Source organism: Lotus japonicus, chromosome 2 (genome assembly GCF_012489685.1).
Source record: "Lotus japonicus ecotype B-129 chromosome 2, LjGifu_v1.2".
Taxonomy (NCBI): domain Eukaryota; kingdom Viridiplantae; phylum Streptophyta; class Magnoliopsida; order Fabales; family Fabaceae; genus Lotus; species Lotus japonicus.
In genome coordinates, this window is record NC_080042.1 from 33,431,318 (window position 1) to 33,575,496 (window position 144,179).

The 144,179-nt window shown below is 37.6% G+C and overlaps 6 protein-coding genes, 1 long non-coding RNA gene and 1 pseudogene across 29 annotated transcripts; all 8 read right to left on the reverse strand.

The window, feature by feature from the left end:
• Positions 1-2,457: 2,457 nt before the first annotated feature.
• On the reverse strand, positions 2,458-6,439 carry LOC130737910 (uncharacterized). Its single transcript, XR_009019027.1, has 3 exons — positions 5,809-6,439; positions 5,615-5,708; positions 2,458-4,199 (listed from the first exon to the last, which is right to left on the reverse strand). It is a non-coding gene; the product is annotated as an uncharacterized LOC130737910 (long non-coding RNA).
• Positions 6,440-16,359: 9,920 nt separating this feature from the next.
• Positions 16,360-19,877, reverse strand: LOC130737912 (pentatricopeptide repeat-containing protein At3g42630). Of its 3 annotated transcripts, none has more exons than XR_009019030.1 (4): positions 19,712-19,877; positions 18,236-19,421; positions 17,918-18,148; positions 16,360-16,766 (listed from the first exon to the last, which is right to left on the reverse strand). XR_009019030.1 is itself a non-coding variant. In XM_057589768.1 (3 exons), the coding sequence occupies exons 1-2, from the start codon at positions 19,796-19,798 to the stop codon at positions 18,276-18,278; spliced, it is 1,233 nt and encodes a 410-aa protein (XP_057445751.1). In that variant the 5' UTR covers positions 19,799-19,877; the 3' UTR covers positions 16,360-18,148; positions 18,236-18,275. The 3 variants fall into 3 exon arrangements, 1 of the variants encoding a protein (XP_057445751.1); XR_009019029.1 differs by having other exon boundaries at positions 16,360-16,958; XM_057589768.1 differs by having other exon boundaries at positions 16,360-18,148.
• Positions 19,878-22,899: 3,022 nt separating this feature from the next.
• Positions 22,900-30,455, reverse strand: LOC130737913 (uncharacterized; annotated as a pseudogene). Its single transcript, XR_009019031.1, has 9 exons — positions 29,389-30,455; positions 28,373-28,601; positions 27,737-28,222; positions 27,105-27,174; positions 26,952-27,019; positions 26,207-26,322; positions 26,020-26,126; positions 25,136-25,275; positions 22,900-23,307 (listed from the first exon to the last, which is right to left on the reverse strand). The product of XR_009019031.1 is annotated as an uncharacterized LOC130737913 (transcript).
• Positions 30,456-31,910: 1,455 nt separating this feature from the next.
• LOC130737914 (FBD-associated F-box protein At4g10400-like) lies at positions 31,911-40,773 on the reverse strand. Of its 2 annotated transcripts, XR_009019032.1 has the most exons (6): positions 40,636-40,773; positions 37,720-37,790; positions 35,156-36,103; positions 34,896-35,055; positions 34,046-34,152; positions 31,911-32,703 (listed from the first exon to the last, which is right to left on the reverse strand). XR_009019032.1 is itself a non-coding variant. In XM_057589770.1 (5 exons), the coding sequence occupies exons 3-5, from the start codon at positions 36,101-36,103 to the stop codon at positions 34,115-34,117; spliced, it is 1,146 nt and encodes a 381-aa protein (XP_057445753.1). In that variant the 5' UTR covers positions 37,720-37,790; positions 40,636-40,773; the 3' UTR covers positions 33,857-34,114. The 2 variants fall into 2 exon arrangements, 1 of the variants encoding a protein (XP_057445753.1); XM_057589770.1 differs by lacking the exon at positions 31,911-32,703 and having other exon boundaries at positions 33,857-34,152.
• Positions 40,774-41,559: 786 nt separating this feature from the next.
• LOC130737915 (uncharacterized) lies at positions 41,560-53,543 on the reverse strand. 3 transcript variants are annotated; one of them, XM_057589773.1, is made up of 8 exons: positions 52,307-53,537; positions 52,117-52,198; positions 50,917-51,334; positions 44,550-44,694; positions 44,276-44,391; positions 44,045-44,123; positions 43,306-43,539; positions 41,560-42,296 (listed from the first exon to the last, which is right to left on the reverse strand). In XM_057589773.1, the coding sequence occupies exons 1-8, from the start codon at positions 53,159-53,161 to the stop codon at positions 41,994-41,996; spliced, it is 2,232 nt and encodes a 743-aa protein (XP_057445756.1). In that variant the 5' UTR covers positions 53,162-53,537; the 3' UTR covers positions 41,560-41,993. The 3 variants fall into 3 exon arrangements, with proteins under 3 accessions (XP_057445756.1, XP_057445755.1, XP_057445757.1); XM_057589772.1 differs by having other exon boundaries at positions 52,117-52,210; XM_057589774.1 differs by lacking the exon at positions 41,560-42,296 and adding an exon at positions 43,806-43,903 and having other exon boundaries at positions 43,400-43,539; positions 52,117-52,210; positions 52,307-53,543.
• A 6,324-nt stretch (positions 53,544-59,867) lies between these two features.
• Positions 59,868-68,615, reverse strand: LOC130737917 (mitochondrial import inner membrane translocase subunit TIM14-1). Of its 12 annotated transcripts, none has more exons than XM_057589783.1 (9): positions 68,456-68,615; positions 65,872-66,050; positions 63,059-64,414; positions 62,736-62,967; positions 62,147-62,202; positions 61,734-61,869; positions 61,465-61,558; positions 60,570-60,958; positions 59,868-60,369 (listed from the first exon to the last, which is right to left on the reverse strand). In XM_057589783.1, exons 1-3 carry the CDS (start codon positions 68,456-68,458, stop codon positions 64,258-64,260), a joined length of 339 nt encoding a protein of 112 aa, XP_057445766.1. In that variant the 5' UTR covers positions 68,459-68,615; the 3' UTR covers positions 59,868-60,369; positions 60,570-60,958; positions 61,465-61,558; positions 61,734-61,869; positions 62,147-62,202; positions 62,736-62,967; positions 63,059-64,257. The 12 variants fall into 12 exon arrangements, with proteins under 12 accessions (XP_057445766.1, XP_057445761.1, XP_057445759.1 ...); XM_057589778.1 differs by having other exon boundaries at positions 60,570-61,041; XM_057589776.1 differs by having other exon boundaries at positions 60,570-60,676; positions 60,829-61,558.
• Positions 68,616-70,857: 2,242 nt separating this feature from the next.
• LOC130737918 (protein IQ-DOMAIN 3-like) lies at positions 70,858-75,936 on the reverse strand. Of its 6 annotated transcripts, none has more exons than XM_057589791.1 (6): positions 75,747-75,936; positions 74,927-75,010; positions 74,389-74,697; positions 73,478-73,705; positions 72,832-72,951; positions 70,858-72,020 (listed from the first exon to the last, which is right to left on the reverse strand). In XM_057589791.1, the coding sequence occupies exons 2-6, from the start codon at positions 74,993-74,995 to the stop codon at positions 71,397-71,399; spliced, it is 1,350 nt and encodes a 449-aa protein (XP_057445774.1). In that variant the 5' UTR covers positions 74,996-75,010; positions 75,747-75,936; the 3' UTR covers positions 70,858-71,396. The 6 variants fall into 6 exon arrangements, with proteins under 6 accessions (XP_057445774.1, XP_057445776.1, XP_057445771.1 ...); XM_057589793.1 differs by having other exon boundaries at positions 74,389-74,694; positions 75,747-75,931; XM_057589788.1 differs by having other exon boundaries at positions 72,832-72,954; positions 75,747-75,909.
• Positions 75,937-116,166: 40,230 nt separating this feature from the next.
• LOC130736360 (protein FAR1-RELATED SEQUENCE 5-like) lies at positions 116,167-118,222 on the reverse strand. Its single transcript, XM_057588196.1, has 2 exons — positions 118,168-118,222; positions 116,167-118,076 (listed from the first exon to the last, which is right to left on the reverse strand). The coding sequence occupies exons 1-2, from the start codon at positions 118,220-118,222 to the stop codon at positions 116,167-116,169; spliced, it is 1,965 nt and encodes a 654-aa protein (XP_057444179.1).
• Between the last annotated feature and the right edge of the window lie 25,957 nt (positions 118,223-144,179).

Sequence of the window (144,179 nt, forward strand, 5' to 3'; positions counted from 1 at the left end):
GGCCTCTATAACCTCTCACCTTTCCACCGATAACCCTTCAACTTCTGAAAGTTGGCGCACTAGTGATAAGTGTATTGATGACAAGTGCCTCTCTCGTTCCGTTTGGAACAGTGTTCAAGCATTGAACAACAACCGCCTTAACGCCCGAGGTTTCACCAGAGTGAACCCCGAAACCGGACATAATGACGACCTAGCCTTGAACGTCGCCACTTGTGATGACAACGAAGTCGTAACCCTTAAACCTAATGGAGCCAACGGGGAGCCCGCCTGGTTCTATCTTCATGGGTATATTTTTACCGAACTTTTCATGAAACTTCCTTTTTCGAGTTTCATTTGTGACGTCCTTACCTTCCTAAATGTCGCCCCTTGCCAACATCTACCGAACACCTGGGCTTCATCCGTTGTTTCAAACTGTTGTGTGAGCAACTAAACGTCGTTCCCACTTATCCTTTATTCTTCTTTTTCCATAAGACTAGCATTGCCAAACCTTCTTGTGTGTCTTTTGTTCCTTTATCAGCCCGCCCTAACATGGCCATTTTCAAACCCCTGAAAAGTAACTTCAAACGTTGGCAAAAAAAGTTTTTCAAGATCGTTCATTCGCCCGATATTCCAAACCTCATTCTTGATCAAAAAGACCGCCCCCTGTTTCCTCTTCACTGGACCGTGAATCCTCGGCGTGACATTACTGTCGTGCTTGAGGCGCTGACCAAGGAGGAGAAACAGGTCGCCTTTTACATACTTACCCTCCCTCAAATTTCCTGTTCCGACCTTCTTCAGGCCGCCAAAGATGAGAAACTTCCGCAATTTTTTTGTAAGTCTGGATTTATTATCCATACCTTGTAATGAGCTTTCTTCAATCGCCCGGTACTAACCCTTTTTTTTTTACAGCTGAAATGGGCAAGACCAAGGGCGGCTTTAGTGCTGATAGCATGCAGGCCTTGATCGCCAGTCAGGTCGACGCTGCTAAGGGGCAAAGGAAGAACGAGAAGAAAGATTCGAAGAGTGACCGGAAGAATAAGTCACCCTTGGTTGATGAACGTGACCCCAAACGCCAAAAATCTGGCGGTTCTTCCAAGAGTGACCCTAAGCAAACAACATTGAATGATGCCTTATCCAAGGCTTCAAAAGACAGGAAGTCTTCCAGCAACATTCCCCTGCCCCCGACTCATACTCCCGGCGCCTTTGCCAACCTAATAGCTGCCGCCAGCCCTGCCCCTCAATCGTCTCGGGACACTGTACCTGGGAGCGATACCGACGCTCTTCACAGCGTCTTTGACCCCAAATTCAATGGTTTGAATTTTATAGAAAGGAATTTCAACACTCAAATTCCGCATGACGTGGCCTCTAAGGGCGTCCGAGCTGCTGTGACCCTCACCGTGAACCAAGCGCTCGCCGCTGCCAGCTGTGCCGCCGGTCTACTTCCTCATTTGAAGAACATTGAATCTGACAAGGCCCGCGCCCAGCAAAAATTTGAAGATGCTAAGGTGGCGTATGCTCAATTGAAAACTGAGGCGGACACCGCCGCCAAGCGCGCTGAAACTGCCAAAAAGCAAACTGAAGATGCTTTGGCCGGCGTCCGCCGCCCGCTTCAGGGGGCGACTGAGGATCTTGCCAAGGAGAGAGCTGCCAAAGGGACTCTTGAAACCAAACTTCACGCTGCTGAAGAAGAAATTTAACAAGCTAAAGGCTGAGTTGCAAAAAACTAACGAGACACTTTTAGTGAAGAGTTCTCGCCAATATGTTTTAGGTCATCTCAGCGCGAAAGAGCAACTTCGGATTCTGTATCCGAAACTTGATTTTTCTACGTTTGGTTTCATGAGGAAGATCGTGGATGGCAAAATTGTAGGCGATCCTGATCCTGAAGTAAGCAGCCTTCCTTTCATGCAAGAGTCCGACGACGAAGATGAGGGCGAGGATGCGGAGAAGGTTGCTGCAAGTGAAACAACTCAGGGCGAGGGCGTGGAAAAGACTGTTCCCACTGCCAGCGCAAATAACCAAGCATAGGATTTTAGGAATATTTTCCATGTTTGTAACTTAAACTTTCGTTGCTGCTGTTTGGATTTCGGCTTCGCCCTTTATTTTGTAATGACGCATGACATTTGGGCGTCCGTACCCTTTTTATTTTCAATCGTATTTTGCTCAATCATTTTAATTTCGTTATAGCGTGTTTGCTGAGACTTTACTCGCCTTTTGGCGAGGTGTTTGGCTTGGTATGATAACCAAGGCTTAGGCACATTTTACTGGCCTTAGTCGTTTTACGGACGAGGCTTGGTTTCTAGTGGCCACTAGAATTGTCAAGGCTATGTTTGCTCAGTGATGACACTTTCTGATTGCGAAAGCTTTTTGTCATTTTGGGTCATCGCAATAAGAAATTTGTTTAGCAAAGTGTAACGCCCCGAATTTCAGGGGTTACGGTAACAATCTGATAAAATAAATATGCAATGTTTTCCAAAAGGATGTATAAACACGAGTATATTTTTTTTTTCTCAAATGTATTTCCAAAACATGTCATGCATACTCCCAACTACAAAGGGATTTACATCAAGCCTTGAACAAGGCGAGTACCTGAAACCTCAAATATAAATTTCTAAACCCGTTATGCAAGCTTAAACCAATAATGGTTAGCTCTCTAACTCTACACCCGACTATATTCTTCAAGTCTTCCACAGTTCTTCAAGTTCTCCTCTCCGACTCGTACGAAGGTCAAGCTCCGTCGAAGATTCTCCATCGCCTAATAGCGTTAAGCGCTCAAACAACAAGTAGCAAATAGAAAGGGTTAACTCCTGCCATTACCACGTATGAAAGAGAAAAACATGCTATTCAGATATAAGTGCATAACATGGCACATACGCTAGCAACCTAATTCAAGATAGATGACGACATATATTCAACAATATAGATTTAAATCAACTATCAATAACCTCGTCAATTCAGATATCGACAATCCTCAACAATATCAATCAGACAATAACGTCTCGCAAGACGGGACAGTCCTGTGAAAATATTCACTCCACTGTCACTAAGTAACGCCTCGAAGGACGGGATAGTCATGTGAAAATGTCCACTCCACTACCACTTGATAACGTCTCGAAAGACGGGACGATCACGTGGGACAATCACCACCACACCGCCACTTAACGCCACTACGGACGGGACAATCACGTGGGACAATCACCACCACACTGCCACTTTAGGACATCTCGAAAGATGGGACGATCACGTGGGACAATATCCACCACATCGTCACTTCAAAAACTCCAAAACATTCCGATAAATAAGCTATCAATACATTTCAAGGCAAATATCAACAAAATCAACAACATATAATTGAATCAGATAATAACATAATTAACCACATAGAATTAAGGCAGATATAAACATAATCAATTGTTAGTGTCCTATAATGCGACTATATGTTTCTACCAATATGGATCGATCAGCAACGTCTCTCAAGACGGGACGATCACGTGAGACAATCACCACCACACCGCCACTTAACGCCACTACGGACGGGACAATCACGTGGGACAATCACCACCACACTGCCACTTTAGGACATCTCGAAAGATGGGACGATCACGTGGGACAATCACCACCACACCGCCACTTTATAACGCCTTAAAAGACGGGACAATCACGTGGGACAATCACCACCACATTGCCACTTCAAGTTCAAGCCTTAAATGTCGAGTTAGTCAACAACAATCCTCAACCTCAGTAATCACTCGAACAACAGTCTCAAATCCAACAATCAAATCAAGGTAACCACATGTTATTCATAACCTCAACGAACATAAATCAATTCAATGCATACCAACTCAGTTCAATGACAGAAACCAGTAAACGGGCGAAGCCTCTCAGAAAACGGAGACTCACGTCTCAATAAGTTTACTCGGCCGAAGCCTTCAGAAAACATTTGGCACAAGCCTCAGAAACAGTCAATATAAGCAAGCATACAACATTGCAAGCATAATAATCATATTCATCTGCCAATCAATATAAACATCTTCATCTCAAACGCATGCAGTGCGATAAAAGCAGGCAAGACTCAAAGACGCACTAAAACTGAGTTACCCTTACCTTAGCCAATTTCCCTTCCTAAACGGTGACTTCAATTCAATCACGTCTTTGCTTTCCCGTGTCGGCTCGCTTTCTTTTATTCTTTGGCTTCGTCGCCAAGCGCTTCCGTTATTCATACCCTTCATAAGTACACATAGCATAATTACTATTTGAGTTAACCTACTAACTCAAGGTCTAAATCTAGGACTTCAAGAAATTGACCCGAAGCGAACGTATGTTAAACCTAATCCCCATAATGGTTATAACCCATTAGGATCAATTTCAGAAATCAAGACAAGTCGTAATAATGACAACAAACAATAACACAATTTAAGATGCTTCAAAAGCTTTTGACTTACTGAAACGATTTTAAAACCAAATCATATACCTTTGCTAAAGTAGAAAAGTTCACATAACGAATACTTATTCCTCTCGTTTTCCTTAGAGTTCTCAATCTCTAAGAAAGCAAGTTCTAGTCCTCAATTAATCCCTTAATTACATCTAAGTCCTCGAACTTCCAAAGTTTCAATCTAGACCTTCTAAAATCAAGTATTTACAATAAAGCTCATAAACTTCTTGGAATTCAAGATTCAATCCTAAGTCATCTTCCAACATCAAGATTTCCATCACAACTTAATCCATTCTGATTAATACCTTTCGAAGTCTAATTCCTCACTCGGAAATCCAAACTTAATTGTTCTATCTCTATCCAATCTTGTTATTCCTAAGCATCCCTTAACAGCGAGGTAATATTCGAACACTTATTCTATAACACTCAAAAAAACTCGTTTGATTTTCAAAACTTTTCGCAATCGCTTTTTAACGAATAAATGTGCGTAAAGACTCGAACGTTCTTGGTTTTCATAAACGAATAAACAACATACGTAAGTAAGTTTCGAAAGATGTTTTCCTACTCCAAACATTGTAATATAATTTTAAAATGAAAGGTTTTCTCAAACTTTTCCATAAGCAACGCTTTTCGCTTGAAATAAGTGATTTTTTTTCAAAACGAACATCAACTATACTGCGATTTTAGCTAATTTTTAAATACGTCAAATAAACTCCGAAAAATCTAATAATTTTATCCTGACTTCATCTACAGGTTTTGTAAATCCTCATAAATTTTCAAGTCCAAATTCGAAGTACAAAATTCAGGAAAAATCAAATACTACAGCAATTCGTGAGAAACGAGACAGCTTAACCCGTGCTCACTAAAATGCGTGTAACTTGAGCTAGAGAAATCGAAATGACATGAAACCAGTGGCAAAAGTTTGCTAACAGAAAATGCTACAATTTTTATGAAGAACACAGTTCCAAAATCTGAACCGAAACACACGAATTTGGCAGAACAGCGGCTACTACAATCACAAGACAACAGCGGCATAAACTTCTCCTAATCTAATATCGAACCCATGCTCATCCAGAGGTAATCTATACATAAACAACATAACTAACTAAAGATTAACCATCTCAAATGCCCTTACATTTTCAAAAACATTTTCAGCCCCTACAATAATTAAAGCAATACCCAAAACAAAAATATTTCTTTTTCTACCTTAAGCCTCATGGCTAAGGTTCTGAATTTGCTTCCTCCTCTTCTCTAACAGCAGCTTTTGCCTTCCTCTGAGGACCATGAATGTTGAACAACACTGGCACAGTTCAAGCAAGGACTCAGCAGATGAATAAGAGGATTAGAATTAGGGTTTTGAAAGGGGCAAACCAAAACTGGAAGAAATTAGAGTTCCTTACCAAAAATTGATTATCAATTTGACAAGAGGGGAAGGAGAGCTCCACGGTTCTGAGCTCAGTGAGTCCTCCGGCGAGGGTTGGCCGGAGAAGACGGTGGTTGGCGGCGGCTTCCGGCGAAGGTCGTCGGAATTGGAAATTTCTTTAGGGGTTTTGCAGCGCACGGCGAGGGGAGTTCCATGGTGTGGTTGGTTTTTCCAAAAACTCAGTGGTTCGCCGGAGATCGGGCTTTGAAGGTGCGGCTAGGGTTTCATTTTTCTCCTCTGTTCTCTGTTGTTTCTCATCATGTTGGTGATGATGGTGCTCGCGGGACTGAAGGAGGTGGCGGCGTCACCGTGGCTGCTGGCTAGCTTGGGTGATGCCATGGTGGTTTGCACATGGAAGGAGAAGAAGAGAAAGATCAGGACAGGAACGATGGTGATGGTGGCGTGACCGGTGGCGGTTCGTGTGAGCAGAGGGAGCGGTGATGGTGGCGGCTGCCATGAGAGGAAGAAGAAGATGATGTTGAGGTGCTTAGGTTTTCTGAAGAAGTAAAATGAAGAAGAAGATAAGAGAAGAAGAAGACAGAAAACGAGCGTGAGAGGAAGAGAGTGTACGCGTGAGGGAGAAAGAAAAGAGAGTGAGAGAAAAGTTAATTCTGATTGGGTGGGGTGGGACCCACGCAAGAGAGAGAAAGTGATAGGAAAAATTGAATGTGTGGTGAGGATGAGAGGAAGTGATGTGGAATTTGAATTTGAATGAGTGGTTGAGGGAAAAAAAGGAATAAAAGATATTATTTTATGATAGGCTATCACAAGTAAATAAGAAAGGTGACCTGTTAGCGCAGGTCATCTCTTCATAAAGGAAAAAACTAACTTGGGAATATAATTACCTAAATTTAAAATAGAATAATACACACAAAATAATTAATACGTCGAAAATAAATCAATAATCTAATTATTTATTTTAGGGTCTTACACAAAGTTTATGAGTTAGATCTCGTCAATTGTGACAAATATCAAACTTTAAAACATTTTTCATTTCTGTTAACAAGAACTAGGGTTTATAGACCCGTACACGAGAGTTTCCTCCCTTCTTTTCATTGGTCGCCTCATTAAAAACCTCTTTCAAGGAAAAAAGAGTGCGACCTTCTTTTTCTTAACTATAGTATTGCCTCAAACTAGAGGCGTTCCACGTGCGGCGCACTGCCACGCCATCCAATTGCTCTAACTTGTACGCCCCCGCGCCTACTTCAGCTTTAACCCTAAAAGGGCCTTCCCAATTGGGTGTCAACTTGTTCTTTCCTGAAGTTAGCGTCCTTTCGCGCAACACCAGGTCTCCCGCCTTCATTTTTCGAGGGACGACCTTAGTTGCGTACTTTCGGGCAACCCTAATCTTTCCAACTTCATTACGCAAGTGTGCCTCTCTTTGCAATTCTGGGAGCATGATCAAGTTTGCGATTAAGTTATCATTGTTTTCTTCCTCATTCCTGTTTGTAACCCTCCAGCTTTGATTTTCTACCTCCATGGGTAACATGGTGTCTGAACCATAGGTTAGCCTGTACGGCGTTTCTCCAGTGCTGGTTTGGACCGTGGTATTGTACGCCCACAAAACACCGGGCAACTCCTCCTCCCACCATCCTTTCGCCTCATCAAGCTTCTTCTTCAATCCGTTTAATATGACCTTGTTTGCCGCCTCAGCCTGGCCGTTCGTCTGAGGGTGTTCAACCAAAGTGAACCGCATGTCAATTCCAAGGTCGGCACAGAAGTCCCTTGTAAGTGCGCTGGTAAATTGAGTGCCATTATCCATAACTAATGCCATTGGGACTCCAAAACGGCACACAACACGCCTCCACAAGAAGTTTCGCACCTTGGCAGCCGTGATTGTGGCGAGTGCCTCGGCTTCTATGCACTTGGTGAAATAATCCACTGCGACCACGATGAACTTCATTTGAGCCTTTGCCTTTGGAAAGGGTCCCAAAATATTCGTTCCCCACATGGCGAAGGGCCACGGGCCGGTCATCGTTGTGAGTTGCTCTGGTGGTGCCCTGTGTATGTCAGCAAAGACTTGACACTTTGAACACTTTTTCACGTACTCCATGCAATCTTTCTTGATGGTTGGCCAATAGAAGCCCGCCCTAAGGACTTTTACAGCCAAAGACCGCCCCCCAATGTGGCTTGAGCATACTCCCTCATGAACCTCAGCCATTATTTCTTGAGATTTGGCGGTATCCACGCATTTAAGCATTGGAGACATAATTCCCCGCCTATACAACTGTCCACCAACCAACGTATAAAAGCTAGCCTTTTCGCCTTCTTTCCTTGGTGTTTTTGCTTTCATCTTGCGGTTGTTGACTTAAGAATTCAATGATTGGATCCATCCAAGATGGTTCTCCATTTCCTATAGCCTTCGCCACTTTGAACTCTACCATGTCTGTACTTGGATAAGGCAAAACTTCTTGTATTACAGTTTGGTAGTTTTCGAGTCGCCCAGTGCTGGCTAGTTTAGCCAATGCATCAGCACGCTCGTTTTGACTTCTTGGTATGTGCTCGATCCTTACATGTCCAATCGCCTGCATAAGCCTTTGAACAATTTCAAGGTATTTGGACAATTGTGGATCCTTCACTTGGTATTCACCACGCACTTGCTTTACTACCAATTGGGAGCCACCCTTTATATACAGTTTTTGCACTCCCAATTCAGTGGCGAGTCTTAAACCTGCTATTAATGCTTCATATTCGGACTGATAGTTGCTCGCCCTGAATCCAAACTTAAGTGATTGTTCAATCAGCATTTTGTCCGGACTTTCGATCGACACGCCTGCACCACATCCTGATTCATTGGATGAGCCATCCACCGAAAGTATCCATTCTACATTTTCTTTATCACCCTCTGTGGGTGTTAACTCCGCTACAAAGTCAATCAAACTCTGAATCGTGACTTGTCCTCTTGGTTCATAGCTAATGTCATATTCTGACAGTTCGACCGACCAACTCACCAATCGCCCTGATAAATCAGGCTTTTGCAAAACTTGCCTCAAGGGAATATCTGTCTTGACCTTTATTTTGAAACTCTGAAAGTATGGCCGAAGTCGCCTGGCCGTCTTTAGTATTGCTAGAGCCGCCTTTTCTATTTTCTAGTACCGCGCTTCTGCCCCTTGCAGCGTGTGACTAACGAAGTATATGATTTTATGCTGCTTGTTTTCTTCTTGAAGCAAAACCGTGCTAACCGCCGCCTCAGTGACCGCCAAGTAAAGAATTAAAGGAATCCCGGGCGTTGGCTCAGCTAGCATAGGTGGTGAAGCCAATAACTCTTTAAGTTGCTGGAAGGCCTCCTCGCACGTCCCTGTCCACTGAAAACTTGCATTCTTTTTTAAACATGCAAAGAATGGCGCTGCCCTATCACCCGCTTTTGGCAAAAAGCGAGATAAGGCCGCCAACCGTCCTGTTAACCTCTGAACTTCACGAATATTGGACGGGCTTTTCATGTTTACTATAGCTTTGCATTTGTCGGGATTAACCTCAATCCCCCTTGAAGTGATCATGAATCCTAAAAACTTGCCACCTAAAATTCCAAAGGAGCATTTTTCTGGATTCAACCTCATATTGTATTTCCGGATCTGTGCAAATGCCTCAGCCAAGTCTTCATGATGGGCGCCCCCTTTGGCAGTTTTGACAATCATGTCATCCACATATACTTCCATGTTTCTTCCCACTTGATTTACAAAAACCTTGTCCATCAACCGCTGATAGGTCGCCCCCGCATTCTTCAAACCAAAGGGCATCGTTTTGTAGCAATAGTTCGCCTGACTCGTCATGAACGCCGTTTTCTCCTCATCAGGGCGGTACATCATTATTTGGTTGTATCCGGAGTATGCATCCATTAAACTGAGCAGTTCATTCTCGGACGCCCCGTCTACCAACTTGTCCACATTTGGGAGTGGATAAGAATCCTTTGGGAAGATTTTTTTCAAACTTGTATAGTCTGTACACATTCTCCATTTCCCATTAGCCTTTCGCATCATAACAACATTTGCCAACCATGTTGGATACTGAACTTCTCTAATGAACTTTCCTTCAAGTAACTTTTTAGTTTCTATTTGTACTGCCTTGTCCTTTTCCTCGCCCATTCGCCTACGAGCTTGTACAACAGGTTTTACTCCTGGCTGGATTGATAAATGATGGGATATAACGTTGGGATCAATGCCTGGAACATCCTTAATTGTCCATGCGAATAAATCCAAATTATTTTTGAGTAACTCGACCAACCGGTCCTCTTGTTCCTTTGACAAGGTGCTTCCAATTTTCAAAGCACGCCCAGACAAGTGAACCGATTTGGTTTCTTCCGCCGGCTGAGGTCTCAACTCCTCTGAGTCATCACGAGGATCCAAATTGAAATTCTCATGCGGAAAAATTTCCGTGACGCGATGTGCTTCCTTGGCTGCCCTATTGCCATAAAGTTCCAGACTTTGTGCATAACATGCTCGGGCGGCCTCTTGATCCACCCTTAGAATTCCCACCTTTCCATTGCAAGCTGGATACTTTACTGTTAAATGGGCAGTTGAAATTATTGCACATATTTTGTTCAAAGTATCACGCCCTAGAAGCACATTATACGTCGCCTTACACGGAAGAACCAAATACTTTACTTGAAATTTCTTCACGTATTCACCCTCACCAAAAGCAGTGTCCAACTCCACGTAACCTCGGACCTTGGCCCGATCGCCTGTGATTCCAACTAGACACCCCGTATATGGCTTTAAGTCCGACTCCTTTAAGCCCAATCTTTCAAATGCATCACCATATATGATGTCAGCAGAACTGCCTTGGTCGAGAAAAACTTTCTTGGTAACATAGTTATTTACACGCAGAGTCACCACTATTGGATCGTTATCATGTGGAATCACATGATCAAAATCCTTTGGCGAAAAAGTAATTGGAGTATGGTTCAGCCAACATTCCCCCTCGTAAGCGTGGTGAACCGAGTTCACTGCCTCCACATATATTTTCCTTCCCTTTCTAGATATACGCCCACCGCCAAATCCCCCTGCAATTGACAAGCAAGACCCGGCGGGTACCCCTAACTCCTCAACGACCTCCTTTCCCTTTGCCGAATCACCGCCCTTGTTCTTGACTGCATCAAGCTGTGTATGGTCTCCTGAAACAAAATTGGACAAATGCCCCGCCTTGATCAGTCGTTCAATCTCCTTGCGCAAAGTCCAGCAATTATCTGTATTGTGTCTCATGGCTTTATGGAATTCACACCACTTTGTTGTGTCCACGTTCGCAGGAGGCCGCCTGGGTGGCCTTGGGTACTGAACCACATTAGTTTGCCCTACTGCCCGCAGTATTGTGCTGAGAGGAGCGTTTATTTTGGTTTGATGACCCTGGGTGGGAGCATGTCCCCCTTGGGCCGCCAGATTCGCCGAAGCGGGTTGACTGTTCCGATGCCAAGTGTTACTTTGTGGCCCCTGTCGCCCTGCTGGATAGGGCGCTGAACTTGGCTGGCGTGGTGTTTGAGCGAGTCGTTGATCTTTAGGAGTGCGGCCTTTTTCGGATGAGACATCTGGTTGAGCTCGCCAGTCGTCCCTATCTTTTTTAGTTTGCTCATCCTGTTCAACCAAGATAAACTCTTGTACCCGTGCCCGCAAATCCATCATATCCTTGGCAGGCCGCCTAGTTAAATCTTTGTTCAATGAGCCGCATCTGAGCCCATTTTTGAAGGCCGCCACACACACATCCGGACTGGCGTCCTCTAGCTGCACTGACACTCTACTAAATCGAGACATGTAAGTTTTAATGCGCTCGCCTGCATGCTGTCGAATATTGAACAGATCAGCTGGAGTCGCCTTTTGTGCTTGATTGGCCGAGAATTGTGTTAGAAACTTGGTTGACAAATCAGTGAAGTTGGAGATGGAATATGGAGGTTGTTTAATGAACCAAGTCATGGCCACGCCCTTAAATGTTGAAGGCAACAATCTGCACTTCACAACATCAGTCGCCCCTCCAATGACCATTTTGGTATTAAAATACCGTAAATGATCAATTGGGTCAGTATCCCCCCCATACATGTCCAAAGTCAGAGTTTGCAGATGCTCTGGAATCTCAACTGCGGCGACTGTGGGCGCAAAGGGCTGAAAATCCACCACATCCTCAGCGTCTACACGTTGCCCACGCCTTAAGTCACGCATTTGATTAAGGTACTCCACCTGAGCCTGTAAATGTTCGTTCTGACGTTGAACCGCCTGGATAGTGTCCCACCTGCCTGAGCTCCGCAGATGAGGCTCCTACCACATTGTCTGGTACTCGCGCGGGTGTGTCAGCCTGCTGATCCCCTAAAGCATTCGCCTCCGGGGTAGGAAGCTTAGCTTTAAGATCCAGTCCAGATCCAACAGCCGCATCTGGCCGTGCCCGGACATCTGGAACTGTAGTGGCATGAGAGCGTACCGCCACCGAGGCTTCATCTGAAGAAGCTTCTCCTTCCAAGTCAGGTTGTCCTAAAGGAGCCTGACTTTTGACTCTAGTAATACGACCTCCACCTCGACGACGATGAGCTCGCCCACCACAAGAACGTGTCTCCATAACCAAAAATATGCCTCTCACGTCAGCAGAAGAATAATCGCTGAGTCAGAGCCACAGACGACACCAATGTTCCTGTCTAAGGTATGTCAATGGTAATAAAGTACCCTTGAAAAACCCTAGCAGAGCTAAAAGAGGTAAGTAATACGTAAATAAGGAAATAATCTCATTAATGATTCAAAAGGTCCCTAGTACAAGGTGAGGACATCCTTTTTATAGTAGGAATAATCCTTATCTAGAATGTTCATGGATTTGGGCCTTACATGCAGGGCCCAAATCCCTATGTTGAATAAGACAAATGCATATGTACAATATAACAAGACAAAACAACTCGGGCCCACATCCTCAAGCTGGGGTCTATGTCCTAATCACCTTTCTCCTGGCCTTACCGGGCGGGTCAGTGGACTTATAACGACCCGCCCGGCCCAAGAACCAACCATCCATTGATTGGGTACCCTCAAATCTAAACCAAAATTTTATTATTTTATTTGTTATATGATCTTCTTACATGAAATTAAAGGCGATGACAAATATGATTTGTAGTTCAAAATATTCTTCAGGACTAATGTTTTCTTTGGGTGTGCTTTTTGTTACTGTAGTTGTAAAAGGATTATAGTTGAAGCCAGGAACAAAAAGGGGAGAAGATATAAACTAATTACTCTAGAGAAAGCATTGTTTGGTTCCCATGGGAAAACTGAAAGAGAAGTCCAAGAAAACATCACACATAACATTATCTGGAGAAAGAAATTTCTTTGTAAAAGAAATGTTACATATACTTACCCAAGTTTGGAATCTTATTCATGGGTCATAAACTTCCTTGCCCAGGATCTTCTTCTGTTTGGGTTTTCTCACTGAAAGAAAGTAGGAAAGGGGAAATTCAAAGGGACACCTCTATGGCTGAAAGGAGCGTTTAACATAAAATGGTCACCATTTTGAGCAATTAATGTGCATTAAGAAGCCTGATTCTTATTTCAAAATTTGTACATCTTTTTTTTTTTAGATAAGCAAAAAAAATTAGACAACCTGTAAGTAATATATTAAGCTCTTTCAAAAAAAAATGATTTCCTCTTGTAAAAAAAATGTAATATATGTCCCGGAATGATAGCTCCAGTGGTAAGAATTATGAAACATATGGGTTGGGGTGAGGAAGGACCAGAGATCGATCCTTGAAGGGTCAAATTTATCTTTATGATGTATAAAAAAATTAATATATTAAGCAAATTTATTCATGTGATATTATGACATTCAATCAAGGAAATGCCCGTGCAGAAGAACAACAACAAGTAATTGTAGGTGAACGGCCAGGGTTTGAACCCTGAAAAAGGATAACTTGTACTAATTTACTAACAACTAACATTTGCTTATAAAAAAACAACAACAACAATGTCAAAATGAATTGTAAGCATGCACTAGCAAATTATCCTTGTACCATAACATTATCAAAAAAAATTGTCTTGACCAAGATATCCACGACCAACAGCGGTTACTAGTTCCTCGCAGGAGCTTGCACTAAGTGAGATAAAAGGCTCAACATGAAATGTGCTACATTCTCATGGTCGAGGATCAATCCTCGAACCTCATGGTTAAGGAGCGAATTGAACAACCATCACGCCACACTTTTTGGTTGACTTATTTATCCCATTAGACAAAGAAAATGTTGCTTAAAAATTCCAATGGAAGTAAAAAAGCCCCTTATGTGATCCGCGGAAAGTTGGAGAATACCATGATACATTTTCATGACCACACACACCCTCAAAAGGTGGTGGTGGTGGTTGCAGCTTGTGGTGATTGTGGATGTGGTGCTGGTGGCAGTGACAATGGTGATGGTAGTTTGTGCAAACTTTAATCATATTTTCCGTGTAGTTTCTTATTTTAATTTATTGTAAATGTTAAAATAGTTACTTTTGATTGGATGTTTGCGCAAACTCAGTGTTTTAAACTTTCTTATACTTTCATGTCATGTGTAGTTATTGAACTCTAATTTTATTTCTCATGAAAATATATGTATTTAAAGTTTTCATATTAAATGAAATATTTCCTTTAGTTTAATGGATATACACCGTCAGTGTAAACTAGTTTTACACGGTCATCCAATTAAATTTCGCCACAACATAAAATATAATATTGTTTTAATTAACATTTAAAGCAAAAGATATTATTTCTCCTACGTGGTATACAATGATTGGATGACTGTGTAAAACTAATTTACACTGACAGTGCATGACCATTAAACTCATTTCTTTAATCAATATATAAATTTATTCAATTGAAGTTAAGAATAATAAAATATAAATAATTATTAAATATCATAAGTATTCATGTTTTTTGTTTTGAAAGCAGAAGAGATGGTATACTAATCAAAGTCAAGAAACAAGCCCTCTTGACAACGGGCAATACAACAAAAGCACGAAGACAAGACGAAAGCAAACGAACAAAACGACAACGAAAAACGAAAGCAACTATGACAAGCCAACAACAACCAAAACAACCAAATTATTATAAAAACAAGCCCTCACTGCGAAACCAAAACCCGACCAGCAGAGATAAGTCCCTACCCCCCACCGTATCTCTCGGGATGAGTCGCCAAAGTATTCATGTTTTTATATAAAAGTAACTTTTATAATTTTTATGGCATCCTATATTTTTTAAAACATTTGTTTAATTGTGTAGGATATTGTTGTAGAGCGAGTTTCTTAATGTATTGAGATATGGAAGAACTTGAAGCAGCAATAAACCTTAGATAATAGAAGATTCAGAATCCAGGGAAGTCTTTCTGTTAAGTTGTTATACATCTGGCTTGAGGCAAACCAAGTGAGTGCTGAAGAATTTGTAGTGTGCATAGTTTCCTTGCAAATATTCCTACAACTCTGAAGAATTTCAGAATTTTCTTGGGTCTTGAGGCAAACCAAGTGATTGGTTCACCTTGCTTTAGATGCAATCTTAAACTCATAATTTTTACAGGCATTGTTAGTAATCTTAATAAAACTTCCTCCAAGCAACTTCCTCATGACAAGTGACAACTGCTTATTTGAAATGATAGCAGAACATTACTTTAAAGCAACAATAATAACCTGATAAAAACTTAAGAAACTCTACACAAATTTGAATTTCCTAATAACACAAGGGAGCTGATACATAAGATGTAAACCACAGATTATAACGGCATGAAAAGCAACAGCAGAGAACATCATGTGTCCATACACAATAGTTCATAAGAAATGATGTACAGCACATGAAAGAATACAAAAAAAGGAGGACAAAAACATTACACAATAAGCATCAAAGTGCATTCTAACTTCATCCATAAAAGTGGTGAACTTGGCAGTCTGGCACATTTTATGGAATGTAGACAACAAGAAACCCATCACAAATAAAAGTGTAGAAATAACACCAACATAATACCCAAATTGATAATTGAATTACAGATCTAGAACAAACGAACCCTAAAAGCTGTGTTGCACGGGTACGGGTACGGTATTAGGTACGCGGTACGCGATTTTTGAAAAAACAGGGGTACGGGTACGTTAGATATATGTATATTTTTTTAAATATAATATATAATAAAATATACATAATATTTAAATATAAATAAATTATGCAAAAAAAAGGCAAAACGTCGTCGTTTTGAGCTAGGAAAAAAAATATAAAGGCCAAAACGACGTCGTTTTGAGCCCGGAAAAAAAAAAAAAAAAGGCAAAACGTCGTCGTCGTTTTGAGCCCAGGAACCATTTTTTTTTTTTGGAACGGGTAGGTACCGGGTACGTACCCACAGCGTATGCGTACCGGGTACGTACCCGGTACGGGTACGCGGCCAAAACAGCCGTACCCATGCAACAGAGCCTAAAAGGAAGGTTTACAGAGGTTCAGGTATGTCTTGCATAAGACAGCAAGCAACATATGCAATTATCAACGATGATAAATATTCCTCCCATTATCATTTAGACAAGGAGAAAATGCAAATTCCTAACCCAGTATTTTAAGAAAAGAGTAGTAGCAGTGACAAAACCACACAATTAAACTTTCAATGCTTCAATTGATGAGCCAGTTCAAAGTTTACTATCACAAAATATTTCAAATTACATGAAAAGGTGATGGAACCTGCAGGGTAATAAACTTTCTGTGGCTGCACTCCACCTCTTGTCAGTAACTTTATCTATAAGCTGCATCTACTCAAATTGTTCTAAGTTGGACAGGTAGTGACCAAACTCGCGTTCTAAACTTTATATGGCTGCACTCCACCTCTTGTCAGTAACTTTATCTATAAGCTGCATCTACTCAAATTGTTCTAAGTTGGACGGGTAGTGATCAAACTCGCATTCTAAACTTTCTATGGCTGCAGACTTTACTGCTTGCAGGCAATTCTGGTTACTGAAGTCACATTTTATCCACGCTCCGATTTACTGTCTGGTTTGCATTGCAGAGTGCAGGACTCAAATCAGAACGTCTGATCTTGTATTGTGAATTGAACAATTTCTATAACATTTATTCTTTGTTGTGCAGGTCTAATATCAAAAGATAAATGCACTCTTCAAGCTTCGTTCGTTGCAAATGGAGGATAATCAATGTGTTGCTGACTATATATCACATCTACTACAACTAGTCAAATCAAGTATAAATGTAATTTAGCAATCATAGAAATATGTAATCAGAAAAGACAAACAACAGGTAGGAAATCCAATAGTCATCTATGGACCTCAAAAGCCAACAATTTCAATGCTTGATTGGATCTTAAATACGGTACTTTAAAAGTGAGGGGAATACGGAAAGAAAGACAAAATGCAGACATGCATATGAGCTTTTCACATAACACAGACTTGTTATCTAATGAACCTGAAGAAAAAAAGGCAGATGTAATGTGTCTGTTAGTGACTGTAAGTGAGAGAGATAGTTAGTTAGGTTATTTGGGATGAGATAAGGATAAGAAATAAGGCATTTCGCCTATGAATAAAGAGTAGAGGGAGAGGGAAAGTTATCTAGGCATTTGAGAGGAAATCGGGGCCTCAGGAAAGGGCAGGGTACAGACCAGAGAAGATTTGCTGTGTGAGTTCTTTTCTGTGATCAAGGAAATTCTTCCTTGCATTATCTAATAAAGTACCAGGTTTCTATCAGCAGATTACTGAGAAACACAGCCCTTACGTGTGTGGTAATCTGGATATTGTTAATGCTTTAACTCTAACCAAAGATATCATCAGCTGCAAATATCCCATGACAGTTTTCATACTTCCATTTCCACTTTCCCTATTGACCTTCTACAAAATTCACTAAACACTTGAAAAAAGTTGAAAATTCGATAGATTAAACACAGGTGGGCACACTCTATTTTGAACTTTTCCCCATACAATTTGTTTGAACAATTTAATATTTAGAGTCACAATAACTTATAAATTAGTTGGCGACCCTAATGGAAAAATAAGATGATCAAACAATGATAGGAGAACTACAGAATCCATAAAGAATGAACATATGCATGCCTGAACAAATTTAGGGCCAAGAAATAAGCAAGCTTCTATTGGTAGGAGGCGCTAACTTGAAAATTGTTAAACATTGAACCTTACCAATTATCAGTTCCTGCTGGTTTCTTCAAAATAGGATGTATGTGATGTTCCTTTCACCTTCAACTATACATGATAATGTTCTTTATCAACAAAGCGTTTAAGATGTCTCCAACTTGACACTTCACCCTCAAGTGCATACACCAACAGTAGAATTATGTTCCAAGTCAACTACATACTGGATGTCTATATTCTGTTCAAAAAATAATACTGGATTCTGTATGGAATCAAGGTCTTGTCAAAAGAAAAACAAAGAAAGATAGTTAGCTTTTTGTTCTGCTGAGCCACAAATTCAGTAAAACATTGTTTCAAGTTAACTACCTGGCCAGAAATTGAATGGACCAGAACATCTGGCCACTACTTAGTAGTTCCAAAAGATCTGGTTTCTCCGGTAATGTTTCTTAAAATATTTTTGTATTAAAGTCCTGTAAGTCCATCGCCTTTGTGTCTTGTATTCAAAAAATGCCTCTGAACTCATGTGAAAGTCCCCTTTACCTAAGGCCTCAAACACAAGCGGATCTGTTAACAATCTTGGAGAATCATCCAAGTTCAGTTTGTTTAGGGCAAAGTCCAAGTTTCTTCCTAGCTTTCTATCCAGGTATGCATCAACTACACACCCATAAGTAACTAGATCAGGAATGACCTTTTCATGATTCATGTGTTCAATGCTAAGGTGGAGGTCCCAGAACAGAGACATCCTAGAAAAGGCCAGAGCTCGAATATTGAAGGTAGTAACATCAAGGCGGAACCCAGCTTCAACCATTCTAAGAAATTCTCTCTGCAAGCTTTTCATTTTGAAATTGACAGCATAAGAAAGTAACATAAGGTTCCATAAAAGGTTTCCTACATTTTTCCTACCTAAACCCACATCTCTAACAAACTCACCCAATTCATAGAATTTTATCTCCTTTAGATATGCAGAGGCCATGGCCCGAATCGCTTCCTCCTCTATCAGAAACCTTGATCTCTTAAGGCGGCCATATGCATTCTCCATTTCTTTCAAAGAACCAAAAATACTATAATACAAAAGGAAAGCATTTCCAGTGTCAGAACCCATCGGGAAACCCCTCGAAACCATCTCCTTTGCTGCATCTTCCATCAACTCAAGCTGTCCTCCTCTCCCAAGACAAGAGATAGCCAATGAGTACACATCAGGTAATATACTGAAATTCCTCAAATTCATACAATGTAGAATATTGACCACTTCATCGAATTTCCTGTGTTTCCCATAAGCATCAAACAATCTTGAAACGAATGGAATAGACGGCACAAAAGAACTATTTACGAGTTGCTCCCACGTAGTCTGCGCTTGAGGAAAGAGGCCATTCTCCGCATAATATAACATCAATGCAGGCAAAGTAGATTGCTCAGGCATATAACCATCAAGCTTCATATCATTAAAAACCCCATCAGATTGATAAGACAACCTTTTTTCGACGAATGAAGCGCAATCTGAAGACTTGTTCATACCACTAAGAAATCTCTTTTCATTCCGCCATCGGATTCCCTATTCAAAGCAAGAAATTAAAAAGTGTAGTTGGCATAAATGGTGATCCTTGACAAAAATTCTACATACCCACATCAAATCCTCTCAAATCTCAAGTTGAAGTTTCACCTATATTGTCATGTTAAAATTTTGTCTTTATAATATATATATATATAGTTCAAGTAGGTGGAAACCATAAATATCTATGAACAAGATAATCATAAACCCTGACATGAATTGGAATGAAAAATTACTTAGTGAAAGTGATGAATGGTTTGATTAATCTCAGAATTGGAATGAAAAATTGGAACCTTGTCGCGTTGTGGAGCTACAGTGCCATCGTTCTTTCGCGGAATGGGAATATGGCAAGAGAGGAGTGTAAGAGAGTGTATTTCCATTGACTTGAGAATGAAAGAAATCGAACGACTGGAGGGTCAGAGGAAGAAAAATAGTGTCAAGTGTGAGTGAGAGCATCAATGACCATGGGGTGAACCTAATATGCACCAATTTTAGGTGGTGTACGACCTACTTTGACTGGGTATAGCAGGTCAACACATTATTTTTTTAAAGAAAAAATATCATTAAAAATTTGTTATGTATTAAATTTCTTTAAAAAAAAATGTGTTGACCTATTATAGCAGGTTAAAAAAAGTGGTCTAAAATTAGACCACTTTAAAAGTGGTCAACATTAGGGGTCACCTCTGCCTTGATCCTCTTCAAAGAGAAACTTTGTACTGTTAGAACAATCTAATGTTTTTCTTTTAAAATTAAATATTTAAAGGGATAGAGAGCGTGTTAGTGAACGGATTTTACACCGGTAATGATTCATGAACCACTACACAGTAAAACACCCCTAAACACCCCTTTTACCTGCGGATTTGACTAAATAATACACTGAACTAACCACCTAAATACACATGTCATGTGTATTTAGGTTCATGTGTATTTAGGTGGTTAGCTCAGTGTATTATTTGGCTAAATCCCTAATTTAGGAATTTCAATTTTACACGGTTCTGTGCTTTATGGTTAGTCATGTGTATTTAGGTGGTTAGTTCAGTGTATTATTTGGCCAAATCCCTAATTTAGGAATTTCAACTTTACACGGTTCTGTGCTTTATGGTTAGTCATGTGTATTTAGGTGGTTAGTTCAGTGTATTATTTGGCCAAATCCCTAATTTAGGAATTTCAACTTTACACGGTTATGTGCTTTATGGTTAGTCAAGTGTATTTAGGTGGTTAGTTCAGTGTATTATTTGGCCAAATCCACAGGAAAAAGGGGTGTTTAGGGGTGTTTCTACTATTCAGTGGTTCAGGAATCATTTTTCTCTTATTGATAGCATAGGTGAGAGATACCCCTAATGGGCAAACTTCACTAATATCCCAGGAATGAGGAATGAAATGACTTCTGCTATCTACTCACTCTCTTTTAATAAGCCTTTAACATTAGATTAAATTTTGAATTTAAAAAAAAACATTAGGGTAAATTTTGACATCATCTAATGTTTTTTTTTTTAGTCTAATGTTTTTTTAATAAATATACATGTATACACTGATAATTAAACCACAACATGTATGTAAGAGGAATATTAACTTCCACTAACAGTGCACACACCTTAATTAAATTCTTAAAAAAATATAGAATTTAATGTGTGTGCACCGTTAGTGTAAACTTTGTTTACACAGTTATTTACACAATTTACACAATCACCCAATTGAATTTCGCCACCTCAGCAGATATATGTTTGTTTTAATTGAAATTTAAGGTGAAAGTATTTATTCCACCTACATGGCATGTTGTGATTGGTTGTTAATGTAATGCATATCCATATATTAATCTAATTTTTATGTTTCAAAATTATAAAACATTTACCATACAATGTCATAAAAGAAATGAAAAAGTCTTTGTGTTACGGTTTTCTTTCTTATGGCACGTGCAGTTTGTGGTGGTTTAAAAAAATTAACTCTACAATTTGTGACGGTTTAAAATTCTCATGAGGTATCTTCAGAAAAGTGGTGTCCATGAATTAATGCAGTAAAATGCATCTATAATTTATCTATATATTATGATATGTTTATTATAAATTAGAAAAACCAATAAGAGAAAAAGTTGTGCATGGCCTAACCATACTTACTGACATTACACTCAGGTGTCTTCTACTCCATACTCGTGTTGGCATGTTATTAAGGTTCAAGGATGTTAAAAAGAAGCTCGGAAGCACTTTAATGATATGTATTCGTAGTTTGGGAGCTAGTCGAGAAATATGAGACTACACCTATGTTGGGATGGGTTTAGACGTCACATTCAGCGTCTTCTAGTTCTACTATGTACTCTGTTGGCATGTTGTTGTTACATCTTACAATGTTCCTCATGAATTGTGGATGACTAAACCATACTTATTTTTGAAATCTCTTGTACCTGCACGCTCATAAAAGACGATAACAAACACATATGTGTACTCGAATTCGTTGAGTGATGATCTTCAGAAGTTGGGAAGTGATGATAATTTGATATACGATGTATGAAAAAAAAAAACATTGTCATGAGAGCATGTATGGTCCATCAATAATTTTTTAACTTATGGTATTTTATCTGGATGGTTTAGATATGGAAAATTGACATGTCCACTCCTCATTGAATGGTGATATGCCCATATTTTGTGGTGATCTTTCTATGTTTTTTTACAATAAAATATGTCGATTTGTTCGTTGCATTGTCATGAAAAAAATCATGCTTTATCTTAAAATGTGTAATAGACATGAAACAAGTGAATTAGTTGATAAAGAGAAAAAAAAAACATGGAAAAAGAAGAAAAGTCTCAAAAAGCCAAAAAAAACAGTCATGTTGGAGTTAAGCACGTGATGGTTGTGTCACAACACAAAGCATGCTCTCTACGCATGCATAACTCTACATTTGATGTGTTACATAGAGCATGATTGAGGATTAACCCAGGTGCCTAAGAAGTGAGTTGAATTGTGTCTGTGTTAAACATTAAATTAACGGTTGTCACCTAAAAAATTTATGTTCATATTTGTTACACATGCATTTGGGTTAGAAGTCTAGTTAGCTATATAAGGTAGTATGCACTATGTAATTGGTATGTTGTTAATGATAATGATACTCCTTTTCCCTTGTTTCCCTCTCTATTCTCTCTGTTCTTCTCTCTCTCCCTAATTCTATCCCTATCAATATTCTTATTGAATTACTTCATAGATAGTTGCAGGGGACGATTATTATGAGTAAATTGCAAGGTAAAGAGAAGAACACATAGAATTTTATCAAAGTTACCCAACACAGGATCCATCCAATCCTTGGCCGCAACAAAAAAATTCACTATCACTAGCAATGGCATAACTTCTCCTTTTACAAGTATTCACAAAACTTCTCCGAAGTGTTCTTTAATCCAGCCTCTCCAAGCTGTTAAATTCTCTCCAAGCTTGTTAAGTACTCCTTTTACAAGTATTATTGATTTTGTAAAGAGCAGGGGCTGAAACGCAAAACTTTAAAAAAAACAGACAATAATATTATGAAAGATTTATGAGTGGCATTAATTATAATGATGATAATAAAAACAAAATTGTTTTTTTCTCTCCTTTGCTATAAATTCGAAAAGGAGAGAAACAATGAAATATAATATATGATTACATCTCGTAGCCATTAATCACAAATTGTCATGTTTGTTCTTCTCATCCTCATATCCAGATGCCCTTCCACTCCTTCCTTTGAAATATGGTTCTGGGGAGGTGTTTTCGCTGGGCATATTCAGACCATGATAAGATCGATTCCTGAAAAATTCTGCTCCTGATCTAGCATCCCCTTTGATTAGAGAATTACAGTTCTCCCGCAACTGCAGTGCCTTCTCTGTCGCGTTAGCTAGAGCAAGAGCTTCACTTTGTTGCTCACCATTTTCTGATAAAACACATAAGGGATTAGAAAGCAAATCAAGTTGAATATAATATATGACCTTTCCAGTTTCCAGTAATTTAAGAATAAACTAAATTGCCCTTAGTATTTTATTCTTTGAAGTTGACCACGTTATATGTGAAAGAAAACCCACCTAAAATGTTTGTACTCTTTATGATCAGCGTTTCCTTCTGGTAGAAAAACCTCCACTTTTACCGGTTAAAGTTTATAAAAATTTCAATTGAGATAAAATTGTTCAGTATAAGTTAAACAGCAGTAACCTCAGACAATTTATAGGTCGGGGTTGCTGATAATTTGTACACCATGCAACAGGGTCAAATTTGAACTGAGTGCCTCCAAGGGAGTTTCTATTTCATGCCGTGTCCGATATCAGTGACCACAACATATCTTCACTAAACTATTTTTCAATTAGGCCCAATTGTACATTGAAATAGTAGTTTTAGGGGGTTAGGAGGTTTCAGCAAATGCAAGTGTGATCCCTCTCTTCTTACATATCATGACAATGGATACTACACTTTCATCCTTGTTTATGTGGTATATTTACTGATGATTCTTTTCCTTTAATTCATCAACTTATCACTTAACTGGATTCTACATTGTCACATAAGAATCTTGGACCACTTGACTACTTTCTTAGCATTCAGGTTAAGCATCATAAAGATAGCTCCTTACTTCTCTCACAATGTAATTACATTAGTGATCTTCTTGCCAAGGTACATTTGGAAGAGGCAAAGGCAATATCAACTCCTATGGTTTCTAATACTAAGCTTACTAAACAAGGTGCAGATTATCCTGAAGATCCAACCTTGTATAGATACACAGCAAGAGCACTTCCATATTACAAGGCCAAAAATATGTTATGCTGTAAACAAGGTAATAGATGTTGAATATAATGTGGATGACTGAATCTACCTAAGAAACCAACTATATCGCCTGCAATCTATATTTAAGACAAGGTCCACACAAGATTATAAGAAGAGAAGTGGAATATAATGTGGAATTGTAGATGACTGGGTCTACCTAAGAATCCAACTGCATCACCAATAAAATCTCTATCTTTGAAAGGGAATAAGAAGCTAGCAGTGCGATTTTATGGGCAATACAGAATAAATACTAGAGAACTAGATACTGGCATACAGGATACAATTACCTAACCGTAGTAGAGTTCACCCTGCATTTCATGTTTGTCTCTTGAAAAAGGCCATGTTGGGGTTTGCCAAACCTTAGCCCATACCAACTGAGCTCTGAGAAGATTGGGATTGGGAATTATAGATGCAATCTCAGGATGTCCTATGATTGGACTATACTGCTGCTGGAGAGACTGAACTGTTAATCAAATGACAAGGCCTGCCAAACAGTGAAATTCATAGGAATTACTCAGCTAATTACAGTCTACTCTTCCTACATTTAACCTTGAGGACAAGGTGAAAGCTTCGGGCATAGTATTGGTAGAAGGCCTACAATTAACAGCTTTATGTTAGGAGAAACAGACATGGTTCAGATACTGAGCCAGGGGCAAGTTAGGCTCAACTGTACATTGAAAGGTACTGTGAGTTTTTGAGGAAGTTAGGAGTATTGTTAGTTACGCAAGGTCACTATATATACCAGAATTGTAAGAGAGAATGGAGTCTTCTGTTGAGATCAGAAGTTACAGAGGAGGGTCCAGGGTCCCTCAACTGCTCTGGAATTATATCTCTTGTCTCACCCAGCCTACACTTACATTAATTCTAGAGCTAGTCAATATTCTTTAATAAGATTCTACTATTTCCTTTCATTCTTTCTGAACCAGTGTATCACAAAAGACATAAACTACCTTGATTTTCAAAATCTTCAACATATCTGCCCTGTAAGAATGAAAATCGTGCTTCTTCATCTTGGTTTTCAACTTTTAATTGAGGTAGATTAATTAGATCTCTAAATCCCATTACATAGGCTCCGGTCCACTGGCTTCCCCTAGAAACAAATTAATAAAGTAACATCACAAATTAAGAAATGTATATGTAATTGAAAAGCGTGGAAAGAAATAAGATATGCATTCACATGTATTCAGGTATACATATCAATAAAAAAGGGATTGTATACTCAGTCCATTTACAGCACATGTAGAGAGCATAAAAATCAAAATAGAGTTATGCTGGTATTATGAAATTTCCAAATCCTTTACATGTTCGTAGAAGAAAGCGTGTAGAAGACACAACATTGCATGACCAATAAAGCCAAAGGAAGAAGAATAAGGAACAAATGGTTTTCTACCAGGAATATCAAACACAAGGCATTTGAATGGGTGACTTGGTGAAGGTGAGGGTGTGTATATGACGAAATTTAAATATTACATATTCAACCATATCTCTTCAGAATAGACAGTGACCAGATTAAAGGTTTCCACAAATCAGATTACATTGTGTAAAAACTAAAAAGCAAAAGAATGACAACAGAGCAGTTGACATAAAGCAAATCTAATTAGGCTTGAGTTTCAGGAAGTTTAAAAAGTTCCAAGCTCATGCGCAAGTTAGCTAGCTACCCCTATATGGAATACTCAGTTATTTCCCCTGTTTATGGTTGTGGTTATTATTCAATTACAGTATTATAAATGTAACCATAAATTAAAATTTGAGAGATGACGTAAAAATATTAGCTATCAATAAGAAAAACACCAGCAAAACCAAAGAGACAATTTTGAATGTTATGATAGGGTACCTGTTGAAAGCTATTGATGCTTCAAAGGGAGTAATAACTGGAGCAAGATACTCTTTGCTATCCAGCAAAGCAGTTTGGGCACAAGAGACGTATAAAAAAACATCACACTGGTTAAAATCAAACTGTTAGCAAATTTTCAGACAAAACGGAAAAATGAAGTATGTACTAAGAAAGAATCAAACTTCACCTCAGGAAAGTTTGCAAGTTTAGCTGGGTTTGGTCTTCCCATAACCAAAGTATAGGGTTTTTTGCCCGCCCCTTTAATGAGCTCCGTCATCTGATTTATGATGTTCAGATAACCAGCTGCGTCAATATACAGTATGTTAAATCCCATTTCTCATGCAAACAAACAACAAAATAAATTACTTACTGATAAGAGACTAGAGAGATAATCTGTAATTTGTCATTAGTTATGAACCATCTCAAAAACTTAAGTCATTATGTGAAGATACATTTTTTTTTTGAAAAGGCAAAAAAGAAATATATTACTAAAAGGAAGCACAAGGGGTGCTTCACCCCCAAAGTACAAGATATACAATTGTATTTGTACTATCTGTAATGATTTTGCCCAACATACCCAGCATAAACAATTCATCCAACATATAACCGCGTACTATGTAAAAATGAGGCAATATGAATAGCACAAAACAATGTTCCATTAGTCCAATATACATTCTTCTCTTTTCATTTAGTTTTAATTAACACCAAATAATGTTACTTGATTCCAATATTCCAATGTAAATTCTTCTCTTTTAATTTAGTTTTTGTAACAAGGGTTCCTTCTATAGATACTTCTTTTCATTCAAATTAAATGTACTTGGAAAATTTCCAATCATGCTTACCAATACGAGTAACAATATATATTTGGATACATTCATGTTACTCAGTAATAATCATGCAAGAAAAACAAAAATTATGACAGTGAAGTTTACCAACTCCAAGAGTTCCAACCAAAATCGCAACAATGTTAGCATCCTTAGCCCTCTCCACCAGGTAATATCTGCATGGTTCACACCTGAACTTAGTAATTTTTAAAACAGACAGTGGTTTACATGAAGGATAGTGTATTTATATTGAACACATACCTACGTTTAAGAATCCTCCTCTGTGGAGACAAGTCTGTCACCATTCGATTCCCAGTCACATCATATCTGACTAAAACAAACAGCATCATAATTAAAATGATATCCAGAAAGAAGATATACCAGAAATGGCATCAAACTGCATTATATTTTCAGTATGTTAGATATTCAAACAATGCAGTAGGTGGGTGGGGGGATTAGCTTCCTAAATGAATCCTTTTGTCAGAGATGGAGGACTTAAACGATAGTACCAGTTTAACTAATTTTCTAGTTCCATATCATGAGAAAAGATACCACAAAGTAAAGGACAAGATCGGAAGTCAAACTACTAACTTGTGTTAGAAATAAAATATATAAACATTCATGTATCCTTCCTTTATCCAACAGTTTAAGCTTTTTGGAAAGTTGGTTCATGACAACTTGAAAGAAAGTTATTGTTGATAAATATAACTCCTTCCTTTGATTAGTAAACTACAATCGAAAATTTGTGGAGAGTTCTCTAATTGGTCATATTTTCATGCAACCGTATAAGGGTCTCTTAAGTTGCTATATGCAACATATTCTAGCATGTAAAGTAAATCATTAGAATACAGACATACAAGATAAATTTCAGAAAGGATAGGTTAAATATTAACCTATTTCACAGGCATTGAATGTGAGCACTACATTTGCAAAAGCAGAATTATCAAGTCCAATCCAAAAGAGCAAGTAGTCTTCCATGCTTTGTCCCTCAGATAATTTCCATGTCAATCCTCCAATACTATATATAGTCCCACTGGTCCCATCAGAAAAGGCATTGTTGCTACAACCACAGGCTGGTTCTTGGAGCCCATTTAATTTTGTTATATCTTTCGATGGAAACATAAATGGAGATGGAACATCAGCAAAGTGACTCACGGGCTAAAACATGTATGACCGTAATGTATGACACAATCAGCATTAATGTGTGATGCTCCAACTTCATCAACACAACAACTGCCATAGGTGGTGTCTGCCATCACAAACAACCCAACGTCTGTCTCATCCGCACTGCTTGTGACATCAAATTCTCTCAATGATTGAAGTCTCTTGCGCAGAGCAGTGACCACTCTAGTTGAATCTTTCAGAAGATCATCTGGAAACTGAAATTCATTCCAGAAAAGTTATTGCAATTGACCAACACACGGTCTAGCTAGAGTGCTAGACTCTAGACTCTTCACTACTAATGGTCTGAAAGATTTTGACTCGTCCAAAGATGAGAGGAAGTAAATAATTGAGGAAGAGGGTCTTACTTGTAATGCAACTCTGGTGAAGTTGTGAGTGCGAATGAAGTGAGCAGTGGCAGCAATATCATAATTTGATTCAAAATCCATGGCCATAGGCTGTAGGCCACAAGCTATAAAAAAAGGCTGTTTCCTTTCCTATTGCTGTAAATATATTGCAAATATGCCAACAAGAATAAAAGTTACATAAGAAATCCACAGCTTCCCTCAAGTTCCCACTACCCCGTAGTTGAACACCCTGCATTTCCAAAACAGAATGCACAGAAGGCTCAAGTTATTAAATAAAACCATAAAGAAAATCAAATATACTGGTGCCAAAAATTTGCTAGAATCTAATTTCATTGTTTTAATCAAACAGAAATAAACTTTTCATTTGCTGAGGAAAGCACCTCCATGGATACTACCTGACACATGACAAAAAATAATTACTACTTGGACAGTGACTATATTTGACATCGACATAGATGTGATTGCAATGTCCAATTTAACCAAGTTCTTCTTTTTAGTTTTCTTTTTGAAATAATGTTATGAGTTAGATGATGAAAGTCAGTTTAGCAATGAATTAAAGAAACAAAAAAATAAAATAAAGAAAATGCATGACTCATATAGTCTAGCAAATGCAGAAAATGCATCTTAATATAATTCTTACTGAAAGTCTGAAACTTCAGAGTGCAAGTAAGGAAAAGAAAAGAACTTGCATGAATACTTGACTGAAGAGTCAGGAGCCCAAACCAGTGTCATTAAACTCGACTCGATGATCGAGTTGGTCAGGGCTCTAGGTCAATGGGTCACTGGTTGAACCGGTTGACTGGGTTAACATTAAAAAAAATCATTAAGCAGAGTAACAGACCCAACAATCACAGTCACAGACTTCAGAGCAATTGTGATATATTGTGAATTTTTTAAACAGTGTAACACAAATAACAATCACAGTCAGTGTTATAAATATATAGTTATTAAACAGAGTAACACAAGTAATTGTGTTCTAAATAGAAATCTTGCAAGCTGAGCGGAAGAAGAAGTACCTGAGCAAGGAGCGGACTTCACCTAGGGTATGGTGAAGTGAAGAGTGAATCAGAATTCAGAAAACGCAACGCACAGAACGTTCCAATTTGCCTTTCCCTCCAGACTCCAAAACGATGTCGTTTTCACGTTTTAAAAATAAAATACCTTTCAGTCTCTTATTAATATCTTATTAATATCATAACGTCTTTATCAATAAAATTATGTAATAAAACAATTTAATGTATTAATTTTTAAAAAATATTTACCAATCTTCCAAATTTACTCTTATTAAAATCATTTATTTAAAGTTTCTATAAAAAATCATTTATTTTTATATTTTCAGAATTTCTCACGAGAAAGATAACTTAAGTGATAAAGCTAAGAGACATATGAGTTGGGGATAGGAAGATCCAAAGTTCAATCACTAAAGGGTGTAATTTATCATTTTGATGTACCAAAAAAAAACTTTTAAATTCTAACCATTTAAAAAACAATTAAGCCATGAATAGTGGTTGGTGTTGAGTTTTTGAAATTAATAAATACAACGGATAATTACAGTTTAGTGGAGGCAATTAGTTTATTTTTCTGTAATTCTCTATTAGGAGACTAAAAAAATGCAGCCTCAGCAATAATTCCTTGCTCTCGGAGATTCCAAATCATAACCAAATCAAGGAATTCCAATGATATAAAGAGGAATATAATAGTCCATGTCAGGTTCTTCTTCTAAAGCAGAATCATATATCTAAAGTATAACAAGAACAAAGAAAAAAACAAACAATATTTGCTTTTGTGGAAATCTTACCTCTGCACAGAAGAGGAGGTTGGAGCCAGAGGAACTAACGACGGCGCTGTTGCACAGGTGTGTGCTCCTCGTCGTTGGAAGAGGAGCCCATTGACGGCGCTTAGAGGCAGCAAGGTGGCGGCGACGGAGTGGACAATGGAAGCGCTGTAGACGTGCACGTGTTGCTCGGCGACGGAGTGGACAAGGGAAGCAAAGGGAAGCTGGTATTGGGGATGGTGGTGCGGGATTTTGGGGGAGAGAACCCTAATTTTTTCCAATTTTGTTCCCCCCCCCCCCCCCCCCCCCATTTTCCCTCACTTTCTCATTTTCTAGGCCAAATGAATTTCAAGAATTACACGGTGGCAAGCTGATTGGCGGCAGATGTGGAAATGGAGAGGAACGCTATTTAAGGTGTTAAAGTAACATTTTCGGGGGACATCATAATATTATTTTTTGAAATCTAATAAATGATTTTATATTAAGGGACATAGAGTATGTCACTAAGGGGTCTTATAATAGGGGACGCAGGGAGTAGGTTACATATGTTCTATGGTGTCATAATGTTTATTTGTCATTTTTTTTCCATAAATAACCAATACACGCAAGCGATGAAGTAGACTTTTTACATTTATTTTGGCCTTAAACAAATTTTGTTCCATTTATAGATTAGAAGTTTTTGTTAATTTTATTTTAGTTAATAATTTTAATGGAAGAAAATTTGTTACAGGTCACAACAAATGTAAAAAGGTCACATCGCTTATGTCGATTTAATTATTAATAAATAAAAATGGCAAATAAGCATTATGAAATCTAGGTACAATTTCAAATAAAACAAAATTTGCTATGGACTAAAACGAGGTTTATTTTTGTTAGGGGTTATTTCAAATTCTCGTGTATAAGTCAAGAACTAGAAACATATTTAACCCAATAAAATAAAATTGACTGACTCTCCAGTCAAATCGAGAGAGACATGAGTACTGATTTTTTTACTGAACTGGTCGGTTCATTCTTGTTTGAACCGGGTCAATTTCATAGCTATCCATTGTGTGTCTCAGACCGGTTAAGTACCTAATTCACAGTCCAACTGGTCAAACTGACATGTTCAAGTCGAGTTTAATAACACTAGTCCAAACACTACTTGTATCTTTGTGTTGATGTATAGTTATGACTCATTCTTATCTAAATCTCTTCCTTAGACTACAATTTGAGAGATTTGTTCTTAGAAAGTTAGAACTAATTGTATCATTTTAACTACATATTTTACCTTTTTTTTTAGAAAACAAATAATTTTGCCATAGGCACCAATGTTTAGGTGAAGCATCTAATAAAATGAACTTGTCACTAAAATATAATGACTCAAAACATGATATAGAAAAAGTAAAAGCGGGAATGCATATATTTTAATCTTTGGAATTTTGTATCCTTCAAATCTCAAAATGGATAAATTGAAGCTCACTCTGAAATCAAAACAGAAAATTGAAACAAGTAAAATAAAAGAAAACCTCACAATACTTGTGGTTCTACCCAAGTGAAAGATTAGTAACAAAACAAGAGGAAAATCGTATGGAGGTGAAGCTTTTCGGTAAATCGTCGAAGTTACAATGGAAATCATCAGCGCTTGGACTAGAAGCCATAGAGCTCCTTCGTCTTCAAATAGTAGAACCTAGTCGATGGCTATGTGAATAAAAAATGACCTAGTCAAAATTTAATTTGGTAAAAAAATATAAAGTTCAAAAAAAAGATTTAATAAAATATATAAGATGAGTGGCTTAATGTGAGCGAAACCTGTACGAGCCCACTTAAGGAGGGGTTGCGTGTGTTAGAGCCAAAAACGAATTAAATTCCGGATTTGGATCCTCTCCAACCGCTTCACCTGAGCCTAATAGAATAATCTCTCTCTTTAATTTAATCCAAGCCTTCGAATTTTAAAATCAATGGATCAATCTGGTTGCAAGTCCTTCAATTCCCCACCCTCTTTACTCAATTTTCCCGTTTTTAAAAATCGTTTTAAAAAGTTGTTGACAACATTATAAATCTACAATAGACATAACAATTATCAACTTTGTAAATCCATGACAATAAGTAGTAGGCACCAACAAGATAATGGAGGGGGTAGGTAGCAGTGGTTGTAGAGATTGTTGTTACCAAATGGTGGCAATGGTGGAGACGGTGGTGTTGGAGGGTGGCGGCGACGGTGGTGCTAGCATCGGTGATGAAGGCGACAGTGGAGGTTATTGTGGTGGTGATGATGATTCACACATAATTTGCATGATTTTTCCTATGATTCCCTATAATTTACTACTTGGTTTTTATGCATTTCCTATGAATATGGAAAAAATATTATTAGAGCAACCGTTATAACATAAACAAAGATTGGGGACAAACTATACATCTTTCATATCCCCAACTTTTATTTAAATTTCAGAGAATACAATTTCCAATTCCAGCGTCCTTTGCAATCACCATAAACAAAAGTTAAGACAAACATTGTCTTAAGTCTGACTTTTTCTTCCAAGACTTGTCTTCACTCATGGTCAGTTATTTGTAGCACTTTCTAGATCAAGTTAAAAAAATAGCCTTAAAATTAGTATATTGGCTGATGTTGAAAATCTAGAGACTTCCAGCTTAAACGTAGTGTTTAAATTTGTTTTTTTGTAATGTATGTTTACATTTAATTATTGGTTTCGTAATTTTTCAATTCTTTCAAATTTAGTTATTGATGATTCTAACGTTCTACTTCAACTAATTTACTAAGATATATCACAAAAAATATGTACATAAATTACGTTATTCGCATCTAAAACAAACAAATTAAAATACTGTGCGAGTCATCACACTAGTAATGTTAATTTTTTTTTGAAAAGCATCACACTAGAAATGTTAACTTAGTAATAACAAGTGATAAAGAAGAATTTATATATTTTTATGACTAAAATCAAATATTTTAACCATTTATAAATTAGTTCATTTTTCAATTAAAATTATATGAGAAACTAAATAATTTTACCCTAGGAGTAACAACTAGAAATTGATACATAATAAAATTAATATATATTATTAAAATTAATAGTTTTACATTAATAAATTATAACAATTCTAAATATTGAAATGATTTTAATTTGGGATGAGTATGATAAGAGATTAGAAAATTCTTATCATGTTCTGCTGGGTTTCAACCTAGATCTCTCATAAGGATAACATTTATACATTATAGACATGATAGGATAAAGATAGAATTGTATTAGCCTATCATGTTGATGCAAGGAACAAGGGATCACAATCGGATATGATTTCCAACAATACCCTTAGAGGATTGAGAGTGAAATCATAACATTTGAACCCACTAATCAAAGGCTGTTACATACATGCATGTATTTTGTTGCATTCATATAACCATAGATTTTTCATTAAATAGTTATCATTGTTTTTATACACTAAAGTGTAATAACTCACTTTAGATTTCAAATCTTACAAAATACATGTAAATACTAATAGCTTTTCAAGAAATAAACATGAAAATACTAATAATTCTTAGTAGTAGGTTGAAAATTTTACAAAAAAAAGTCGTTAAGCCAAATTGTAAAAGTTTTTGTTACTACATGCTTGAGTTTTATTGCCTTATTGGTTATAAAACATGATTCATGAGTATTTTCAAGTCAATCGTTTGGAGGTGTCATAGATAAATCTGGAAGGAGCGACCAACAATATGGTAATATGGAATTTATTTCCTTAACTTTGAAATAAAACGTATGGTATAAGCTGAATCAATATTCACAGAGTCCTCGGTATTGCAACCAATTCATGAAAAGTAAACTTGTCCCAAAAAACCAGTGAAAGTATTTTAGACTTTTATGCAATCAAAAAATGTAGAACCCAACGACTATAAAATGTATTACCTCAATTTAAGCTTGATCAACTGCAAAAATCTTAGCTATGTTTTCAGTTTATCATCAACAAAGGATTATTTACAGCAACTCAAACATTTCTTGATAGGATGGTGTCGCTACAGGTTGAACAAAAGAAAAAGAAAAAATTGTAAGTTCTCATGCTTAAGTGTAACAAATGAAAACTTTCATGTATAATTCCAGAGTGAATATTAATAATAAATAAATTACTTCAGATTTTGAAATTGAAATCCATATCAAATACATAAATTATTCACATAAAAATGAAAATATAATGAAGTGTAAAATTATAGTGTCTGTACAAGTCATTAGCATAACAAAACAGAAAGGGTGAAAATGAACTCGATGAATGCATTGAAATTTCCTCATCCCTAAGTCAAAATCATTTATGATCACGTTACGGCAAGCTTAACTTTATAATAATATATATTGTGATGTATGCATTGTGTTAAGAAACCATAGATTCTCTATTTTTTTCATTTAGAAATAAAGAACTTCAGCTCTGGATGCAATCCAACACAAGAAAGTGCATGCTCCCTTTTACCAGGAGTATGTACTCCAAAAAGTCTTTTTGTGAAATAGTAATAGTTCATACCAAGAATGTTTATTACATCTAAAAGCTGAAAAGTATGTTTTATGAGGATTTAGCTTTTCCTTTACTGGTTTCTTACATATGCAAATAAATTACTAGTCATGCATGTATGTCTAACAAAAAAATAAAATAAATTAGAATCAAAATTGCTAGACATATTTGTATAACAAAAGGGGCAATATATATAAGGGAAAATATATAATAAAAATAAGTATATGACTTACTACTAAGAATTGCATGTTATATTACCTTGAATGATCATAGTTTCTGCAAGTGGAGAGTTTTGCAGTATGTATTCCAATTCTTGATCCAGTACAGGTATTCCACAATCATGTTTCACTATCAATGACCTTAAGTTGGCAAAACGAGCAGGTTCAAAATTCGGAAGACCAAGGGTTGAAGCAAGATCCTAGGCATTAAAAGGTGAATAACAGATATATTAGAAAATTTTGAAGCAAATACACAATATATCATTACGTTAGTTTAATAAAAAAACTAGTTTTAGTTACCTTTAGAGTTTTGGCACAAATTGTCAATGAGCGTACATTACAAAACCTTTTCATCCAACTATTCAAAGTCCTTTCACAAATCTTCAGATGAGATCTAAAGCACAAAGCTTCAATGCATGCTTCTTCAAGAAAATCTAAATTGTGCTCAAAGAGTTGATGGTTATTTCTGGAACTAAGACGACCCACAAAAGTAAATGACTTCAGATTGGGAGCAGAAACCTGAGCTTTGAAAGGATCAAGAATATATTTACCAAAACGCATGGTTAGATTAGTGAGTTTATCACCAGATACACAAAGGGCCTTTGCACTGTTGCAATTGTCAATCACTAAAGTACTCAACTTCTTGCAGAGTGAAAATGGCTTCACAAAATCATCATCATCATCATCATCATCATTTGAAGAAAATGCAACATATTTCAAACGACATTTCTCCAACTCCGGAAGGTCTAGAGCATGTGGAAGCTTTATCAACCAATTGGATTTGCGAAATGATACGTCAAGATATTTTAGAGAGCGAATGGAAAATATAGGGCCAAAAACCAGAGCATTTCTTGCACCCTTACTTCGTAAGCAGGCATCAAATGTAAATTGCTTGACACTATGTGATACAGCATAACTGACGATCTTCTCCGAAATTTGAGAATGAATATAACCATTATGATCAATAGCAATATTATGGAAGGCACTGTGATCATCACGATGCTGCAAAACCTTACAAATAAACCTCTTGAAAAATTCAGCCCTCTCAAAATGTTCATTACTAGCTATCAAAGTTGGAAGATATTTCCAGAGGTGCTTCCATCTTTTGCCCAAGATACAAGTATGAACAGCTTCTTTTGTTGTCAAAGATGTCATAATGTACAACAAAATGGAGTCAGGCAACATGCTTAGTCTATCCACTTTTTCTTCTCTTTCATTAAGCATTTCTCTTTTCCACTTTGGCTCCATCTGTACAATATCTCAAAAATGACATTTGATGGAATTATGGAAATAATCTTGGATAGATGCAAAGATAAAAATTAAGTTGACATAAAATTTAATGGCTCAGTGGCTCAATAGAATCTAATAAAACAACAATATTTTAAAAATACTATCCCCAACTGATCACAAAAACATAGGAATATGTGCCCTACTTCAACTATGGTTTCAAATTTAAATTCCTTTTTATTGTACAACTTTTCGTGATTATTTGTAAATCAATACAAGGGAACTAAAACATTTTTTAAACTAAAATTATATCTGCACCATATTGAAAACAAATATTAAAAGTTCCTAAATTGCTTTGATTTAACAATTGGGGGGGTAGTATGAAACCATTAACGTGTAGCTTCAATACTTATATGTCTGGCACCAAAATTTATGAGAAACTTCATACTGAGTTTTAATGAATACTGATAAGATTAAACCTCCTTTGATCCAAGTTTATCGCCGGAAAAAGAAGAATTTCAGGTTTGGAACCACCATGGGGGGTGGCGCAGCCACTACTGTGGCCATGGAGACTCCTGAGCAGCCAAAACAGCAAGGAGAGAGGGGAAATACGAATTTGGCAGATGGTTAGAGGCAGTTACCACTTACCAGTCTGTAGTTATTAGGAGTTAGCAGTTATTAAGTGCGTAAGTTGGTTATTATGTGTGTATGTCAGTTTGTATTTATAATAAAAATTGCACTATGCAGTTGTATAAATAATTGATGCAGCCTATTAGATGGTTGTCCAGAAAATTATAAGTGTGTGGTAGTATGGAGAGAACAGGCTCTCGAATTCCTGCTGTATTGTACTATTTCCAGTAGAGATTCTTCATCTCTGCGGTATCAATAATAATTATCCATTATTCTATTCCCTTATCTTATAAAATACTTTTATTCTCTATTTGTTTTAGTGCTAGAACAGGGGGCATAATGAATGACAAAGTGAACAAACATTGTATTTCAGAAGCTTTAGTCAATCTAAATTTTAAGAGGAGTTTTTTTAACACCAGGATACAGCTCTTGATTTGCATCCTCAATTAGTTTATAAATTTTTTGTGCATCTTCATTTAAGCTATCATGTACTCCATCTTCTTGAACAACATCTTTAAATGTCTCAAATAATAAGCCATCAATATATATCATTGAGGTCCATATGAGTAATCTCTTCACCCCAGTAAATCCAATTTATATAGCTTTCTACAAACCCCTAAAATGACCAAACTTTCCTTAAGTGAATGCAACATCTAAAGAGTATTTAACACCGGCAATATAACCTTCACTAAATCGAGGCAAGTCAACCCTTTTTTTAATCATGTTTGGTTTTCAAAACAATGAACTACCAAAAGATAATGAACTTAGTGAATAATATATTATGGATGAAATGAATATGATTTTATAATATACTCTATTTTGAAATATTTGAAGTTGCACAAAATACTAAGATATCAACAACAAAGAAGACATTTACCATTAACTAGAAGCACATTTTAGAAAGCAAGACACTTATTAGGCTATTTTCAAGAAACTCAAAAGCTTAAAGCTATCTATCACTTCAAACTTCACGCATTCTAGATAACATATTTGGCATAACATATTACCTTAATTGATAATGTCTAGAGCTGCAAGGATGGTGCTTCCTTGAAATTAAGGAATGAAAGAGAGATGCTACCTGCATAAGACACAATAAAAAGACATCATATAAGGACAAAGTAGTTTCAATTGGATGAGGAAGTTATGAGAATTCTAGACTAATTAAGTCATGAAAACAAGAAGTCTTAATTCATTCAATCTCATGTACTGACAACTGGATAAATAATATTGATTTAATTTGAAAATTTTAATTATGGATTTGAGTATTGAAGATGACATGGGCGTCATGGCTTGTGATTATAGAGAGAGTAAGATGTGACTTTATGAGGTTCAGAATGAGGACTCAAATTATATACAAGATTACAACTTACAAGGTTGGATAATTATGTTTAACAACTAAAGCCATGCCTTCAGATATTCTGTTATGATTATCTCATTGCAAAAGTTTAAATTAAAACCAAACTGCCACCTCTAACATATACGCACACTTACACTTATGAAAAAATTATTATAATATGCATATAATATGTGTAGAGAGGCACTACCCAGCAATTCTGATATCAAGGTTCTAGGCGAGGGGTGTCCTCATCATCGAGAAGGAGGAAGAAACATAAGAAGTTGATGACAGTGAGGAATTAATACATAGAATCTAATGTTGATATTTGTTACTATAGAATCCCATACCACAAAACAGCAATTTCGCCACACCACCCATATAAGAGGCATTCCTTTCTAACCCAAGGTACACACGATTTCAAACATCTAAGAGATAGAAAAAAAAAGGGAATGAGTTGATGTTAGAAAAGCTTCCCAACTGATTGCATGATAGGTACTCATGGTTAGTGACTTATTAGGGTTAATAGATCGTTAATTGGGGGTGGGAGTTAATTAGAGAGGGAGTCTATAAATAAGTGAGTTAGAGAGACTACGGGGTATCTTTTGTATTCATTTTGGTATTAGGTTTTAGAGAGAGCATTGGGTCTCTTTCTAGGGTTAGGGAGGGTGTTTAGCATCTCTCTCATGTATCTTCTCTGATTACCAAATTGGGAATTCGGGTGTTTTAAAAGAAATAACAGTTCTTGGTTGAGTTCTATCATTGCACAGCTTCAAAATTACTAGTAATACAGTTTTAGCTATAAAAAATAAGTAACAAGGTAACATATCATGAATCAAAAGAGAGGGGCAGGGCCTAGTTTTAGTTGTTAAGTTAGACACCAAGTCGCCACCTATTATGCCAACATGACTGAATTTTGGTTATTTTTGCAATCCCTGTCAACAACTATTAATGTCTATTGCATAAATACATATGACATCACAAAAAGTTAAATGAACCTCACATGACTTCTTCAAATGGGAAGACCCTAGACATCACCAATTAAGGAAACTGGAAATACAAGATGGCTTGTTTAAAAAATACAAGCATAATTTGTTTTGGATTGTTCAAGTGAATGCCTATGACACCATAAATTAAGGAAACATACACAAAATGACTTATTTGCAAGACACAAGCATAACTTGTTTGGTAGACACAGCATTGCTTACTTTGATCGGAAAAGAAAATAAATAAGGGATTCACTTCAAAAATAAAATTGAAGAATTATAATTATAAACTAAAATCAATAAACCACAATTTAAATAAAATATAAAGATCATAAAATGCCATAAAATTAAACTATCAAAGCGTGGATTACTAATAGTTTATTCAATTTCAATATAAGAAAGAGGAAACCAATGAAAGCTTTGAGATGCAGGAAATACATATGATACTATTTTATCAATGTGGAGGCCAGAGATATGAACTTCCAGAGAATATTTTGAAATCGTCATACAATTTTCAAAATGATCAAATACTCAACCTCAAGCTGCAATAATTATCATTTTCCCTTTTCTCCATCATCGTGACTCCTGAGACAATGACGTGCACTTATGGCATTATATATTCCCAAGCCTAACAACTACCTAATAGATAATCTAAGCAGCTTATGCAGTCGATAAGTTAAACAGGGAAAACGGTTGGCAACTAAGTTGTTTTTTAAAAGAATAATTCATGTTCCACAAATCACCAATATTATATGTGGCTCTTTAAAATGAACGAGTTTCTTGAGTCACATTCCTTGAAGGACAAGCTACCCTACTCTGTCAGTGTCAGGGAAACTAAGCTCAGATACTATGAGTTGCATTCAACAATATTGTTCACCAAAAATATTGTTTATTGAAAGTCAAGGAAGATTGCTTCAAATTTAGCTGGACCTCCCAAGGTCCTAGTGTTTTAGGGTTAATTAAGGTGAAATTTAGCTTGAAAATTAGATTTTAAGGTATTAATTCCTAACACTTGTCTTGGTGGAGAGACTCTGGATAATGACAAAAACAGAGTATACTATCCTAATTCCTAACTGAAGTTCTGAGTTCTAGATTCTTCTTTTTTTTTTTTCTCAAAATAGAGAGTAAATGAAAATATTAAGACCATCAAAATTTGTGCCTACATCATCAAAATAATAGAAAATAAAGGGTAAAAAAACCTATCAGTTGTTAATCAAGAACGCGGCACAAAAGCAGGAGAACCTAGAAAACTATCAAGCCCCGAAGGTCCCTCCTCAACCCGAACCGAATTGGCAAGAAACCCATCTTTGAAATCAGTGAATCTAAATTAATAAAAAAATTGGATGCTCCAATACCCAGATTCCTAAACCCCCGTGTCCTCTTAAAAAACTAGAAGAAAAAGAAAGATTAAAAAAGAAACTCAAACTTTCAACTTCACTCCCTTGAACACCTACTGATAATCATGATAAAACAGATATCCAATCATTCACCATCACAATGCGTAGAACACAGAAAAACTATCGGTGAAATCAATCATTCAATGGAACAAGAACAAGAAATATTGAAACAACAAAATGCAAGAAACATAGGTAGAAGAAACTCACTTCGATTGGCTCAATGCAGTGAATATGAGATCACACTCCGTTAGAGTTGCGCGTGAACGACACGACAGAGAGCGACGATGGGTGACGGAGGAGACTGTGTGCTGAACCCTTATTCTGCCAAACGAAAACACCCACTCATTTTTCAAACCCTTATTTTGGTTTTCATTATTATAAATTTGATTTCTTAATAGTTTTTTGAAAATGATTTCTTAAAAAAGTTACCACTACTAAGTTAATAAATTCAAACATTAAAGTACTAAAATAAATATATTTTTATCTATAGAAGTTTATGATATTTTAATTAATTTATATATATATATATATGCTTAAAAATATTAGATAGAAAATAACATTTAAACATGAGATTTTTATTATAGTAAGGATGCACTACCAAGTCCAAAAATAGCTTCAACGATGAATATGAAGGAAAAAAATTTTTAATGATAAATTTTTTTTAAGATATATTAAACTTTTTTTTTATGCTTATTATTATTATTTAAATACATAAATTAACTAATTTTGGCCACATGTTCATTTTGATAAAATATTACTAGTACTCATAAAAGTAATTAATTAAAATTTATGTTAGAGCTTATATTAGAGCATCCTTGGTAATATTTATTTGGTTAAATATTAGTTCACAAGTGAATTACAAGAATTAAGTAGCACATGCTCAATATAACAAGAGTGACATGTTTAAATTTAATTGTATGTCTAATAATTTTAAGAAAATAGTTTCAAATTAAATGAAATATGGTAAAAATCAGGCTAGAGGTATAAACATCATGTAGCCATAAATAAGGTCAAAATAATAGAAGAAGATCCAAACATCAAGAAGAGAGAAGTTGCAAGCATCCCTAAGAAAGAGTTGAAAGCATAATGGCTATATATGAATATGCTTCAATATTTTGCAATAACAGGTCCTTATAGGCTTATAGCATGCATTAGAAGCATGTGAATTTATAAAAGGACTAAAAGGGAAACCACACATTACAAATTTTACCCATAAAAGTATGTGTAAACTCTTGAGATGATTCTTCAAAGTACATATATCATCATATTAATCCTCCAAAAGTTTTAGATAACAAATTATTCCTTCAAAGATTAAAAAAATGACAGAGATGAAAGGAATAAAATCAAAATCTCTAATTTGAGTTACAGTGCTACATTACATTTGGCAACTCAAAAGGTACATAATGGACAAGGAAACAAATGTGCATTTCAGAGAGATTTCGGCAGATTAAGAATCCAGAGAGGAGTAGCAATTGAACTCAAAAGGGGGGTTGAAACTTCAATTGGCATTTGGTTTCTTGGATTACATGATTCCAAAGGTTGCAGCTTGAATTTTGATTGCATAATTACTCCTCATTTTTATTCAGGGCCTTCCTTACTAGCTCATAACCTGCAAAGTTCATGGCACCTAGAGGAGCAATTGAAAAGAACCTGGGAACTGCACCTTTAAACAAGCCGAGCGGTCCCTCGTGATGGAGTATAGATAAGGCTACTATGGTCATTGACACAGACTGGCCTTGTGTAGTCATCATTCTGGTTTTGATGACATCAAAAGGCGTTGTGGTGACAGAAGCCAAGCCACCGGATATTGCTCCCACAACAACTATCTCCCAGGGCTCCAGTTCCCGCCGGAGTAGTCGTTGGACAACCTTAAAACAAGATCACACAAGACCAATTTAACACTTAGTATCCTGAAATAATAAATACTAGCTCCATTCTTGATCTTTTTTCGTTCTAGTTTTTCCTTCGTTTTTCCAGAAGTTGTTATTTTAGAAGAGAAAATGGTAGATACACCAGAAAATACAATTTTAATTTAATCAAAATAAAAGATGAATGTAACAGTTTGTCATGTGGCGCAGAATGGTTGGACGATAGTGTAAAACTTCTTTACACTAACAGTGTGCATATTCATTAAACTATTCTAGAAACCTAAAACATTTGATTCCAATTTATTGTAAACACAAGTAATGAAGCTAATATGACAGATCTTCTATCGTCTCACAAATCTCAGGTACAGTCAAGATTTTCAGAAAAATGAAAGCATTAAACATGGTTGGATTACATGAGACATAATTAGTAATCCAAAAAGATGTTAATGTATAGAACACATTTCTGATTGTTGACAAGGACTTTCCCACCCTTAAAAACAATATGGATTCTTCAAAAGGAAAGAAACAATTAAACAGTCCAAGAATTATCGGATTAGGGTAAAGGAAATGAGAGCTAAATGTAATAAACTGAAAATACAGTTGATAGATGTAATGTGATGTAAAACACTTCATACTCCAATAGAAAAATGTTAGTATTACTAGTAAGTAGTACACACCTCAAGCTCACGAAGACTTGTAACCTTGATAAAATAAGGAAAACTAAGAGGGACTTATACTATTATTGAAGTAAATATAATTAACAATTTCTTAAAAACATTTAGTAAAGTGAATAAACTTAGTGGCTATCTCCTTTATTATAACTGCCAACATTGCTATATATTCTGACTAAAAACTAGTCTTTTAATTTGAATGGATAGAGAAATCATACAATTTAATATATGCAGTAGCTTCAAACAATTTTACAAAGCACAGATCTCAAATTTCCAGGGACAAACTCAAGTCCTCAGAAAGTTACTAACAAGCACACCGGATCATGGAAACTACATACCTTTTTAGATTCGTCATATAGACCCATACCAGCAACATAAAATGGAACCTCACGACAAAGGGTAGTCCCAGTTCCTCGAAAGAAACCCCCAAGTCCATCCTTACGCCAGGTCCCAACTAAAGCCTCAGCCACATTATCATAGAGACCTGCCTGCAACCGCTGCTTTAGCACCTCACAGGGGATCCGCATTACGGTTCCCAAAATTGTACTATAGAATGATAGCATAGGTTGCACCTGCAAATATGCAATACACTGAGCTGTATTGATCTTGAAAATAGTACCAACAGATAAGAGCTTATTTAACTTCATAGAGTACCTATTATTTCTCTTCTTATATATAAAAGAAGAAATTCATTAACATGACGAGGAAAATTTTATAAGAGAAGATATGGTCCATAAAAGGGATTCCTCCAAAATAGGAAAAGGACAAATAAAAACAACAAAGAAAATGCTAACAACTTTCTTAATTTAGCTATATTCTCAACCACAATTTTTATTACCATATCTAATGCAAATTCTTTAACCAATCCTTCATTAGATAGCAAGAAAATTTGAAAGATTCATTTGATGGGACAGGACAAGGGTATCTTCGGAATAGCTGAATGCCAAGAAAATGAGATGAATTACTTTAAGTTCTCTGAATTGGAAACAGTGTGAAAGGAACATGAAAGATAAAGGGAAACACACTCAGAAGTTCCCCAGGTAATAAACATCAAATGGGATATGATTTATGTATTACCTGGATTGCTGGTAGTGTAGGAGCAACATTTATCAACACCAATTTACTAGCTTCAAATATCCCAGTTCGTAAGGCATGGCTGTATTATCAACAGCTACCATCAGCTTAAAATGGAAATAAAACTATCATGGTTAACTGAGTATTGATGAAGCTTCCCCTTTCTTTTCTGCTTACATTGATGCCAAAGAGAAGGTGGGATTAAATGAGAGGAGAGAGGTAAGAAAAACCAACCTTGAAAATTGTCCAAGAATTGCAGGGATTGACCCCTTGTATAAACCCCGTGCCCCTATCTGTGGAATCTTGGAAATAATTTCAGGAAGGGACAGAGTTGATGCTTGTACTTGGGTCTATAATACCAAACAAGACAAAAGGCCTTAGATACAAGAAGGATGAACAAAATAAAAGCTACACTACAAGAGATTATGGAAATATGTCCACTATACAAGCAGACAAAAACATCAAACTTCATCAGCAACTAAAGAAATTTTTTACTTCAAGAATTTACCTTGATTGTATCAAGTGGATGCATTACAGCACAAGAAAAGGAACAAGAAAGGCCACCTGCCAATGCAGATCTTAGAACACTGCCAGCAGGAGCTTTAACAGTTGGTGGAATGGCACCCACAGTAGCAGCTTCAAACCAAACACTCCTAAATAACAAAAAACCAATACTAATAAAATGAAGGACAGACCTTGGACATAGGCTGCTAGTGGATGTTGAGACAGTCACGAAAAGTTCTAAATGCAACATTTTTGTATTCTCCTCAATCATCTTGCATAACTTTATTTGTTGTGAACTTCTTCTTTAACTTTACATAGGGAAGAACAATGACTACCTCAGATCAAATTATTTAACAAAGGAAAAAAAGCAAATTAGCCCCCCCGAAGTTTGGATCACGTGCGACTTGGACCCTAACGTTTCAAAATGTGCATTTATGTCCTTACTCCTTAAAGTTTTTAAAATGTGTAAAATAACCTTATGTTAATATTTCTTTTAAATTTCAACACAGTAATTACATGACATGCAGATGACTTTTTCCTCCCTGAATTACCCCTCTTATGCACATAGACACAGTGAAGGAGCTGCACTATGCCTCATCCCCACATTCAATCTAACCCATCATCCTAATCTTAAATTTATACCATATCTAAAAGTATACACAATTGTAATACTTTTGACCCTAGTACCCAAAAACTATTTTGTAAGTATTTTGTATGTTTTGAATCTTTTTGGCGTCAACATTTTATGAGCGGCAACTATGTTGGATGCATAATGTATTTTGTCTGGGTTGTCAAGAACTGAGAATTGTATGTTTGAATCGTGTATCCTTCTGCTGGAGGATTCTCATATATATAGTATAATACAATCCCTAAAAATCTGCTAAATTGTTATAACTACTATCCTATGCTAATTAAAGATATAATTACAGAATTACATGATTACAGCTCTGCAATAATGCAGGATTTGCCTGCTTAAATGCTGCAGTAATTCTGCCAGCTAATTCCATTGACATCCCCCCTCAAATTGATGCTGGTGATTCTACAAGCATCAATTTGCTAACTAGGAAATTATGGCGCTGACGTGTCAATGATTTGGTCAAGATGTCAGCAATTTGAACAGATGTGGAGACATGAGGTAGTGTGATAACTCTGCGGTCATAGGCTTCTCGGACGGAGTGACAATCAACCTCTATGTGCCTCGTCCATTCATGGTAAACAGGATTTGCTGCAATTTGAATGGCACTTGTGTTGTCAGCATGTAACGGAGTTGGTTGTGATTGTAAGAAACCGAGTTCTGAAAGAAGACCACGCAACCAAATAATCTCAGAGCATGCTGCCGACATGGCACGATATTCTGCCTCTGTGGATGACTTGGAGACCGAGTCTTGTTTCTTGCATTTCCATGATATTGGAGAATTTCCGATAAACATACACCAACCAGTAGTAGATTTCCTTGTGTCCGGACATCCAGCCCAATCAGCATCGTTGTAGGCTTGGAGTTGTGGTGATGAACCAGAAGTGAAAAATAAGCCACGATTAGGGGTACCAAGGAGATATCTAATAATGCGGTGTACAACGGAAAGATGGAAATGCCGAGGAGTTTGCATGAATTTACTTACTGTGTGGACAGCAAAAGAAACATCAGGTCTTGTGATGGTTAGGTAGATAAGACTACCGACCAACTTTCTGTATAAAGTTGGGTCTTGTAGAAGTTCACCTTCATCTCGTCTATATTTTACATTAACTTCCATGGGGGTATCAACAATAGTGGCATTGGTAAGACCTGCTAACTGAATTAGATCTTGAATATATTTGTGCTGAGTTACGAAGATGCCTTGTTGTTGATAATGGACTTCTAACCCCAAGAAGTAAGTAAGCTGGCCAAGATCTTTCATGTGGAATGTGGAATGCAGCAATTTCTTGACCTTAGCGATAGCCTCTTGATCAGAACCAGTGACTACAATGTCGTCCACATAAACAAGTAATACCACAATTCCCTTAGAAGTCATTTGCAGAAAAAGGGACGAATCATACTGACTTTGTGTGAAGGAAAAGCCAAGTAGTGTTGTTCGAAACTTTTCAAACCATACCCTTGGTGCCTGTTTCAAACCATATAAAGAACGCTTCAGTTTGTAAACATCATTAGGGGATTGGGTATGCATACCTTTCGGAAGTGTGATGTACACTTCCTCCTTGAGGTCACCATGGAGGAATGCGTTCTTGACATCCATTTGATGTAGTTGCCAACATTGAGATGCAGCAATGGAAAGAATAGTACGTACAGTAGTCATCTTGGCTACTGGTGCAAAAGTCTCCTCATAGTCTAGACCATATTCCTGCCTATTTCCAAGAACAACAAGCCTAGCCTTGTAGCGATCTATAGATCCATCCGAGCGCAACTTGATAGTGAATACAAATTTGCTGCCAAGAGGTTTAACAGACGGGGGACATGGAACAACTTCCCATGTCTGATTTTCTTCTAGTGCTAGAAGTTCTGCTTCAATAGCTTTTTGCCAACATGCATGCTCCATTGCTTGCTTATAGGAAGAAGGAATAGGAGCCGATGTTAAAGTTGCTGTCAAGGATAAAGGGGGAGCATACCTTTCTGGGGGTTTACTAACGCGAGTGCTGCGTCGTAAAGGAGCTGGTTCTGGAACAATTACTGGATCAACAGCCAGAGAGTGATCTGGAGAGGGCCCTGGAGGTGCAGATGGCTGATTTGGAGTGACAGTTGGACGTCTTTGGTATACCAAGAAAGGTTTGGGAGATGTTGGTTCTGCAGAATTATTATGAAACAATGACAAAACAGATATGGATGATGCAGAGGAAGTGTCATGATTAGCTACAAAAAAATGTGTATTTTCTTGAAAAATGACATTTCTAGAGACCCGAAGCCGATGTAGATTAGGATCATAGCATAGAAAGCCTTTTTGGTGGGCTGAGTAACCAAGAAAAGCACATTTAATAGATTGAGCTGTGAGCTTGGAGCGTTCTTGTGGGGGAAGATGGACATAACAAACACAACCAAAAGTGCGAAGATTAGAATAAGTGGGTGGGTGACCAAATAACCGTGAGTAAGGAGAATCATTGTTTAATGATGGAGAAGGCAAACGGTTAATAAGGTGGGCAGCAATGGAGAGAGCTTCACACCAAAATTTTGATGGGACAAAGGATTCCAACAAAAGGGTGGGGACAATATCAAGAAGATGATGATTTTTTCTTTCCGCCACGCCATTTTGTTGGGGAGTGGAAGGACATGACCTTTGAGATAAAATACCATTTGTTTTTAAAAAATCTTGAAACAAATTAGATGTGTACTCCCCCCCCATTGTCAGAATGAAGAATTTTAATTTTTGAAGAAAATTGGGTCTCAACATAGGCATGAAAAAATTTGAAAGCAGAGAAGACTTCATCTTTAGAACGCAGAAAATATACCCATGTGAAACGACTAAAGTCATCAATGAAAGTGACAAAGTACTTGTAATTGGCATGAGATATAGCAGGTGCTATCCCCCATAAATCACTATGAATCATATCAAACGCCTGACTTATATTTGATTGATGATTTGGAAATGGTAGAATCTTACTTTTACCAAGTTTACAAGAGGTGCAATCAAATTTAATAGTACTAAGAGACGGGGTCTCTTTATTACCAAGAACACCAGATTGGAGCAATTCATGAAGTACATTGGAGTTTGGATGTCCTAGACGCTTATGCCATAATTCAAAATTAACAGCAGTAGCAGAATGACAAGAAACAAAAGGCAAAGAAGAACATGGAGACATTGAAAAACAAAGTGGAAAAAGACGTCCAACTTTAGGCCCCCTCGCGATCAGTTTCCCTGAGTGTTGATCCTGCACAAGACAACCAGATTTTGAGAATGCAACTCGGCAATCATTGTCAACCAATTGACCAACAGAAATAAGGTTACTAGTGAGACCGGGTGAAACATAAACATCAGTTAAAGATGTAGAAATATCACCAATAGCTGTGATGGGTGGTTTCCATTAGCAACCTGAATTTTGAGATTTCCAGAATTTTGGGTGATGTTTGTAAGAGCTTCAACATTGTTGGTCATATGATTGGATGCCCCAGAATCAAAATACCAAGGAGAGGAGTTGGGAGAATGTTTACCTGAGAGCCCTAAAGCAGAGAATGCTGAAATTATCATTTGTTGAACAATTTCAGGGGTCAAAGCTTGAACAGGGGTAGGGGTATTATGCTGCACATTTGCTATATCCACAGAACTAGGAGCAATAGGAGAATAAACTGAGGTGGTAAATGCTGTTGCATTTTTCTTAGGTGGTCTTATAGGACATTCTTTAATGACATGACCATCTTTTTTGCAGTAATTGCAGGACTTTCTAGGACAATTTGAAGCATAATGTTCAAATCCTTTGCAGCAGAAACATTGAACAACACTTAGGTCCCGTCCTCTAGGCTTTCCTTGAACAGCATAGGCAACAAGAAGTGAGGCAGATTTGTGCTGCTCCATGGTTGCTAGAGTAAGGAGGCGGCGTTCTTCACGAAGCAGTTCATTGAGGCATGCATCCAAGGAAGGTACAGTAGCTCTATTCATGAGATTGGTTCGAATACCTTCAAAATCAGATCTCAATTTCATAAGAAATTGATCTCGTTTGGTGGTTTCATGAACAGTTTGTACGGAATAAGACCTTCAGTAGACACACTATCATAGACAATGTCAGTGTAATCAGCCCAAAGATTCATGAATTGAGAATAGAACTCAGAAATTGAAAGACTCTCCTGTTGAAAAATGGCGATGTCATGTTCAAGCTGGAACCTTCGAGCAGTGTTATTCTGGCTGTATATTTTCTTCAGGTAGGCCCACATCTTGGCAGCAGTGCTGAATGGTCTAAGATTGAGGACAAAATTTGGATCAACAGATCTGATGATCCACGTCATGACTTGATTATCTTTGACTTCCCAATCGGCATATTCAAATTTTTGTTTCTCTTTGTCAGGAGCAGAAGTGCTACCATCAACATGACCCCAAAGGCTCTTACCTTTGACAAAGATCTGGAACTCAAATGCCCAGGCTGAGTAGTTCTTTCCATTAAGGCGAACCAATAAAACTTCATACTTTTCAGTAGACATGAGGCTGAGGAAAAGAATGAAGGCTGAACAAGAAACAAAAGGAACTTGGGCTTGACCAGGATAAACTTGAGACAAAAGAGAGGAAAAAGAACTAGGAATTTGGTGCAAAACTATTATAGGATTGCAACCAAGACTGATACCATGTCAAGAACTAAGAATTGTATGTTTGAATCGTGTATCCTTCTGCTGGAGGATTCTCATATATATAGTATAATACAATCCCTAAAAATCTGCTAAATTGTTATAACTGCTATCCTATGCTAATTAAAGATATAATTACAGAATTGCATGATTACAGCTCTGCAATAATGCAGGATTTGCCAGCTTAAATGCTGCAGTAATTCTGCCAGCTAATTCCATTGACATGGGTATATATAAAGACTCAAATAACATAGCACATGTTGATTGGGAGATGTTGCTTAGACTTATGCATGCTTGTTTTTGGTTTGCCAAGACTCCAAAGCTATTTTTCATTTAATCCACCAAACATGAACACTATGTGCCTACAGGGGTAATTTAGGGAGAAAAAATGTCATGTGCTTGGCATCTTCACGAAGCACTGGGAAAACGAGTGGTTTTCAGGGCACCAGATCGGTGCTCTGAAACCAATGATAGAACCCAGCCAAATCTGATATAATTCAATGGTAAAACCCTAAAATTGGGGGAAAGATACAAAGAAAAGGATCCCAAACACCCTCCCTAGAACCAGAGAGACCCAACGCTATCTAAACCCTAATTCCAAAGTGAATACAAAGAGACCCAATAGTCTCTCTAACTCATTTATACTCACTCTCTAATTATCTCCAACCCCCAATTAACAATCTATTAACCCTAATTAGCCACTATCGTGAGTACCTATCAGCTTTATTCTTCAGAGCACCATTTTAAGGTTCATTTTATATATTTAAGAAAATATTCAATTTAGCCTTCCAAAGATACAGATGAAATCACATTAGTCCTCCACTATACTAGATGGCACTAACTGTTTCAAATATAATGAAATGCTTGCTTCACATCCCTAAGAATAAACACATGCTTGAAAAACCAATTGCAATATCATTTGACCGGAAAACATTCCAATTTTATGTTTTTCTATAAAATTAGGCATTCAAAGAGAGTCAAGGATGAAACTTAACCCTAGCTATCGTGTCCTAACACCTAGCACCTAACTCCTAGAGAAATGAATTAATAAAAGCTCGGATATGAAGCATATTATGGAAAAAAAGAAAGTTCCAATTGACCATATTTATGTTACCTTGGGTCCTCTTGAAGACGATCAGAGGGAAGCAGAATCATGAAATTGCGAAAATGTCCGTAAGAAACAGATCCTTCAATGTCTGCATTCAGAAATTGCATCATAGCCACTGCATTGTCTTCATTTGCTGGAAGTCTAGCATTCGTTAATGATTCCATTATTTCACTCTTGGTCAATGTCCCAGACTTGCTAAGACATAGAGATGTATATGCACGAAGAATTGCTGGCTCCTTCTGTTCCATTAATGTAAAGAATCGTTTCCAACTGAAAGATTTTGAAAACAAGTCATTTCTAGTACATTTCATAAATTCATGAGCATATTTTTGTGGCAGTTTTCTCTTTCTCATTGCAATTTTTAGATCTTCCAAAGTTACTTGGCCATCACCATCTCTATCTAGCTCCTCAAAGAACCTCCTCCCTATAAAGACAATGAGGGTGAAAATAAGCGTGATATGTCATTCCGGATGATAGTAGAAAGAAGATATTGTCATATATAATCAAATAAAAATGAAATTTTAACTAAATAATGTCTAAAGATGCCAAACAGATTGGCTAAAAGATAGCTCATAACTGCAATAAAATGAAATAAAAAAATTTCACTAATATGCTTTTGTCATGACTCATGAACCAAATATCCCAAAAGTTTAAGCTATTGGTTGAAGACAATATATGGTTCTATATTATATTTCTAACACGCCCGCCATGCAAGAGTCTGCTAGATTGAAAGCGTGAACAATGCACAGACCTGTCTTGTGCTGAAATTTGACTTTTTATTAGACTAATGAAAGGAAACAAGGATCGAAAAACCATATTGTCATGGAGGCTATGATACCATATCATATGAACCAACTGCCTTCTCCTAATAACTTTAAATTTTTGCAAAACTTATTCTTAACATGATATGAAAGCCTCTATAATTAATTGGTCTAGAGATCTATCCTTGTTACCTCCATTCATCTGATGAAAAGTGAAGTCTCAGCACAAGGTATATGGAATGTTTCTCCAACTAATTAACATTCTTGTTAACTCCATTTATATTACCCTCAATACAATTGCAAACCAAACCTCACCTCTCAGATAGAAATTATTAGCTAATTGTGGATATCTTCACAAATATTACAGGACTTATGAGCAAGTCCTAAATCACTGTACACTGTACTTGTAATTTTTTATGTTTACAAAAGAGATTGTTTGCCATACCTTCAGCTTCTGTGTATGTGAAGAAATCTTGTACTGAGAAAAGGTTTTGCTTGTCAGGATGCCCCTTCTCTGCTTGCCCTATCTGCGCTAGAAGCTTAACCAATTTATCAATGAAACAGTGGAATGTTTAGGCTTTATACACTCCACATTAGATAAAGGAATATTAAGTGTGTTAGTGGTAAGTGGTAACCTTCTGAGGTGAACTTCCCCAAGTGTCTTCCCAGCTTTCAATAGTCACACTGCCATCTCCCTCTTCTTTTGTTGAAGGATTTAGTCCAAGTACATTTGATGGTACACCACCAACCTTGGCAAATCTCAAATTCAGCAAGATTCCATTCAAATCTACTTTGTGACCTTGCAATATATTAACTTGAACTCCCTGATGAAGACCCTGAAAAGTCTGAGAAAGCTGATCAAAGATAAAACCTATCACGCGTTCAGGGGAAACTTGCTTTCCCTCCTCCCTTGCACCCTTTTCTCCAATAGTTCCAACAATCTGACCCTTTGATCCATTTAGCTTCACTTCACAAGATGCAGTGTATTTCATGAAAGAACCCAATTTATCTTCATCACCCATTTTCTTAAATCTACTTCCCCCAGATTTCAAGGTAGCTGGCAAAGCCTGAAGAAACCCATTAGCCAGCAAAGACCAATCAATAGCAAACTGCAAGCAATTTTCACAAGAACCATCTTCCTTAGCTGTGACCTCCTTCTCCTTCAATCTTCTACCCAACACTTCACCCCCACTCAAATTTCCTGAATGCTGTGAAAACATACCCAAGAAAGCCTTCAAATATACCTTTGTTGGCAATGGCAACCTTTTCTTCCTCTCTTCATCACCCTTCTTCACACCACAGATCTCAAACTTGCCTCCTTCATTCTCATGTGCAAATGCAACCAACTGAGCCCTTTTCCCCTTGTTCATAGTCCCATCCCAGCAATGTTGAAGATCCTTTGCTGCCTTTCTAATCCCCACTTCTAGTGGCAAAAGTACTTCACTGATTGGATTGAAGAAAGAGTCCACTGGGTTATTCCCTGAAACCATCACTAACCAAACCCTTTGGGGAAAAAACAGACAATGTTATATGCACCCTTTTCCCCACTCCTCCCAGTTCAAAACTGAAGTCAACTATGCAGATACACTGTTGAAGGAAACCACTATGTTATCAAATTGTTCATTACCAAGATCAAGGAGAAAGACCCATTTGCCTGTAGAGCCTAAAAATGCAAATACACTATTGATTTGAACAGAGAATGGATAAAAAGTTGGCATTTTTTCTTGGTTTTACTCGGTTCAAGATCAACGCCATTTTTGGGTAGAGAAAAGCTTCAGAGTGGAAAACACAGCAACGAAGAAACAATGGAATAATATCAATAAGGTTGCAACGTGCAAGCGCTGACTATGTCCCCATCATTGTTGCTTTTTCTTTTTTTTCAAAGAGAAAACTGAAAAAAACAAGTGCTCAACAAGAATTTTATATTTTATGTAGGTGGACCATTTTAAAATAGTTTCACTCATGAACCAACAAAATTAATATTATTTTTTTTTTCTTTTCAAAAAAATAATATCAATTTTGTTTGATAATGTATCCAACAGTCACATCACATACGATGGTTCACCGGTATATCATTTTTAAATTGGTTAACTGTATGACAACTCTTATTTTAATATAAGGTCCCCTACGATAAGGTAAGGAAGACTAAGCAGAAAACAAAAGGGACGGTGTTTGGTGACTAAAACAAGTCTTTTGGTTTCTTTCAAAATTGTTGGAATATTTGTTGTTTTCTCTAGATCTTTTTACAAAATTGAGACAAATGATTATGTGATTGAGGATTTAATTGATTACAAGTTTCGTCGTGTTTTTGGATATTTAGGCAATGTGGTACTGCTTTCAATCAAGTCGATAACACAAATAGATGAGACTTTCTTTTATAGCAAGTCGCATCTATTTGTACAGTAATAATTGACACTATATGAGATAGACACGCTCCACCATCAATAACACAAAACGCGCTTAACTGCCACTATTTCCTAACACATTCCACAACCGCCACCACCTGCAGCCTCCACCACCACTCTCGACACCATCCACCATCGCTACCAAACGTTATCCATTGTCACTATCTCGCATTAATAGTTGTCGGGGTTGTCGCTATTCAACCTCCTTTACCACCACCTATATTGCCCTACTCTCTTCACCGCACCACTAGGGTTGGCAATGGGCCCCGTGGGTGCGGGTTTGGTCATTTCCACACCCGAACTTAACAACTAAACTCGAACCCAAACCCAATATGAGTGTAAAAGTTAAACTCAAACCCAAACCCCTGGGTTTCAGGTTAGTCAAACTCAAACCCAAAACCTGATGTGAGCACCGAACCCGCAAAAAACTCAAATACCCGATCCGGAAACAACATGAACATATGCTGATTAAACCTCATCATCTTTCCAATAGAAAGGAAAAATTATAGTTCATAAACATAAGCTGATAAATAACATAATTCATGGATTTATAAACATCACAATTGTTAATGTCTAATTAAACTTCATTCTTCAATATTCTTCTAATTAAACTTCTCAGTCGAAGTCTTCAACAAACAACAACAACCACAAATAATATAACAAAATAACAAAAACAACCACAAATTTGGGTTTGGGTTTGGGTGCAGGTTTAATCAATTCCACACCCAAACCCAAATAAGTTTTAAAATCCGGTGAAACCCAAACCCACACCTAAACCCCAAAAAATCGGGTTTCACCCGAAATTTCGGGTTGGGTTCGAGTTGGACCCCATGGGTTTGAGTTTTCTTGACATCTCTACGCACCACCATCACCATCTGATATCTTGAACCAATGTAGTCACTACCGCCTAGTACATTCCACAACTCGGTGTGGATGTTATCAGGTGCTGGTGTTGGTGATGGCCGATTCGGAGTGGGCATTGAAAGCAATGGACAGTGGTGGGAGTGGAAGGTATATGGTGGTGAACTGATAAAATGTGCTGGGCAGAGATGACGTGATTTTATAACTTTTTTTATTTTGAAATCTGTAATTTTATAACTTAAACACATACCAAACATGGATTTTGGTTACTATTCTATAATAATTCTTCAAAAGAATTGCTAGTCATTTATATTAATTAGTAAGGTACACAGACACTTAATAGGTGATATAAAGAATGAAGACTAATTAGCATAATACTTGTACTGGAGTGACTAGTGATAGTATAAGATTATAGTATAATGACTTATGTTTTAACTAGTACTTTTACCCGTGCGATGCACAGGGGTTATTCATTTGTGTTTATCGTGTATATTTTTTCTTTTTAAATTTGTGTTTTTTTTTATGTTTATTGATAGAAAATTTATTATGAGTTAAAAGAATAAAATTAATTTTAGATATTATTAAACATAAATTTGTATTCTTTTTCAAGTGATGAATGTATTTGTTTTTATTTTGTAGAAGCCGTACATTTATTTTTGGTTTTTGTACTGACTTTTTTTGTATGAGCTTGGATTAAATATGTACTTACCACTACGTTGCGTAATAAGTCTTCGTCTATATGTAAAATATCATCACTTAAATACTCTCAGGTTTCTTTCCATACAAATTATGCCCTTAAAAGCAGATATGATAATAGTAATGTAGCAAAAAGTTTTATAAGATTGTTTGTTGTGCCGCAATGCAAAGTTTCTGTTACTTCATCAATGTATTCTTTATCATCTTCAAGTAAACTCATTATAGCACACGTCCTTGAATGTGTCATATATAAATTTATATACTTTTCTTATTCTTTGAAATGAATGAGTCCCTTTGTAAAATTTAGCAATAACCTTAGATAATATTAACTTTTTTATAGCCTATAATTTGTCAAAATCTGTGTTAATTTTGTTACATTTATCAAAAGAAATTATGAATTAAAAGCTTTAAATTAAATTTAGATATAAAAAATCATAAATTTGGAAGTTTTGTTTTATCGTGAAAAAAACATGAAAATAAACCTATTTGTAAACCATGGAAACTGTCCAATATTAAGTAGGATGGAATCAATAGGAAATCATTACAAAATTAAAGAGCAAGTTATAGCACATTTAGACATTCTAAGCTAAAAAATCAGTATCTAGCCTCTGGGTATATGCACTTGCAAAATGACTAAAAGTTCGAGCCTTAATTCAATGCAAATATGTTAACGCAGACTATATGAAGTGCACATTTTGAATGAGCGTTGCTGCTAATTTATATAGTTGTAGGGCCGGTTAGTGGAAAATTTATTTTTTAGAGTGATATCATATTTAGTATTAAAACCACCACCTTTAATTTTTATATTCTAATATTAATATTAATTATTAACTGCTTAATAATTCTCTAGATCAAAACATATTAATTGTGACCTATGGAATTCCCTAAAGTATATGAACTAAATAGTAATGAGCTAAATAATAATACACTCATTTACAAAAATTTCAAGGTAAATAATTAATGTTTTAATAAAATTAAAAACCATTAATTTAATACTTATATAGTTTCAGGGAAAAGGGATAATGAGAAGGTTATTTTCTACATTGATATGATATTAAACCCACTATCTTTATCTTTTATGGATTAATATTAAGATTAATTTTTATTTAACTAATAATTCAATAAACCAAAACTAACTTTATGTGCTCTATGGAATTTCCTAACTCATATGAACCAAATACTAATAAACACTTTTTATATATTTTAAGGTAAATTGAAGGATATAGCATGACATTAATGAGAGGATTGAAACCGTTAGATAATGAGAAGGTTATTCTTTCATCGATATCATATTTAATATTAAAATCATCTCCTCCAACTTTTAAGGATTAATATTAATATGAATTATTGTTTAATTAATTATTCTATAAATTAAAACTAATTATGTGTGTCTATTTAAATTTGTAACTGATATTTATTTGGCGTGTAACTATTATTAACTATGATCCTTTTTTAGGTAAAGCTCATAGACTTTTATTTAATTACTAATATAGTAATATTAACTATGATCTTAAAAATAAAGTTTGGTGAAAGTGAAAGGTTATTCCAATGTTTGTTTTGGCATTCATATCAAATATAATGTTAAAAATCATACCTATAATTGTTAAATATTAATAATACTTAAAATATTCTATAAATAAAAACGTATTTACAATGTCCAATGAAATTATATAACTAAAGTTAACTTATTTTATTTAGCGTGTAATAAAAAAAACAATTTGTCAACATAAACTCATATTAGTGTGTAATCAATATTATGTGAATGGAATCGCAGAAGTGCAAAAATCTGTGGATTAAATTCTTTATTTTTGTGTTATCATCAGACACTTTGAGGTGAGATTTAAATTCAATCTTTAAAGTATATTTTCTAACTTATATATAACCCCTATAGTATATTAATGTGTTTTCTTTAATCTCCCTGTGTTTTTCTCCTCCCCTGTACTTAAGATTTAACTTTTGGATGTTTTATTGAATAATATTTCCTGATAGAGACTAAGCATGTTAATGAAATATTTTTCAATACAAAAGCAATCAGTTTATTCCATTTTTATTTGTATATATAAGAATTTGACCCTGAAAAGAAAATAGGACCAATATCCTTCAATTTTTGGTCTAGAAAATATCATTAATAAAAAAATTGAAAATAATAAATCACTTATTATGAAAATCTAACTTGAAGGTTAGAAGTTCTTTTGTCATATAATTGTTCAAAAAAAAAAATGCCTTCATGTTAGATCTAAGTGAACTTTTTTCAAAAGCATAAACTTTTATTAGGTAGTTGGCTAAGAAGAGTAATGATATAAAGAAACTATATATAAGATGAGATTTCATAAAGTTTAGGTAGTTAGCTACCTTGAGATGTACAACTTTTTAATGGCTAACACCAAGCCTGGCATGAGAAACTTAACATCGGTTACATTATACCTTAGAGAGTAGATCAACAGCAACAACTGACCTCAGATAAGAAGATATTGACTTCAAATCTTGGATTGGTTTTTGAACCATGAAGAATGCATATTGGAAACATACTGACACAAAAATAAAAAAATAAATCACGCAAAAATGAAATCGATAAACATGAAGTCATTGTTCAGGAAATCGTGATCTTACATCCTTATATAAAAATCTAAGGAAAAAATAAAGAACAAAACAAAACACGTACACAATCTAAAAACTACATTGATTTTTGGTGCAGGATTTACAAAACTTGAAACCTAAAACATAAGCTAGTAGCTCACAAATTTCATAGCAGCAAAGAAACCCTGCATAGAGTTATGATTTGTAGTCACTGGTAACTCTTGAGCCCAAAAATGTAGATGGCGTTAATGGAAAGATGTAGACAAATCAAACAAATGAAGAGTATTTATACCTAAAGACTCAACTATGAAGGATATGAAAAGCTCCAACAATTTTCTTCCACATTCCATTCATTGAATAATATTCATTTTAGAATCAATTAAAATTGGAGGAGAAGTTTTGGATAATAAAAAGTCATGAATCATTAATTTAAAAAAGTTGAAACAATTAGAATATTGAAAGATCAAGAATTATTTAAAGTATTAAAATCATTAAAGTGTTCTCAAATTTTTAAATCAATTTCATAAGAGATGAATTAAAAATATATATTTTTTAGGAAATGTATAAAAAATATAAATAGTTGATTTGACAAATGGCGAAACTGAAAGAGAAATAAAACTACATAAATTCTAAAAATTTAGAATAAATTAAAAATTATGTGGTAACAAAATAACATATTTGTATATCGCTCAAAAAATCAGATAATAAATAAAAATATTTTTTAAAAAAAGTATGCATGATTGTTAAAGAATTGTTGATTAACCTAATGGAATATGAAAAATCAATGTTATTAAAAACCACACATTAATTCATGTTTAAATTTAAAACGTTAAATTTGATATTACTTTTTTATGTGAATATGATTGTAGAATTTGAAAGGTTCTTATGACATTATTTGACACTTTGAAGTTGGATCAATTGTTCTCTTTAAGGTTATATGGAATGAACGGCTGAGATTCAATCTATGCAAAATAAAATGCATTTTTACTGAAATATCCATGTTCATCTTTCACAGTTTGTAGAATTAATTGTTGAATGACAGATTTGCCCCCAAGGTTGCACAAACTCTCCCTTTATATATAGTATAGATAGATAGATAGATAGATAGATAGATTGTAAGCTTCACTAAAATCCCATTGGGATTCCATGACTTTGCTAACTTCCCTATGTTCTAATTTAATGAAATCATTTGCACAATAATTTATATCAGTTGCATTTTTTTTTAATATTTTTTTAGCAGACTTAATATCTTTTAATTTTTGTCGTAAAAGAAAAACTGGAACGTGTAAAACAAAGAAGAGCATACCAATAGGTTAAAAAGTTTAATAAAAAGTGAAAGTATGTATACATCTAGCACCAGATATAAGGCACAAAAAACTACCATCCAACAATATATATTGAAAAAGTTTATCGTAATATGAGTTGTTTTCGAGCCCCATGTCTTATGCGAGCATCTGTAACTGCAGAAGGCTATTTATAAGTTGTAAGTTAGGAGATTCCAAGAAAGCATAAAGGAAAAAATGGTTGATTTAGTAGACTCTGTTGGCAAATGAGTGCCTTATGCAATAACTATTCCGCAAAGAAACTCCATGATATGTGATGATTATATAAGGGGGGGAAAAGATATTTATTGAAGCACTAAGTGAACAAAAATAGGTAATTAGGAACAAATAATTATTAAATAAGGATAGGTATTACATATATGTAAGAGGCAATAACTTATTACATACAAAATAAGCCCTGATAAAAAATAGCATGTGATAATGTAACATATGACATTCACCAATGTCATATCACTTTTTAATGATAAATAAACATGGATCACTTTAAAATTAATGCTAGCTTGATTTCACATTCTCCTGTCACAAAGAGGACTGTTTGAGGCCCTTCACTAAACACATGCAATTGCACATTCTCTAGGCTCTTGACTTGGTACTGTATTTGATGTTTCCAGGAGTGAGCTTCATGATCCTCTTGTGAATGACTCTTCCATTGACTTCTTCTTGGCACAACCTGCACTGTGCTCCGTTCTTCTCTCAGCCAGCTCTAACCTAGGCAGAACCCATTCATAAAGGATACCTCTGTGAGGTTCTTAACTTCAAGATGCAATGCAGATTCTCTCTTCTTCCATTCAGCTTCTCTCTTGCGACAATCAACACCTGAGAACATAATTGGCATATATTTTCTTAACCAAGAATGGAGGAAATATAACATAGTCTATTCAAGGATAATCCAACCGTCACAAAGGCAAGAAGAAATGCTGCGATAAATATAAAAGCTATGGGAAACACACTTTTTTCAAACCATGATTTGGGGCTTTGGAAACGCCAAACAAACATGCATGTCAATATGACGATACCTTTCTTTCAAGGGCACCTGCTCTCTTCTTCCATTAAGCTTCTTTCTTCTTCAGTTGACAATCTCAAGATCAAAATTGATTTATTTTCTTAACCAAGAATGATGGACCTATATATTCAAGTATACTCCAACTCACACAAAAGCCAAGGAAGAAATAATAGCAATATTATTTTAATAGCTTTTAGGAAAAAGCTTTTTTAAAATTGACAGTTTGAGTTTGCGAACGCCAAACATAACATGCAATGTCAATATCATCATACTTTGCTTTCAAGGACAACACATTTGTCCTCTAACACATCATTCGATATTATTGCAGCTTCTGTTTTCAAGCACTGGATTTTTGCTTCAATCTCTTGCTCAAGTCGCTTGACATTATAAGCTCCAAAATCTCTGTTACTCCGTATTCATGGTAAAGCATGAAGGAAATGAGTGAATGCATCATGTCAGAATCAGATAAAAGGATAGTTTAGCAGCTGCATTTAACAAATAGAATAATAGTGTTATATCTGAAACTTTCTTTTGAAACTCAACCTGTAGCTTAGCTCGATATTCAACAAATCCCTTTTAATTTTACCCTAGCCAAGAAGGCAAATATAAACTAATCCAGTATATAGCACATTCTTTTGCCAATGATGGCCATTCTCCAATGTCATAATCATCCTTGAGTTCCAAATGACAAAATGGCTTTTAGTTATATACCATGAGAGAAATGAAAAAGGAAAACTATAAGCACAAAGTAATGAGAGAAATGTAAATTTAAAACTTTTCAAAGATATCACTCAGTACCCAACTTGCACAGTTAAAAAATAAAAGCAACACTATTTACAGAGATAGAGATTGAAACACATAGATGTGGGAAGAAGCCAAGCAAGCTAGTGCACAAAAAACCACTTAACTAAGAACGAAATTGATCGTCGATCTCATCAGAAGGAAGACCTTGACGACGTAATCAGATGGTGGGCTTAGCTGAGCGGCAGAGGAGAAGAGGTTCTGAATGGCAAAATGAAAATGAGTGTCCAAAGTTCCGTACACATCATTGTTCAACTTGTGGAAGAAATGCAGCATGAGTTGCATTGTACGAAGAGAAACACACAGAGAGTTTGTAGCAAAAGCTAAAATGTAACTGCAAAGATACAAATTAGTGAGGAGGAAAAATAGGTCTTACCTGATTGAGGATCTTCTCTCAATGGAATGGGGCTGCAGAAACTCATTTCGCTGGTCCCGTTGCATTTCGATCCAGCCATCCCGTCTTCCTTCGCGCCGCTGCCACTCATTCAGACCCTCACCAATTAAATTTACATCTGCAACTACAGCTTTTTACATGAAACATCTACAATGCTTTCCAAATCAATGCTACAATTCACATGATTTCATAAACAAAAGTTTCTTAGCATGGCACTTTTGCCCTGTTGTTACAACTTACTTCAATCATTCAATTTTAAAAGTGCTATAACTAACAATGTCAAAAAATGTGGTTTCATCATAAATTCTTTAAACACATTTTTTTTTAAAAAAACCTTAAAGTTTAAAGAGATGGGCCGTTAATGAATTATATTGGCAATAAGAAAATGACGTTACCTGATTCAACTCAACGTGTCCTTAAATGGTAATGATCCTCCATTTCACATCATCTTCTGAATCAGTGAAAAACACAAAACAAAGTTAAGTTACAGAATTTGGATCATAAACTTTTCTGGGAAATCTTGAAAATTTCCCAGTAATTTTGATACATCAGGTTCTGCTAAGCCAAACCAAACCCATTATTCACTGACCCTTGATGATGGTTTAAACAAATCAATCATCCTTGACTAATTATGGTTTGAGTTTGTGTTCCATATTGGAGGATTGATTGAGGGTGTGGTGTGGTGAATTGAGCTTGTTTGTTATGTAAAACTGATTTATTAGATTGGTGGAAGCAACATTACGAAGCCTAATATACAATCCACACCAGGAAGCTCAGGGTATTTGGATTTGTATCCTGGAAAAGTAACAATTATACACTCTTTTTTTAACAGTAGTAACAATTATACTCAGATTTTCAAAGAATTGTAAGAGACATAATTAATTTGGAAATTAACTAATCTAATTGAAAGAGAACAACAGAGTACAAAAAGGGAAGAAAAAACCTGAAACAATAAAGAGAAAGAAAAGAGTTGAAGCGCTAGACCTGGACGATGATGACGGATTGACGGAAATGACATGCTCTGGTTCAGATTAATCTGAAACAATAAAGATGGATAATCGAATATAAGTTAAAACGTTGAAAGATCAAGGATTCAGATGACAGAGAACAAAACATGCAATGGTAGTGGGTGAAAGCTGAAATTAGCAAAACGAAAACATTCCTGATGATTGAAGGAGCGGCAGAAACCCTAAACACCATATCATTCCACCAATTTCTGCAAGAAGCAAAGAACCCCTTAAAAAAACAACAATCAGAGACCCACAAAGATCAGAAAAACGAAAGAAAAGAAACGAAAAGAAAAGAACCAAAGCCCAGAAGATTGAAATCCGCCTTCAATCTCATCTGCTTCGCCTCGTTCGTGCTCTACCTCGCCTCGCTCGTGCTCTGTTCCGGTTCTGCTGACACGATCGAAGGAAAACGGAGAACGTGCAACGCGATTTAAAGCGCAAGAAGAATGAAAACGGATGGAAAAGGAGAAACCAAAACATCAGTGAAATACAGAAGGAGATCAAGATTGCTGGAGGACTTCGACGGCCAAGATTTGATCCATAAATAATAACTTATTGTTAATCAATGGTTGGGATTCAATCAAACTGAAATAAAATGTATTTTTACCTAAATATCCATGGCCAAGCTTCATTGTCATTGAAATTATTTGTTGATTGACATATTTACCCAGGGCTGCCAAAACTCTCCCTTTATATAGTTTATAGATAGATAGATAGATTACTAGCTACTCTAGTCTTATTATTTCTACAACTTCTTTATTAAAAGTTTTCTTGTAATTAAATCATATTTCTGTTTTTATACTGCTAAATGATATCATATTCCATTGCTGTCATTCACACACGTAACAATTTCCCTTGTAACTTGCAAGTACAAAAGGAATGGTAAGGGAATTGATTTTAATGTCACCTCTTCAAATATTTATGTCATCCCCTTCCGCACTTTTAATTGGCAAAATATACTATAATTTATGTTTCGCACTTATAAGTGTGGTGTGTAATTGGTTCCCGCACACATAAGTGCGGTTAAATTAAGTGGTAAGAAAACGAAAAGGGATGACATTAAAACCAATCCACTTGAAGTAATTTGGACGAATTGTGGAGAACATGACATTGCTTGCAATTGAACCATCAAAGAAGTATTTGATTTTAGATTCCATTAGATGACAGTAACAATAATTTGAGCACCATTTCACGTATGATCACTTGAACTACTTTAACAATATGGTTAAAAAAAATACAGAACACTCTTCATTGCCACTTTTTATTGCAATATTTGACAGGAAATAAATATCTAAGTGTTTCTTACTCTATTTGTACATCCGTAGAGAGGAACTTCAGTTTGCCATGATCCACAATGAACCAAAATTCATAGGCAGGCCACAGTATTTCCAAAATAAACGAATTCCTAGAAAGAGAGAAAGTTAACTACCTTATACATTTCATGAGGATTTATACAACTCTGGGGTAGTGTCCAAAATTAAGACTTTGCAAATGAGTCAAAATGCTGATCCGCTTCCCTTTGTCTTTCTGAGCATAACATCTTTGGCCTCGTTTATTTTGGAAGCCAGATAATGGCTTCCACCGGCATCAGGATGATTTGCAACCATTACCTTTCTATGTGCTTCCTTCACTTTGTCCGCAGTTGCGTTTTCCCTGATGAGTCATGTAACATTATAACTTTAGAAAAAGCTTCATAAGAAAGGAAAGACCAATATTTTGATTTCGAAGAACAAAAATCAAAAGGCCTAGTGATTACTCAAAGGATGACAGTGGCAACAGGTTTCCTTTTGCAGAGTGGCTCAAAATCAAGAGTCATGGAATATAACAAAATTTAATAAACTGAAAAGTAGAGAAGGAATAACTTAAATGATCTTGATGAATTTTCTTGCAAAGGTAGAACACATTTTGACAAGTGTTGGAAGAAGTGACAATCCAATAGTTGGAGGGTACGAATGTTATCGGTATTGGGATCTACATGTGAGCTCGATGGTCACCTATGGTTTTTACAACCATAATTCAGTTTTTGAGTACGATATGGACCATTGCTGAAGTAGAGACCCTCAAGTTGGTTTGCCCCATATTTCCTTGGTTGATGCTATTGGGGACTCATCACCTAGGGAATATGTATTGTACCAACATAAGATTCAGAAGACTACAAAAGAAGTGTACATCACAGTCCAGCATGTGGCTGCTTAAAAGTAAAAGCTGTCTGTTCAATAATGACTTTCTGAGTGCTTATAGTTACTAGATGCTAAACTTATTTAACTTTTATTTTCTGTTACTCGTTGAAACCAGTGAACAAGGTTACTTCTTGAATACATAGAATTATATAATAATTAAAATAATACTAACTTATGAATGCCACCAAATATGAAGTTCTGAGTCTCTTTTGTCATTTTAAATTGACAAAAATCAGACATCACAAGTACTCTCACCAGTCTTGATTAACAGTCGTTTTCTGGTTTGCAGACAGATTAAGTGAGTTAGAAAAAAATAACATAGAACAAATAAGACAATTTCACAAAATTTACGTTTTATTAAAATTATAACCTAATTTATATGTTCACTCACATGATTAATTTTATCTTCTCTGCATTTACATTCTCTTTCCTATCACTATTAATCATCTCAATTCCATCATTAGGGAAAATATACGAATTTATAAAGTGATAGATAAAATGGACCAAGTTTAAACATCTGAACTGAGGAACTGAGAGTTATTTAAGACTGGAGGAAGAGACTAGTTTCATCTTCATTAAAATAGTTAGTTTCAATAAACTCTCTTCAGAATCACAAGTGAAGCTCTCAAAATCATCAAAACAACTACCTACCAGGACACCTACTACTTCTGCATATGTGTTATTACAACCACTTGTTATCTTGTTATATAATAATATGCTCAATCAGTATAACTGTTGCTGAGTGTAGCAATGATGTTTAGACACATGACTACATGACTCAACAAGTTAACAACAGCCTGACACAGTACATGAACATTAACAACAGACATTAGATTTTTAACTTCAAGATCCAGTTTTCACCCAAGCATAACAAACTGCAATTTGACAAAAGTCTAAATTGGACAAAGAGCAATCAAATATCAAGGATACCTGATGCCTAATATTAGAGCTGCTTCTCTTCTTGTCATTGTAGGCTGGAAACCACCATCATAGAACTTCCGTATTCTGGGTTTTGGGGGTCGTGCCTTGAGTGCTTGCCATGCTTGGATACTGTACCTGCCAGCAAGTGCTGCACCAGCTACAGCAAGGCCAGCCAGAAATGCTGTAGCCTGGTGTAGACAGCAGTTTGTTAACATTCGAATTCAAAAATTAAAAGACAACAAAACTAGACAAGAAACTTTTATTTACTCTAAATGTAGTAAATACGAGTTTAAGTTCAACTGATTCCAACTGAAACTAGCAACTTTTCAGCACATAAATGAAAACCTTTGCCATTTTCAACTACAGGCTACTCAAGTATATTACAAAATAGGAACAGCTGCCTTTTGTGAGCCATAATAATTATTTACTTTGTTCTTTTAAAATGAATTTGATTACAAAATAAAAGTTCACATCACTACACAACCAATTATTCTTAATTGCTCTATATTCTTCTATAATAAGAACAGGTATTTGATACCATCATCTTCATCACTATATTAACATCAATACCAGAGCGGCACAGCCATAAAAATGCTGGCAACTTCTGAAGAGTTAGTTAGAGCAGATAATTCCACCTACACACAGACATGCATTTCACATACAATGATTTTCAACTAAACCTTTTATTGAAAAACCAAGGAAATCTAGTATTAGATTTGGAGTAAGGATCTAACTTTATAATTTGGAGGACAATGTTATCCAAAGTTGACTTAGGTTAGCATTGTCCTATTGTTCAGGTGGGTTTTGGGCAGCATCCTTTTGGGCACATATCCACCCCTGACATAAACTTATTATCAAGTCAAATTAGCTAAAAATAAACTTTGAAGAGATGTAAGGATCATACAAGCATCAAAGACATTGAAAGTTCATGCCTCAGTGCTAAATCCAGACCCAATGTTGATTGATATCTGCACACTTAGATTAGGCATCCAATCACACAAATTTCAAGGAGCCTGTAGGAGTGCAATAGGGGAAAAAAATTGAAAACCCACCGGTTTTGAATCCAGTAGTTTATATCCTAAGCAAAATACACTGGGTACTGGATAAATTACATGCTAGACATGTAAGGGAATCTGTGGCAGCTAAATGCTAAATATGTGATGTTAAAACTGCCAAAAACAGATTATTAAATTCCCAATAATCATATCTGCACAATTAGATAAGGCTTCTGATTATCAAAGGCAATATTGACATCAATACATGTTATGCCATCCATCATGGGATTTGCTTAGGCATTCAACTGAAAAACATAAAGAGTATAGGTGCAACAGTTAAGAACAAAGTCATGCTCAGTTACATTGTTACAGTGACAAACATTAATTATACAAATTAAGGCACAAATCTTATGGTAACAGCTCCGGACCAGACCCACAGATAGGATACCTATTCAACTCTGAAAATGCTGGAGCTCTGCACAACAGGCATACACTCCTACCTTGAAGAATTCGAGCCCAATACACGGGGAGTCTATCCTATAAATAGAGACAAATCCCACCAAACAGTAATTATGTAATTTTTCAATCCAATGAATATGAAACCTAACTCCGCCTATGCCTGCATAACCGGTCTCAAGTCCAGGTAAAGGAGGAGGGTTGTGTTAGGCCTTCGGAAGCCAACGTAAAACTAGCCAATATCCTTAATATGGATCAATGAATATGAAACCTAATACAATTGATTTCAGATATATACAACATGAGCATTTTCTCTCCCTCATTTGGGTCTTTACAATCATTTATCCCAATAAAAGATATTACATGAGTACATGTATTTACATCAATTTTCCATTGATGCATTGGAGGCAAGGCACCTCAGTGCACAAGGGGGAAAAGGTGGTTCAGTGGAAGATGGAATAAATATGTTAAAAACTTGCAACATGTTTTTTTACTCACAGTTAAACATCAGAGAATCATTTATCACCCCCACAAAAGCAGCTTCTCTCATAATCACTTCTGTTCTCTTTCCTAATGTGTCAACCTACCGGATTTGAGCTAAAATTCATTGGAGCCCTTTACAAATGTGCTCTCTGCGTCAGTGCGTCCCGTTTATAAGTCCCTTTTAGAGAGTTTTTAATCCCCAAACTTACTCTCATATTTAATATGAAATAAATAATGTGCTTTTAAAAAAAAAAATTAAATTTGGAGAGAGAAATTTATGGGTAGTCTAAGAAAGTTGATAAAACTTTTTTACAAATTTATTACTAGCAATTGAGACAAATATAATTAGAACCTAATTGGGTAGTCTATATACCGTTTGGTTTTCTTCAATTGAGACAACTATAATTAGAACCAGATTCTACAAAACCTAGAGGCATTTATAATATAACCAAGGGGTTAAACCAATAAAGAACAAAAACAACAAAAATTACTAGCAATTGTATTATTGATCATTGGTTGCAAAATCATTAAAGGGAAAATGATGTTCGGAGAAAGAATTTATAAAGAAATTCAGGGGAAACATGAGGAAGGAAATGAACTATAACAGAGAAGTGATAGAGGTAAAGTTCGATGCAGAGTAGAGAGGTGGATCTGCTCACCATATTACGAAAGTGGAGAGATTGAAGCGAATATTTGGCGCCTAATTCACAAAATCCTCTGATTTCTGCTGCTGGGTGAAAGAAGAAGAAGACGGAGGAAAGTATTTTTTAAGTTCCAAACTTGATGACGGGTCAGACCGGGCTAAAATTTTATTAAAGTGGTACATGCTTGATTCCCCTTAAGTAAAGTCTGGGTTTGAGTCTTGTGGATGGAAAAAACTCCTCTGGGAGAGTTAGTCTCACCATGTTGTGGTTGTTACCGGCTCGAACATGATTGTCTTCGAAAAAGGACACTTGTCTCAAACCAAAAAAAAAAGATGAGGGCATTGTTGGTCTAGTGTTAAGGAAGCTAGAAATGAGAGCACACCTTTGAATTATTGGAAAAATATTTGTTGGGAGAGACATATAACTGTAAACAAGTGAGACACTCGTCAAAGACAAAAAAAAAAATATATAGGAGTTTCGGCAACACTCGCTATAACACTCCCATTAAATTGGATGTGGAACTCATATTTTGAGTGAATCTTACAAAAATTTCTGTTAATTAATGAGAGAGTGTTGCTAACATTTTAAATCGAAGTGCAATATCTTATCAAAAAATAGTATATTTTTGTTGTTACATCGGAAAGATGAATTACTTCCTTCATGGCTTGATGTGTGGATCTTCCTCTCCCCAACCCACATATGTCATCCAACTCTTACCACTTGAACTATCATTTGAGGATCAAAATTTACTATTTAAATTAAATAAATACACTAAATTATTTTAAATAGTTTTCCAGATTTTTAATTAAATTTATCATCTTTTTTTTATTATCTTTTGATATTTGTTGTATTTTTTAATTCGATCATACTTTATTTTCTATGACCCTTATTCTTCATTTAAAAAATTATAATTTAATATCTAAATATTAAATGTATAATATAATTAAATCTAAACTTATTTTTTCAAAATTATATTTTAATTACTTTGAAAATATTTTTCCCGAGCATTACATGAGTTAAAATACTAGTAATATTATAAAGATTTGATATGAAAAAATAATAATTGGATGATCGGGTTGGTTCGATTGGAAAAAAACTAAATTTCAAAATCAAATTGATTACAACTAGTTTGGTTCGAGTTAAACATAAATTAAGTAAACTAACTAAATAAATAAATAAAACCAATTAGATTTGTTTGGCTGAGATTATCGTGAGACGACCCAGATTCCAAACCAATAAACACTCTAGAAAAAAATAACTAAAATTCTACCTCTTTTTTTTGTCACAAAAGGAAAATTAACAAACTAAAAACCACAACTAGCTAACGGCGAAGGGGGTCGCCTCCAGACTTGTCTTTGAGCTCTTGACAAACTTGTCTGGCACGCCAAACAATCAGCTTTATTATTCTTCTCACGTTGAACATGCAAGAATTGCACTCGCAAGAACTTAGCAACATACCTCAGATACGTTGGAGAACATCTCTAGCCTAGAAGGTTCTGAAATCAGCATTGCTTCGGAGAACAACAACCACATTTCAAACAATCAGAAAAACAAACAATACTTTGAAAGTCCAAATCAAGAGCATGCTGCAACCCAAGTTCTACAGTCAACGCTTCAGCCATGATAGCACCACTATTGTCCAAGCTCATTGCAACCCCTAAAATCCATTCCCCGCCCTCATCTTTAAGCCTTAATCTCGCATCTAAGAGCATCTTCATTGCAAGGTTCTTAGTTCTTATTTTTGAGTTAAAAACTAAAAACTGAGTTTTTAACCATTGGAGGAGCTGATATGAAGTTCTTAGTTCTTAAAAAGAAGAACTCAGTTCTTACAAAAAGAGTTTTACTTTTTGAGTTTTTAGCATAAAAAATTATTTTTTCTCTCTCATCCAAATTACTTTATGAGTTTTGGTTTATTACTTTAAGAAAATAAAAAGTATAAATAATGTGGTTGGTGGGACCAAATGAATAGTGGTAAAAAGTAAGAATTAAAAACTCATGGTTGGAGCAAAATTGCTTGAGAGTTGCTTAAGCACATGTGGCAATACGAGCCTACATGAATAATGCTAAGAACTAAGAATTAAGAACTAGCATTGGAGATGCTCTAAGAAGTTATTAAAACTTTATCTTCCTAATTTTAAACTTTTAAAATTATGACGTCCACAATTCATCATTAATCCCAAAATATTTGAATATAAAATAAAGATTTAAGATTTTTATGTACATGAAAATAGAATGAAAGACTAAATTCGCTTAGTTTTAAAAGTATAATAACTTAATTAGCTTAAGAAAATAAAAGGAGCTATAAAATTGCACATAATATAATAATAGATCAAAAGTACAATCAAACCTTTATTGAACTATTATTTATATATTTATTTCATATCCAGTTTCCTAGTTTTTTTCTTCTCTGAACAACATTTTAAGAACACAACTAGTATTGTAGTTTGTCTCATCATTAGAATACAACTCATATGGTTAGAGTCTGAACCAAACCAATAATCCAGAATTAGATAAATTTACAATGAAAAAAATAAAAAATACAAAGAACATTAGCAACATACTTCCCTAAAAGGTTACAGAAAATTAAACACAAATCAGAGGCTCAGAGTGTCAGCAAACTAGTATAACTCCTAGAACCAATCCTGCTAGATAGAGTGGTTAAGAAGCACCGTAAAAGATGTTTGACATTGACTGTGAAGATAACTGTATGAACAAACTGAGAAGCTAAAGCTTAATCTCTATCTAACTCCTCAAGGCACACACAATAGGGGGGGTTGAACAAGAAGAGGAAAAATAACTATCATACTCTACACCAACTTTTATTAATAGCATGTTTGGATCAGCTTATTTTTCTTTAGAATCAATTCTTGCACCCAAAATTGATTTTGGCTTTAGAATCAATTCTAGAAGAATTTCTAAACATGCACTGTCTTCTCCCTCCATTGCTTCCTTTCTCTCAACTGATAGTGGCAACATCCTTCTTGGAAAACATTTCCACCTTAGGAGGACCAGAATGCCTTCTTGAAATAGATGGAGAAGCAGGGAAAGAAAGCCTCTTTCTTGCAGAAAGAGCAGAAGCTCCTTTATCACTCCTTTGCATCTTGGACCTGGCTTTTGCTGAGCTTGTGAGTGCCATGTAACTTGGAAAAGCTGGTGAGCTTGCAAGGCTCTCATCATCTCTCACCGAGGATCCCGCAATGCTGTATCGGCGATAACGTTCCGACTGAACACTGAGCAAACTTCTTGAGTCATCAACATCCAAACCCCAAGCACTGCCTTTTGAGCTTGATGGCCTTGCCTTTCCATTAACAGATGATGAAGATGGGGCCTTTGAGGCCGGGGTTGACGGGGAATTGTAAGTGGCAGCAGGTTTTTTTGCTTTTTGGGCAGAAGGGGAATACAATTTGGTGATTTTTCCAGTAGAAATTGCTTGGCTTGCTGAACTTTTTACTGATGCATGATCATTGTGATCCATAATGCTTCCAGCCATCCATCTCTCTAGCCAACTCCAGCCCCAGTGGGGATTGTTTGGGTCCATAAATGTGGGATTTACTGATTTTGATGAGTTCTTCCATGTTTGCTGTTGGAGAAAGTAGCAAGTTATGTAAACATGAGAAACCACTTATATTGACCAAGACTTGTTAATCAATTAATAGTGTTAGAAAATATAATATAAAATCATTCATATTTTAACATCTTAAGCTTTTGAGATACTTGGTTCATGATACGGAACCATAGCCTATATAGCCAAGTGATCTAGAGTTCGATACTTATTGAATTTCAGCACAAGGCTGGGTTTGTGCATTGTTCATGCTCACATAGGGTCGTGTTAAAAATATAATATAAAACCAGACATACATTTTCATCCAATAACTTAAACTTTTGGAATAGTTAATTCATGACAAAAACCGAGCAAAAACATTTAAAATAGAATACGACGACATGGATGCATTTTCTTGTATCACATTGACACCGATCAGAGGGCACTCATTCTTAAATAAGTTTTTTAACCAATTTCGGATCTAGTCCTATCAGTATCTTTGGCTATTTTGTGAATGATTATTTAACTAGAAATGCAAATATACATTTAACTGCTGATATGTTAATTCCAACCAATACTTGTCAACACTTGCACACTCTCTTCACTACATTGCTCAAACTGCAAAGTTCTTGTAACTGTAATATTTGTTGATCCAATTAGAAATTCATGGGGTGTCATGAATATGAACCAACCTACTAACGTAGGATAGAAATATCAAAATGGATTTGTTTAAGCAAAGGCCGTATGGGCTTCTGTTAAGACTTTCAAATAGACTGAACTAGAACCCCCATTAAAAACTAAAATAAAAAAATAAAATAAAATAGAATCATAAATGAGGTAGTCATGGTACCTGATGTGAGAATGAATAGGCCAAAGCCCTCTCTCTTTTCAAAGCAGCTTCTTGCCTTTGCAACACTTTTGCCTCAATTTGCTCCTTTGTCTGCAAGCTATCATCCCATTCTTCTCCAACCTGCTGTACATGTATTTACCTCCTCAATATAAATTTTAAAAGCACCATTCATCATATATCATTGACCTCTTGTCTTATGAAGTAAAATCATGCATTCTTATCACTGAGCAAGTATCATTCAGTAGAATTAAACATAATTTCGGGCTTTAATCTTAAATTAACAATAGAAGCACATTTTAAAAAATCCACAGAAACATACTTTCCAAAAAGTTTTCACCTATATATCCTTACCTGCCAATAAGTAGAGCATCAGCAATCAGCATATTTACATTTTCATAACTTTTGAAGGGAAATAAATATGGAAAGCATTGTCCTAAATTAACCAAAAAAACACTAAACATAGTTCATAAACACACAAAAGAAAAAAATAAATTCAACACAATTAAACAAAGGCCAACCTAAAGAGCACATTCTATGAGTCAAATCACAAATTGACAATTATATGATCCAATTAAAAGTCCTACCTCATGCATTGCTTCACAACCTACATTATAAACAGGGAAGAAAACATGCATAAAATGCTTACAGAAGCTTGCAATTTCTCAAGTTCTTTTTCATGTTTCTGCTGTAGTTGCCGCTGAAGAGCCTGGTTCTCCTCAGACATTCTGATTCTCCTTTCACGAACCTGAGACTGCAATCTTGCTAGAGTTTGCATGCATCGTAAGGTGCTATTAGCTTGCCGTTTAACTGATTGCCCTTGTATAATTGTTTTCAACCTCACCAAACCTCTCAAAGCGTGCAATGCCCTTCTTGCCTGAAAGCACAAAAACAAGAACCATAAATTATGCTTGCAGGCAACTGAAAGAATCTCTCTAGTATAGAAACAAAATATATTCATAAAGAAAGAAGTTGTTTATGAACTTTTGATACATTAGTGAACCAAAATTTCTGTTGATAACCATAACATAAAACTCTATGGTAGAAAAGGGGGAAAAAAACTAAAAGTCCTACTTGAAATGAATATTACATACTTTGAAATTTTTCCAAATCAATGAATCTTCAAACAAAAATCCTGTAGACACAATTACAAACTACATTGGTTATACAGATGTAGAGTACACCATCATTTTCATTCCTGCACTAGACGCTCCCTTTTTTTCAAATCAGTCCTTCTGCAAAATTTCCACAAAATGTAGTTCCCGAATCATCTCATGTCCTTCATGTTAGTTCCTAAACTATGTATGTATCTTCTTAGAATTTGGATTAGGCCTACTCTACCCCAGAAGCTAGCTTGGCGATGAGGGTTGCTATACCCTTTACAAGGACTATTTTGATCATATATCTAGTCAATTTGGGATTTCTCAATTTAATAATTTCATCAATTAGTATAGGATGAACAGACTTTATACAAAAAAAGGGTGTAATTTCATTTTTCTTTTTCTTTGAATACTAGTTCACCTAGCATTACTCAAGATAACTTGGACAAGAAGTTCATACCAAATATCCACGGAACACCGTCTGAATCTTGATAGCAGCTATTTCTTCCTTGGTCAATCCATGGTTATGAGGCATACTCGTGAGACGGACAACCTCTGCAGCAGCCTGAGCAGCAGCAACAGCCGCCCCTGCAGCCACAGCAGAGGCAAAAGCCAAAGAAAGAGCATGTTTGTTTTGTTCATTCTCCGCCTCGGTTAATTTAGCATCTTGTATTGATGGAAGAGTGGGAGCAACAACCACCGGTGCTTCTTCAGATGCTAGTTCTGAATCCTTTTGGATACATTCTTTCTTTGACTTGTGGCTTTTCTGCTTTATATTAAAATGAACAAAACAAAAATGGTTTGAGTTAGAGTGGTTGTTAGGAAATCTTTCTATAATTGATTCTATAGCCAAAATGTAGCTTCTGACTGTCAGAATGGATTCTGAGAGAAGATAATCTAATCCAGAAATGCTAAGAGTCTTAGAGACTTGTTGGATTTGAAAATAATAATTTAAAGAAAAATCCTCTTTCCCTGTCAGATGTAATGAAAGAACATACCTTATCTTTTCTGGAACCTGGACTGAAAGCTTTCTTGACTGCAGAAAACCAACTCCCTTTCTTCCCCATTTGTAATTCCTGTTACTTTGAAGGAAAAAAATGGTAATTCAGATCTTACTACCAAGCCAAATATCATCCATAAAAGGGAAAGTAAGGAAATGAGATGAACATATACTGATATACAGTTCAGTTAAAAGCAATTAAAGTCAACAAGGTTAAAAATCTCATTTTTTATATTCTTAAATTAATGCATTTTGAACTCCAACTAAACCGTTAAAGAAAACATAACTCATGAACAGAGTTGTAAAAGGAAACTGCCACAGAAACTTCAACAAAGCCTCAAAACAGAAACCATAAATGCTGGAAAGTGGAAACAGATCTGCCACTAACGTGTTAAATAAAAAATCAACTAGAAACTGAAATTAAATGGCAAAACCGCCATCAAAACAAAAAAAAGTACTTTCAGAAAACTTGCTAATGTAGTAAAAATCTCCAATATTTAAAGAAGAAAAAAATCAAAATTTAGTAATGCCATGGGAAAATGGGGGAAGAACCCAGATAGTAATCCAAAAAATCCATGAAACCCAGGTCAAGTTTATCAATTTTGAAAGATAAAAACTGCAAAAGAGTGCAACTTTAGAACAAATGAAGAAGAGCTCTGATACTATAATCCAAAAAAGTGGGGAAAAAAAGCAAACCCAGTAATAAAAGTTTCAACTTTGAAGGCATAATTAACCAGAAAACTACAAAAGAAGAAGGGGGGACAGGGAGCAGAATGGACAAATGCATCAGAATGAATTGGAAAAAACATTCCACTTACCTTGTTCACATGAGAATCTCAGATCTCTCTGCAAAACCAAGGTACTTGGTGTTGAGGACCACAACAAGTGCAGCAGGAAGAGAAGAGAGAAGGAAGAACCAGAACCAGATCTTGCTTTGAAGGAAACTTCAACTATACGGGAAATGGAACCATAATAATAACATAACAACTTCAACATGGTGGTAACCGGCGGGACCCACTACTGGTGTGATTCCTAGTTAAATCGTTAAATAACAGCCAAAAAAAAAAAATTTAAAAACTATAACCGTACCTGAACTTTGAACGAGTTTTGAAAACCGTCCCTTGTCGAAAAATTATCCGAAAATCATCCTCAGACTTTTAAAAACAAATTTGACCCGTCCATCCGACAGCCTTAGGTCCGACAATCGCTGACTTGGCCGTCCACGTCAATTAATGAGACCCGACGTGAATTTTTTTTTTATATAATCGTCCCTGTACTTTGAGTGAGTTTTGAAAATCGTACCTCGCCGGAAAATTATCTGAAAACCATCCTCGGACGAAGAACACCGAGGTTACGACGAAGAACTGGGAAGGAAGCTTGTGATGTTTTTTCTCAATCCTTCTCGTTTAACCGTTGAAAGTTAGGGTTTTTGTTGTTGAGAGGGTGTTGAATACGAATTGCGAGCAACATGTGTTGTTGTTGGTTTTGCGAGTTGTGTGTTGTTGTTGGTTTCTATTTTGGAATTGAATCGGATTGTTTCTACCTTGTTTCGGAAAGCGAACCCAAGGCAAATCTCGCCCCATCAAGCATTTTCACTCGAGCGGAAATGTAAGACCCAAGTTTTTAGCTTGGAATAAATTGGTGAAAGGACAAGATTCGAACCGACGGAACTTATGACGCAAGCAGTATTCGCTTAAACCTAGGACAAGAACCTTAGGAAAAGAATAAATTTCAAAGATCTTCCACCCTTGGAACACTATAGGAATAAATTCCAAAGATCTTCCACCCTTGGAACACTATAGGAATAATTCCAAAAATCTTCAAGAGGAATATAAGACTTTCTCTTATTCCTTTTTATAACTATCGTTTCAAGGCGAAACTCTAGGATCTACGAACGTCCGATTCCAATCATTGGAAGTTTGCCGAAACTAAAACCCTGATAGTTCAAGAAACCTAAAATCAACCGACGATGAAGACTTTTTCTATTCAGAGCTTCAAAAGAAGATTCCACACGCGTACACCCATTTCTCTTGATGATTTCAATCTTTCTTCAGAAGGAAGTTTTCTATTCCGACATTCGATGCAAAAAGTAACTTATCGGGTAAAATAGTTTTACACCGACTTTGCATTAGTCACTTAAAATACAAGGAAACCTCTTTTTAGTTTTGGAATTTTGTCGCCAAAACCTATCTTAGAATTCACGGAGAACGAAGCCGGAAAAATCTGAATCGCGAAACTTTCATTTTCCCGCGTTTTTCCACCCTCTATATAGCAAGCCTCGAAAACCAAAAATCATACTGATATTTCTTTGAAGAATTAGAAGATTCAGCGGGATAAATATCGTGTCTAAAATACGTTGGAATCAGTAGGAAGAAATCGGGATCGCTCTTATATTTTTATCTTAACTCTATGAGTTAAATCCTCCGATATCTAAACTAATCTGTACCGGTTTACAAAATATCTATTCAACCTTATCCAATCTTTGATAAATATCTATTCAACCTTATCCAATCTTTGATAAATATCTATTCATACTTATCCAATCTTGATAAATATCTATTCATACTTATCCGATCTTTGATAAATATCTTCCATTTCATTCCCTATAAATATGTGAAGCTTGAAACAAAAACCTCACAAAACACACACACACAACCCGCGACCACAAGAGGAGAAGGAGGAGAAGAGTTTTTCGCCGATTCTTGCCTGATCGTTCCATAGTTCGTTGCTACGCGTAGGTCTCAAGGTACTGATGCTAATCCTCACTTCTGATCGTAAATTCTGCCGCTTTTCTCTATGCTTTTCTGTGCTCTAAGTTTTGAGGTTTTTACAAAACTATCTAGATAACTTCATCTTTCTATCTAAACTTATTCCCTGCGTGCCCCTGAGCATGTTTAGCGGATTTCATTTCGCCGATTCTCGCCGAATTGCCGCCGAATTTCAATTCTGCTCATAATACCCATGTTTGGCTAAAGTTCCAACCTTTGGGCTTAAAACCCTCGACTGAGTTTAGCGTTAGTAAGATTAGTCGTCATAATCGTCGTTGGTATCAACCCCATCTAATTTATTTTTCGAAATTCTGATTTTGAGTTTCCGAGCTAAAAATATTGACCAAAATACCCCTGCGACAGTTTTCGATTCGATAATTTTTCTGAGAGTTTCCCTGGCCTAGATATCGCCTAAGAATACCTAGGAATCGATTTAGATCGAAGAAAAAGTTCGGGAACCCTATTTTTTAGAGTGGCCGAAACCTATTGCTTAGGATACCGTGTCCAAAAATAATTTTTGGGTCTCTATGACCTGAACCATTGCGTAGCTCTTTCGATTGTCGAAATTTTGGCGCTGGTTTCGTTTCATTCCGAGTTCTGTAGCTCGAGTTATGCTCGTTTTAGCGAACGAAGTTCTGTTGTCAATTCATGCCTTAAGAGGAACTCTGAAGCTTTAAAAGCTTTCTTTCCGGTTTCGATTAGCGTTATTAGATAGTGTTACTTCTAGTAGGGCTTGTGTTGATGATTGTGTTTCCTTGTTCTAGGTTCACAACTTCCATGCCCAACTTCTACTCACGAAGGTAAGGGTAACTCAGTTTTAGAGTGTCTTTGAGTCTTGCCTGCTTTTATCGCATTGCCTGTGTTTGAGATGAAGATGTTTATATTGATTGGCAGATGATTATGATTATTATGCTTGCTTATGTTGACTGTTTCTGAGGCTTGTGCCAAATGTTTTCTGAAGGCTTCGGCCGAGTAAACTTATTGAGACGTGTGTCTCCGTTTTCTGAGAGGCTTCGGCCGTTTACTGGTTTCTGTCATTACTGCTTTCTAGTGGATATGGCATGGTTATTGTTGATACTTGACTTGGTTATTGGATTTGGGAGTTGTTGATTGACTTGGCATTTAGGGCTTGAACTTGAAGTGGCAATGTGGTGGTGATTGTCCCACGTGATTGTCCCGTCTTCTAAGGCGTTATAAAGTGGCGGTGTGGTGGTGATTGTCCCACGTGATCGTCCCATCTTTCGAGATGTCCTAAAGTGGTAGTGTGGTGGTGATTGTCCCACGTGATTGTCCCGTCCGTAGTGGCGTTAAGTGGCGGTGTGGTGGTGATTGTCCCACGTGATCGTCCCGTCTTGAGAGACGTTGCTGATCGATCCATTTTGGTAGAAGCATATAGTTGCATTATAGGGAACTAACACCTAACCCTATGTTGTTGGATTTTAGTTATTAGTTTATTGATATCTGAATTGATGTTATATGTTAGGTTGTCGATATCTGAATTGATGTTATAAGTTAGGTTGTCGATATTTGAATTGATGTTATATGTTAGGTTGTCGATATCTGAATTGATGTTATATGTTAGGTTGTTGATATATGAGTTTAGTTATGTTGTTGGTTTATTTACCATGATAGGTAGTTAAATTTGAATAGCATGATTTTCTCTTTCATACATGGTAATGGTATGGAGTTAACCCTTTCTATTTGCTACTTGTTGTTTGGGCGCTTAACGCTATTAGGCGATGGAGAGCCTTCCGCTGAAGCTTAGCCGTTCGAGTTAGAGACCGTGACCGTGGGCGGTCGTGTAAAGGTGGATGAAGCAGTTGCTTCTTCCTTTTGGTGGACTATGTCCGAGTTTCTTTCCCCATCTGAAAACTCTGTTGTTTAAACTTTATCTTCGCCACTGTTCCAGTGAGCGTACTTATTTTGGAAACCTGCTTACGATATTGTATGACACTATTATTATATGTCGGGAACGGGTTGTTGAATAAAGTCTGTTATGTATTCAATTATGTTCAGTGTTTCGAAAAGGAAAAAAAAAATATTGTGTTTTCTTAGGATTACGAAATAGTCCTTAGATTTTGTTAGGTAACTAATGTGACTCCTCAGTTGAGAAATTGGGGCGTTACAGGAAACAGCTGACTTTAGGGTTTCGTTTGTTCGAATTGACAGTGTGCGATTTGGGTTTAGTGATGCTTGAAACTTGAAATTTTCTTGAAATTATGCATGCTTGTTCATCACCATGTGTTGCTTGTTCATGACCTGTGTGTTGCTATGCATTTTGTAGGATGAGTTGAAATTATTTTCAATAGTCTGAAGATGGTTTTCAGATAATTTTTCGGCGAGGGACGGTTTTCAAAACTCGCTCAAAGTGCAGGGACGGTTATATGTTTTAACCCAATTGACGTGGACAGCCACGTAAGGAGCTGGCCGAACCTGAGGCGGCTGGAGGGATGGGTTGAAATTATTTTCAATAGTCTGAGGATGGTTTTCAGATAATTTTCCGGCGAGGGACGGTTTTCAAAACTCGCTCAAAGTACAGGGACGATTATAGATTTTAACAAAAAAAAAACAAAAAGGAAAAACAAAATTTGGACCAAATAAAACGGACAAACCAACAAACAGAACATTATGAACAGTGTTTTATGGTATTGATAAAGACATTTAGTGATAATGCAAGAACTCAATGTTTGGATAATATATAGGTTCGGACTAGGGTGGGGAACTTTGAGGCTGGTCCACCGGTGGACCAGCCTTCTCAACTGTCCATATATACTATTTTAATCTTGTGGTTCAGATTTTCGACCTTTCACGTGCAGTACAAGTTACCTACTTGTTGGTCAGATAATTTTGAAAAATTGCAAAGAAACCCCCCATCTGAAATAACCCATGTTTCTCTCTCTGATGGCACATGATGTCAGAATATGTCACCACCATTACTCCTCCAAAACCCACCCACCACCGCATCTCATCTCCATCGCGTCTCCATTTGTGTGACACAATTGTCTGCATTTCATCTCCATATATGTTCTCCAATGCTACCAAATAGTGGATTCCAGTAAATTTGTCCAAATGTTTTATTTACAACAGCGGTGCATAAGTAGAGCTTGGATAAAATAAAAATCTAATCAGTGTTCCTTGAAAATGATTGGTATGGCATTGACTGTTGCGGGCGAAGGATGACAAGCATGGCAAAGATCCCAAAGCAACTGAAGAGTAGGAGTGGTGATTAAAAATGTGGTAAAAGTGGGGTTTTGTAAGTTGGCGAGATATGCATGTGAGTTGTTTGATGAAATGCTCCATTTGAAAACGTAAGGTCATGGAGCTCATGAAATGGACAATGGACAAAGTCTGGGTTTCTCTAATTTTGTTCACGATGATCATACTCGGTTCATACTCCATATGCCATAATGCCCATTTTGTTGGAAGCCTCTCCTAAAATGGTTTGTATCTATCTTAAGTGAGCTGAACTTGTTGAATGTTGTTGTTGATGCACTGGACTTCCTGAATGAGGTTGTTATTTTTTGCGAAAAGTGTTATGAGATCCCAAAGCAATGGACAAACTACTTGTGGACTGCAACTTTCCATGTATATGCAATTCATGCTTGGGTGACCTCACATGAATGTCCTTGGAAGAAGTGTGAGACCCAAGTTTTTAAGTTTGGAATAAATCGAATGAAATTTCTTTTCACGATTAATTTGATGTAACGTGAAGGAAAACCTGAACAAGTGCTTATTGAATGGGATAAATTTGTGAAGGAGAAAGTTCAGGAAAAAGCTAAGGATTGTATCAAAGTCGATAAAAGTTATAACACGATTAGTATTCGCTTAAACCTAGGTCAAGAACGTTAGTAAACAATTAATTTACCCTTAAAGCACAATAGGAACTAATTCCAAAAAAAAATATTCAGAGGAATGTCAGAATTTCTCTTATTCATTTCCATGACAAGCGTTTCGATACGAAACCCTGGAATGTACGAACGTCAATTTCCAACACTCGGAAGTTTGCCGAAACCGAAACCCTGATAGTTCAGAAACCCTAAAATCAACGGACGATGAAGACTTTTTCTATTCGGAGCTTCAAATAAAGATTTCATTCGCGTACGCCCACTCTAATCGACGTTCCGAATCTTTCTTCAGAAGGAAGTTTCTGCATCCGAGGTCAAAAGCATAAAGTGCATAAAGTGCATTTTTAAGCCGGTAAACATTAAAAACAAGCCTCGAAAACCAAAAATCATACTGATATTTCTTTGGAGAATTAGAAGATTCAGCGGGAAGAATATCATGTCTAAAATACGTAGGAATCAGTAGAAAAAATCGGAATCGCGAAATAATCATTTTCTCACGTTTTCAATTTCCTATATATACTTTGAAAAATGAAAAAAACAAAAAACAAAAGCTTCACAACACACACACGGCCGAGGCATTGGAGAGGAAAAAGGAGGAAAAGTGATTTTTCCAATTCTTGACCGATCGTCGTTCCGTTCGTTGCTACGCGTAGACCTCGAGGTACTGATGCTTTTCCCTACCTCTGATCGTAAATTCTGTCGCTTTTCTCTATGTCTTTCTGTGCTCAAAGTTTTGAGCTTTTTGTAAAACTGTCCAAATAAGTTGATTTCAGTGTCTAAACTTATTGCCTACGTGCTCTAGAGCATGAATATCCGGTTGTTTTATGCTGAATCTCGCCGAATTGCCGCCGAGTTTCAATTCTGCTCAAAAACCCATTTTTATACTGAGGTTCCGCTTTTTTGATCAAAAACTCTCGACTGAGCTTAGCTTCAGTAGGATTAGTTGTTATAAATGTCGTTAGGATCGACCCCATCTAATTTGTTTTTCGAAATTCTGATTTTGAGTTTCTGAGCTAAAAATATTGACCAAAATACCCCTGCGACAGTTTTCGACCCGATAATTTTTCTGAGAGTTTCCCTGGCCTAGATATCGCCTAAGAATACCTAGGAATTGATTTAGATCGAAGAAAAAGTTCGAAAACCCTATTTTCCATAGTGGCCGAAACCTATTTGCTTGGGTACCGTGTCCAAAAATAATTTTTGGGCCTCTATGACCTGAGCCATTGTGTAGCTCTTTCAATTGTCGAAATTTTGGCGCCGGTTTCGTGTCATTCCGAGTTTTGTAGCTCGAGTTATGCACGTTTTAGCGAATAAAGTGTTTTTTGTACAAAACTTGAATCGAGTCAAAACTCATCCATTCGGGGGAAGCCCTTCCATTCGTGCCTAAATGTTGTACTCTGAAGCTTCTTGAGCTTTGTCGAACATTAGTTAGGATTGTTTCGACTGTATCGACTTGTGTTGATTCATTATTGCTTTGTTTGCTCAAAGGTTCAATTGTGGAAACTTTGGGATTGACTGAACAAGCTTTTGAGGGAGACCTACACCGCGAGACTGGAACAACTCGAGGTGAGGGCAACTTACTTACTAGCTATTGCTTTATAGGCGTCGATGAATTCGACTTGAATATTGCTTGAATGTTGGATATTATATTGATATTGTTATTGAACTGAGCTATATGCCATTATTTCTGCTGAGTTTATGATGTTTTGCATATGCTCTATTGAATTGTACTGATTTGAGATAGTACATGATTATATGATTTCGGAGTGTGGGAAAACGTGATGTTATGCCATGCTAATGACGAGGTTTGGGAAATGTTAGGCAGGCTTTGACCGGAGGTCTAAGCCATAGTCATTTTAGGATCGAGACCTTCCCGGGGAATTACTTAGGTTTATTGGGATCTTTTTACTTATAGAGTTTTGGAACAAAGAGAAACGAAACTTGACTTCATAAATGAAATTCATAATGCATTAACCAAAGATAGAACGTATTCAAATAGTAATAACAATTTCTTGGAAAAGACTTAGGATCTGAAATAAGTTTGAAAACGGGAAGTGTCGGCGATCCTAGCGTTGTGACTGGGACAGTCACTCAATGCGAGCAGCATTCTCTCTAATCGTTGATCAGTTGTTTGGCCATCGAGATGGTGGGCCAGGGTAACTTGAAAGGTCACTGAGTGCGAGATGCATTCTTTTGCTCGTGGAGCAGTTTGGTTGGCCATCGAGACGGTGAGCCAAAGTGACTAGGAAAGTTACCAAGTGCGACTAGCACTTCTTTGTTTACCTCAGGGTATTGTAGAGACAATGTACTCTAGCTAGACACGCGTACCTTGGTGAGGACGTTTCGTTGTTTGGCTAACCATATTGCATTCATGCATACATTTCTTGGAAAGTGTGCTGCTTTCCGAAGGACGATCTCAGATCGAACTTCATCGGAGCGAGATGCTTCATTGGAGCGAGATGCTTCACAGGAGCGTGCTGCTTCACAGGAGCGAGATGCTTCATAAAAGCGAGATGCTTTATAAAAGCGAGATGCTTTACAGAAGCGAGATGCTTCATACGAGCGAGATGCTTTAGCGGAGCGAGATGCTTGGCTCGTCCCATCCATCTAGATGGTGACATTTTATCCGGATCATATTTTGAGCATGACATTGCATTGGCACGCCATGCACCTAACTATATTTGTTGATGGGTTGGAGATCCAATTGTTATTTGTGATTTGATGATGATAAACATCGTTATATATCTTGATGATTTGATGTTGATAGATGTTATGTATATACCTTAGGGTAGGCAATACGTAAGTTATACGTATATATACAACATATATATATATACCCCCCTTATTCTTCACATGTTGCTTGTATTATCTATTATATTCTGTGAGTTGACCCTCGCGCCTTGGCTTTGTGTTCATGTTTGTGTTTGGGCGGTCGGCCTGCTGCCAGACGTTCAACAACCGATTCGAGATGGTTCGTCGTTCGGGGAGGACCCGGAGCGAAATGACTACTACTGAGCCTTCGACGTGGACCCGGACTTCATGCAGGATCAGATGAGGGTCGATGTTAGGGGTGTAGTACATCGGGTGTCGTTGTCATAGCTCTGACTGTCATTTCTTATTTTGGGGCAGGGTAGGTCCCCGACTATTAGCTTTTTGTGTGGTTCTCTTCCATGAGGATCACAGGGAGTTTGTCGGACGTAGAAGTCTTTCTTTTGGAAGCCGTTTTGGGCTGACTTACTCTTCGGAGGACTGTATTTATAAAACTTATGACTTTATTTATGAGTCACACTTATTTGCCTGCGGGCACTACTTTCAGTTATTTGGTGTTACTTTCCGTCACTTGAGGACTATTGTGACGATGTTTTTAGTTGCAGCGAGGGCTGTACTTATACTGTATATTAGTCGCTGTTAATCGCGATTGGGTTGAGTCTTTAATTCGTCAAGTCTTTTATTTACTTAAAACAAATATCGAAAAAAAAAATATACCTGCTTTTCCGCTTTATTTTATTTTTGAGTTACTAAAGTGACACTCGGAAATCGGGGTGTTACATTGTGGTATCAGAGCTTGTCGAGTCTTTCGGGAGTCTTTGGGAAATAGGTCTTCTGTGCTAGGTTGTGTGACTCTGCAAAGAGTAAAAATTGATTGTCTGCAAGCGATTTTTCGCTTAGAATTGATTGAAGTTATTGCTTAATCATATTGTATAGTTATGTTAGATGCTATCTTATGATGAGTACTAACTGTTTGTTTGACTTAACAGAACATGGTGAACACTAACCAACTAGCTGAGATGATGGCCACTATGGCCCAAGTTGTGACTGCCCAAGCAAATGAAAATGCTTTGAGACGTGCGGCTGAGGAAGCACGTGATCAACATCAGCGTCAGAGGGAAATAACTCTGGATCAGAATAAGGGATTAAATGATTTCAGGAGACAAGATCCTCCTAAGTTCTCGGGTGGAACTGATCCTGATAAAGCGGATCTTTGGATCCAAGAGATTGAGAAGATTTTCGGTGTACTGCAGACTGCTGAAGGTGCCAAGGTTGGCATGGCTACTTATCTGCTACTTGGTGATGCTGAGTACTGGTGGAGAGGCACCAGGGGAATTATGGAAGCCAATAACGAGGAGATTAACTGGAATTCCTTTCGAACTGCATTCCTGGAAAAGTATTTTCCAACTAGTGCTCGGGATGAGCGAAAGGCACAATTTCTGACACTTCGTCAAGGAAGCATGTCTATACCTGAGTATGCTTCTAAACTGGAGTCTTTGGCCAAGCATTTCCAATTCTTCAACGATCATGTTGATGAGCGCTACATGTGTAAGCGTTTCGTCAATGGACTGAGGCCAGATATCGAGGACTCTGTGAGGCCATTGGGAATTATGCGTTTCCAATCATTGGTTGAGAAGGCCACAGAGATTGAGCTGATGAAGAACAAGAGGTTGAATCGTGCTGGAATTGGAGGACCGGTAAGGTCAGGTTCTCAGAACTACCAAGGAAGAGGTAAATTCCAACAGAGGAGGCCGTATCAGCATCCGGAGGGGAGAAGTTTTACCCCAAGATCTTATAAGCCTTTGACTACTGCCACTCCAGGGGCAGGGAGCCAATCAGCACACCCAGAGGTGACATGTTTCAGGTGTGGAAAGAATGGACACTACGCTAATGCATGTCTGAACCAAGGGCCTCGATGTTTCAATTGCAACCAGCCAGGGCATTTGGCCGTCGATTGTAGAGCACCCAAGGTGGAGCCAACTATTAATGCTGTGAAAGGAAAGCGTTCAGCTACAAGGGGGAGAGTTTACCTCATGAACGGTGAAGGAGCTGAGGGGTTAGCTGGGGGTGAGCGCAAGAACGAAGGTAACCTTTTAAATAATCTTTCTGATTTCTAGTATGACATACTTTGTTACTCTCGTAGTGTGTACAACACACCTAACTTGCCTTTACTGTCGATCTTTGACTTTATAGTTATTACCCCTATTAGGACTTTATCTGATTGTTGCTCGTGCTTTAACTATAGAAGTTACACGAGGTTTGGAATAACACGCTAAGCTTAGTGAGTTGTTTTATACCGATGCGTTTAAGTGGAAGCTAGAACTAAGAGTGAACCTCGTATAGATTCCTTATGGGTAATATATGGGTTATGCCGAGGGCGTGTAGTTTCGTAGCGGAATCCTTAAGGACTTAATATCAGGATATTTGTGACTACTGGACGATAGGAACACATTGACTGTTCCAGTGGGTTTTTATAAATTTCCACCTTCGATGTATTAGGCCTGAACAACTTACCATTGAGGGGGTGATATACAGGATCACAGCTGACAATGGACTTTGATAGAAGGACTGGTAGGATTAACTTGATTGATCGAGGATTAGTCGGGTTTGGGGGAAAAATTTGTGTTAAGTATTTGATTTCCTTGCGAAGGAGTTGTAGTTTTAAGAGATGAATTTTCACTTGAAAAGTGTTGAAGTGTTAAAGGACTTTACCGATGCAAACTAGATAAAGGTTTAGATTTTAAGCCAATCGATTTGATCACGAACGCGTGAGACATGAAGTCTTGTCAGGTTTTGATCGAAAGGCTAAGTATTGGATTGAATGGAGGATGATCTAGTTACAGAAATAAAGTGTTAGTATTAAGATGAATACTTGAGGTTGTTATATGTGGACAAATTTCTTAGAGTTTAAGAGTGAATGGAACTTTGTTATGGATTTCGGTGATGCATGCTAGAGTTAGCAAGTGAATTTTGCTAAGTTGAATGAGAATCCTAGGGTTAAGGTTGACTTCGGGAGTTGAAAATCATGTACGAATAAGAGATTTAGTGGTGTTAGCATTTACGATTGTAGTTAAACCTTATAAAGTTGAAGGATCGGATGATAAAATGACTAGTTAAGACCCTTGAGGTATAGTTATGATTTGATCTTCTAGAGGATAAGTCTCGATTTATGCGAAGCGTTAGGGATTTCAGTAAGTGTAAATTGGTCTGAGTGAGGAAAGTTTTAAGGAAGGAAACGACAATGAAGGATTGTTAGATATTAAGATGATGATTAGCTTATCAGTTGTTTGTGAATTGATGTTAAAGGGAATAAGTCTAGCGATGAACAAGGTGTTAAGACTCAAGTCAAGTTTTAATTTAAATGGTGATTAAGTAGAAGATTGATTTCAGGGTACGAATGAGGATAGTTACGAAGTTCGAAGTGACGTTTAGGGACTAGTAGATTCCAAGGCAATAGTTCGTCTAGGAGTTATCAAGCGATCGAGTTGAGTTTTGGATCATGAGTGAACATCACGAGGACAAGTTGAGCATTCACTCCAGAACATGGAGATGTACCGAGTTTCTAATCAGAATTTTGGACGAACAAAAGCAAAGGACTAAGTGGTTAAGGTTGTGCGAATGCACGGAATGCCAACAAATATTATTTCCAACGTAGACTAAATGCAAGTGGTCACGCTGGACAACATAGAGCTGAAAGATGATATGTCTTTGGAGACGCCGTTGGACAACATTAGGGCTAGAAAGTGAAACAATCGAGAGGAAAGCAGAGTGCTGTAGTGAAAGTTATTTGGACAAAGACACGGACGATGCTATATGGGAGTGAGAGGAAAAAGATCAAGGAATAATATCCGGAACTTTTTGCTGAACCTTAAGTTTCGAGGACGAAACTTTCTTTTTGGAGGGTAGTAATGTGAGACCCAAGTTTTTAAGTTTGGAATAAATCGAATGAAATTTCTTTTCACGATTAATTTGATGTAACGTGAAGGAAAACCTGAACAAGTGCTTATTGAATGGGATAAATTTGTGAAGGAGAAAGTTCAGGAAAAAGCTAAGGATTGTATCAAAGTCGATAAAAGTTATAACACGATTAGTATTCGCTTAAACCTAGGTCAAGAACGTTAGTAAACAATTAATTTACCCTTAAAGCATTATAGGAACTAATTCCAAAAAAAAATATTCAGAGGAATGTCAGAATTTCTCTTATTCATTTCCATGACAAGCGTTTCGATACGAAACCCTGGAATGTACGAACGTCAATTTCCAACACTCGGAAGTTTGCCGAAACCAAAACCCTAAAATCAACGGACGATGAAGACTTTTTCTATTCGGAGCTTCACATAAAGATTTCATTCGCGTACGCCCACTCTAATCGACGTTCCGAATCTTTCTTCAGAAGGAAGTTTCTGCATCCGAGGTCAAAAGCATAAAGTGCATTTTTAAGCCGGTAAACATTAAAAACAAGCCTCGAAAACCAAAAATCATACTGATATTTCTTTGGAGAATTAAAAGATTCAGCGGGAAGAATATCATGTCTAAAATACGTAGGAATCAGTAGGAAAAATCGGAATCGCGAAATAATCATTTTCTCACGTTTTCAATTTCCTATATATACTTTGAAAAATGAAAAAAAAAAAACAAAAGCTTCACAACACACACACGGCCGAGGCATTGGAGAGGAAAAAGGAGGAAAAGTGATTTTTCCAATTCTTGACCGATCGTCGTTCCGTTCGTTGCTACGCGTAGACCTCGAGGTACTGATGCTTTTCCCTACCTCTGATCGTAAATTCTGTCGCTTTTCTCTATGTCTTTCTGTGCTCAAAGTTTTGAGCTTTTTGTAAAACTGTCCAAATAAGTTGATTTCAGTGTCTAAACTTATTGCCTACGTGCTCTAGAGCATGAATATCCGGTTGTTTTCTGCTGAATCTCGCCGAATTGCCGCCGAGTTTCAATTCTGCTCAAAAACCCATTTTTATGCTGAGGTTCCGCTTTTTTGATCAAAAACTCTCGACTGAGCTTAGCTTCAGTAGGATTAGTTGTTATAAATGTCGTTAGGATCGACCCCATCTAATTTGTTTTTCGAAATTCTGATTTTGAGTTTCTGAGCTAAAAATATTGACCAAAATACCCCTGCGACAGTTTTCGACCCGATAATTTTTCTGAGAGTTTCCCTGGCCTAGATATCGCCTAAGAATACCTAGGAATTGATTTAGATCGAAGAAAAAGTTCGAAAACCCTATTTTCCATAGTGGCCGAAACCTATTTGCTTGGGTACCGTGTCCAAAAATAATTTTTGGGCCTCTATGACCTGAGCCATTGTGTAGCTCTTTCAATTGTCGAAATTTTGGCGCCGGTTTCGTGTCATTCCGAGTTTTGTAGCTCGAGTTATGCACGTTTTAGCGAATAAAGTGTTTTTGTACAAAACTTGAATCGAGTCAAAACTCATCCATTCGGGGGAAGCCCTTCCATTCGTGCCTAAATGTTGTACTCTGAAGCTTCTTGAGCTTTGTCGAAGGGATTGTTTTGACTGTATCGACTTGTGTTAATTCATTATTGCTTTGTTTGCTCAAAGGTTCAATTGTGGAAACTTTGGGATTGATTGAACAAGCTTGTGAGAGAGACCTACACCGCGAGACTGGAACAACTCGAGGTGAGGGCAACTTACTTACTAGCTATTGCTTTATAGGCGTCGATGAATTCGACTTGAATATTGCTTGAATGTTGGATATTATATTGATATTGTTATTGAACTGAGCTATATGCCATTATTTCTGCTGAGTTTATGATGTTTTGCATATGCCCTATTGAATTGTACTGATTTGAGATAGTACATGATTATATGATTTCGGAGTGTGGGAAAACGTGATGTTATGCCATGCTAATGACGAGGTTTGGGAAATGTTAGGCAGGCTTTGACCGGAGGTCTAAGCCATAGTCATTTTAGGATCGAGACCTTCCCGGGGAATTACTTGGGTTTATTGGGATCTTTTTACTTATAGAGTTTTGGAACAAAGAGAAACGAAACTTGACTTCATAAATGAAATTCATAATGCATTAACCAAAGATAGAACATATTCAAATAGTAATAACAATTTCTTGGAAAAGACTTAGGATCTGAAATAAGTTTGAAAACGGGAAGTGTCGGCGATCCTAGCGTTGTGACTGGGACAGTCACTGAGTGCGGATGACACTCCTTGCTCCTTGAGCATTTGGTTCGGTCATCAAGAAGATGAGCCATTGTGACGAGAGGTCACTGAATGCGAGCAGCATTCTCTCTAATCGTTGATCAGTTGTTTGGCCATCGAGATGGTGAGCCAGGGTAACTTGAAAGGTCACTGAGTGCGAGATGCATTCTTTTGCTCGTGGAGCAGTTTGGTTGGCCATCGAGACGGTGAGCCAAAGTGACTAGGAAAGTTACCAAGTGCGACTAGCACTTCTTTGTTTACCTCAGGGTATTGTAGAGACAATGTACTCTAGCTAGACACGCGTACCTTGGTGAGGACGTTTCGTTGTTTGGCTAACCATATTGCATTCATGCATACATTTCTTGGAAAGTGTGCTGCTTTCCGAAGGACGATCTCAGATCGAACTTCATCGGAGCGAGATGCTTCATTGGAGCGAGATGCTTCACAGGAGCGAGATGCTTCATAAAAGCGAGGGATGCTTTATAAAAGCGAGATGCTTTACAGAAGCGAGATGCTTCATACGAGCGAGATGCTTTAGCGGAGCGAGATGCTTGGCTCCCATCCATCGAGATGGTGACATTTTATCCGGATCATATTTTGAGCATGACATTGCATTGGCACGCCATGCACCTAACTATATTTGTTGATGGGTTGGAGATCCAATTGTTATTTGTGATTTGATGATGATAAACATCGTTATATATCTTGATGATTTGATGTTGATAAATGTTATGTATATACCTTAGGGTAGGCAATACGTAAGTTATACGTATATATACAACATATATATACCCCCCTTATTCTTCACATGTTGCTTGTATTATCTATTATATTCTGTGAGTTGACCCTCGCGCCTTGGCTTTGTGTTCATGTTTGTGTTTGGGCGGTCGGCCTGCTGCCAGACGTTCAACAGCTGATTCGAGATGGTTCGTCGTTCGGGGAGGACCCGGAGCGAAATGACTACTACTGAGCCTTCGACGTGGACCCGGACTTCATGCAGGATCAGATGAGGGTCGATGTTAGGGGTGTAGTACATCGGGTGTCGTTGTCATAGCTCTGACTGTCATTTCTTATTTTGGGGCAGGGTAGGTCCCCGACTATTAGCTTTTTGTGTGGTTCTCTTCCATGAGGATCACAGGGAGTTTGTCGGACGTAGAAGTCTTTCTTTTGGAAGCCGTTTTGGGCTGACTTACTCTTCGGAGGACTGTATTTATAAAACTTATGACTCTATTTATGAGTCGCACTTATTTTCCTGCGGGCACTACTTTCAGTTATTTGATGTTACTTTCCGTCACTTGAGGACTATCGTGACGATGTTTTTAGTTGCAGCGAGGGCTGTACTTATACTGTATATTAGTCGCTGTTAATCGCGATTGGGTTGAGTCTTTAATTCGTCAAGTCTTTTATTTACTTAAAACAAATATCGAAAAAAAAAATATACCTGCTTTTCCGCTTTATTTTATTTTTGAGTTACTAAAGTGACACTCGGAAATCGGGGTGTTACAAGAAGAAAGCTTGAAGACTTGAAGCGTTATTAGGGTCTTTGGACATGGAGGGATTAATCTCTCATATCTTGTTCACTTGTAAACAATCGTGGAAAATTTGGGCAAGGTGTTATGAGATGGGTATTTCGAGCAGGATTGAATTGATGGAGAACTGGTGTGGGTCTGTTTGGTTGATTTGATTTGTGAGGAATGAGGTACTTCTTAAGGCTGCTATCTCTAATGAGGAAAAAGTGCAGGAGTTAATTAAAATTAGAGGTTGGAATTGACAAAGGTGTAAATAAAAAAAAAATCTTTAATGAGTGCAGTCTAACCCCATCACATGTAGGTGCCTCACATGTATACCTGTATAGAAGGGATTGTGAGATAGATGTGTTCTTGTTTGAGTGATTTATGTGTCTTGAATGTTAAGATTATAGAAAACCATGTAAGCATGGCAATAATTGCGCAATAATTGATTAGTATCGTAACATAATCCATGACCTCATCTAGGGATGGCAATGGGTAGGATCGGGCACGGGTTTTACAATTACCAAACCCAAACCCAAATCTCAGAACCCAAACCCAAACCCAAACACAAGCTCTTATGGGCGAAAAAATGAAATCCATGCCCAAACCCATTGGGTTTCGGATTTACCCGAAACCCAAACCCAAACCCATTCCTTACGTGAAATAGCAACCCGATCCATAAACTACTTTCATCCTCATCCATCACCAAAGTGAGACAACAATAATTTTGAGTTTACTTTCTCAAACATACAAAAGTACAATTAATCATCAAACACTAAGAACAAAGTTTATAAATATATACATGTATGAGAATTTTTTTGTAATTTTATGTTTTGGGTATCTTTGGGTTCGGGTTTGGGCGGGTATGGACATGGATTTAACTAATACCAAACCCAAACCCATAAACTGCTACAGTAACGGGCAAAACCCAAACCCAAACCCAAATCCAGTCAACTCGGTTTTTGTCCGTCAAATCGGATCGGGTTCGGGCGGGTACCCATGGGTTTGGGCAAAATTGCCATCCCTAACCTCATCTATATAGAATTGCAGCATGATAAAAAAGTTCAAAGATGAGGTGCCAAAGATGATAAGATGACTGAAATTGAAACACTGGAACACAAATCTGATACAGAATGTCTTAAGAGGTTCATAATTTAGGTGGCCTTAAACACAAGCAGTAGAATTAATGATACAGTGACTCAAAGTTGATAAGGAACACAACAAGTACTTAAACAAGGCTAATTGTTGCGAACTACATTCATGACCAGTTGTACATCATTTGGGGAAAAAGTGAAGAACATTGCGCTTCCGGGGGACATTTGTAACTCCTTGCACAGCCCATACCAACCTTCACATAAATAAGCTTCATTCTTTTTCCTTTCAGTTTGACGAATTTGACAATCTGCAGACACATTCCTGTTTAACACCCTCACATTGATGGTTGCCCTTCCAGTTTGTAGGAGTCTTCCGGCTACCCTGGCAGGTACATGCTGCAACAATAAAAATCATCATATTTCATCAGATGAGCTAAATTGGGGATATTAAACTTAGAGAAAATGAAATGAAATGAGCAGATCTTACCAAAGGGTTTCTACCATCTGCTATCCTTTTAGTCACAACCTTATGCCAATTATTGTCTTAGTCAAAGTCATCATCTTCAGAATCGGTAGTATCAGACAATATGTGTATGACTTCTGGGTATTCAATTTCGTGTTCACCATCACGTAAAATGCGGAAGTGGAAAGTTAGAGGTTCGATATACTTGAAGTGCAACAAAGTTCTGTTGTTCAATGAGTAAAAATCAGCAAACTGTCACAATCCATTGGTAAATGCAGGCTTCCCATTCTTCAACCCTATTGTGAACGGTCTTGTATTTCCATTGGGGTCTGAAGCCAAAACCTCATGACCAGCAAGTACGGATTCCCAATGTGCATAGAACCTTCTGCTTATGTACAAAAAGTCCTGCATTTTAGGAACAATGAAGTTAACAGGATGATAAACTTAAAAATCTGTAGATAGGATGATAAACACCTAAATTACGGTTGGATAATACCTGCTCTGGTGTCCACCACATTCCAATTGTTTGTGAAATGGAACTTCACCCACTGTTTTGGGAGTCTCCATTACAACAATGAATCCACTGATACAGCAAGTGCAGGCTATCCTTTTAAATATAGGGTACCATTTTAAAATACTTATGAACTAGGCAGGCATGAAAGAATTGATACAACAAGTGCAGGTTAAAGTATTGTAAGGTGTTAGGTAAATTACGAACTACAAATTTGAGGAATATATTGATCAGGTTCATGAGGAGGGTGAAGGTGATTAAGTAACTAATAATATTGACAAACAAAAGAAAAATAATAAATAGTCCGTATTAAAATTTTGAAACACACATAGTTAGGTTGTGTCTAAATCTAGAACACAAGGCATGAGCCAAAGCAGATATAATTTCCAAAAAAGACATAACATGCTAAATGGAGACAACATTGAGGTTCCAAATTGTTCGCAATTGTCGTATAGGCTGAAAATGGCTATACATTGTAATTAACGACAACAATATGTGGTCCAAAAGATTGAAAGCGACAAAACCCTTAACAATATTCAACCCAATATTCAGTTGATTGAAAGCGACAAAACCGTATGTTCCAAAACGTGGTACGAACATATTAGGATTTGGAAAGAGAGCAATTAGGGTTGTGAAAATAGGGTTTTGGAAGAGAGAACCATAGTACCTGTTTGGACGATGAATGTCGACGAGGCTGACACGGCAGAACTATGAAACTCTCTTCATCCCTCGATTGCTTCCGTTCCTCTGATGCAGTTGCTGAGAACGGTGGTAGAAGATTTGGGTGGATTTGTGAATGGGTGCACCGGAGATAATGGTGTATTTCGGGTTTTATCCTTAAACCCGACCCAAATGTAAATAGAATATAAATTTTAATTTTTGTCCAACCCAAGCCTCAATTTTGGCCAGACCCATTGACCGAATGATTTTTTTATAAGTTTGGCCGGCCCAAATGCCCAACCCAAGCCTCAATTTTCACCAGACCCCATTTAAGGAATTATATTTTCAATTTTTTTTGTTCAGTTTTATTAATATTAGTTATTTTGGGGTATATTCTATTTTTTTAAATAAGGGTTAAAAAATAAAATTGTAAATTAAACACATCAAATATTTTTTCCTTAAATACATCAATTTAGGGTAAATATATGGTTGCTTTCAAAGAATCACTTAACCGACACCTTTTTGGTCTTTCCGAACTAAATTTCACTTCACTTCATCGACACCTTTTAGGTCTTTCCTAACTTCACTTCACTCGTTTCATTCAAAGAATCACTTCACCGCTTTCTTTTAGGTCTCTCCTAACTTAATTTCACTTGTTTCATTCAAAGAATCACTTCACCGCTTACTTTTAGGTCTCTCATAACTTCATTTCACTTGTTTCATTCAAAGAATCACTTAACCGACATCTTTTGGGTCTCTCCTAACTTAATTTCACTTGTTTCATTCAAAGAATCACTTCACCGCTTACTTTTAGGTCTCCCCTAACTTCATTTCACTTGTTTCATTCAAAGAATCACTTAATTGACACTTTTTAGGTCTCTCCTAACTTCATTTCACTTGTTTTATTCAAAGAATCACTTAACCGACGTCATTTAGGTCTTTCCTAACTTCATTTCACTTGTTACATTCAAAGAATCACTTAACCGACACCTTTTAGGTATCTCCTCACTTAATTTCACTTGTTTCATTCAAAGAATCACTTCACCGCTTACTTTTAGGTCTCTCCTAACTTCATTTCACTTGTTTCATTCAAATAATCACTTCACCAACATCTTTTAGGTCTTTCCTAACTTCATTTCACTTGTTTCATTCAAAGAATCACTTAACCGACACCTTTTAGGTATCTCCTAACTTAATTTCACTTGTTTCATTCAAAGAATCACTTCACCGCTTACTTTTAGGTCTCTCCTAACTTAATTTCACTTGTTTCATTCAAAGAATCACTTAATCGACATCTTTTAGGTCTTTCCTAACTTCATTTCACTTGTTTCATTCAAAGAATCACTTAACCGACACCTTTTAGGTCTCTCCTATCTTCATTTCATTTGTTTCATTCAAAGAATCACTTAACCGACACCTTTTAGGTCTCTCATAACTTCATTTCCCTTGTTTCATTCAAAGAATCACTTAACCGACATCTTTTAGGTATTTCCTAACTTCAGTTCACTTGTTTCATTCAAAGAATCACTTAACCGACACCTTTTAGGTATCTCCTAACTTAATTTCACTTGTTTCATTCAAAGAATCACTTAACGGACACCTTTTAGGTCTCTTCTAACTTCATTTCACTTGTTTCATTCAAAGAATCACTTAACCTACATCTATTAGGTCTTTCCTAACTTCATTTCACTTGTTTCTTTCAAAGAATCACTTTACCGACACCTTTTAGGTATCTCCTAACTTAATTTCACGTGTTTCATTCAAAGAATCACTTCACTGATTACTTTTAGGTCTCTCCTAACTTAATTTCACTTGTTTCATTCAAAGAATCACTTAACCGACATCTTTTAGGTCTCTCCTAATTGAATTTCACTTGTTTCATTCAAAGAATCACTTCACCGATAATTACATTATATTATTAAAATATGAGACCTAAAATATGATATGAGGAATTTAATGGTGTTAAAATATGAGACCTAAAATATCCTAAAATATTAGGTGTGAATATATATTTTTTTAATTTGTTTTACCTTATAGTTAATTGTGGGTTTAATGGTGTTAATTCCCACCACCGGTACCTTCAAATGGGAAATGTTTCCAATTTTTTTCCCTCCCAAACGCGTCCCCCAGGCTTGTAAAGGAAGGAACGTGACTTTATTTGATAGAAGGGACAACTCGCTGGGCTACTGGAAAAGCACAAGATTCCCTGCCATACGGAAGGGACGTGAGTGTTGAATTTTGTCCATTTCGCTATTATTTCCATCGCAGTGGGGTCGGTGGGTAAATTTAATTGTTATAACCTATGTGGCTATTCCACTGCTATTTTCAACCAATATTGGCTGACTTGGACATGAGCTTCTTAACTCCCGACACCCTTAACTCCAACTCATGTGAATTGCATCCCCTTTTAATAACTATTCATCATCATCTCTGTCCTCTTTCCACTCCTCCTCTAAGCTTAACAATGACTGGTAAAGGATAGAGGTTTTATGTTGTATTCCGTGGGAGAAACCCTGGGATTTACACTTCTTGGGATGACTGCAAGGCAGAAGTCCTAGGCTTCAAAAACAACAAGCATGAAAAGTATTCAACAATAGATCAAGCTTAAAAGGCACTTCGTGATTATTTTGCAAGTCCAGATGCAAGGGATAGCGAACCTTAAGTTTCTCAAGGATATAGTCAGAGCTCACGCCATGTCCATGCAGAGTGCAGCAGGGGCTACCCCTTGGGGCCATCCTCACCGGTGCAAACAAGGTTCAAACTGAGTTACGTACCCTCATTATCCCAATTTACCTGCCTGTGATGTTTTCTGTAAGATTTTGGTGACGTTTTGTGTAACTAACGTGCCAGTATTTGTAATTGTCTAGATGATGAGATGAATGCTGAATCCATGCATGGATCTTCACAAACGATGAAGGCTGATGAAGTTGTCCTCAAGTTTAGCATGAAGCAATGGTTAAGTGAGGCTTGCAAGTTACTAGGAATGGATGCACCTGAGTATTATACATACCCGCCCAAGATCTTGAATGGATCTCCTCACCACATTTACATGTGTTACGTGCGGTCTCCACAAATCAAAGGCACACCAGTTGAAGTTGGCCCTTACGAGAGTTCACCCGACATAGCAATGGAACAAATGTCATTGAAGTGGCTACAAAGGTTGGAAACTTCCCATAAATTAGGTATTTTGGACTACAACCATCACAAGGTTGAGATGAATAACAAAAGAATTCAATGCCTTGAGGTTGAGAACTTTGATCTGGTCTTGGAAAATTCCAGTCTCAGGCAACAAAATTTGGACCTCAGGGCTATGTTGCACCATACTTGAAGTAAGGAATAAATTGATGTCTAACAATGAAGAAAGCTGCAAGATTTAGTAGTGTTACCGCCTTTGTCATGTTCTTCTTTGAATTTTTAGGTAGTGGTTACACCCATCTTCCAAACATTTCACTTGAAGCATTTAATGATGCGTGGCTTGATGAAGTAGTATGGATGAATATCCATGTGACACTTGACATGTAATATATTTTATTTTGGGTCCTTTATTTTGCATGATTTTGGCTGAGATTAATTTGTGTTGATTGGTCATAGGAACTTCCTATTATGCTCACTGACTCTTATGCATCCCACTCATTTTTTGTTCTACTTGACTATTAATCTTAGTATGTTGGAATTTTAATTTTGCTTTAATTAATTCTCCATGGGATAGGATTATATGATGTTATAATATGTTTGGGTCATTTCAAACACTGACGGTTTAGGCAGTAGAGCATCATTACGATGTCCATTTGATAGCACTCTTCCAGATCTCATCTTCCAACACCCACCACTCAAAAGACTTTCAGAGGTTTTGATATGGGTTAAACATCATTTTAGGAGGTTTCTTAGTCCTTGGTTGTTTATCATGGCGAGGTATGTAGCACCTGAGTAAGGTCGTTTGTTGTCACTTGTTTTTTACGGATTCAAGTTGTCTGAGGTAGTACATGGTTTTTGGTGTGCAGAGGTAACGTTGATGCAGGAGAACCTGAACGGAGGAGTGCAGAGGTTGACACAGAGGACGAAATAGAGGTTGAAGCACAGGCAGAACTGCATGATCTCAGGAACATGGTCGTGACCCTTTCTCTCTCTACGTATATTGAAACCTAAACTGTTGAACTGAACACTATTTGGCACTAAAATCCCTTTCTTTATGTCCATTTTGTTGTCGGCTTAATCAAGTGGGAAGAAATGATTTCCTTGAGGGTTTATTCACTCTACTAAAGGCCTTGAATAGCCTAATTGGTTACATGAAGGTGAGACTTTGCTTTTATTAGTTCACACTATCTGTTACTTGAGGGTTTTTGCACCTTGTAATCTCGAGAATAAAGGAAAGAAGAGATCACGTTCCAGAGTTTGTTAAAAAAATTTGACATTGAAACCTCCAGAAGAAGTGTCACTGTTAAATTTAGAGTAATAGATTACACTTTATGTTGAGTTGTGTCATTGTCCACCATTTCATAGATTACACCTTGTTGTGTTGTGCTTATTAACCCTAAAAAACTGTGTTTATCTCCTGTTAAAGGATAATTTATATTGTAACCTGAGAAGCTGTTGTAAGTAATTGTTAACCCTTTTTGTTGCCTTTATGCTGACTTCAACTTCAACATTTGGTGTCATTTGTGTCTAAGATTGATGAGGAAATAGCCAACAACACAAAACTTCTACAAACCCTGGATGAAAAATTAACCACCTTGGTTGAAAGGAAGCCGGTAGACGCGAAGGAAACCAAGGCTTCACCAAACATATATGAAGGAAGCTCCTCACAACATGCAAGTGCTGTTGTTTATGATGCTCAGACACCAACTGCACCTTTGCCCCCATACAATTCGCATCTAAAAGGCTGGAGAGGGACCCAAATACCTTAGATGAGGTCAAAAAAACGTTAGACATGTGTGCGGACCTCACTTTATCTGATGAAGATGTACCCGATCTAAACAAGGGACCTACTAAGGGTCTTGATGTTGACTTAGAAGCTGCAAAAGGATGATTTTTGAAACCCAACCAAATTCCCCAAAAATCCACGAAGAAAAGGGATGTGTCAAGGGGGAAAGACTTGCTTAAAGGTATGGAGGTTGATTTTGATGTCTTTGATTCAGAGTCTGAGGATTGTACCATTATTGAATCACCAACACAACCAAAATTGAAGACGTTTGAGGTTAATGTATCTGGGACTAAAACATCTCCTAAAGAAGACAAAACTCAGGTAATAAAGTTTGTGCACAGTTTTGGCTCTTACAGTTTGTGTATACTCATTCCCCATTTCATTTATAATCAATTGTAAGGCCCGAGTTTTTAAGTTCATGCTAAGTGAATAAACTTCTTATTCACGATTAGGGTTGATGTAATGTGAAGGGAAACCTGAACGAAAGTTTATTAAATGAAATATATTTATGAAGGAGAAAGTTCAGGAAAAGTTCAAGGATTTCATTATGATCGATAAAAGTTATAGCACGAACGTTTTACGCTTAAACCTAGGTCAGAAACCCTAGTATATAGCTAATTTTCACTTTTAGGCACGATGGCAGTTAATTCCAAAAATCTTCAGAGAAATGTTAGAACTTCTCTTTTTCCATATATCACAATCGTTTCGAGGCGAAACTCTAGGATCTACGAACGTCCGATTCCAATCATCGGAAGTTTGCCGAAACCGAATCCCTGGTATTTCAAAACCCTAGAATCACCCGACTATGGGGACTTTATCTATTCAGAGCTTCAAATGAATATTCTACACGCGTACACCCATTTCTCTTGATGATTTCAATCTTTCTTCAGAAGGAAGCTTTCTATTCCGACATTCGATGCAAAAAGCAACTTATCGGGTAAAATAGTTTTATACCGACTATGCATTAGTTGCCAAAAATACAAGGAGACCTCTTTATAGTTTTGGAATTCTTTTGCCAAAACATATCTATTAATTCACGGAGAATGACGCCGGAAAAATCAGATTCGCGAAACTTTAATTTTCCCGCGAATTTCCAACCTTTATATATAGCAAAGAAAGGAAGAAAAACTCAAATTCTCCTCCATTTTCTCTCTTCAAACCCGCGGCCAAGAACAAGGAAGAAGGAAGAAGAGTTTTTGTTCAAACCTTGCTTGATCGTCGATCAATCAGTTGCTGCTTCAAGGCTTCGAGGTATAGTCGCTAATCCTTACCTCTGATCGCTTTTTCCATAGCTTTTCTGTAGAGTTTTCTGAGTGGATAGTTTATGGGTTTTTGCAAAACTATCCTGAATCTTTCATTTCTGATTCTAAACCTCTTCTATATGTGCCCAAGATCACTTCTGCCGGATTAGATTTTCCATTATGTCGCCGGAATCAATTTTAGCCTAAAATACCCATTTTTGGAGTTCTTGGTGTAAAGCTTCAACCTTTAGGCTGAAAACTATCGCCTTAGCTTAGTGCTAGTAGGATTAGTTGTCATAAACGTCGTTGGTGACGTCCATGCAAAATTTTATTTTTGGGATTTCAGTTTTGAAAATCCTAAGTTAAAAATCATGACCAAAATACCCCTGCGACAGTTTTTGATCCGATAATTTTTCCGAGTTCAGAATACCCTTAGTTACGGCTAATGAAAGCATAGGAACCAAGTTTGATCGAAGAAAAATCGAGCCCCATAATTGTGAAAAGTGGCCGAGCCTATTAGAGGGGGAGGAGGAAATTTTCTTTTCCGAAAACTTGTCCTTTCGCGCTAGTTTATCGTACCTTAGGGTATAGATTACTTCGAGTAACCTTAGTAAGTATCGATAGCTTAGTTTCCGATAGATTCTGATAGTATTCTGTGATTTTATTTTAAAGGTGCTTTTGAGGATTTCCCCGAGGACCAACACTTTGAGTGCGAGGAAGCACTAGTTGATCATTCTGGAGAACTTTCAGGAGAGGGCTTCTCACTGAATCTCTAGTTAATGCTTAGGGTCGATGTTTTCGACATTGTTTATTGTTTATGCACTGGATTGTGTGTGATTGGAAAATGTTTTCTGAGGCTTCGGCTGACAATGTAGATGATTCATCTACTGAATGTTTTTGAGATTGACTTACATGCTATGTGCTATGTGGGTAATCTAGGATGTGTGGTGCATGCTCTATATGCTAAGTGCTAAGTGTTAATGTTGAGATTTCTTGATATATGACATGTTGTTGATTGTGATGATTTAAATATGCTTTACACTGGAAATCTGAGATTCTGAATGGTGAGAATAGCGGGCAGGTCATGCCGATTTTATTTTGAGAGTTTTGAGAAAGTTTGATAGGACGAATGAGATTCGGGCCTTGTATAGGGTTTATGGATCGAGACATTCTTTGGAGTCATTTGGGGATTCGAAGATCCCGAGAACTTATAGGATTCACGATAAGACTAAAGGGATAATTATTTTGTAAAGAAAACTCATAAGACATTAAACAACCTCTAAATCTTTAAGTAATGGTATAAATCTCGAAAGGAGGCTTTGGATGCAAATCATAGTTTTGGAAAACGAGAAGTGTCGTCGGATCCAAGTGTTGAGTCTGTTGTTGATGTGCTGTTGGAGCAGCGTTTGTTGTTGTGCTGTTGGAGCAGCGTTGGTTGTTGTGCTGTTGGAGCAGCGATGTTGTTGGGCTATCCTGGGGATAAGTCCGGGAAACCGTTAGTTTCCGAGAGTATGATACTCTGTGCTCGCTGAGCAGTTGTGACCATCGGATTGAGATGAGTCGGATGATTTGGAGATCAACGTGGGTTATGTGTTGGCGTGAAGTGTGTCTTTTGTCGCAGAATCGACTTTACCTTAGGGTAAGCTTTTAGAAACTTTAATTTACCTAGAACACGTGGCGACGTGTCGAGTGAGATCGGAGACGTTGGTTGACTAATCATCCTGCATTCATGCAACATTAATGGGGTATTAACACAGGACGTACTCTGGACCTCGTCGGATTCCAAAATGGTCATAAGACCCGGATTTCCGTGAAAGAGCGTTTGTAAACGTCTCTTGTAGCAGACCGAAATGGCAGACCTACGGGTTACGGCTGATCTGACTACCGCTGTCGTTGGAGTAAGAGGCACGCGGGCCGAAATGGTCCCTCCGTGGCTGGTGCTAGGGCTGATCCGTTGATGTCCATCCGTTTCGGATTGCATATTGGTTGACTGGGTTAACCTGCATACATATCATGCAACATGCATACTAATTTAGTTGTTGAGTGTGATTGGTAATTGTTAAACCTATTTGGAACATGCTAATTGCTATTATTGCGTTTATGTTATTGTGGAACATGCAACCCTAGGAATGACATCTCTAGCTATAAGCCTAAGTGGCTATCTATTACTTGTACCTATTGGGTTTATTATCTACATAGTTCTTTAGAGTTGACCCTCGCGTCTTCTGTGTGTGTTTTGGCGGACAACGCCTTTTGTCAGATGAATATTGCGGATTGGTACACCATGGTCCACCCTTCGGGGGGGATTAGTTATGAGATGATCGATCAGGACGACCCCGGGGCGTGGGTGGTTGACCCCGCGAGCCATCGAGCGACGTATTCGGGGCGCATCATGGAGGATCACGTGGATAGCGGAGGACTTCTGAGGTCAGGAGTGTTGAGGCGATGCTCTATCAGCTAAAACTTGCCACCGGGTGTTCACTGTGGACCAGGACTTGGAGGACCACCACCACCATTGTCTTCAGACGAGGAGGATCCCTCAGAGGAGATTCCAGTGGGAGTGCCTTCGGCAGGGTCAAGTGCACCCACCGTTGCGATCATCGATGATCAGGGTTCGGGCCCTAAGCCCGTGAGTCCAGCATCGGAGCGCACTGCGGTTGCGAGGGGAGGACGGATGGGGTTAGTAGACTTGGTCGTTCTGGATTCTGATTCAGACGACGATCATGCTAGCACATAGTTTTGAGTGTTGGTATGAGCTCCTCGAGTTAGGATTAGTGTAGGAGTAGAGTTTTAGCTCTGACAGTCTTGCTTCATTTGTTACTTAGGGGACAGGGTAGATCCGCTTATGGCTTTTTGTGTGGTTTCCTTACGGGAATCACAGAGAGTTGGGGAATCATGGAAGCCAACCATGAAGAGATCAACTGGAACTCGTTCCGGACCGCGTTCTTGGAAAAGTATTTTCCGACAAGTGCCCGGGATGAGAGGGAGGCGCAGTTTTTGACACTCCGTCAGGGAGGTATGTCTGTACCGGAATTTGCTTCGAAGCTGGAGTCTTTGGCAAAGCATTTCCAATTCTTTAATGATCATGTTGACGAGCGCTACATGTGCAAGCGCTTCGTGAATGGACTGAGACCCGATATTGAGGACTCAGTGAGGCCACTGGGAATCATGCGATTCCAATCATTGGTGGAGAAAGCCACGGAAGTGGAGCTGATGAAGAACCGGAGGTTGAACCGGGCTGGAACTGGAGGGCCGATGAGGTCGGGCTCTCAGAATAATCAGAACAGGGGAAGGTTTCAGAACAGGAGGCCGTATCAGCGTCCTGCTGGTAGAGGGTTTGCATCAGGATCTTACAGGCCCATGGTGGGTGCTGCTGGTGGTTCAGGAGGTCAGACTCAGAACCGGGAACTGATTTGCTTCAAGTGTGGGAAGTCAGGGCATTATGCTCGTGATTGTCCCGACACGAGGCCTCAATGTTACAACTGTAATAAACTGGGGCATACTGCGGCACAGTGTAAGGTACCAAAGGCGGAACCAACCGTCAACACAGCTCGAGGGAAGCGTCCTGCTGCGAAGGCGAGAGTCTACACCATGGATGGTGAGGATGCTGAGGGAGTCGATGGACTGATTAGAGGCGACTGCGGGATTGACGGTAATCTTCTATCCGTACTTTTTGATTCCGGTGCAACGCATTCTTTTATCTCTAGAGAGTGTGCGATTAGATTAAGACTTCCTATTACTGCTTTGAGCTTCGATCTGATAGTTGCTACTCCTGCCAAGACTCTACTTGCTAATTCAGCATGCATGTATTGTCCGATAACATACAACAATAGGATCTACCATGCTAACCTAGTATGCCTAACTCTTAAGAACCTAGATGTTATCCTAGGAATGGATTGGTTGTCCCGCTATCATTGTCTTTTGGACTGCAACCGAAAGAGAGTGGTATTCCCTGATTCGGATCTTTCCGAGTATCTATCTGCCAATCACATTAGCGTCTCTTTGAACGAGGGATCTCAAGAGTATTCCCTTCTGCTGAGCTTGGAGAGTAAAGGGAATCCAGGAGTTGATAGTATTCCAGTGGTGAAGGAATTCACGGATGTTTTTCCTGGCGATGTACCTGGATTGCCGCCTGTACGCGACATTGAGTTTGCTATAGACATCGTACCGGGAACAGGGCCGATTTCGATTGCACCATATCGCATGGCACCTGCGGAGCTAGTGGAATTGAAGTCCCAACTCGAAGATCTTCTGTCGAAGGGATTCATACGACCAAGCGTTTCACCTTGGGGAGCGCCAGTCTTATTGGTGAAGAAGAAGGACGGGAAGTCGAGATTATGTGTCGACTACCGACAATTGAACAAGGTAACCGTCAAGAATAGGTATCCGTAACCTAGGATTGATGATTTGATGGATCAACTACGAGGAGCTACAATATTCTCGAAGATCGACCTGAAGTCGGGTTATCATCAAATCAGGGTCAAGACCGAGGATATCCAGAAGACGGCATTCAGAACCCGTTATGGACACTATGAGTACTTAGTGATGCCATTTGGGGTGACAAATGCGCCGGCAATATTCATGGCTTACATGAATATGACTTTCCATACATTCCTGGATCGATTCGTCGTGGTGTTTATCGACGACATTCTGATCTATTCAAAGAATGCTGAAGACCATGAGGAGCACTTGCGACAAGTTTTACAAGTGCTAAGGGAGAAGGAGTTGTATGCCAATCCTTCTAAGTGCGAATTTTGGCTCAAAGAGGTAAAATTCTTAGGCCATGTGATCTCTAAGGAGGGGATAGCTGTGGATCCAGCAAAGGTAGAGACCGTATTGTCGTGGGAACGGCCGAAGACAGTGACGGAGATCAGAAGTTTTGTCGGTTTGGCGGGATACTATCGTCGTTTCATCGAGAACTTCGCGAAGATAGTTGGACCTTTGACTCAACTGACGAGGAAGGACCAACCTTTTGCATGGACTGAAGCGTGCGAAACTAGTTTTCAGACGATGAAGGAACGGTTGACGACGTCACCTGTACTCGTCTTACCGCAACCGGAGGAACCTTATGAGGTATACTGTGATGCTTCGCATCAAGGTTTGGGATGTGTGCTGATGCAGCATCGGAAGGTGGTTGCTTATGCTTCAAGACAACTGAAGGTGCATGAGAAGAATTATCCGACTCATGACCTGGAACTAGCTGCAATCGTATTTGCGCTGAAGATTTGGAGACATCACTTATATGGATGCAATTTCACCATATTCAGTGATCATAAGAGCTTGAAGTACTTGTTTGAGCAGAAGGAGCTGAACATGAGGCTGCGCCGGTGGATGAAATTTCTCAAAGATTACGAGTTCACTCTGCAATATCATCCTGGAAAGGCGAATGTTGTTGCTGATGCCTTGAGCAGGAAGATGCACATCTCGTCGATGATGGTGAAGGAGCTGCAGCTGTTAGAGCAATTTCGAGATTTGAGCTTGGATGTGAAATTATCCGAGGGAGAACTGAAGTTCGGGATGATCAGAATTACCAATGGGTTGATGGAGGAAATCCGAGACCAACAGTTACAAGATGAGTTTCTGCTCGGGAAAAGAAATTTGGTAAGTCAAGGTAAGGACCCAGAATTCAAGGTAGGAAGTGACAATATCCTACGGTGCAAGGATAGGGTTTGTGTGCCTAACAACCCTGACTTGAGAAGATTGATTATGGATGAAGGTCACAAGAGCAAGTTAAGTATCCACCCTGGAATGAAGAAGATGTATCAGGACTTGAAGGTGAATTTTTGGTGGCCAGGAATGAAAAGACAAGTGGTTGAGTATGTAGCTGCATGTCTGACATGTCAGAAGGCGAAGGTGGAGCATCAGAAGTCTTCAGGTATGCTACAAAGCTTGGATGTGCCAGAATGGAAATGGGATAGCATATCGATGGATTTCGTCGTGGCTTTGCCAAGAACTCAGAAGGGATACGATTCTATTTGGTTAATCGTGGATCGACTGACTAAGTCGGCTCATTTCGTACCGGTGAGGACTACGTACAACGTGGAGAAACTATCAGAGTTATATATAGCGGAGATTGTACGACTTCACGGAGTACCGACAAGTATTGTATCCGATCGAGACCCGAAGTTTACATCACATTTTTGGGGAGCTCTTCAAGAAGCTTTGGGAACGAGGCTGAGACTAAGTTCTGCTTATCATCCGCAGACTGATGGACAGACTGAGAGAACTATTCAGTCGTTGGAGGATTTGCTACGCGCTTGCGTTATGGACAACAAGGGCAGTTGGGATACCTTATTGCCATTGATTGAGTTCACATACAACAACAGTTTTCATACGAGCATTGGTATGGCACCGTATGAGGCTTTGTATGGCCGCAAGTGTAGAACACCTTTGTGTTGGTACCAAAACGGAGAAAATCTGTTGGTAGGACCAGAACTTCTGCAACAGACCACTGAGAAGATCAAGCAGATCAGAGAGAAGATGAGGACTTCTCAGAGTAGACAGAAGAGTTATGCAGATCAGAGGCGCAAAACTCTGGAGTTCGAAGAAGGAGATCATGTATTTCTGAGAGTTACTCAGACGACGGGTGTTGGTCGAGCAATCAAGTCAAAGAAGCTTACGCCCAAGTTCATTGGACCGTATCAGATCACTCGTCGAATTGGACCAGTCGCATATCAGATTGCACTACCTCCATTTCTATCAAATATTCATGATGTATTCCACGTGTCACAACTGAGGAAATATATTGCGGATCCGACACATGTTATCGAGCTGGATGATATTGAGTTGAAGGATGATCTGTCTTTCGAGACACCGCCAAATAGCATTGGTGACACCAGGATAAAACAGTTGAGAGGGAAAGAGATCGAGTTAGTGAAGGTCATTTGGAATAAAGACACTGGTGATGCGACATGGGAGCTGAAGGAGAAGATTCAAGAACAGTATCCAGAAATTTTTACTAACCCTTAAGTTTCGAGGTCGAAACTTTCTTTTTGGAGGGTAGTAATGTAAGGCCCGAGTTTTTAAGTTCATGCTAAGTGAATAAACTTCTTATTCACGATTAGGGTTGATGTAATGTGAAGGGAAACCTGAACGAAAGTTTATTAAATGAAATATATTTATGAAGGAGAAAGTTCAGGAAAAGTTCAAGGATTTCATTATGATCGATAAAAGTTATAGCACGAACGTTTTACGCTTAAACCTAGGTCAGAAACCCTAGTATATAGCTAATTTTCACTTTTAGGCACGATGGCAGTTAATTCCAAAAATCTTCAGAGAAATGTTAGAACTTCTCTTTTTCCATATATCACAATCGTTTCGAGGCGAAACTCTAGGATCTACGAACGTCCGATTCCAATCATCGGAAGTTTGCCGAAACCGAATCCCTGGTATTTCAAAACCCTAGAATCACCCGACTATGGGGACTTTATCTATTCAGAGCTTCAAATGAATATTCTACACGCGTACACCCATTTCTCTTGATGATTTCAATCTTTCTTCAGAAGGAAGCTTTCTATTCCGACATTCGATGCAAAAAGCAACTTATCGGGTAAAATAGTTTTATACCGACTATGCATTAGTTGCCAAAAATACAAGGAGACCTCTTTATAGTTTTGGAATTCTTTTGCCAAAACATATCTATTAATTCACGGAGAATGACGCCGGAAAAATCAGATTCGCGAAACTTTCATTTTCCCGCGAATTTCCAACCTTTATATATAGCAAAGAAAGGAAGAAAAACTCAAATTCTCCTCCATTTTCTCTCTTCAAACCCGCGGCCAAGAACAAGGAAGAAGGAAGAAGAGTTTTTGTTCAAACCTTGCTTGATCGTCGATCAATCAGATGCTGCTTCAAGGCTTCGAGGTATAGTCGCTAATCCTTACCTCTGATCGCTTTTTCCATAGCTTTTCTGTAGAGTTTTCTGAGTGGATAGTTTATGGGTTCTTGCAAAACTATCCTGAATCTTTCATTTCTGATTCTAAACCTCTTCTATATGTGCCCAAGATCACTTCTGCCGGATTAGATTTTCCGTTATGTCGCCGGAATTCCGCCGGAATCAATTTTAGCCTAAAATACCCATTTTTGGAGTTCTTGGTGTAAAGCTTCAACCTTTAGGCTGAAAACTATCGCCTTAGCTTAGTGCTAGTAGGATTAGTTGTCATAAACGTCGTTGGTGACGTCCCTGCAAAATTTTATTTTTGGGATTTCAGTTTTGAAAATCCTAAGTTAAAAATCATGACCAAAATACCCCTGCGACAGTTTTTGATCCGATAATTTTTCCGAGTTCAGAATACCCTTAGTTACGGCTAATGAAAGCATAGGAACCAAGTTTGATCGAAGAAAAATCGAGCCCCATAATTGTGAAAAGTGGCCGAGCCTATTAGAGGGGGAGGAGGAAATTTCCTTTTCCGAAAACTTGTCCTTTCGCGCTAGTTTATCGTACCTTAGGGTATAGATTACTTCGAGTAACCTTAGTAAGTATCGATAGCTTAGTTTCCGATAGATTCTGATAGTATTCTGTGATTTTATTTTAAAGGTGCTTTTGAGGATTTCCCCGAGGACCAACACTTTGAGTGCGAGGAAGCACTAGTTGATCATTCTGGAGAACTTTCAGGTGAGGGCTTCTCACTGAATCTCTAGTTAATGCTTAGGGTCGATGTTTTCGACATTGTTTATTGTTTATGCACTGGATTGTGTGTGATTGGAAAATGTTTTCTGAGGCTTCGGCTGACAATGTAGATGATTCATCTACTGAATGTTTTTGAGATTGACTTACATGCTATGTGCTATGTGGGTAATCTAGGATGTGTGGTGCATGCTCTATATGCTAAGTGCTAAGTGTTAATGTTGAGATTTCTTGATATATGACATGTTGTTGATTGTGATGATTTAAATATGCTTTACACTGGAAATCTGAGATTCTGAATGGTGAGAATAGCGGGCAGGTCATGCCGATTTTATTTTGAGAGTTTTGAGAAAGTTTGATAGGACGAATGAGATTCGGGCCTTGTATAGGGTTTATGGATCGAGACATTCTTTGGAGTCATTTGGGGATTCGAAGATCCCGAGAACTTATAGGATTCACGATAAGACTAAAGGGATAATTATTTTGTAAAGAAAACTCATAAGACATTAAACAACCTCTAAATCTTTAAGTAATGGTATAAATCTCGAAAGGAGGCTTTGGATGCAAATCATAGTTTTGGAAAACGAGAAGTGTCGTCGGATCCAAGTGTTGAGTCTGTTGTTGATGTGCTGTTGGAGCAGCGTTTGTTGTTGTGCTGTTGGAGCAGCGTTGGTTGTTGTGCTGTTGGAGCAGCGATGTTGTTGGGCTATCCTGGGGATAAGTCCGGGAAACCGTTAGTTTCCGAGAGTATGATACTCTGTGCTCGCTGAGCAGTTGTGACCATCGGATTGAGATGAGTCGGATGATTTGGAGATCATCGTGGGTTATGTGTTGGCGTGAAGTGTGTCTTTTGTCGCAGAATCGACTTTACCTTAGGGTAAGCTTTTAGAAACTTTAATTTACCTAGAACACGTGGCGACGTGTCGAGTGAGATCGGAGACGTTGGTTGACTAATCATCCTGCATTCATGCAACATTAATGGGGTTTTAACACAGGACGTACTCTGGACCTCGTCGGATTCCAAAATGGTCATAAGACCCGGATTTCCGTGAAAGAGCGTTTGTAAACGTCTCTTGTAGCAGACCGAAATGGCAGACCTACGGGTTACGGCTGATCTGACTACCGCTGTCGTTGGAGTAAGAGGCACGCGGGCCGAAATGGTCCCACCGTGGCTGGTGCTAGGGCTGATCCGTTGATGTCCATCCGTTCCGGATTGCATATTGGTTGACTGGGTTAACCTGCATACATATCATGCAACATGCATACTAATTTAGTTGTTGAGTGTGATTGGTAATTGTTAAACCTATTTGGAACATGCTAATTGCTATTATTGCGTTTATGTTATTGTGGAACATGCAACCCTAGGAATGACATCTCTAGCTATAAGCCTAAGTGGCTATCTATTACTTGTACCTATTGGGTTTATTATCTACATAGTTCTTTAGAGTTGACCCTCGCGTCTTCTGTGTGTGTTTTGGCGGACAACGCCTTTTGTCAGATGAATATTGCGGATTGGTACACCATGGTCCACCCTTCGGGGGGGATTAGGTATGAGATGATCGATCAGGACGACCCCGGGGCGTGGGTGGTTGACCCCGCGAGCCATCGAGCGACGTATTCGGGGCGCATCATGGAGGATCACGTGGATAGCGGAGGACTTCTGAGGTCAGGAGTGTTGAGGCGATGCTGTATCAGCTATAACTTGCCACCGGGCGTTCACTGTGGACCAGGACTTGGAGGACCACCATGAAGGTATGAAAAACGGTAGAAAGGGGGGGTTTGAATAACGTTTTCAAGATAAAACTTCCACCTTAAAGATTTTGACAAATCTTTCGAGAACTTAAGTGCTAAGAATAAGAGATAGAAAAGCACACAAGGATTTTTATCCTGGTTCACTTGATAAATCACTCAAGCTACTCCAGTCCACCCGTTAAGGTGATTTCTTCCTTCTTAGAATGAAGGCAATCCACTAATCAGGTAAGAGTTACAACTGCACTTGAAACCTACAAGTGACTAACAATTACACTGACTTAGCTCACACTAAGATTCACTCTCTTAGTCTTCTCTAGGATCCGATCAACCTTGATCTCCTAAAGGAACTAAACAAACTGTTTATCAAAGAATTGTCTACAAGAGATTTGCTTCTAAAAAGCTAATAGTAAACTCAATGAATTTCAGATGAAAGAAAACTTAGAAGAATTTAAGATTGTCTTGCGCGTATGTGAATGCTTCTAGCCGTTTCTTTCAGTCTTCAGCCTCTTTATATACTCCAAGGATTAGGGTTGAGCGTTGCATGGGAAATGCTACCGTTGGAGGGCAGTTCTGGAAAATCCAGCTTCTGCTGTGTCTAAGACTGTTAGGTAGGTCGTCAGGAAGATACAGTTGCTTTTGTACTTGGATAGCGACTTGACCTTTAAACCTAGGAGACTTCTGATCAGGGGATGCTTCATATTGGAACTAGTGAAGCCGGTTGATCAGAGTCAGAGGGAAAGCCCAGATCCTCTGACCATTGTTTCTTCTGATTCTGAACTCAGAGGGAAGAACATGGTCTTCAGAGTATCTTGCTTCTGGACAACAGAATTTCACTAATCAGCTTCTGGATCTTCAGAGTCTTCTACACCATCAGAATATCTGAGCCTTCAGTGTTTCTTGGTTATCAGACTTTCTGGATCTTCAGAGCTTCTAGTGACTGAGTCCACATCAGAGTTTGTATAACTTCAGAACTTCTGAAGCTTTTCCACTGTTCACACTGAACATGGTGAATGCGAAAGCGTTGCTTGGGTTGCTCTTTATACACAGTGCTTCTGATTTGTGTGAGATTGAGTTGAGGTCAGAGCCTGTAAATAGCACACTCAGAAAAACACGTTAGAGTACCACAATTGTTCATATCAAAAGGTTAATTTGTAATCATCAAAACATAGAGTTGTACTACTAGATCAAAACTTGATCTTACACACCACCACCATTGTCTTCAGACGAGAAGGATCCCTCAGAGGAGATTCCAGTGGGAGTGCCTTCGGCAGGGTCAAGTGCACCCACCGTTGCGATCATCGATGATCAGGGTTCGGGCCCTAAGCCCGTGAGTCCAGCATCGGAGCGCACTGCGGTTGCGAGGGGAGGACGGATGGGGTTAGTAGACTTGGTCGTTCTGGATTCTGATTCAGAAAACGATCATGCTAGCACATAGTTTTGAGTGTTGGTATGAGCTCCTCGAGTTAGGATTAGTGTAGGAGTAGAGTTTTAGCTCTGACAGTCTTGCTTCATTTGTTACTTAGGGGACAGGGTAGATCCGCCTATGGCTTTTTGTGTGGTTTCCTTACGGGAATCACAGAGAGTTGGTTGGACTTAGGAAGTCTTATTTTCAGGCCATTGGGTCAGCTGATTCTCAGTTTTGAGGGATAGTGTTGCGGGCACTTCACCTTTTCATTTGGTTTGTATATATTGCCTACGGGCGTTGCACTTTTCTTTCCGTCACTAGAGGTTACTCGTGACGAGGTTGCTACTACAGCGGGGGCTGTTTATATATTGTATATTAGTTCTATTGCTTTTCGCTTTTGGGTTTTATTTAATTCAGTCTTGTCTTAGTTATTATGAAAAAAAAATATTTCACGTTTTTCCGCATTAAGTTTACTTTTGGTTACTAAAGTGACGCCACCGAAATCGGGGTGTTACATCAATCAAATGGGCTGCCCTCTGAAATGGCAGAACAAAGGACAAAAGCCGCAACTGATTGAACACCAACTTGTAGACCAAGAAAGATGGCTAGGGCATTTAAGACACCAGTCATCAAGAATTCGTCAAAGAAAGTTGGTTATACTCTGCCAAAGGAAATGGAGTCCAAATTTCGCCCAACCACTGAGATGGTGTTAACAGCTGATGATCTTTGTTTATGCGCCTCTGTATTTCAGATACATGGTGACCCAAGGTCTGACTAACTTACAACTTTTAATTTATATTGATCACAGAACTAACCACAATACGAATGCAGGGAGGAGTTGTTCAAAATGAGGTCTTCAATTGGGACTAGAGAAAACTTCCACAGTGTTTGCCCAGACCACGTTATTGACACCAAGGTTGAGGTTACCATCACAACCTTTGTTGCCATAAAATTTTTGATCATGTTATTAATTGTGTGCTACTTCAGATTGTTGACTTCATGGCTTTAAAACTTAATTGGATTCAACACAATACTGAAGCACAACCAGCTTGGATATTGCCACCCCGTTTTGCGGTAATAAGTTTCTTTCATTGGATTTATTTCATTATTTTTACTCATTCTGGACAAAACTTAACACAAATTCTCTTACAGGAAGCTGTTTTGAAGGGGAAGATGTCAGAAGACCTGCTTCCTGAGTTTGCAACATATTGGATGGCACCGTTTGACACTTTGAAATACATATGTTTAAATATTATTGCTAAAACTCATTTTGCAACAACTTTTCAATACATGACCTGGACTTTATATTTGCTACAGATCTATGTACCCGTTAGGGAGGCAAACAGAGACTGGTTTTTAATGGTTTCATCTATGGAAGAGACTGTGATTTACCTAGTTGACTCATGCCTCAGTTCACAACAGACTTCCGCTAGGAAAAAAACTAGAAGGGCAATTGTATGTACTTGTTTGGTAATTTGTATTTCCACTTACATTTTTTTTTCTTATCTGGTAGAATTTAATGACAGTGAAATTGTCACATGGCAAGGTAATTGGCCGCATGGTGTTTTCATTATACTACCCCCAAAACTACCTTGAAGGAAAGTTTGAGCTAGGGACTTGGGATATTGAAGAAGCAAAATCTAGTGAGGACATCACAGCGAGGTAATTGGACCCGCCAAATTTAATTGTTTGCCTCTACAACTTATCTCCATGTACCTATGCTAATTGTAACGGAAAATTGATAAGTCTGTTTCATTTTTTAGCACTCAACACTCAACTTTATGCACCTTGGAGTGGATGCAAATGGATGATGTCTTTATGTCCAACTTACTCCCTCGGGTAAGCACTGGATGAAACAACCTTAGAGTCTTGTTTAGTTAACCGTCCATGAACATGTTTTAATTCTTCTGCTCTGTTGCAAACTTGTGAATTGCAGGTGGAGGATAAACTTTTGCGAAAGAAGGCTGCCATGACACTGTTGACTGGGCCACACAATGAACACTTGGAAATGATAGTTGGAAAAGCAAACACCTTCTGGGAGAATCAGATGTCGAACAAGGAGTAGCTGGTTGGGGAACATTTTCAGTTGGGTACCACAAATTGTTTAAGAGAGTAGTTACGCTGACATGAGAAGTGGTATTCAATTTTGTGTGTGTAAATATATCAAGGCAACTATGCACTTAAGGTACCGTTACTTTGGGTTTACAACACTTGGGATGTGCTTCTAGTGTTTTGCATGTACAGTTAATGTTTGGGATGTAATAATGGTGCACCTATAAGCATCATGGGTAGGACATGTTCTGTTTTTATTAACTACTACTGTAATTCAACATGATCATGTTGGAGTAGACATGTATGGTTTGTTGTTCTTAGTACTAATGGTAATGTGGTTGTTAAATGTGTTGTGTCCACCAATGAAGGAGTCGTTGCTATTACGCTTAATTACCTGCAATCTTGAATGACATGGTTTGGTATCTCAACCATCCACAAACTCAATATAATCAATTATGTTTGTCTCCGATTATAGGTCCATAAAACCATAACCATTGCAAGGCATTAGAAATGAGAATTCGGGGAGAAACACCAAACATATGGTAGTGATGCAAGACTTAAACAATTAAATTTAATTATTACAGTTCAAAGAATCGTCAATAACCATTGCATTGTCCTTCGTAAATGGAGAATTAAAAGAATAATAACCATTACATGCTCACAACCTCATAGCATGTGTCATACTCATAATGGGAATTGCATTACCTAATAGCATGAGTCATAATGAGAATTATACAGTTAAGTGATACAATAATGCTGACCAATAATTTAACTTCCAATACAACCACATAATGGAGATGGAGATGGCTATTTTTAACTACCCCACTAAGCATAAATAAAACAAAAATATATGTTCCAAACAATATCCACTATCATGTTGCATATAATTCAATAAATTACACCAATATCAATGACTTGGAAATTGCCTTCTTTTGACTTCAGACACTTGGAACATGACAATTTTAACACATTCAACAGCACTATCTTGTACCTGCAACAACCATTCCATAAATGAGTCACTTCCTATGGGTAAGAATATATCATGGGTTATCATGGGTTATATGACAAGTCAACTCATTACCTCAACTTCAAACCATGGAGGCATTAGACGCTCCTGCTCTTGCTTCATTACAAATTTTGACTCGTTTGTTCTGCGGGCATATTGTCTTGTTATGATCTTCCACCTTACAAACTGTGCACTTTCTTTTCGCCTTGTTACCATTCACAGTTGAGCTTCCACCACATCCCTTGGTCCTTATTACAGCATGATTTTTGACATTATCAACAGCTTCACCAAGCTTCTCACCACCAGCTCCAAAGGGGGCATCATCCTTTTTTGCCTTAAGTTTCATAACATGCTTTGCCATTACATCAACAGTGTCCAAGTAGTCTTCCATAGATTCACAGCCAAGGTTAAACATTTCTCCGCTTCTCATCACTAGAGAACCCAGCCTAGCCAGAACTGTTGATTCCCAGATTTGTAGGAGGATTCAGAATTATCTTTCATACAATCATTTGCTGCCTTACACCACCTCTGTAATATTAAACTCCCAGGTATCACATCAATGTCCAAATGAACCAACAAACCAATGATATGATCATAAGGAAACCCAAAGGTCTCCATCCGCTGACATGAACATCTAAACGTAGACAATTGTACATCATGTGCAACATGCCGCAGCTTACCAGGTTTACAATACTTGTACATGGAATATATCATACATGAAGATGTCTCCTTAATGGCAGCAACTTTAATTACACTACCACTGTTCAGCCATGGCCTTAATTTTAAGAAAACAGTCCTAGTATATACATTTGCAGCACATTTTTCAAGTGCTCGCACATTAGTCTTAGGCACAACATCTCCTACCACTGACTTGTAGCCCGCATCAACCTCAGTCCATCGCATGTAATTCACATAACGCTCAAAATACTGAACAAACTCAAGAAGGCTATTTCGGGATTGCACAATGCGACCAATTTGTGAATGCATACCTTCGCAACGAGATGTAGTTTGAAAACCAGCAAAGAACTTTCCCCGCATCAAACATGTAGCCCACATGTGGCTCTTCTCATACAACCCTTGAACCCATGCATTGTCCTCGAGGTTGAGATCGCTCACCAATTGTGTCCATTTTTTTTTGAAGTGCCCAACACTTAGATTCTCCAACATACAGCTTTTAAAACCTTTCACAAAATTAGAGTCACCCACGTTTCTTTGTGCATTTTGTAAGAGGTGCCACGCACACAAACGATGATGAGCTCTAGGTAATATTATAGTAATAGCGTTCCGCATTGCAGGAGCACCGTCAGTTATAACTGCATTTGGTTCCTTACCTTTCATTGCTGCCAAAAATTGGTCAAGAACCCACACATAACTTTCCTCTTTCTCATTAGTCAAAACTGTTGTTCCGAACACAATAGTCTGGCAATGATGGTTAACTCCCACAAGAACAACAATGGGGCAACCATATTTATTCTTCTGATATGTTGCATCAAAGGCTAGAACTTCACCAAACACTTGAAAATCCATTCGACTTATACCATCAGCCCAAAACAGTTGTTTCAACTTGCCTTCTTCATGAGCATGGTGTGACCAAAACATCCCTGGATCACCTGAACCAAGTCCCTTAAGATACACCAAAACAGCTTTTGCATCACAATGCTCCTTTTGTTTCTGTTTGGTCATTTGATTTTTCATGTCAACCTTAAGAAAATTGGTTTTGTCAAATCCCCCTGATTGGTCAGCAATAAGGTTGTATATCTGTGTGGTGCTAATCCCAGCTTTCCGCATACTATTCAATCCCAATATATCACCTTCCTTTAACTTACGATGTGCTGGTAACATGGATGACTGTTTTCCCTCTAACATTGCATGATTGTGACAATCTACAAATGATGCCACATGCCACCTACCACTTTCACCCACCAAACAAATTCTCATTTTTGCACAACACCCACACCTTGTCTCAACCTTAGTTTCCCGCTGACGATTCTCCCTCATTATGTTCTTCTCTTCACGAAAACCTTCCTTGTGACACAGAAAGTCTTGCCACACAATTTGACCTTTCTTGGTTTTGAAAACCTTGCTTTTCCGTACTGAGAAGCCCTTCACTCTAGCATACAAGTTGTAGAACTCATATGCTACCTGGCGATTCGGAAAATGAAACTTCTTCATCTCAATGTCATCAATACCATCCCACAAAGTATTAGCAACATCGTCAATACTATCGACATCAACAGCTTCACCATTTTCATCCTCAGCAATTGACTTCGACGAGTTCGGTGTTGGTGAGGAAACAATTCCAGCAACAACACTTGTTTTGCCTTCACCATCTGATGAAAAACCTACAACAATGGACCACCGACCACGTCATTTCATAAATTACACACCTATCTATCAGATTAAATGCAACTTCACATTACAAAGAAAAAATACCTTCTTCGCCTGAACACCAACTGGGAATTTGTAATTCTTCGGGGCAGTCTTCCATCTTAACACCAACAAGTTGTCAGGTGTCCCTGTAACAGTCTAAATTTTAACGAAAATAATGGGGGAAATAAACGACCTCATCTTATCACCCATAAGTCTCGGATCCTTAGTTCATGAAACAAAACCCCAAACCCATACCCAAATTAGAAAAACGATAGTCTCCAGGTAAAGAAAACCCCCAAAACCCGTAATAGAAAGCTGCAATCTTCTATTTCAACCTATTTCAACTCACCTGTTTCGTCAAAGTACGATATCAGAATATAGAGACACCCACGATTCAGAGCCAACCTAAGAAGGAGAACCAACGACAACACCCTAGCGAAGAAGTCACGATATGAGATCCCAGAAGGAATTGCTGATTCGCGATTTTACAAACCCAAGTTTCTTTCAGATCTTTGACAATGGAGAAAAAGAAGAGGATAGGACATGAGTTTCTCGGTTCCGGGTAAATGATCTTGGGTGTTATTCCCATCCCTTAGTTTTTCATTTCAATTTAGGGGGGGAATCATATTTTGCCAAATTAACAAGCCCTTAATTGCAATATCAGCAATCAGTACCGGACAGTACCCATACACCGACAAACCTACAAATCCCAGTTAAAACGGATGGTCCACTGGTGGACCATTCTCAAAGTTGACCACCCTAGTCCCCACCACCTAATATATATATATATATATATATATATATATATAAGGTTAATGGTCAAATTAGTCCCTAATTTTGTAAGAGAAATTGATTTTAGTCCCTCGGCGAAAAATTAATGTTTAGTGGAGGTAAAATCCGCTAGTAATTATGAAAATGACCATCACTAAATGTCATTTTTCTGCTAAGGGACTAGAATCAAACTCGCTAACAAAATCAGGGATTAATTTGACCATTAACCTTATATAAAACTATAATGCAAAGGGCTCACTTTTTCTAGCAACGGACCGTCATTAAACAATGTTACTATAAATATTCTTTAGATCAGTGGTTATGATTGAATTAGAGATAAAAGAGTAAAATTATAATTGTATCACCCCATCATCACCAATCTCACTCTTGCTCTCCTCCTCCTCCTTCATGAATCCCAAAATAGAAAACGCTAAGCTTATCAGCGACCACCACCAGGTTCCCCTTAACACTCCCCTTCCTCCCTTGCCTCTTCCACAAGTTCCCCAACCTCACCTCCCTCGACTTCAGTCGCTTCTACAGTGACCTCAACACACTTCTCCTCCAAATCTCGTGTTTCCCCTCACGTCGCCTCACATCACTCAACCAATAGTTCTCATACCATCGAGCATTTTCAACAAATGGGTTGCAAGCTTTGGCAGAAAAGACGAAAACTTTGATCTCTCTCATCTGCTCCCATGGGTTATCTCTTAATCACTAACATGCCCTTCATTGAACTTGTTTTGAAGAGCTTGACTTGTTTTGATTTCTCAAATTTGTCTATTTCGGGTGAGTTGCTATGTTTTGTTGCAAAGGAAGGTCTCCCTTCGAGCAAGCTTGTCCTCAACCAATGTCCCAGTTACACCTATATTGGAATCGTTATCGCGCTTACACCTATACTAGAATCTCAACCGCGGCCACCACCGAGTTCCCCTTAATGGGTGATGATGGCGTGATTCATATGTGTAAATTAAAAAAATGGGTTTCCACTCACCTAGTCTGAAACATTTTTCATTGTGTAACGCCCCAATTTCTCAAGTGAGGAGTCACATTAGTAACCTAACAAAGTCTAAGGACTATTTCTTAATCCTAAGAAAGCACGATAATTTTTTTCTTTTCAAAACAACTAAACACAGTTTAATACATAACATAGTCTTAATTAAACAACCCGTTCCCGACATATAATAATAGAGTCTTACAATAGCATAAGCAAGTTTCCAAAATAAATACGCACACTTAAACAGTGGCGAAAACAGGGTTTTAGTAACAGAGTTTTCAGATAACAAAGAAGACTCAAGCATAAACTACTAAGAGGAAAACTATACAGCTTCTTCCATCCTTGCTCCGCCGGTTACTATCCCTCCTCCATCCCAGCATGGCAAAGCATCGCCAGAAGGCTCTTCATCGCCTAATAGCGTTAAGCGCCCAAATAACAAGTAGCAAATAGAAAGGGTTAACTCCATGCAACTACCACATATAAAGGAGAAAATCATGCTATTCAAATTTAATTACCTAGCATGGTAAATAAACTAGCAACTTAAGTTAATCCAGATATCAACAAAACCAGCAATATAACTAAACTCATATATCAACAACTTAACATAGATTAGCTCAGATAATAATAACCTCAACAATATAACATCAAATCAGATATCAATAAACCAATAACTAAACTCCAACAACATAGGGTCAGGTGTTAGTTCCCTATAATGCAACTATATGCTGCTACCAAAATGGGTCGATCAATAACGTCTCACAAGACGGGACAATCACGCGGGACCACACCCACCTCATCGCCACTTAGCGCCACTACGGACGGGACAATCACGTGGGACCACACCCACCTCATTGCCACTTTATAACGCCTCGAAAGACGGGACAATCACGCGGGACCACACCCACCTCATTGCCACTTTCCCTATATGCCAAGTCAATCAACGACAATTTCCAAACCAATAATCAACTCAGAATAACCACATGTTATTCATAATTTCAACAATAATCAATGGCCGAAGCCCCAGAAAATGTTTGACACAAGTCTGAGAAAACATTCAACATAAGCAAGTATACAACATAGCAAGCATACCAATATTTCAATCAATTGCCAATCAAATTAAACACCTTCATCTCAAACGCATGCAGTGCGAGTAAAATAGGCAAGACTCAAAGACGCTCTAAAACCGAGTTACCCTTACCTTCGTGAGTAGTAGTGCATAGAAGTTGCGAACCTCGTGACCCTTCCGATCTTAGAAAATTAATCGTTGTAGAAAATGCTAAGCTTCAAGATCCTAGCTTCCGCTCCCCAAAACTCAAGAATCCTCTCACACTCAAGACAAACACTCAAGGATTTTCACAAAAAACTAATTAAAAATAATGGTGTGTGCCAATGTTTCTCTATTTCTCTCTCGTGTATCCTTTGTAATTTTCAAAGTCATTTTCGTTCTATATATAGGCCTGAAACTCTCAAGGTTATGGAATGAAGAACTCATCAGAGCATGCCACGCCTAATAAGTCTAAGGAGGAGGTGGAATGTTAGCATGAGGTGCCATGAAGCATGTGGTGGAAGACATGCAATTTTCCATGTCATATATTACAAAGCTGGTGGTGGAAAGTATAGTTTGGACGTGTCAATGCAAGAAGAGAACATTGCATTGTCATGGTCTGATGATGCATGAAACAAAAGTGGGTATGAATTGATCTAAGTAGTGTAAAATTTAAGCAATAGAACAAATATTAGGAAGATGAATTATTTTCCTAAAAATTATGATGAACTTTATGATATCTTAATAATATATAAAGCCCATCCACCAAAGTGGGCCATATTGCTACATAATTTCCAAATGTTAGTGTTCTATTGGTTGTTTCCATTGAATTTCCAAATGGCTTATTCTAATTGGTCCATATTGATGATTTTTCATTGGTCCACAATTAATAAATCAATATATTTAATTAACGCTAGCAATTCTGATTTGAGTTTACGTTTTTGAAGAATTTCCAAATTCAGAAAAAAATGATCAATTTATTTAAAATAAGAAATGAAATGCTGATTTCATACCATTTTAAATGTTAATTATTCCACAATGAGAATTCTGATAAAAATATTTTTCTAATCTATTTTTCTAACCTTAAATTAATTGTTAATATTTGATATTTAAAATTTAACTTTGTATTCATAGTCTTCGCCAGTGTAAAATTTTGAGTAGTTTTAAACTTTTTTTAATAATCACGTTTATTCACTAAAGTGATATGGTTTTGGAACTTTAAGTTTTCAATGAGTATGAAGTTGTTATTCACTTTTTTTGAACTGAATACAAATTCAGTAAGAGATAAAGGATATAAAAGCAATTGTTCTTGAACTTTTCTCTCATGAATAGTAACATGGGTGAAGATTTAGTGGACCAAGTCAACAGTAAAAAATAGTAGTAAACTTATATAAAACAAACATTGAAGTGGGAGAAAGAAAATAAAGTTAAAAACTAATGTACCTTTACCACATTTTTTACAAGAGTTTAATTTCTATGTACCGACGGTGTAAAGTTTTTTTACACAATCATCCAATCAAATTTCAAGGATGTGAGAAAATTTCTCTTTTTATTTAATTTCATTAATTGACGTGACACATCCGTGAAATATGATTGGTCGACGGTGTAAAAAAACTTTACACCGTCAGTGCATCATTCTTTTTCTCTTTTTGACAAGAGAAAAAGTTTGATGCACCGGCGGGGTAAAGTTTTTTTAAACCGTCAACCAATCAGATTTCAAGGATGTGCCACGTCAATTAATGAAATTAAATGAAAAGAGAGATTTTCTCACATCCTTGAAATCTGATTGGTTGACGGTGTAAAAAAAACTATACACCGTCGGTGCATCAAAATTAAACTCTTTTGACAATATACAAAGTAAAGTTAATAAAAGAAAAATATCTAACTAAATCAATTAGGTGGATTGCTAGATCAATCACATTTAAATTTAACTTACATTAATTTTTTTTTTTGAAATAACTTGCATCAAATTTATCAGCAAAAATATTTTACATTAGAGTTTTAAAATCAAATTAAAATCATCTTCCGTGAATTGATTATAACTTTCAAAATTAAAATTTGAATTTGAAAACTAATTGAGAGATTCTCTAACTACTATATCAAAAAAAAAATTAATATCCTAATGTGTTGTTCAATAGATTAAAATTATTTTATTTCAACTTTAAATATCAATGTCTCAACCTTTTAAGATAAACATTATTTCAAAATTTGAAATCAAATTATTTGAATAAGCTAAGCTTACCGAAAAATATATTGCTATTGATAAGAGGAAAAATAAAAAGTAATTTTTGTTAGTGTGACCATAGAAAATTCATATTATTCTTTTCATAAAAATGTCTAAAACAATACAAATATTAACCGTAAAACATTAATAATGTAAAATAAAAAGAAAATTTTAGGGTTCCAAACATGAGGGACTGAGTTCAAACTTTGCTCTGGAGAGGGACAATTTTCAAACTTAGCGTATTATATAAGGACCAAAATCTTATTTAACCCAAACTGTTAATATTTGATTAAATAAATTTAAAAGTAATTTTAAAATTAAAGATGTCATAAATAAATTTTATATTTTAATTTAATATTATACTTTTAAATAAAAGATATTGTAGCATGAAAGACATTTTCTACCCATCTCTCATTTTGATGATTTTTTCATGAATTATATAGTACACCGTGAATATTTTACAAGGTATATATAGAAAAGGTAAATTAATCTGTAAGTCCCTGTAATTTATTCAATTTTTAATTAAGTCCTTATCATTTAATTAAAAGCATTTTTATTATAAGGACTTAATTATAAATTGAATAAAAGTGTAGGACCAATTGAAAAAGTTAATAATCTAATAGTGAAATATGTCATGCGAGAATGAGAAGGTGAATATTTCTCACAGAGCATAATATCTTACATGAAAATACTTTATGGTCCCAACACTTTCCTCGCTTCTGGAACTTAAATTATTTTATTTATGTTCTAAATGCAGAGTGAAAAACTCATGGAAATGAATATTTTACCTAAAAATGATTTCATATTGAAACTATAATAAAAATGATGTGTAAAATAATTTAAGTAATTTTTAAATAATTATTTAATAATTTTTATTTGAAAATTTGATAATGAAAAAGTGTTATGTGAGAATTAGAAAACATTGTTATTTATATAATCTACTTTTACTAATGTGCAAATACACAGTAAAATAAAAAGCCACACTGAAAATGAAAATTTTACATTAAAATCATTTCATATTTATAATTTATAATAATGTAGCAATACACCTTTTGTTGTTTATATCATTAAGATAAGTAGGCTAATTAGCTAAGTATGAAAGTCTAATACTAAAAATATGTCGTGTGGGGTTTAAAAAATATTGATATTTGTATATAATATATTTTTATAATTTTTTTTATGCATGGTAAAAAGAGGAAATGCTACCTGAAAGTACCTCGATTCAAGTAACCCAAAAACCAGATAACATATTACATGTTATTTTACTTATTTTCCTTTTATATTACTATTCAATTCACATGTGCCCTGCACGGATGAATAATATACAAAAGGAAAAGAATGAAAAAAAATTAACGAGTGATGTTTTATATGATTTTTTTTTGGCTTAAATACTCTAGGGGTCCCTGAAATTGTACCCCGTATCAAAATAAGTCCCTGAAATTTTTTTTTCCGATTCCGGATCCCTGGAATTGTTTTTTTAATCAGAATAAGTCCCTACGCCGGAGAAGACGGTGGTTGACGACGGCGGTCATGGCGGCGCTACGACCAGGGTGTTGGGCCGGCTTCGTCTCGTCCTCAGGAACTCAGTGGTGGTGGTCTCGTGGGCTGGGTCGTCACAGTTGAAGAGAAAAGGTCAGTCGCAAGTTGATTTCTTCTCGCCGGAATTTATGGAGCTTCTCGGTTTCTTCGTTTTAGCTTTGTTTCTTGCGATTTCTTCGCCCAGATCAGATATATGAAGGTCTAGGAGTGTTTTAAACATGTTATTTCATGGTTTGTGGAAACAATGAGGAGGCAACCACTATCTTCTCCGGCGTAGGGACTTATTTTGATCAAACAAATTTTTCTAGGGACCCGGAATCGGAAAAAAAAATTTCAGGGACTTATTTTGATACGGGGTACAATTTCAGGGACCTACAGAGTATTTAAGCCTTTTTTTTTGCTATTTTTTAATCGAGTTATTTTAAGATAACATTTTATTATGTTTGATATTTAAGCAAACCCCCGAAATTATGTTTATTTATGAAACAAATACAATCTTGCTTCTATTTGATTAGATTGAGGTAAAAATAATAATAAATTGTAGAAGAACTTTTATTAAAATTGTTATAGCTTAAAAAACTAAAACGAGCTACATTTTAAATAGTCTTTGATTAAGAAGCACAATTAACATAAATACATGACAAATAAACTAATAATGTGACCAACTACTTGAAAATAACTTCAAATGAAATATTTACTACATAACAAAAAGTAAGATGATGAAATCATTTAGATGATGAAAATCAAAATGATGATATATAGTTGAGAAAAGATGCATCAAGAGAAACAAAAGAAACAGGGATATTAAAATTTTGAAACGATAGGTTTTCCAAAAAAATTTCTTTTGCACCACATTTATGATCACATGTATTTGTGAAGGTCAATACCATTCTAGATCCATGTTTTATTCAATAAAATGATGGCTCTGTGGGTCTGATTCATTCAAGAGATGAAAAACAAGTAATACCAATCAGAAGGTTCACCTAAAAATCAATAACATTAAGAACAAATTAATCATCATCAAATTGATGAATTATACTGAACTGAATGAAATAATATATAGGAGGTAAAAGATAAATTTATAGAAACAAACATCTGTCTCTATCACCCTTCGAGTTTTTGCAACATTTGCAGACATGTATCTCCCGCGGCTAGAGTTCCTGCAACAAAACCAGCTGGAAAAATTGCACCAAGGACACTTAAAGCATTGACATCATCTCCTGCAACCAAACTAAGAAGATTTCTTCTAGCATCCTATGTGTCATCAGAATCTAACGTATGTTGAATTTCCCAGTAGATTTGTTTATCACCCTATATTACATGAGAATCCTACTGGGTGGGTTGGGCAGTTCACATGGTGAGCTAAAGGGAATGAAGGGTATTGAAGGATGAAGGGTCAATGTTCGATTCCTGGTGAAGGAACTAATTTGCTAACAATTAACAACTAACATTTTCCTATAAAATAAACATGAGAATCCTACTAACTATGCAAAATGTTGGTACATCATATAGAAGTATTAGAGCGGTGAAGGGAATAACATATGATACTTTTAAAGAAGCATGCGATCAATTGAGGTTTCTAACAGATGACAAAGAATATATAGATGCAATTAAAGAAATCTCTGATTTAGCTTTTGGAGAACAAATGAGGAAACTCTTTGTAAGAATGTTAATGATGAATTCAATCTCAAAACCTAATGATGTTTGGGATGCATGCTGACTTTATCTTATCATAAGACATTCTACCGTAGAAGAAACATTTCATAATCCATGTATATAGATTTTCAAGTTATATTATTAAGATTTGAAATGTTGTTATAGTAATATAATTATTGCTTGAATTTAATTTAAATGAAATTAAAAAGTTTAGAATATCATGTTGCGCCTGATAATTATGCAAAGTGTGTGAACAACATTAGTTATATATATTCGATATAGTTAAAAACCATTAGTTAATCTTCCTTCTCGACTGCAGGACTACGAATCACAAATGCTTATTTGAACAATTTATGTATCATTGACATTGAGAATTTTCTCCAAAGACGTGGTAGGTCATTAAATGATTACCCATCTTTGTCATCTTCATAATATGATGAAGTCCCAATTTGACAATAGATTTATTGTCAATGAACTAAACTGTGACAAAGATGCATTAAAGGTAAAATATGAAGAGTTGTTTGGTATGCATACTCAAGATGCTTCTACTTTTTATATGGCTATGGTGGAACCGAAAGACTTTTGTTTGGAACACTTTATCCGCGTCACTTAGATCCAGAGGAGTAATTTGCTTAATGTTGCTTCCAGTGGCATAACATCATTACTCTTGCTTGGAGGCAGAACAACTCATTCTAAATTTTGCTTTCCATTAGATGCTACAGAGAACTCAACATGTAATATAAAGCAGGGAAGTCTACAAGCAAAGCTTATGCTTGAAACTAGCCTATGAAGCTCCAATGTTGAAAAAGTTTTGTTTCGAAGCTCTAGACATTACAATCCGAGATTTAATGAGGTTGAAAAATGAAGACAACATACGTAAACCTTTTGTAGGAAAAATAATAATACTTGGATGTGATTTTAGACAAATACTACCTGTAATAACTAGAGGAAGCAGGCAGGAAGTTGTGGAAGCATAGCAAAGTGTTGAAATTGTTTAAGAAAATGCGGCTAACCGCAGGTGAGACGGTTGATGAAGCAAAAAAAAATCAAAGAGTTTGCACATTGTATTCTTAAAATTGGAAATGACGATCATCCTGATTCCGGAGCAGGAGAGTATGATGTACAAATCCCGCCAGATCTCTTCATCTCAATTAGTCCTGACTCATTAATATAATTGATTAAATATACATATCCTGACCTTCCGCACAAAATGAAAGACTCGCAAATTTTTCAAGATAGAGCAATATTGGCCCCTACACTAGAGGTTGTTGAAATGATAAACATTTACATGTTTGGCATGACAGCTGCACCAGAACGAGAATATCTGAGCTCCAACTCTTCCTTGCAATCTGATGAGGATTCTGAAATCCGAGGTGAGTGGTTTACCACAAAATTTTTGAACGACACTAAAAGTTCATGAATGACTAACCACAAACTATTATTGAAAGTTGGTACTCCAATCATGCTTTTGAGAAATATAGACCAAGCAACAAGTTTTATGCAATGGAACCAGGCTAACTATGGATGAACTTGGTGGACATTTTATTGGTGCACCTGTTATCACGAGAACAAATGCTAATGTCAAAGTGTACATTTCAAGAATATAATGGACTTGGTTCCTTATGATTCCAAATTTCCAAATAAATTCAGAAGTCAATGACAGACACTATCTCAAGTTGGGCTCTTCTTTCCGAGACTCGTCTTCACTCATGGTCAGTTATAAGTAGCTCTCTCCAGAGTACGCTTAAGAAAGTGTCTTAAAATTTGTATACTAGAAGAGTCGGCAAACAACAGACCGTTACTGTAGGTGTAATTTTTAAGGAAGTTTTTTGAAATGTTTAATGTATGCAACATAATTTCATTTTTCTCTTCATATATTATTACACGGTTGACTTATACACGGTTGACTTATTTATAATTTAAAAATTACATATATATGAAAATTAATTAATTTATTACAAAATTTCAATATAAGATTCCGTGCAACGCACGGGTTATCACACTAGTAAATTAAGATCATTTGGAGCAAGTTTAAGTGATCAAGTGTAGAAGTGTTAATAAATTATAAAAATATATATATTGAACTCTTTGCAGCATCCTTCTTCTTCTTTCTTTCTTTTTTCTTTTTAAGTCACTTTACGTGACTCTTTTTTTTTTTTTTCTATTAACTTTGTAACTTACGTGACTATATATATATATATATATATATATATATATATTTATTTATTTATTTAGATTTAGGAAGAGAATTATAATAATATTAATAATACACGCATTTATTCAAACACACAAAGCATAAATGACCTGTCAACTTAAGCTTAATAGCGCTTATCGCTTTAAACCGATAAATAACTAGTTAATTAATCGCATAAATTATCCGGGTCTTACATTACTACACCCCAAAAAGAAAGTTTCACCGTCGAAACTTAAGCTTCAACGAAGAGTTCCGGATACGGCTCCCTAATCTTCTCTTCTAGCTCCCAAGTGGCATCGCCCGTCATTTGATTCCAAATTACTTTGACCAAAGGGACTTGCTTGTTCCTTAGTAGTTTGATCCTACGTTCATCGTCTTCTTTGATAATATGAGAGGGATCAGGGATGTACTTCCTCAATTGTGACACATGTAGCACGTCATGAATCTTGGATAGAAAAGGTGGCAACGCAATACGATAAGCTACGTTACCGACTCGCTCGATGATCTGGTATGGTCCAATGAACTTTGGTGTCAACTTCCTTGACTTTATCGCTCTACCCACTCCGGTAGTTGGCGTCACGCGAAGAAACACGTGATTTCCCGCTTCGAACTCTAACTGTAACACCCTGATTTCGGTGGCGTCACTTTAGTAACCAAAAAGAAATTAAAGCGGAAAAACGTGAATATTTTTTTTTTCGATTTGTTTAAATAATAAAACTAAAGACTTAATGAAATAAAACTCTACAACAAAAGATAACATGACTAATGTACAATATAATTACAGCCCCCGCTGTAAGTAGCAGACCACGTCACGAGTATCCTCCAGTGACGGGAAGTAACAGAAAGTAACGCCCCTAGGCAATATGTACAATCCAAAAGGAAAGGTTAAGTGTCCGCAACACAATCCCTCAAAAATGAGAATAAGTCAGCCCAAACGGCCTAAAACAAGACCCCCTAGTCCAACCAACTCTCTGTGATTTCCGTAGAGAAACCACACAAAAAGCTATCGGTCATGAAACTACCCTGTCCCCAAATGAAACATGACGGTCAGAGCTATGACTCTACTCCTACACTAATCCTGTCTAGAGGAGTTCACACCAGTACTCAAAACTACATGCTAGCATGATCATCGTCCGAATCGGAATTCAGGACGACCAAGTCAATGTACACCATCCTCCCTCCTCTCGCTACTGCGATGCGCTCCTGTGCTGGTCTCTCGGGCTTAGGGCCCGAACCAAGATCACCAATGACAGCAACAGTGGGTGAGCTAGACTCTGAAGAAGTCCCTCCCACAGGCTCCTCGTCTGAGGGGTCCTCATCATCCGAAGATGACGGTGGTGGTGGTGCTCCTACACCGGGTCTGCAGTGCACGCCGAGTGGCAGGTTGAAGCTGACGGTGCATCTCCTCAACACTCCTTCCGTCAAGTGTCCCAAGTTGTCGACACGATCCTCCATGATTCTCCCCGAGTACGTCGCTCGGTGGCCAGCGGGGTCGACCACCCACGAGCCGGGGTCATCCTAACATCTCGAACCTAGTCCCCCCGAAGGGTGAACCATCGTGAACCAGTCCGCCAAAGACATCTGACAATGGGCGTAGTCCGCCAAAGCACACACAGAAGACGCGAGGGTCAACTCCAAGGAATTATGTAAGTAATAAAATCCAATAGGTAAAGTTAAGGGATAGCCACTTAGGCTTATAAGCTAGAGATAACATCCTAGAGTTGTACATTTCACAATGAATATAAACGAAAATAATAACAATTAACATGCATCAAGTAAGATTAACAAGTATCAATCACACTCGGCAACTAAGTCAGTATGCATGTTGCATGAATGAGATGACGGTTGACAAGATGCATTCCGGAAGGAAGGGCATCAACGAGTCAGCCCTAACACCAGCCACGGTGGGACCATTTCTGCTCGCGTGTCTCTTATACCACACAAAGGGTAGTCAGATCAGCAGTGAACCCGAAGGTCTGCCATTTCTGTCTGCTACGAAGAATCACCGCAGTGTTCTTATGTGGAAATCCGGGTCTTATGACCATTTTGGAATCCACCGAGGTCCGGTATCCCGCCGTGTATTAACCTCAAAATGTGTGCATGAATGCAAAGTGATTAGCCAAACAACGTCTCCGACCTCACTCGACACGTCGCCACATGTTCTAGTTAACCTATTGTCTCTAAAAGGAATACCCTAAGGCAAATGTCGATTCGGTGAAAAAATACAATTAATCATAAAAAGAGTGCAATCACTCATGATAACTTCTCGAGTCATCTATACTTTCACAAAGTCTCACGCTTCAGTGAAATCTCACACATTCACGAAGTCTCACGCTTCAGTGAAGTTTTATGCTTTCACGAGGTCTCACGCCTCAGTGAATTTACACACTTGCACGAAGTCTAACGCTTCAGTCAAGTTCCATGCTTTCACAAGGTCTCACGCCTCAGTGAAGCTTCTCGGCTCATCCTTTGGATGGCTAAATAAACTGCTCAAAGAGCGAAGGAGTATCAACATACTCAGAAACTTATAGTTTCCCCAAAACTTGGATTCGACGACACTTCTCATTTTCCAAAACTAATATTCAAGTCCTAAGCTTTCATCCGAGATTGTTATCATTATTTAGAGGTTGTTTAATGTCTTATGAATTTTCCTTGTAAAATAGTTTCCATTTAGTTTTATCGCAAATCTTATGAGTTTCAAAGATCCCATAATCCCAAATAGCTCCCAGAGAATGTCTCGATCCACTAAAACAATAACAAGGCCCGAATCTCTGTTCGTCCCGTCAAACTCTCCCAAAATCTCATGATAAATTTGGCATAACATGCCCGTTATCCTCACTCTGAAGCACAACAGATATATGTGTAATTGCATAGTCAAATTAGCACAATCCAACAGTCATGGAACATATATCAACACATCCTAGATTAACCATGTAGCACTTAGCATATAGGGCAAATATCACACATCCTAGATTAACCATTTAGCACATAGCATGTGAATCAATCTCAAAGGCAATCAAGAGATGAATAATCATCATTGTCAGCCGAAGCCTCAGAAAACATTTCCTAGTCAAACACAAACAAGTGCTTAAACAGTAAATCAAGTCGAATTCGTCGACACCTAAAGCATTAACTAATAGTTCAGTGAGTAGCCCTCACCTGTAGCTCCTCCAGCGTTATCCTCAAGCGTTCCTTCACACTCTACGCCTTCCTCTTCTTGAAACTCCTCAAATGAACCTTAGAGCAAAAATCACAGAATTCCATCATAATCGGTCAGAAACTCAGCACTCAATACTCACTAAGGTTACACGAAGTAGCATATACTCCGAGGTACGATAATCTAACGTGATCGGACAATTTTTCGAAAAAGGAATTTTCTCCCCCCCCCCCTTGGAGAGCTCACGGCCACACACATTAATTGTGTGCGCCAACTTTTCTTCGATCAAACTTGGTTCCTAGGCTATCATTAGTCATAACTAAGGCGAATCAAAACTCGGAAAAATTATCGGATCGAAAACTGTCGCAGGGGTATTTTGGTCAATATTTTCAGCTCAGAATTTCAAAATTGGAAATTCGAAAAACAAACTGGATGGGGACGTCACCAACGACGTTTATGACAACTAATCCTAATGACACTAAACTCAGTCGATAGTTTTCAGCCCAAAGGACGAAACTTTAGCCAAAAATGGGTATTTTGAGCAGAATTGAAACTCGACGGTAGTTCGGCGAGAATCGGCGAAATGTAATCCGCTAAACATGCTCTTGGGCACGTAGGGAAGAGGTTTAGATAGAAGGATGAAGTTATTTGGACAGTTTTGCAAAAACCTCAAAACTTAGAGTACAGAAAGACCTAGTGAAAAACGACGGAATTGACGATCAGAAGCAAGGATTAACAACTATACCTCGATACCTTCAAGTAGCAATTGTCAGAACAACGATCAAGCAAGAAAAGGCGAAAAATATCTTCTCCCCTCCTTCTCCTTAAGCTCGCGGGTTTGGCAAGAAAATGGTGAAGAGTTTTTGGTTTTTCTCCTATTTATAGGGGATGGGAAAACGCGGGAAAATGAAAATTTCGCGATTTCGATTTTTCCTGTGCCATCCTCCGTGAATTCTAAGATAGGTTTTGGCGACAGAATTCCAAAACTCAAAAGAGGTTTCTTGGAATTAAGGTAAACAATCCAAAGTTGGTGTAAATCTATTTTACCCGAAAAGTTACTTTTTGCAGTGGATGTCGGAAGAGAAAACTTCTATCTGAAGAAAGATTGGAAACATCAAGAGAAATGGGTGTACGCGTGTGGAATCTTCATTTGAAGCTCCGAATAGAAAAAGTCTTCATCAATCGCTTATTCTAGGTTTCTTGAACTATCAGGGTTTTAGTTTCGGCAAACCTCCGAGGATTGGAATCGGACGTTCGTATATCTCAGGGTTTCGTATCAAAACGATTTTCATATAAGGATTAAGAGAAGTTCTAACATTTCTCTGAAGATTTTTGGAATTAGTTTCCATCGTGTCTTTAAGTGCAAATTAGCTATTTACTAGCGTTCTTGCCCTAGGTTTAAGCGAACACTAATCGTGCTATAACTTTTATCGACTCTGATACAATCCTTAGCCTTTTCCTGAACTTTCCCCTTCATAAATTTATTCCATTCGATAAACTCTTGTTCAGGTTTCCTTCACGATACATCAAACCTAATCGTGAATAGGAATTTTATTCACTTATTCTAAACTTAAAAATTTGGGTCTTACACTAACTCTCTCCGTCGTGTGTCAGCATAACTCTTCTGTCGACTATGTGACGTCCTCATCTTCTCTTGTATTTGTTTCACCTTCTCAGTAGTTTGTTGTACTAATTCAGGTCCAACGAGAAGATGTTCGCCATCTTGAAACCAACATAGAGGAGTTCTACATCTCCTCCCATACAAAGCCTCATTAGGTGTCATTCCAATACTAGCATGGAAACTGTTGTTATAAGTAAACTCGATCAACGGCAACAGCTCATCCCAGCTTTCTTGACTATCCAGGACACAAGCTCGCAACAAGTCTTCCAATGACTGTATTGTCCTCTCTGTCTGTCCATCCGTTTGAGGGTGATAGGCAGAACTCAACCTCAACTTCGTGCCAAGCGCATCGCGCAAGGCCTTCCAGAAACGTGAAGTAAACTTTGGGTCTCTGTCAGAAACAATACTCGAAGGTACTCCATGAAATCGTACAATCTCCGCAACATACACCCTTGCAAGTGCCTCCACATTATACATTGTCTTCACTGGTATGAAATGCGCTGATTTCGTCAAACGGTCCACAATGACCCATATGGAATCAAATCTCCTCCTTGTAGTTGGTAAAGCTACCACAAAATCCATAGAGATACTGTCTCATTTCCACTCTGGCACATCGAGTGACTGTAACATACCCGCAGGCTTTTGGTGTTCTATTTTCGCCTTCTGACACGTCAGACATGCCGCCACATACTCCGCTACATTCCTTTTCATTCCTGACCACCAAAAATTCAACTTCAGATCTTGGTACATCTTCGTCGATCCCGGATGGATACTCAATCTGCTCTTGTGACCTTCGTCAAGAATCATCCTTCTCAGCTCCATGTCCAATGGTACGCAGACACGTCCTTTGCAACGCAGAATGTTGTCGGTTCCTACCTCGAAATCCGGTGCTTTTCCCAAAATGATCATGTTCCGTTTCTCGATCAGCTCTTCGTCCAATAGTTGCTTCACCTTGATCTCGTTCAGCAATTCACTAGTGATTGTCACCATCCCAAAGCTCAATCTTCCAGGTGTCACTTGCACACTCAAACCGAGGTCACGAAAAGTCTCGATAAGTTCCAATTCCTTAATCATCAGCAAGGAAACATGTATCGTCTGGCGACTCAGTGCGTCTGCTACAACATTTGCTTTTCCTGGGTGGTACAGTAATGTGAAATCGTAGTCCTTGATAAATTCCATCCAACGCCTTTGTCTCATATTCAGATCCTTCTGATCGAACAGGTATTTCAGACTCTTGTGATCACTAAAAACAGTGAAGGTACTCCCATAAAGATAGTGCCTCCAGATCTTAAGTGCAAACACAACATCCGCTAACTCCAAATCATGCGTAGGATAGTTCCGTTCATGTACCTTCAATTGCCTTGATGAATAAGCCACCGCCTTCCGGTGTTGCATCAGCACACAACCCAAACCTTGGTACGAAGCATCGCAGTAAACCTCGTAGGGTTCCTTCTCTTGTGGTAATGTCAGAACTGGCGCGATCGTCAAACGCTCCTTCATATCTTGGAAACTTTGTTCGCAATCCTCTGTCCATGAAAAAGGTTGATTCTTTCGAGTAAGTTCGTCAATGGTCCTGCAATCTTAGCGAACCCTTCAATTAATCGTCGGTAATAGCCAGCTAAACCGATGAAACTTCTAATATCTGTCATAGTCTTAGGACGCTCCCATGCAAGTACCGCTTCAACTTTACTGGGATCCAGAGCGATGCCCTCCTTTGAGATGACATGCCCTAGAAACTTTACTTCATCTAGCCAAAACTCACACTTTTCCGCGTTAGCATACAATACCTTCTCCCGAAGAACATGCAAAACTTGTCGCAGATGCTCCTCGTGTTCTTCACAATTCCTTGAGTAGATCAAGATGTCGTCGATGAACACAACAACGAAATGATCCATGAATGGATGGAAGATCCTATTCATGTAGTCCGTAAACACCGCTGGTGCGTTCGTAACTCCAAACGGCATCACCAAGTACTCATAATGCCCATAGCGTGTTCTAAACGCGGTCTTTTGGATATCCTCATCTTTGACTCTAATCTGGTGATATCCCGATCTCAGATCAATCTTCGAGAAAACAGCAGCACCCTTCAATTGATCCATCAAATCGTCAATCCTCGGCAACGGATAACCGTTCTTTATTGTGACTTTGTTCAACTGTCGATAATCCACGCAAAGTCGCGATCTTCCGTCTTTCTTCTTTACAAGTAGCACTGGCGCTCCCCATGGAGAAACGCTAGGTCGAATAAACCCCTTCTTGGTTAAATCTTCGAGTTGACTCTTCAGCTCAATCAGTTCTGCCAGTGCCATACGATATGGTGCGATTGATATAGGTCCAGTGCCTGGGACCATATCGATTGTGAAATCCATATCTCTGACTGGAGGTATTCCAGGTACGTCTTCAGGAAATACATCCTCGAATTCTTGCACAACAGCTATTCCTTGTACTCCATTCTCCTTAGCTTTCCATCCCGGTTGTAGACAAAAGAGAACTCAAAGCTCCTTTCCTCAAAGAGAGCTTCGAAAAGTACGAGTTCAGAAACTCGGCGAGTCCAGCATCGGGAAAGATAACTACCTTATTGGCGCAATCAAGAAGAGCATGATGGTAGGACAATCAATCCATGCCTATGATCACATCCAATCCCTTGAGAGGTAAACAAATTAAGTTTGCTACAAACTTATTATCTAGGTACATCCAAGGACATTCCAAACAAGCAATGTTAGTTACTAAGTTCTTAGATGCAGGGGTAGACACTGTTAAGTCAAACGGTAACTTTGACACTTCTAGCTTTAACCTTGTCGCACAAGCTATATCTATAAATGAATGCGTAGCACCAGAATCAAATAGCGCGATAAGGGAATTACCCGCAATCTCGCAGGTACTGCGGATCAGACCATTGTCTTCCTCAGCTTCAGTTCCACTGATCGAGTAGACCCTTCCACCAGAGTAGGCCTCCTAGCCCATCAACATTTGCAGCAACCTCAACCTTAGGAATCCTGCAATCCCTAGCGAGATGGCCTGGCTTGTTGCAGTTCAGGGCAGCGATTGACAAAATGCCCCTTCTGGTTGCATTTGAAGCAAGTCACATCCTCTACACTTACTGCTAGAGGTCTCGGTGCAATAACATTCCCGCCCGAGGGATAAAAGGACCCAGAAGTTGTCCCCCTACCCTGAGGACGAACATACGGCTTCTTCTGGAAATGCTTACCCTTGTCACCTCTTCCCTGGTTAGTCCTAGCCGGACCTCCACTTCCTTGGTACTTGCTCCTTGCGTTGTCGATAGCCTCAATCCCCTTGGTCTTCTCCACCAGCACTTGGTAGTGATTCAGCCCCAGCAGTTGCACCGCCCTCTGCAGCTCATAACTCAGCCCATCAATGAAGCGCTCACACATATAGCCTTCATCTATTTGTCCCCTAAAGTAGCGAAAATGTTTCGCCAACGACTTCAATTTTGCAGCATACTCAGCAACGGTCATGCTTCCTTGACGAAGTCTCAGAAACTATGCCTCCTTAGCGGCTCTAGCACTATTAGGAAAGTACTTGTCCATGAAAGCTCCACGGAAACACTCCCAAGTGATGGCTTGATGGTCAGCCTCCATCATAGCCCTAGCCCCACGCCACCAATACTCAGCTTCACCAGTCAGCAGGTAGGTCGCATAATCCACTTTCATCTCAACAGTAGTACGCAGAAAGGTGAAGATCTTCTCCAACTCTTGGAGCCAAAGGTTAGCTTCCTCCGGATCAAAGCCTCCAGAGAACTTCGGTGGATCCTGACGCTTGAAATCGTTCAGACCCCTGGTCTGAGCAGCAGCTAGTTCACGCTCCTCACGCTGAACACGACGAGCATTCTCTTCAGCTTGGTTCTGTGCAGTCACTACAACAGCAGCAGCAGCTCGTTGAGCTTCAGCTTCCTCCCTTGCAGCGGAGTTGGTAACTTGTTGTGCCATAAGGGCTGTCAGATTAGCAATAGCTTGCTCCATCGGATTCATGTTGTCTGGACCTTGAGTCTCGTTCGGTTGTGGAAACCTCCAGTTCCTGTTTTCATGAACAGTCAAAGACCACAATAGACACTCAGGTCAGAACAACACAAAGTTCTATAATAACTATGTATATACTTATATCAAATGTATAACTAACAATAACTAGCATAAGGTTATTCACTTACGAACAACCTTCAAAAATAATCTATATAAACAGTAATCAAGCACACTCTTCCTCCGATTGACACCCCATTAATCGGTCTAAGAGTTCAAACATCTTAAGCAGACACTCTACCCAAAAGCTCTGGTTTTCTAAACCAAAGCTCTGATACCACAATTGTAACGCCTCAATTTCTCAAGTGAGGAGTCACATTAGTAACCTAACAAAGTCTAAGGACTATTTCGTAATCCTAAGAAAACACGATAATTTTTTTCTTTTCAAAACAACTAAACACAGTTTAATACATAACATGGTCTTAATTAAACAACCCGTTCCCGACATATAATAATAGTGTCTTACAATAGCTTAAGCAAGTTTCCAAAATAAATACGCACACTTAAACAGTGGCGAAAACAGGGTTTTAGTAACAGAGGTTTCAGATAACAAAGAAGACTCAAGCATAAACTACTAAGAGGAAAACTATAGAGCTTCTTCCATCCTTGCTCTGCCGGTTACTATCCCTCCTCCATCTCAGAATGGCTAAGCATCGCCAGAAGGCTCTTCATCGCCTAATAGCGTTAAGCGCCCAAATAACAAGTAGCAAATAGAAAGGGTTAACTCCATGCAACTACCACATATAAAGGAGAAAATCATGCTATTCAAATTTAATTACCTAGCATGGTAAATAAACTAACAACTTAAGTTAATCCAGATATCAACAAAACCAGCAATATAAATAAACTCATATATCAACAACTTAACATAGATTAGCTCAGATAATAATAACCTCAACAATATAACATCAAATCAGATATCAATAAACCAATAACTAAACTCCAACAACATAGGGTCAGGTGTTAGTTCCCTATAATGCAACTATATGCTGCTACCAAAATGGATCGATCAATAACGTCTCACAAGACGGGACAATCACGCAGGACCACACCCACCTCATCGCCACTTAGCGCCACTACGGACGGGACAATCGCGTGGGACCATACCCACCTCATCGCCACTTTAGAACATCTCGAAAGATGGGACAATCCCGTGGGACCACACGCACCTCATTGCCACTTTATAACGCCTCGAAAGACGGGACAATCACGCGGGACCACACCCACCTCATTGCCACTTTCCCTATATGCCAAGTCAATCAACGACAATTTCCAAACCAATAATCAACTCAGAATAACCACATGTTATTCATAATTTCAACAATAATCAATGGCCGAAGTCCCAGAAAACGTTTGACACAAGTCTCAGAAAACATTCAACATAAGCAAGTATACAACATAGCAAGCATAACAATATTTCAATTAATTGCCAATCAAATTAAACACCTTCATCTCAAACGCATGCAGTGCGAGTAAAACAGGCAAGACTCAAAGACGCTCTAAAACCGAGTTACCCTTACCTTCGTGAGTAGTAGTGCATAGAAGTTGCGAACCTCGTGGCCCTTCCGATCTTAGAAAATTAATCGCTGTAGAAAATGCTAAGCTTCAAGATCCTAGCTTCCGCTCCCCAAAACTCAAGAATTCTCTCACACTCAAGACAAACACTCAAGAATTTTCACCAAAAACTAATTAAAAATAATGGTGTGTGCCAATGTTTCTTTATTTCTCTCTCGTGTATCCTTTGTAATTTTCAAAGTCATTTTCGTTCTATATATAGGCCTGAAACTCTCAAGGTTATGGAATGAAGAACTCATCAGAGCATGCCACGCCTAATAAGTCTAAGGAGGAGGTGGAATGTTAGCATGAGGTGCCATGAAGCATGTGGTGGAAGACATGCAATTTTCCATGTCATATATTACAAAGCTGGTGGTGGAAAGTATAGTTTGGACGTGTCAATGCAAGAAGAGAACATTGCATTGTCATGGTCTGATGATGCATGAAACAAAAGTGGGTATGAATTGATCTAGGTAAAATTTAACTCATAGAGCAATAGAAAAAATATTTGGAATATGAATTATTATCCTAAAAATTATGATGAACTTTATGATATAAATTAAGATCATTTGGAGAAGTTTAAGTGATCAAGTGTAGAAGTGTTAATAAGTTATAAAAATATATATATTGAACTCTTTGCAGCATCCTTCTTCTTCTTTCTTTCTTTTTTCTTTTTAAGTCACTTTACGTGACTCTTTTTTTTTTCTATTAACTTTGTAACTTAAGTGACTATATATATATATATATATATATTATTTATTTATTTAGATTTAGGAAGAGAATTATAATAATATTAATTATACACTCATTTATTCAAACACACAAAGCATAAATGACCTGTCAACTTAAGCTTAATAGCACTCATCGCTTTAAACCGATAAATAACTAGTTAATTAATCGCATAAATTATCCGGGTCTTACACATTGCCACCGTCCTCCCACCTCCTTTCATCTTCTCGAGTACACCCTGTTGAAAATTTAAGTGTGAGTTGGAATTCACAATGGTTAAGTATGGGTGAGGAGAATACTTTATAAGAGATGTGACTCATAACCTAATGCCTTAAGGTTTTGGGTTAAGATGTGGTGTCGATATCTCTTGGTGTCTTGCTCCTCGACCCATGGGCTCCCTTGTCTCCCCTTACAAGTGGTATCAGAGCCGGTAGTTCGTGGTACCATGGTAACGACTCCTTGTATCGAAAGTCTCCCTGACGGTGTGGTCAGTGGGGAGTGTCTTGTTGCACATGGTTGGACCATGATACGAATGGCAGTATAAGGGTGGATAAGCTTCTGCATAGGGGGCCATCATAATTTGGTGGTGACTTACACTTGAGGGGTGTTGGAAATTGAGTGTATTTCAAAAGTTCATACACATTTTAGATGTGCTTATCGTCCACTATAAATGTCACCGTCCAAACCTAGATAGTATCACCCTTGTTTATTGTGTTGCCACTCTCTCATAAAGAATTGTTGCCCATTATTTAATTTCTGCCGCCCAACATTTATGCTCTCCACTATCTTGTATTCGGTAAAATCATCCCTATAAATACTAAGCTTATTTCTCATGAGGAACACACATATGAGCAACCCTTATTCTTCTCTTAACTTTTCCTGGGCATGTGAATTTGATCTCGTCAGTTCTGTCACCCGATACCGGAAGAGGTTGTTTAATCCTGGGAGAGTGTTTGGGATGATCCCTGAATAAAACTCTCAAGGACAATGAATCTAATTCACGACTCAGTCTACAATTTTCTACCTTATTGCGGCTTTATCCATAACCGTTTGTGTTCGCGTTGTACATCCCCATTTTTCCAACAAGGGGGAGATTGCTGAGAATTTAAGTGTGAGTTGAATTCTCACACTGGTTAAGTATGGGTGAGGAGAAAACTTTATAAGAGATGTGACCCATAAACCTAATGCCTTAAGGTTTTGTGTCAAGATGTGGTGTTGATATCTCTTGGTGTCTTGCTTCTCGGCCCATGGATCCCCTGTCTCCCCCAACACACTCTTCCTAATGGCCACCATTTTTTTCTAGTGAACAATCCAGTTAAGTGATTAGTCGAGAACTAGAACTTATGTCTTGAATGTAACATCCCTAAATCTCGAGGATCACTTTAATTAATAACCTTTTCTAAAACATGGGTAAATTTTAGCCGAAATAAAATACCTTTTTGAAAAATAGCTTAACAAATAAAGAAGTAGTAACTTGAGAAATAAACTAAATAATTCATTTTATTAATAAAAGCTTTGGAAGCGTACAATGATTCTTTCAAATTAAAACATAATGATTAAACTCATGGTTATTAAAATCGGACCAGACCAGACGGTTCGACCGGATTGATCGGGAACCAGACCTATCACCGGTCCGGAACAACCACAAAGCCGGGGATAGATAAAACTGGTATCAAACCACTTGAGCCGGTCAAAAACTGGGAAAACCAGTAAAAACCAGCGGTTCGTGCGGTTTGGACGGTTCATAAAGAAAAAAAAACACACTATTTTGATTCTGTTTTTGGTACTGAGAATTGAGAAAAGAGATCACAAACAGAAGAATTAAGCAATTTTAACTGTGTACAACAACAATGACACTGAGTTTAGAACTTGAAACATTATACAGAAGCACATAAGTCATTCCGGTGGCTAATTAATCCAAGCCTTCGTCGATGTGGGATCCAAATGCTTGATGTTCTTCCTTGCTCGTTTTCTGTCTTTTGAACAACAGCAGCAGTGGCTGCTCAATGGTTTGGGAGAACTGATTGAAAGTATAAAAGAGTGTAATAGGGTTTTCTTTCTTTTGGGCTTGAGTTGTTTGAATTGGGCTTTTACAATTATTACCTGCACTCAATAGAATCCTTTTCTGATTTTTCAAACTCTGCTTACGTTCTTCTATTTTGTTTTTCAAGGGGCGCGTTTAACCTGGACTGGGTTTTTCTGGTTAATGGTTGAACCACTCTTCTTTTGACCTGCTATTGCAGGTTTCCTGATTTAACATAAAATAAAAATACATATTTATTAATCACAACAATTAAATTTGTGATAATTTTAATTAAGTTAATTAAAACCTAATTCCCCATAATCTCTCCTCTCTCCTCTCTCCTCTTCATCTTCTACCTCCCAATTTCAGAAATCAAAACCTCTCATCTCTCCTCTTCATCTTCTACATCCCAATATCTTTAAAAAAACAATGTTCTCTTCTCAATTTCATCTCCACGATCATCACTCACTGCATCATTCATAAGCATCCTATCATCATCATCATATGATGGCAACAACAACAACACAAGAAGAAGTGGAAAACAAGCAGGTGATATTTCACAGATTCACTCCTCAATCTCAACCCCAATACCCACCCACTTGCAACCTTAACCCCACCCCCAAGCCGCAACCTCACCCCCACCCCCACCCCACCTTCAACCTCGAATGGAGGCATCTCTGTCTCTGCCGTGCTCCGCTACTGGAGAAGATTTCCGGCGAAAACTCAGGGGAGCTATTTTTTGAAAAAGGAGGGCCTTTTCTTGAAGATCTTCACCCCTCTCTTCGAATCCTATGTCAAATCAGAGAAAACAGGCGCGATCTAGGTGTAGAGACCACGATGTTGGCGATCTGGGTTTCCAATTTATGCATCCTCAGTTCTTCATGCGATCTGTTTCTTTCTTTTTTCTCCCCGTTTTGGTGTTAAATTGGGGTTGAGGTTAAAGTGGTGGTGGGGGTTGGGGTGGGGTTTCTGTTGAGGGTGGGGGTTGGTGTTTTGGGTTTGTATTGTTGTGTTCTGGGTTTGGGGTTTCTGTTTGGGTTTGTGGTGGTGGTGGGATTTAGGGTTGTGGTGGTGGTGGCGGTCGGGTTTAGGGTGTTGGGTGGTAGTGGTTGCTGGGTGGGAGGAAGAAAAGAAGAAGATGAACTAATTAATGACTATTTAATTTGACCTAATTCAATTAACTTAATAATTAATTAAAGATTAATAAAATATGTTTTTTTTTATTTTAAAAAAAAACTTGTTACTGTGGGTCAAAAGGGAGTGATGCAACTTTGCAACAAAAAAAAGTGGTCCATAATAATTTTCCCTTTCAAGGTTACCAAAATTTTGCCACTTTTAGTATATTTATTTGTTTATTAGAACATTAAGTAGTTTAGGAGTTTAGGTTGTTACGATACGTTATATATTTTTTAACAAACAAATAGTTATATATCAATGTAAGATTAAAAAAAAAGTAGCTAGTAGATTTCTTTTTGGGTCGATTAAAATTGGTTGTGTTTTGATCTTTGAAAGAAAATTAGTTTTGTTGAGTTATAATTGTTTTCTTGTCAAGTTTTTGAATTTTAATTTTTTATGTTATATTTATAGTAGTATTTTATTTTTAAATATTATAGTTTTGGTCTTTAAAAAAACACTTATGATAGTTGATAATATTTGTTATGTTGATCTTTTTGGAATCTTGAATTATAAATATTGTTTATGTTATCTATTATTACTTTTTTTTTTGTTACATCTATTTATCTATTATTACTTTTTTTAGGTCCTTTAGTCACCAGTTTCCACGGGGTAAAGGGGTCCCACGTGACTAATCTGGCTCGGGATACGGTAGTGATGTCCCTAACCACAAAAGTATTATTTTTTACCTCAGAGGGAATCGAACCCGGACCAGGAGCCTAGGCGAAAATCTATTATTACTTTGAAGCTACTATTTTTGTGTGAATACTAGTTTTAATTCTAATCATGCTGTCTAATTTTTATTTGTAGTGAATATTGTTTTTTATCCAATACTACCTTATATATTATATTTTAGAATAATATTATTTAACGTATTGCGGTAATACTGGTTGGACCACAGTTCAACTACAGTTGAACCAATGAACCTTGAATCAGTGCCTCGCCGGTTTGATCACCGATTCGGTTTTAATAACCTTGATTAAACTAGTGTTCGACCGCCCTCGAGCCAACACAACAAGAAGGTCTTTAGGTTATGTTCGAACCCTATAAACAAACTCGGCTCACCCCCAAGGTCAAACTCAATTATCACACCCAATACCCCACTCATAATCCACCGTGCCTCTGAGGCCTCCTCCAACGCTCGCATCACATCGTCTCGCATCCTCTGCTCTCGCCAATCCCCAAAGCTGAACCATCAGTCACGTGGTCGATGTCCCAATCCTTGTCGTCGTCCATACCAAGCAGGTATATGGCCACATCTCGACTGATCACACACATGCTCGTTGTCTGGGCGTTAAGCGCCCCAAACTTCAAACAACAAACAAGCAAGGGTCAACTTCTAACACACACATATCATAAGTAGG

Bases quoted from the DNA above. Each gene is read 5' to 3' on its own strand.
- LOC130737917 (XM_057589777.1), bottom strand. The intron at 64,415-65,871 runs GTATCCTTGATA...ATGACTCATCAG, and splicing joins GCTCTAATATTAGGCATCAG to GGAAAACGCAACTGCGGACA.
- LOC130737918 (XM_057589788.1), bottom strand. From the start codon at position 74,995: ATGGGGAAGAAAGGGAGTTGGTTTTCTGCAGTCAAGAAAGCTTTCAGT. The intron at 74,698-74,926 runs GTATGTTCTTTC...TTTAATATAAAG, and splicing joins CAGGTTCCAGAAAAGATAAG to CAGAAAAGCCACAAGTCAAA. The intron at 72,955-73,477 runs GTAAGCATTTTA...ATACATGTACAG, and splicing joins TTGAGAAATTGCAAGCTTCT to CAGGTTGGAGAAGAATGGGA.
- LOC130737915 (XM_057589772.1), bottom strand. From the start codon at position 53,161: ATGGTTTCAGGGAATAACCCAGTGGACTCTTTCTTCAATCCAATCAGT. The intron at 43,540-44,044 runs GTAATACATAAA...GCATATTTGCAG, and splicing joins CTACACTACCAGCAATCCAG to GTGCAACCTATGCTATCATT. The intron at 42,297-43,305 runs GTATGTAGTTTC...TCTTGTTTTAAG, and splicing joins TATATGACGAATCTAAAAAG to GTTGTCCAACGACTACTCCG.
- LOC130736360 (XM_057588196.1), bottom strand. From the start codon at position 118,222: ATGGAAGACTGCCCCGAAGAATTACAAATTCCCAGTTGGTGTTCAGGC. The intron at 118,077-118,167 runs GTATTTTTTCTT...CCATTGTTGTAG, and splicing joins TTGGTGTTCAGGCGAAGAAG to GTTTTTCATCAGATGGTGAA.
- LOC130737914 (XM_057589770.1), bottom strand. From the start codon at position 36,103: ATGGAGCCAAAGTGGAAAAGAGAAATGCTTAATGAAAGAGAAGAAAAA. The intron at 35,056-35,155 runs GTAACTAAAACT...TTTAATGCCTAG, and splicing joins TTTGTGCCAAAACTCTAAAG to GATCTTGCTTCAACCCTTGG. The intron at 34,153-34,895 runs GTAATATAACAT...TTCAACCTGTAG, and splicing joins AGAAACTATGATCATTCAAG to CGACACCATCCTATCAAGAA.
- LOC130737912 (XM_057589768.1), bottom strand. From the start codon at position 19,798: ATGGAAATACACTCTCTTACACTCCTCTCTTGCCATATTCCCATTCCG. The intron at 19,422-19,711 runs GTTCCAATTTTT...TGCTTTGAATAG, and splicing joins TAGCTCCACAACGCGACAAG to GGAATCCGATGGCGGAATGA.